The following is a 144179-nucleotide window of genomic DNA, read 5'->3' on the forward strand; positions in this document are numbered from 1 at the left end:
CCAGGGAAACATTTTGCAAGTTACAAGGTATATAACTATTTAGAAGTTGATTAAAATTGTTTGATACAAAATATAGTTGAAATATTGAATTTGAAGTGTTATCTGTAAGCCAGTATCGATGGATTTAGCCTTAATGTCCTTCATATACCGGTATTGTAATTTTGTTTCATAAGAATTTCGAATGTTTTCTTATGAGTTCATGACAATAGGTGGGAATTTTTTTCCATTTTACAGTTTTATTCTCTTTTGTTTGATAACTGTTTAATCAGGACCAATGTAAAAACAAAGACCTTATAGATGTAAATTCTTAGCAAATCACACACTACTAAACTGGTTCTAAGGAAGAGTCATTGACAGGCTTTTTAGGGAATTGAAAATGGAGCATGCCAAAACCCCGAATTTGCCTATGTATGTATATATTTAATATAATAGTGTCAACGCAAAACATTACGGTCGTATACTAGTATAGTGCTGACAGCGGCGTCATCGTCGGCAGAGTCTGTGTCGTCGTCCGTATTCACTTGGTTTTCGTGCGATTACTTTATAATTGTGGTTGATCAATTGTTATGGAATTTTGATATGATTTTACTAACCACTAAAGGAATGCGCCTATTTAATTTCTAGTTAATGGCCCCTACCATTTTAAAATAAGGACCATCCATGTAACTGACATATACCACACTGTAGGTTTCTGTTAATCTATAAAAAAAACTAAGAGTCCAGAATTTTACCAAGCTAACCTTCAAAAAGTGAAATGGTCAATCCTTAACATGACATAGCTAGTTCAACACATTCATGCAAATACACCTTCAAGGAAGAAGCATTGTAATGTGTACATGTATGTGACTTGTTTTAAGGTTATGGCAAGTCATTGTGTAATTTGTTCCCCATTCAGATGTTTAATAAATGTTTTAACGAATATTTTTCAACATGTGCATAATTCAAGTATTGATATCAATAAATGCAGGAGTTTTCTAGACAATGCAAGCACGATCAAGACAACGTATGTATGTTCAAATTTGCTATCCGGGCAATACCAATCTGCGTCCATACTTGCCTGTCGAGGAATACCAGTCTGCATCATTAATTGCCCCTCGGGCGATACCAGTCTGTGTCTACACTTGTTTTGATTACAAAAAGATCAAGTCCCATTCGGCGCCCCGTACGTGTCTCTTATCAGATTATACTCACTAGCAATGTGAAGGGTGCCAACGGCAGAGCAGGACACCCTCTAGAGCAGCCGATGTCGGTCGCAAATGGTGGAGCAGGACACCCTCGAGAGCAGCCGATGTCGGTCGCAAATGGTGGAGCATGACACCCTCGAGAGCAGCTCATGTCGGTCGCAAATGGTGGAGCAGGACACCCTCGAGAGCAGCCGATGTCGGTTCCGAATTTATGCGAGTTCATTCTGCTAGTGCTTTAGTTTTTTTTTTGTGTTACGTCTTGTTTTCCTTATCTTCATTTTTTTTTAAAGTAAGTTATTTTATTCCGTTTGCTACGTTGTGTATATACAATGTTGATTGTATTTGTTTCCTATATACATGTCCAAGTCATGCACGTAGATTTTAAAGTATTTGAATTCTTCCACTATTGACTCTTCTGATTTGTTTTACATATTTTTCGCCATTCATATTCCGGTATTTAGTTCCCCTTTCATTTTGTACATCCCGGTCCATTTCTGCATCATACTGAATCATTTCGATCATTATTACTATCCGCAACGTACAGTTGTAACCTCATACTTCTTGTCCATCCTTTTACATTAAAAGGGGTGGATCATGCCTTATAAAACGAATTCCCCTCCGCAGACATACCCCTGTCCACAGGCAGGAGATGTTGGTGTGTCTTCATGTTGTTTAACGTTTTAGTTTATTTTGAAGAAGTACCATCGTCCTTGTTACCACGGATTTTATTATGTTTCCTTAACGAAGTTGGGAAACATATTTTTTTTATATTTTGCTTTAAACTTCTTTTTTTTACTTCCGTTTGTCCGCGCATCTCCTCCCAGACGGCTAAATGGATTATAACCAAACTTGGCACAAAAATAGACCACCAAATGTAGTTGTGCACAAAGGTTTTCAAATTTTAAAATGGCTACTGTCCAATCCAAACTTTTATATAATTCGTCCAAAAATCAAAACAAATCGTAGAATGTTCATACTTGGTTTGAAGTAGGACACCACAAACGGCTTCCCATTAGCCGTGTTGAAATTTATAAATGGCCGTCATTTCAAGATGGCCGCCACTCAATTAAAAATTTTAAAAATCGTAAAAAATCATAGGGCCGTAGAAACTGATTTAAAATGCTCCTGTGACGATAGGCAAGCTTGGGAAATATTCTGTTACGCTGTGGGTAAGAATTATATCTAGTCACTTTTGTTTTCGATTCCTTTCATAACAAAATTATTTCAACGAGATAATATACAATATATTTACCATGTGTTACTTCATTATTTGTGCGAAGTGGATAAATAATACAAGAGCTAGTTTTAAATAGATGTCTCCCAATGTAAGTAAGTGCAAGCACAAGCTTACACCACCATATGACTGCAAGGAAACTTAATGCGGCGTATGAAGCTGCGTATGTAATCAAAATATATAGATGTGTGCTCACTGTTTGAAATATGTGCTCGGTATAGCGAAACAAACAATAATTATTGGTATATTTTAAGTAATTCAAAACTTAGAAAATCAAAAAGAATAATTTAACTGATAATCGGTGTTTCATGACGTTTGCAATTGCATGGCGTGTAATGTAACCCTGAATATGAATATTAATGAACTCTTAACTTACAGCTAGTACACTAAACATACCCCGTCCAAAAGACAAACAGGGGATTGCATCGATCTCGAGGACCGCGCGGCTGTTTACGTGGGGTTCAAATTGATAGTTTCATTCATCATACTTTCTTGAAAAAAAAAAACAAAATCAATGTTTTACAGCTTTTACAATGTTACGTAGCCACAGCTATTACAAGTTTCAAATGTGTTAATACATGTACACGTGTGGCGTATTTAGTGGAAGGTTCCGCAAGTTCCGGGCGCTTTTTTTTGTGCATTTAAACTTTGGTTGAAATGAGCAAATGGACCTTTTACAAAATCTTTGGATAGGATCAGCTTCTTCTGGATCCGCCACTGAGTCTCTACAATTGGAAGTCTTTGTTCTTGTGTATACCGTCTGAGTTCAGATTTCTTCGATATTTGAAATATTAACTTTACTTGTACGCGTACATGTATCAACCGCAACGTATTTGCACTCTCTGTCTGTTTAGAGAGGGAACATTGCAATTATAACTTGAAATAAAAATGTGCATTTTGATCGATGATATTATGTTACATGTACTTACAGCATCATATAGTACCGCGATGGAAAGAGTTGTCTATTCATCAGAAAATCGAGCTTTAATCTACACCTTTTAGAAAGCGGCTCATTGATGATTCTTTTTGTACTTCAGTTTTTTGTCTTTCCTTTTTTTTTTTTTTTTTTTGCTTCATTCTCTGCTTTCATTCTATTTCATTGTCTTTTTCGTGTACTTGTTCCATACTAGTAATTAATTGCAGAGACGAGTTTAAGTTTCCGGTTCTGGTTATCTAAAGGAGAACATACATATTTCCTCCATTCTTCGATCGACAGAAAACGTTCGAAACGTTCAAACAATGAAAATTGGACAATCACTAGACATTTGTTTTGGTCGAATTTTATCCGCTTAAAACTGCAAAAATCATGAAAAAGGAAATATGCGTGTTCACAAGTGCATGTACTATTACAAAGTTTCATGATTTCATAGAAGAAATTGCCAATTGATTAAAGAACTACGTTGGAATATTTGACGACCCAAATAACCGTCTGTTTGTTTACTGCGTATGAAATAATGGCTAATTTGTGGCAATATTTTCTAGTCTACAATGGAAAATGATTCAATACAGTAACTTACCCGATTAGAATGAATAAATCCCAAAATTATTCCACAAATATCAAACGCGACTGTCATGCCGATTTTTTTCAAATAAAAGACAACTAATACCTTACAATTCAGCAAAACAGCTATAAACAGATTAATATTTTTTTTTCCTACGCAGCAAAGCCGCTCGACGAGATAAGCATGAGAAACTCCCGCGAGTAGAAAAGCCACTCGACGAGATAAGCATGAGAAACTCCCGCGAGTAGCAAAGCCGCTCGACGAGATAAGCATGAGAAACTCCCGCGAGTAGAAAAGCCACTCGACGAGATAAGCATGAGAAACTCCCGCGAGTAGCAAAGCCGCTCGACGAGATAAGCATGAGAAACTCCCGCGAAAAAAATTAAATAATCTAATAATAAATGCAATTTCGATAATCATCTCAAAAAGGACATATGACGTTATTCTTCCACCCAAAGTTTGACAAATTTCCTTCGCTATGCAGTAGCACAATTCACTATTTTAGTTTTTTTTTTTTTAGACCTACAGTTTTTTAAAGCTGACAGGTGGAATTATGACGTTTTCATGGTTTTTTGGCAAGTTTAATTGATTATAAAGGACCATTTGTTACAAATATTCAGAACTAAGAATTCGTCCTGATTCATACGGTATGCAATTAGCTAAAGAGTAATCAAGGGAACCAAGATTATAGCTGTAATCAAAAGAATGCAATCCAGGGACAAAGACCAGACATGCAAAACAGATATACACAACAAAGAACACAAAGTCACTAAAACATACACACAAATCAACAAGAGCAAATGAGCAACTCGGACTCCACTAAAAACTGGGAGCATGGACCAGGTGCACCGGTAGGGTAAGCGTCCTCTGCTTTTCTAGAAACACCCGCCGAGTTGCTCATAAAAAGTCAAGTCCAGGGCAAATCGTTATTCTAACGTTGCAATTCATTTCGTTTAACCTGCTTTATGGGGGAATCCGTGAAAGAGTTGAGAGTCGGGAACAATTTCAATGTACATCTCACTTCCTCTGAGACGCGTCTTTCATATATTCACAGTTTAATTGTTTACAATAGTCATTTATAATTAAGATAGGTGTGTTTTTTTAACATAGCCGCTACAGCGTGCGTAACGTCTTGTTAGTTTTGCTTTTTTCAATGAGAAATATAGGATATTTCGCGTTATTACACGAAAATTTTCTTGCTTTAATAAACGCCGACATTGATATAAGGGATTTTTGGTATAAATACTCGCATTAGGTGCATTAGGTCTTCATTCAGAGGCGGATTCAGTCAACCGTGTGTCAGGATAATAAAACTTCACCATATATTATTCTGTACTCAACTTTACATAATTTATGTATGTTTGTATTTCAAATTTGGATTGTACACTTCACTGGCTTGAACTCGATGACCCTCCGGATATGTGTGTGGATCTTTTATATGTGTATTAACAATGTTTCAATAAGTCTGGTTAGATATTGATTCATTTCCCACTTACATGTACATTATTTACCTTGTGTGTACTTCAGCTAAGCCATGGCGACAATAGTATCTTTTGTAATAGTTCTGTTACTTTGTTCTGGATACTTTTTACCTGGTTTTACAGGTAAGTTTTTGATGGTTATATTCCTACATGTTAGGACCAAATACTGCAACTTGAAATAATCCGTCTTTTTATACAACTCATATCAGTTTTACTTACATAAACAATTAACTGAGTTGTTATTTAAACGTTACAATTCATTTTGTTTAACCTGATTTATGGAGGAATCCATATTTTCCGTAAAAGAGTCGGGAACAATTTCAATGTACATCTCACTATCTCTAAAAGAACCACTTGCACTCCCTCATCATGCATTTTCATCTCATATATCAAGTGTTATTTATACAATGGCATATTCACGTTTGTCAAGATTTTGATAGACGCTGAAATTCCACCTGTGTTATTTATTTATTTTTCATTTCCATGTCTAGAGTTCGTTTTGTTTTGTCTTCTATTGTAATTATATGGTCATTTTTAATATATAATTATAGGCAGAACGTGTACTATTTTCCCAATGGCGACAACAATGAAAAATACCCTTTTTGAAAATAACGTAGCTTAAACTAACTTTTTTTCGATTAAACCTTCATTTTCCTAGCAAAGTCGTTACAAAACCATTCTATTTTTGTTCTGCTGATGACATACAAATTTTAAAATTTCTGTTAAATGGTTATCAAAGAACATAATTCATTTAAATAGAAAGATGTTGACTTTGTCAGTATTTAAGTAAATATTTTTCAGAGAAAATACGTGTACACGAAGACCAAACTGGAACTCTTGCATGTTCATTCGGTAGATTTTTGGATATATCATTTGCATCTTACTCTGGTGATGCGGTATTCTGCAAAAAAAATGATGTCACCGCTGCCATCAAAGGTCGTTGTCAATGGAAACAAAGATGCATTGTTCGGGCATCTGATACTTATTTTGATGACACTTGCATAGGACCAGATGAAACTCTTGAGATTAATTTTGAATGCAAAGGTATGAACATATGATTGACAGCTTTTACAATCACTTACAGTACTAGATTAATCACAAAGCACCATTGAAAGTTTGGGTTTTTTTTGTTCTCATATCTGCTTTATTAGATTTAAAACATTTCTTATTCCTTTGTTTTCAATTCATTCAACTTTTGAAATCCTTTTTGAAAATAGACTAATTTTCAGCATGGGATTGCCCTGCATATTTCGATTTTTCTATTTCATAATTTCTGTTTGGGGATTTTTTTTAAAGCCAAAGATAAAAAATACAGTACCTGGGCCATTTTCCCAGGATTCTGACAAGTAGGGTCAATGTCGTAGTTGTTAAAATGTTCGAAATTTTCATTTGAACCTGAGGAAAAAACCTAAATGTTCCAAAAATGTAAAATCGGGAAAATCAGGCGGAAAATCAACATCAAAAACCGTAAAAAATGCACTTTTGACTCAAAGTTGAACCCTTATAGCACTTTTCAATGTACAAATGTACGGGAAAGATGGTCCAAATCCTTTGCATCTGTACTAAAGAGGTGAAATGTAAACAACTCGGTATATAATCAATTATCTATCATATGCTTTCAGTTTTGTATTTTTTTTTTGTTTTGTTGTTAACTTGTTAAACACATGTCAGAACTGAAAATGCCATACCGCATGCTAACATCTAATTGAAATGATTAACTCGCCAGGGACTCGTTAATTATTTTGTCGAAATAAAATATTTTTTAACTCGATGAGTAAATAATATCGGGTATATTCATGATTTCCCATTTCAGATGACTGTCTGTACAATATACTTGGTCATGCGTTTTACAATGGTACGCGAAGCGTAACTAAGTCTGGTATAGACTGCCAGAGATGGGACTCTGATACACCACACATTCCCAAATTATGGCCGTCGGGAAAAGGTCACGAAAACTTCTGCAGGAACCCGGATAATGACACTAAACCATGGTGCTATACAACTGACCCTCAAGTCCGATGGGAGTACTGCGAAATAAAAGAATGTGGTAATATGTTAAGTTTTACAAGATTAATAGGTTCTTACATTAGTGAAAATTAAAAATCGGGTTATATTTCACGCATTTGATAAATTCAAGTCTATTTGGCAAGTAGCGGAAAGAGTGAAAAGATAAAGAAATTATCTAAAGAATGAAAGATAACCTTGTTTCTTCCATGAAAAGTATACATTTTTTCGTTTTTTTAGATAGCGCCGCCATTTCTGGAAACATGAAATATCACACTACCACTACTTAGGGTAGGGGACTCAACTCTTACAAATCATTTGAACGTTTGTATTCAGCATCTTACATCAATCCCATGTAAGCATCAACGTAACTTGGACTGATTTCATTCTGTTTTAAACGAAAGCTTGATAGACTGGTGAAATTGAATGTGGTACAAACGTATCACTGGTTTCATGAATTATGCCCCTTACCATAGGTCTACGTCCTTGAGACGTTTCATTGGTTAAGCAAACGAGTTAAGACGAGCTTGCGTGACTACCTCGTCTTACACGGGTTATCTCAACTCGTAAAAGGGATAAAAAAAAAAGGGATAAAAAAAAATGATACAAGGAAGAAACGGTGTTGTAGATATATCTAAGTACATCTAAATCTTATACAACTATAAGAAAGAAATTTTGAAAGAGGGAAAGGTAATTGATTACTTTTAGTCTTCTCTAGCTTATTTCCTATGTTTTCTTTTGTAAATTCCGCTGAGTAATATAGAAGTAAATGTTCCGGAATATGGTGTGGGTTAATTGTTGATCATGTTTATGCATTGCCACATTGTTTTACATTAGGTTTACCGTAGGTTTGCGTATATTGTATATTACAGGGTTATCAGACCTCCCAACGACTACACCGGCTCCAGTGGCACGAGACAAAAACGAACAAGAGAATGACACACCAGGTATTTTATCATATAACATCAATGGACGCCTGTACAAAATAAGTTACATTGAAGGTCAATCGATACACAGTTAAAATTACATACCAACAGGTCAATATTTCAACTTTATATAATTCAAACATTTCTCTGAATAAGCTTGCCTTATGCACATGTACTTGTAGATTATTTTACATCATTAGTACGGGACGTCAGCGACGTCCTATAATGTAGATGATCTGAAACAAGAATGGCACAAAACCTCTCTGTCGGAAAGGACGTTTGATGGAAATAATTATTTCAAATAGGCTTCTGGAACAGGGTTATGTTGCTACAATATTGAACTCATCACTACAGAAGTTTTATGGTCGTCATCATGAATTCGTGGATCGTTACGGTGCATCCATCTGCGTCATGAAAACTGATTTGTTCAACGTGCCATAGTTGATCTTTCCTCTTTCGTCTACCCCGGACTTGACTTTTTGTGCGCAACTCGGCTTGTATTTCTAGAAAACAGAGGACGCTTACCCTACCAGTGCACCTTGTTCATGCTTCCAATTTTTATGTAGTCCGAGTTGCTCAATTGCTTTTTTTACTTTGTGTGTATGATTTTAGTAACTTTATGTGTATGTCGGTTTTCCATGTCTGGTCTTTGTCCCTGGATCACATTCTTTTGATTACCGCTATAACCTTGGGTCTCTTGATTATTCTTTCAAAAAAGTCTGAGTCCCTTGTTAAGACATAAAAAAAACTGATTATACGTTTTACAAATGCACAAACAAAGGACTACTATCAGTTAAGTGACATGCCAGCTCCAGACCAGTTAAAAACTACAAAAAGTTATATCCTCATCGTATATAACATCTGTGTTGAGAACCACGGTACATTATAATTCATACAATAAGGACACAGTCCATGGTATGCCAAAAACTGCTTGTAATTTCTATGTAAAGACCATATTTTTTTTTATTTTATTCGGAGAGGAGGGGTTATTATATTTGGTTAATGTTTTTTTATATCCGTTGTAGTTGCTGTTATCCTGGGGATATTGTTTAGTATACTGGTGACATCTATCGTATTAGTTGCTGTATTATTAATTCTTAAAAGGTGACTATCCATTTGTATATGTTTTAATCAGCAAAATGTCTTCTATTTTAGCGGTTTATGAAAATTATTTAATTGTAGATTTAGTAATGTATATGGGATAATTCGATATCGAAGAAATGCCACTGAATTCTGCGAGGCGCATAAATACTAATCTTTAGTCTTAGATTACTTAATAAATAACCCTAATCACGGCGTCCATTAGAATACGGACTTCCCTACTTCAAACATAATACGAAGTGTGGATGCGAGATGTCTTTTTATATTTCCTCTACTTTCACCACAGGGCTTTGCTTTGTTGTTTATCGTAAATGTGAACACGTTTTTTTTTTTTTGTTTTTTTTTTCTCAGACTTTTGATGCGTTTCTGGGACTGCAGGTACGTACTCAAGTATTTACATTTTCCACTTTGCTATTGGTCTTTATATTCCTTTTCACTTCTTTATGTTACATTTATAGGCGTGGTTATTGTAAGTCTGAGCAACCGGAAACATGCCACAAAACATATGTATATGCAGCACCAGAACATAACACATTAATGGGTCGTGTCAGAAAAATGGTTCGATGGCGAACGAAAGGTGACTCCGGATCTCATGTATTAGCTAGTAACCCTGGATATTCCGCGGTGGATGGGGAGCGCATAGATCCTGTAGATTACGCCAATACTCCTATTATCAAATCACGTGTCTATGAAATGCCTCATGCATCCGGGTTAGAGGATCCCCAGAAAACAGATTACACCAATCTTTACGATGTTCCTAATCGAAATGATCCGTGTACAGATAGACATCAAAATGACTGTGATTCTCACGATTATGAACATCCCGAAGCTCCTAAAATGTGCTCTTCTAAACCAAGTGCAGCAATAAAACCAATACTGAAGAAACCAACCTTAGCCCCAAGACCGTCTCCCAAGCCTCTGCAGCAAAGTGGAGATAAAATATCTTGTGAACTTACACCAAACTATGCTACAGCGGATAAAGTCCCGATGAATTCCGAACATTCTGTTAACAGAGCTGAAGGAAAGGAGTTGAATTATAAAAGTGTACCTACAACGCAAAAAGAAGTTGATAAAAACAGTTCACGGGAAATTATAGATTCACGCGATGAAATTAAGTCTCCTTTGGTTGTGTCCAGTACAAAACAAAACTCAGACAAATTTCAGACTAAAAACAGTCGGATTGAGGAGCCTACATATTCCGAGAAAAGTTTGATGTTGGACAAATTAAAACAATCTAATTCTGTGTCCAATCTAGTTGACAGGTTTAACAAATCGTAGTTTATGGAAATTGTCGGTGTACGTAGACTGTTCAATGAGATTTAAACGCATGTACGTTGAAATGTAGTTAACTTTTTCCTCCTAAAGTAGATAAAGAGATACAATAAAATTGTTTAGTTTGACAAAACGTCGTTCCTAAAGTCTCTAAATGAAAGATATAAATAACTAAATACACTAAGTTAAAAATTTGAATTGACAAAAGACAATAAATTAAACCCTAATTATTGCAGAAAGTTGAAATATCACCGAATGTATTTATAGTGACTTGTAATGTGTGTAAAAGGGTGTGAGAATCAACCTTAATAGCATTGGTAACACATATTGTCTGTAATTTGTATCTATTTTGTTGCATTCTTTAGTCCTACACTGTGTTTATTGATATATTTAACATAGCCTTTTCGTTTAATTAGAGATATACAACATCGAATTCCTCGTCAGCATTTTAACGAAATTAATTATAAGTCAAATAAAATCCAAAAATAAATCAAATAAGAGAAATACTTGAAACCAAACTATCGAAATACCGGAAGTACCGTTCTACCATGTACAATACAAGGAATTTAACGCTTTTGAGTTTGATAATGATACAAATTCAGTTGCAAAATATACGATATAAATCGGGTCAGACATGTCTGACTACTGGGCTGGTGAATACCATCAGGGGTCTTAACAAAAATACCATTCGTATTTATATTTCAAATTCTAGTATAATGCTGTACACGTTTTTCACGGAGTAATCTCTCACCAGTAGCATTAAAACCTAATGCATAGGATGATCTATATCCAAAAAATAAATTGTATACTAGAAGCACTAACAGCTTAGATAATGAGTTTATTTTCTAGTCTTCTGATTTGTAAAGGAGTATAACAGAACTGATTTTAGCTTGTAATAATGAAATGAAATAACAATGATAAAAACAATTTATTCTAAATTAACAAAAAGTGGGTGCCAAAAGAAAATCACTTCGAGGTCTTTTTTTTTTCTTATTTTATTTTGAGATCACGCCTCTGGTAGAGAAAGCTTTAATCACAGTAACTACAAAACTATATTTGTTTTTTTTTTCAAAAATATAAGCTTAAAAGATTGGGTGGAGATTTCATAAGATATAAGATGGTGCAGATAACGTTATTATATTTATTAATGATATCATTTTATCGATGATAAAATTTTGGTAAACTTTATATCAATGTTGTTTTTTTTTTCATTTGCATACAATTGTATAGAGATTCCTCTTGTTATTTAAACCAGGCAAGTCGTTGCACACACGAGCTGTGATATACAAATGCCATATGATGGTACTTGAGATGCACAGTCGTAAAAAAAGCCGGATAATTAACTATCATGAGAAATATGAAATCATTTCTTTTTTTCATAAAATTAAGTATTCAATTTCCGGTTAAAAGTTTATAAAAAAAAATATAATCTCTTCTTGAAGCCTTTCCAACTTGCAGATTTTCCACACTATCTTGATTTTTTTCGGTAATAAGAAAATCAAACATCAGATTTGTTAGGTACGGTCTGATTCTACGTGATTTGACGCATTCAGTTGTGCCCGAAGATGTTCTAGTGTCAAGTCCGTAGCGCATTCAGTTGTGCCCGAAGATGTTCTAGTGTCAAGTCCGTAGCGCATTTAGTTGTGCCCGAAGATGTTCTAGTGTCAAGTCCGTAGCGCATTTAGTTGCAGTTACATTGGGACAAAAGGCAACAATTAAACCAGCGTTTAATCTCAATCCAAAAATAGTAAATATCTTCACATATCACCAGACCAACAAGTGTTAACACACCTTTAAGCAAGCTATGAAAGGCCCCCACTTGTAAAACAATTCAAGGTAACAGAACGATGACAACCCTTCAAATCTAACTAAAAAGTAATAGAACGACATAGAAGCACAATAGTGACCAACACCTGAATGTAGACAGGCGCTTTAAATCTACAGTAGGGTAAACTAGTTTTATAATGCCTTAATGTAAGATCAGAAATAAACTTAAACAACAAACAAACGCAAAATACAATTCACTCAATAGTACACTCAACTATCTCCATGGAATACCTCAACATACACTATTAAGACAATAAGATAAATTTACTTAAAGAATACTCTCTCGCAGTTATACTGAACGCTAGCCCAGAACATATTAAAGAATGCTCTCTCGCAGTTATACTGAACGCTAGCCCAGAACATATTAAAGAATGCTCTCTCGCAGTTATACTGAACGCTAGCCCAGAACATATTAAAGAATGCTCTCTCGCAGTTGTACTGAACGCTAGCCCAGAACATATTAAAGGGTACTCTCTCGCAGTTATAATGAAAGCTAGCCAAGAACATATTAAAGAATGCTCTCTCGCAGTTATACTGAACGCTAGCCCAGAACATATTAAAGGATACTCTCTCGCAGTTATAATGAAAGCTAGGCAGAACAGAGTGACACAACCATCAAAAGTACATGAATTAGAAAGAATTGATGACTACATTTCCAGTGGATTTGAAGTAGCAACATCAAGCGCTACAAAGGCAAGAATTGACGTAGAAAAATATCCAAAAAAAATATTTATTTTTTACGTAGGACGTACGGATGCAATTAGGGGTTCAATATCTCTATTTTCGATGGCAATGTTGAAAGAACAGACAATGATTTGAAAATCATATACTCTTTACAGAAGTTACAAAAAAATCTATAAAAGACGGTTGATAAATCCATCATCGCATAATGTTTGAGAGGAAGTGCTTTATAGACAATATTGCCGTAGAAAATTTGGCAAAAAGGAGCCAATAATGGCCTGGCAATCCCTTTTTATGGAATTCACGTTTTCAAAACCTATGACGACTATCATGTGACTGGTTATTCATTGCAACTATTTAAATCTATATATTCTTATAAACAATCTTCAATCATTGTAACAAATATTTTATAAAAGTATATCTTGAACCAACGTTTCACAGAGGTAAACGAGACACTTTATTACTACTAACGCTAAGTATTTTTATTTTTCTAGTCTCATCATAATTTGGTTTAATATTGCTTTATTTGTAACTACTCAAAATCGAATCATTAAGAAACCAAATATGGATAAAACGATGTTAAAGCCAAGATAGAATTTATTAACATTGAATTTGAAAAATGCCACAAAACATATGTATATGCAGCACCAGAACATAACACATTAATGGGTCGTGTCAGAAAAATGGTTCGATGGCGAACGAAAGGTGACTCCGGATCTCATGTATTAGCTAGTAACCCTGGATATTCCGCGGTGGATGGGGAGCGCATAGATCCTGTAGATTACGCCAATACTCCTATTATCAAATCACGTGTCTATGAAATGCCTCATGCATCCGGGTTAGAGGATCCCCAGAAAACAGATTACACCAATCTTTACGATGTTCCTAATCGAAATGATCCGTGTACAGATAGACATCAAAATGACTGTGATTCTCACGATTATGAACATCCCGAAGCTCCTAAAATGTGCTCTTCTAAACCAAGTGCAGCAATAAAACCAATACTGAAGAAACCAACCTTAGCCCCAAGACCGTCTCCCAAGCCTCTGCAGCAAAGTGGAGATAAAATATCTTGTGAACTTACACCAAACTATGCTACAGCGGATAAAGTCCCGATGAATTCCGAACATTCTGTTAACAGAGCTGAAGGAAAGGAGTTGAATTATAAAAGTGTACCTACAACGCAAAAAGAAGTTGATAAAAACAGTTCACGGGAAATTATAGATTCACGCGATGAAATTAAGTCTCCTTTGGTTGTGTCCAGTACAAAACAAAACTCAGACAAATTTCAGACTAAAAACAGTCGGATTGAGGAGCCTACATATTCCGAGAAAAGTTTGATGTTGGACAAATTAAAACAATCTAATTCTGTGTCCAATCTAGTTGACAGGTTTAACAAATCGTAGTTTATGGAAATTGTCGGTGTACGTAGACTGTTCAATGAGATTTAAACGCATGTACGTTGAAATGTAGTTAACTTTTTCCTCCTAAAGTAGATAAAGAGATACAATAAAATTGTTTAGTTTGACAAAACGTCGTTCCTAAAGTCTCTAAATGAAAGATATAAATAACTAAATACACTAAGTTAAAAATTTGAATTGACAAAAGACAATAAATTAAACCCTAATTATTGCAGAAAGTTGAAATATCACCGAATGTATTTATAGTGACTTGTAATGTGTGTAAAAGGGTGTGAGAATCAACCTTAATAGCATTGGTAACACATATTGTCTGTAATTTGTATCTATTTTGTTGCATTCTTTAGTCCTACACTGTGTTTATTGATATATTTAACATAGCCTTTTCGTTTAATTAGAGATATACAACATCGAATTCCTCGTCAGCATTTTAACGAAATTAATTATAAGTCAAATAAAATCCAAAAATAAATCAAATAAGAGAAATACTTGAAACCAAACTATCGAAATACCGGAAGTACCGTTCTACCATGTACAATACAAGGAATTTAACGCTTTTGAGTTTGATAATGATACAAATTCAGTTGAAAAATATACGATATAAATCGGGTCAGACATGTCTGACTACTGGGCTGGTGAATACCATCAGGGGTCTTAACAAAAATACCATTCGTATTTATATTTCAAATTCTAGTATAATGCTGTACACGTTTTTCACGGAGTAATCTCTCACCAGTAGCATTAAAACCTAATGCATAGGATGATCTATATCCAAAAAATAAATTGTATACTAGAAGCACTAACAGCTTAGATAATGAGTTTATTTTCTAGTCTTCTGATTTGTAAAGGAGTATAACAGAACTGATTTTAGCTTGTAATAATGAAATGAAATAACAATGATAAAAACAATTTATTCTAAATTAACAAAAAGTGGGTGCCAAAAGAAAATCACTTCGAGGTCTTTTTTTTTTCTTATTTTATTTTGAGATCACGCCTCTGGTAGAGAAAGCTTTAATCACAGTAACTACAAAACTATATTTGTTTTTTTTTTTTTTTTTCAAAAATATAAGCTTAAAAGATTGGGTGGAGATTTCATAAGATATAAGATGGTGCAGATAACGTTATTATATTTATTAATGATATCATTTTATCGATGATAAAATTTTGGTAAACTTTATATCAATGTTGTTTTTTTTTTTCATTTGCATACAATTGTATAGAGATTCCTCTTGTTATTTAAACCAGGCAAGTCGTTGCACACACGAGCTGTGATATACAAATGCCATATGATGGTACTTGAGATGCACAGTCGTAAAAAAAGCCGGATAATTAACTATCATGAGAAATATGAAATCATTTCTTTTTTTCATAAAATTAAGTATTCAATTTCCGGTTAAAAGTTTATAAAAAAAAATATAATCTCTTCTTGAAGCCTTTCCAACTTGCAGATTTTCCACACTATCTTGATTTTTTTCGGTAATAAGAAAATCAAACATCAGATTTGTTAGGTACGGTCTGATTCTACGTGATTTGACGCATTCAGTTGTGCCCGAAGATGTTCTAGTGTCAAGTCCGTAGCGCATTCAGTTGTGCCCGAAGATGTTCTAGTGTCAAGTCCGTAGCGCATTTAGTTGTGCCCGAAGATGTTCTAGTGTCAAGTCCGTAGCGCATTTAGTTGCAGTTACATTGGGACAAAAGGCAACAATTAAACCAGCGTTTAATCTCAATCCAAAAATAGTAAATATCTTCACATATCACCAGACCAACAAGTGTTAACACACCTTTAAGCAAGCTATGAAAGGCCCCCACTTGTAAAACAATTCAAGGTAACAGAACGATGACAACCCTTCAAATCTAACTAAAAAGTAATAGAACGACATAGAAGCACAATAGTGACCAACACCTGAATGTAGACAGGCGCTTTAAATCTACAGTAGGGTAAACTAGTTTTATAATGCCTTAATGTAAGATCAGAAATAAACTTAAACAACAAACAAACGCAAAATACAATTCACTCAATAGTACACTCAACTATCTCCATGGAATACCTCAACATACACTATTAAGACAATAAGATAAATTTACTTAAAGAATACTCTCTCGCAGTTATACTGAACGCTAGCCCAGAACATATTAAAGAATGCTCTCTCGCAGTTATACTGAACGCTAGCCCAGAACATATTAAAGAATGCTCTCTCGCAGTTATACTGAACGCTAGCCCAGAACATATTAAAGAATGCTCTCTCGCAGTTGTACTGAACGCTAGCCCAGAACATATTAAAGGGTACTCTCTCGCAGTTATAATGAAAGCTAGCCAAGAACATATTAAAGAATGCTCTCTCGCAGTTATACTGAACGCTAGCCCAGAACATATTAAAGGATACTCTCTCGCAGTTATAATGAAAGCTAGGCAGAACAGAGTGACACAACCATCAAAAGTACATGAATTAGAAAGAATTGATGACTACATTTCCAGTGGATTTGAAGTAGCAACATCAAGCGCTACAAAGGCAAGAATTGACGTAGAAAAATATCCAAAAAAAATATTTATTTTTTACGTAGGACGTACGGATGCAATTAGGGGTTCAATATCTCTATTTTCGATGGCAATGTTGAAAGAACAGACAATGATTTGAAAATCATATACTCTTTACAGAAGTTACAAAAAAATCTATAAAAGACGGTTGATAAATCCATCATCGCATAATGTTTGAGAGGAAGTGCTTTATAGACAATATTGCCGTAGAAAATTTGGCAAAAAGGAGCCAATAATGGCCTGGCAATCCCTTTTTATGGAATTCACGTTTTCAAAACCTATGACGACTATCATGTGACTGGTTATTCATTGCAACTATTTAAATCTATATATTCTTATAAACAATCTTCAATCATTGTAACAAATATTTTATAAAAGTATATCTTGAACCAACGTTTCACAGAGGTAAACGAGACACTTTATTACTACTAACGCTAAGTATTTTTATTTTTCTAGTCTCATCATAATTTGGTTTAATATTGCTTTATTTGTAACTACTCAAAATCGAATCATTAAGAAACCAAATATGGATAAAACGATGTTAAAGCCAAGATAGAATTTATTAACATTGAATTTGAAAAATGCCACAAAACATATGTATATGCAGCACCAGAACATAACACATTAATGGGTCGTGTCAGAAAAATGGTTCGATGGCGAACGAAAGGTGACTCCGGATCTCATGTATTAGCTAGTAACCCTGGATATTCCGCGGTGGATGGGGAGCGCATAGATCCTGTAGATTACGCCAATACTCCTATTATCAAATCACGTGTCTATGAAATGCCTCATGCATCCGGGTTAGAGGATCCCCAGAAAACAGATTACACCAATCTTTACGATGTTCCTAATCGAAATGATCCGTGTACAGATAGACATCAAAATGACTGTGATTCTCACGATTATGAACATCCCGAAGCTCCTAAAATGTGCTCTTCTAAACCAAGTGCAGCAATAAAACCAATACTGAAGAAACCAACCTTAGCCCCAAGACCGTCTCCCAAGCCTCTGCAGCAAAGTGGAGATAAAATATCTTGTGAACTTACACCAAACTATGCTACAGCGGATAAAGTCCCGATGAATTCCGAACATTCTGTTAACAGAGCTGAAGGAAAGGAGTTGAATTATAAAAGTGTACCTACAACGCAAAAAGAAGTTGATAAAAACAGTTCACGGGAAATTATAGATTCACGCGATGAAATTAAGTCTCCTTTGGTTGTGTCCAGTACAAAACAAAACTCAGACAAATTTCAGACTAAAAACAGTCGGATTGAGGAGCCTACATATTCCGAGAAAAGTTTGATGTTGGACAAATTAAAACAATCTAATTCTGTGTCCAATCTAGTTGACAGGTTTAACAAATCGTAGTTTATGGAAATTGTCGGTGTACGTAGACTGTTCAATGAGATTTAAACGCATGTACGTTGAAATGTAGTTAACTTTTTCCTCCTAAAGTAGATAAAGAGATACAATAAAATTGTTTAGTTTGACAAAACGTCGTTCCTAAAGTCTCTAAATGAAAGATATAAATAACTAAATACACTAAGTTAAAAATTTGAATTGACAAAAGACAATAAATTAAACCCTAATTATTGCAGAAAGTTGAAATATCACCGAATGTATTTATAGTGACTTGTAATGTGTGTAAAAGGGTGTGAGAATCAACCTTAATAGCATTGGTAACACATATTGTCTGTAATTTGTATCTATTTTGTTGCATTCTTTAGTCCTACACTGTGTTTATTGATATATTTAACATAGCCTTTTCGTTTAATTAGAGATATACAACATCGAATTCCTCGTCAGCATTTTAACGAAATTAATTATAAGTCAAATAAAATCCAAAAATAAATCAAATAAGAGAAATACTTGAAACCAAACTATCGAAATACCGGAAGTACCGTTCTACCATGTACAATACAAGGAATTTAACGCTTTTGAGTTTGATAATGATACAAATTCAGTTGAAAAATATACGATATAAATCGGGTCAGACATGTCTGACTACTGGGCTGGTGAATACCATCAGGGGTCTTAACAAAAATACCATTCGTATTTATATTTCAAATTCTAGTATAATGCTGTACACGTTTTTCACGGAGTAATCTCTCACCAGTAGCATTAAAACCTAATGCATAGGATGATCTATATCCAAAAAATAAATTGTATACTAGAAGCACTAACAGCTTAGATAATGAGTTTATTTTCTAGTCTTCTGATTTGTAAAGGAGTATAACAGAACTGATTTTAGCTTGTAATAATGAAATGAAATAACAATGATAAAAACAATTTATTCTAAATTAACAAAAAGTGGGTGCCAAAAGAAAATCACTTCGAGGTCTTTTTTTTTTCTTATTTTATTTTGAGATCACGCCTCTGGTAGAGAAAGCTTTAATCACAGTAACTACAAAACTATATTTGTTTTTTTTTTTTTTTTCAAAAATATAAGCTTAAAAGATTGGGTGGAGATTTCATAAGATATAAGATGGTGCAGATAACGTTATTATATTTATTAATGATATCATTTTATCGATGATAAAATTTTGGTAAACTTTATATCAATGTTGTTTTTTTTTTCATTTGCATACAATTGTATAGAGATTCCTCTTGTTATTTAAACCAGGCAAGTCGTTGCACACACGAGCTGTGATATACAAATGCCATATGATGGTACTTGAGATGCACAGTCGTAAAAAAAGCCGGATAATTAACTATCATGAGAAATATGAAATCATTTCTTTTTTTCATAAAATTAAGTATTCAATTTCCGGTTAAAAGTTTATAAAAAAAAATATAATCTCTTCTTGAAGCCTTTCCAACTTGCAGATTTTCCACACTATCTTGATTTTTTTCGGTAATAAGAAAATCAAACATCAGATTTGTTAGGTACGGTCTGATTCTACGTGATTTGACGCATTCAGTTGTGCCCGAAGATGTTCTAGTGTCAAGTCCGTAGCGCATTCAGTTGTGCCCGAAGATGTTCTAGTGTCAAGTCCGTAGCGCATTTAGTTGTGCCCGAAGATGTTCTAGTGTCAAGTCCGTAGCGCATTTAGTTGCAGTTACATTGGGACAAAAGGCAACAATTAAACCAGCGTTTAATCTCAATCCAAAAATAGTAAATATCTTCACATATCACCAGACCAACAAGTGTTAACACACCTTTAAGCAAGCTATGAAAGGCCCCCACTTGTAAAACAATTCAAGGTAACAGAACGATGACAACCCTTCAAATCTAACTAAAAAGTAATAGAACGACATAGAAGCACAATAGTGACCAACACCTGAATGTAGACAGGCGCTTTAAATCTACAGTAGGGTAAACTAGTTTTATAATGCCTTAATGTAAGATCAGAAATAAACTTAAACAACAAACAAACGCAAAATACAATTCACTCAATAGTACACTCAACTATCTCCATGGAATACCTCAACATACACTATTAAGACAATAAGATAAATTTACTTAAAGAATACTCTCTCGCAGTTATACTGAACGCTAGCCCAGAACATATTAAAGAATGCTCTCTCGCAGTTATACTGAACGCTAGCCCAGAACATATTAAAGAATGCTCTCTCGCAGTTATACTGAACGCTAGCCCAGAACATATTAAAGAATGCTCTCTCGCAGTTGTACTGAACGCTAGCCCAGAACATATTAAAGGGTACTCTCTCGCAGTTATAATGAAAGCTAGCCAAGAACATATTAAAGAATGCTCTCTCGCAGTTATACTGAACGCTAGCCCAGAACATATTAAAGGATACTCTCTCGCAGTTATAATGAAAGCTAGGCAGAACAGAGTGACACAACCATCAAAAGTACATGAATTAGAAAGAATTGATGACTACATTTCCAGTGGATTTGAAGTAGCAACATCAAGCGCTACAAAGGCAAGAATTGACGTAGAAAAATATCCAAAAAAAATATTTATTTTTTACGTAGGACGTACGGATGCAATTAGGGGTTCAATATCTCTATTTTCGATGGCAATGTTGAAAGAACAGACAATGATTTGAAAATCATATACTCTTTACAGAAGTTACAAAAAAATCTATAAAAGACGGTTGATAAATCCATCATCGCATAATGTTTGAGAGGAAGTGCTTTATAGACAATATTGCCGTAGAAAATTTGGCAAAAAGGAGCCAATAATGGCCTGGCAATCCCTTTTTATGGAATTCACGTTTTCAAAACCTATGACGACTATCATGTGACTGGTTATTCATTGCAACTATTTAAATCTATATATTCTTATAAACAATCTTCAATCATTGTAACAAATATTTTATAAAAGTATATCTTGAACCAACGTTTCACAGAGGTAAACGAGACACTTTATTACTACTAACGCTAAGTATTTTTATTTTTCTAGTCTCATCATAATTTGGTTTAATATTGCTTTATTTGTAACTACTCAAAATCGAATCATTAAGAAACCAAATATGGATAAAACGATGTTAAAGCCAAGATAGAATTTATTAACATTGAATTTTTGTCAATGGAAAACATGATAAAAATACTGCCTATAAATACTGTTAACATACTGTGAAGTAACGAAGGACCTCAGTGCATGACATAGTAAAAGTGTTAGATCATATATTAATTATCACATGATCCCATGTACACATGTTTATATATAGGTTATATATTGTTTTGATGTGATTTTGCTAGAAAAATGATGGCGCTTCAACTGATAGTTTTCGTTGTACTAAGGTTAAATTCCTTATCTGGTAAGTTAGTTTTCTATATTCTATATTAAAAATTGTGTTTAGTGCAATCATAAATTGTACCCAATTAACAAATTCTTTGTTAACACACTCTCATACCAAATACATAATGTTTTTTTTTTAATAATTTGTAGTTGGCTAAACAGGCCAATGGAATGACTCTATACAAAAATTATAGTTTTTTTTTTCAATTCTATTAAGCAACCGAGACAGTAACAATACCGGAGGGCGAATCCAGGAATCTACAGTGTAGTCCTAATCACGTACTAGATATCAGCAGTGCTAGCTACAAAGGCAATAGTTTATTATGTTCACCAACAGATGTTACATCAAAAGTTAAAGCTATGTGTCAAGAGATGCCGTTTTGTAAAGTAAAAGCTACAGATAAAGTTTTCAAGGATTCCTGTCTATTTTTCAAGGAGTTACTCACGATACGGTTCACGTGTGAAGGTATGATATGACTTCATTAGGAAGTCAGAGAATGTGCCATAAATGGGACATAAAAGTGTGTTTATAGAGAGCACTGTTAAAGTTTTTCTTGAAAGTAGATTTCTCTCATCGTTTAAAACCATACCAAATAAGAATATAGAAACCGGATGCCTTGACATTATTTAAGATATAACTGGGGCGGATCCAGACAATTTAAAAAGGAGGGGTTCCAGCGGGGTTCTTCAGAAGAGGGAGCGCTAGGACAATAGTTGCCATTTTTTACATTATGAATTTGGTGTATTATAATCAGAAGACTTCAGTTTAAATGTTAGGTTTTTTTTATATCATTAGAGATTTATGCATCAACTGTGCCAACATCTTCGAACTTCAACACGACTTCCTCTACTGACAGGCTAACCTCAGATAAAGGAGGTTTGTAAGAGTCATGTCTGATCATGTTTTAATGTTGCATACAGCCTATGTAGATTTATCTGCTTATCTTTCATATGAATGAATGTTCTTAACGTTCTTTACATTACATCGATTGCTTGGTACTGATTTTTTTATATTGAGTTCGGTTGTTAATTCAAACTTAAAAACCTTTAAAACTTAAAGTAGATTTCTTACATTTTTTCTGTGTGCTGAATCTATTCTGTGGTTATAGTCAAATTAGTTGAATATGTATGTTGTAAACTTTCATCTCTGCGTGCCATCAATGAATTCAACTTCGGAAATTTGAATAAGCATTTTGCTATAAAATTTCTCTGAAGTTTTTTAATGCTTTATGCTGATTTTTTTCTGGTGCATGTGTTTTCATCCAGTTATTGGCAATAAGACAATCGACAACGTAATTTTACCTGTACAGAAGGATAGTCATTCGAGTAAGAATATTCCTTCAGCTGATTCAGTGATGTTTTTTAATTTCAAAACTTTGCATGCATATCTTTTATATCGCAGGACTTTTAGATAAACTTCAAAGAAAATTAAAAAGTTGGGTATAAATCGTATTATGTGTCCAAACAAAAGCAAAAAAAATGTGAATATACTTAATATTTAAAAAAAAAAAGAATTTGAAAAAGGGAAGAAAACGTTTGATAAATTAAGGCTTTTTACAGAGTTTGAAAAAGTATTTGGAATGTATGTAATATGTTATATTATTTAACACTACAACTGGCTACTTTTCCTGTTTAGTCAGTGGAAACACCTTGAAGAGCTTGCATTCTTGGTAATATTGTAACAAGCAATTGTTGAATAAATATTTATTCTGTTGTTAAAAAAAGTTGAGTATCTTTTAGTTATCAAATATCTGGAAATCTAGAAATTGGCCCATATTTTTTTTAATTTGATATTGTTACAGGTAACGATACCATCGGAATTGTGATTGGATGTTTGTTTGGAATCGTTATCTTGGTCATACTAACAGTTGCATTCATTATATTCAGGTATGTTTAGAGTAGTTACAGCTTCATGTTAGTTACAAAGTAACAAACGACTCATATCAATAATTCTAATAGAAATTTGCTGAACTATTGAATTTCACCTGCTTTCGTGGAAAATTTTATAATTTTATCAACTTTATGGTATCCATACCATGATTACACCCTTCCCTGTTCAAGTTAAGTTTGCCTGTGCATAGATCCTAGCCGACAGCTGTACTAGGAGAGAGAATGCTGCATTGATATATTCATTACAGTTATCTCCCTCCAGAGGAATATATGACATAGTTTAAAAAGTTGTACAAGCCATACAAATGATAAGACAGGTATATATGCCAACTGACTGCCTTAGTAAACCAACAAATCCTGTCACGATCTGTCAAATAATAATTGTAGTCGACACGCCTGGCAAGACCATTTACACCCTTTTTAGTTCACCTGGCCGAAGGCCATGTGAGCTACTGACTGTCATCACTTGGCGTCGTCTTTCGTCGTCGTCGTTAACAATTTTTCAAAAATCTTCTCCGCTGAAACTACTTGACCAATTGGAACTGATGTGGAGATTTTTGATCCGTCAAAAAAAAACATGGCCGCCGTTACTAAAAATAGAACATAGGGGTCAGACAGTAGTTTTTCATATATATATATCTCCAAAACTGTTAAGTTTAGCTAAATTCTGACGCGTAAAAATGTTCAGCATGGTGAGCTCTATCTGTGGTCAAATTTTCCTTTTAACCAATTAAGCCATTTTGGAATTATTGCCATTTTTCAACGTTTTTTTGTCTTTTTTGCTATTTTTAATCTTATTTCTTTCAAAAATCTTCTCCTCTGACACTACTTGGCCAATTGGAACCAAACATGGTATGTATGTTTTTTTAGGGTATTCTGCATAGCACTGATGTGGAGACTTTTGATCCGTCGAAAAACATGGCCGCCGTTACTAAAAATATAACATAGGGGTCATACAATAGTTTTTCACATATATCTCCAAAGCCATTAGGTTTAACTAAATTCTGATTTGGGTAATAGTGTTCAGCATGATGATATCTGTAGTCAAATTTTCGTTATTGCCCTTTTCAACGTCTTTTGCCATTTTTAATGTTATTTCTTTAAAAAAATCTTCTCCTCTGACATTACTTGACCAATTGAAACCAAACTTAGGGTGGATGTTTCTTGGGGTATCCTGCATAGAACTGAAGTGGGGATTATCTATCCGCCAAAAAACCAATGCTGCCGTTAATAAAAATAGAACATAGGGGTCAAACAGTAATTTTTCGCATATTTTACCTCCAAAATCGTTAGGTTTAGCCAAATTCTTTCAATTTGCTGAAATGATCCTTATTTTAAGGCCTAAAAAAGTCTCCAGGGATTATTGCCCTTGAATGGTGAAGAATTACCAGGTGAGCGATTCAGGCTCCTGGGAGCCTGTTGTTACATTTCTTTTGTGTATATACAACATATAAAAGTAGCATTTTGTAAAATTTTGTTTATAATTATAAACCTTTACTATAAAATTCCTGTAATGCAGTGAATAGTTCCTGAGAAATTTATTTGTACAACAAATAATCTTTTTGATACTCTCTCGGGAGCTATTCATGATATACTATTATTATAAAGGTTATTTTTTTTGTGTGTGTAAAAGATCAAAACACAGAAAAAAGGGAGAATCAACCGAGAGCGAACATTTCGAGATCATTCCAACCAATTCTGTTCGGGGATTAGATATATCACCTGGTTCTACTGGAAGACCTGTTCACCACCCTACTCCTATGTGTGGATACGAGAACGGCAGTTACGGTGTAAACAGTACAGCATGTCGGTTTGTTCACGATAATACAATCTCCAAAGTTGCTGTTGATAATATGTATAGTGTATCGAATATGTCTATCCCTCCTCCTTCGTATGATCTAGTTAGAGAAAACAGTTACCCAGTAAATGATTACCAGTCTGCCAACAATAAAGGAGACCCATTAACAGATTCTAATGAAACAGGTCATGTGTCTTCAAATAAAAATACACATTCTGTTCAGTGTGTTAGTTATGACATTCCAAATACTGAATTTGACAAATCGAATGCTGGTTTGAGTATTTATGAAGAAAGACTTGATTACGACACCCCATGTCGCTCTGCTGTTGGTTATTCACATGTACATGGACCGCATGCTAAAATAAACCCACATATGGATGGAATAAGTACTTATGTTGTTCCTGTAAAACAGGAACTTCGTGCGACAAACGAAAATATCTACGTAAACCAAGATTTTGGAAAAAGTGCCGTGACTGACGAAAATAATTCTTCGGACTTAAAGCCGCTTACTTCAAACATGGAAATACAAAACTATAAACAATATGTCAACATTGAATGCAGGAACAAGTCAAGAAATGTAGACAATAAGGAGGAAAACGTCCGAAACCAGAGATATATGCCGATGTTATTTGGTATGAAATCGGTCTATTCAGCCCACACAGAGGAGGATATGTACGTCCCAATTATGTCACCTTCATTAGTCGACACTCAGTCAAAGGAAACTTATCAGTATTAAACCAACGGAAGTACTTATACTTACTGTCGTACAATGTAAATTATGATATCTTATATATAATATGTTATTAAGGTTCTTTTAAACACGATTTTAATGTAACCATATCGCTTTAATCACATGCGCTAAATCATCTAGCTTTTCTTCGGTGCAATGCACTTTTATATATATATATATATATTTATGGAAAAACACTAGTAAAACACCGAAAAGATACTACTCGCACTCACTCATAACATTTTGTAATATTACTCTTTTTAAATCTCATCGTCATTTGGTAATATTTTTATAGAACAGACAAATGTTCCTGAATATAATGTTGAGAATCATGTGTAGTAGCATTCTGTTATTCCTAATTATATGAAAGTCAAGTATTCTTTTTAATGTGTAAAGAAGCATGCACTGTACCAATAGTCAAGACAAAACGTATTTCGGGGACACTTAAGTGTTAGAACATTCCGGAAAAATATTGAGTTAAAGCAATATTAGAAAATACAACAAAACATTAAAGAATGTTATTATTTGACTCGCAAAATCCATTTTGATATCTAAAAAGATAAAAAAAAAAAAGTGTTATTTTTTTTTTTAATTTGTTCAGTATTGTCCGTCAGAAAGTTTGAATCTACTCAAAGAAACTGCTCGGCGGAATTTCATTAAATTTGGAAGGTAGTAGGGTCACTATATGTTGTTATGCTTAATTCATGAAAATTCTATCCTTTTTTTTAAGTCTTGCGCTGTGTACCTTCTGAGCAGCTCTCTGAAACTTCAAACAGAATATTTCATGAAACTTTGTAGATAAGTAAAGACATGCACCATATGTATTGTATGAGCGGAATGATCAATCTCAAAATATCCTAAGATATACCACCAGGTTTTACTTACTTGCAGTGTGACGAGTGTCGGAGCAGAACAAGTTTACGCTTCCGGAGTACCTTGTGTGATCCCTTTTTATTGTCGCTGGCAGGGCAGAATAAGTTTACCCTTCCGGTGTACCTAATGTCACCCCTATTTATTGTGGAAGTTCATATTGCAGTTGTTTCTTTATGTTTTGTTTACCGTATCTTCAGTTTTATGTTATTGTATTTCATTGTTTACATTATCGATGATCATCTCTGCTTACCGTTTTGGCGTTGACGCGATGTATTGGATTATTATATCTTCTATTTCAGACGCGCTGTACATATAAGTTAGAAAATACTCGAGTCTGAGAATATTTTTAATACCATGATAACCCCAAAGTCTTTGAAATAGATGACATCACAAACAGTTAAAATTTTCTCAGACATTTTTATTTAAATTGGTTGGGGGAGGGTGTTTTGTTTTGTTTGTTTGTTTGTTTGTTTTTTTTTTTTTGCCGATAATTCATAAACTACTAAAACAGTTTATCAGTATGACTTATTTGAAACTTCGGAACAGAATCTAATGGAACTTGGTAGATATGTTAAATGACCTGTAATTTTTTTTTTTTTTTTTTTTTTTTTTGCAATATGTGTGCACTACAGCTTCACTTTTGATTTCTTCCTTAAACGTGTATTTGCGTTTAACTACTAGATGTACATCTGAGAAGAGGTAGCAGACATACGTTTTTATTAAATAAAACTTAATGTATTTTTACGTGTCTGGCAAATTCTGTTTTATATTAAGGACTTGACTACTTACATGACACATGATACACTGTCATACATGGTACTGAGTCATGTGACGTTATATCTTTCCGAATCCAATTAAGTACCGATTAGTGATCTCTTTATCCGATAGAAGTGAGTATGGACTTCAGGATACTTTGTCTTATTTGTATAATACCAAAGCTTTTACATGGTAAGTTTTCAAGTTTTATTGCCAATTGCAACTGTTCAAAGCGTTATTTATCAGTATCTATTTTCATATTCGAAAGTAACCAAAAACTCTTGAACTTTACAAAAAATGCCTTGGTAAAGATGATCATACGTAAAAACAAGTTTTCTTTTTCGAATTCATAAAGAATGTTATATATATATATATATATATTAGCATTACACTTGCTTTATACAAACAATTTCTGTTTTGTGGTAGTATGTTTAAACAACCATTACAGAAATTTGTCTTTTTTTTTCTTGGTACATTAGGTGCAAACATAATAGTAAGGGAAGAACAAACAAAAGTTTTAAGGTGTATGAATGGCCGTGTAATAAATGTTCAATATGCTAAGTACGAAGGCAGACCTATTTACTGTAGCAAGAATGAGGTTACCTCAATTGTTCAGACTCTGTGTCAAGGACAGACTAGCTGTACTCTCAAGGCCACCGATGAGGTATATACGGACTCATGTGCGATGGCCAATGAGGTACTGACAGTACGGTACAACTGCAACACACCAATCGTTACATTAGGAGTATCCTCCACTCCAATTGAGGTTACTACACTCGAACAAGACATTGGTAAATATTACACTTATTTTGTTAAAATATAAATATTATTCTTAGAGTGAGTGAATCATTATTTTTAATCCAGAGTCGGTGTTGATTTGTTCTGTTTTAAACGGTGTTGAATAAATTCCGTTGATTGAATGAAAATTACTAAATAATTCAATTTATCTTTTTTTTATCATGGACCAGTAATTAATTATAGGTCTCTGTTTTTATCAACCATTTTGAATAGACTTGTTTTTATCAACCATTTTGAATAGACTGCTTGCATTTTTCGGTAGACAATTGCTTCTACGGATTACAAGAAACAACCTTCTACAATGGCACTACTAGTACAACAGTATCAGGGAGAACATGTCAAAGATGGGATGCTCAGACACCGCATATTCCACAACACTGGCCTGTAGGTGAAGGTCATGAGAATTTTTGTAGAAGTCCAGATGGAGACGGCAGGCCATGGTGTTATACTGTTGACCCTACACGAAGATGGGAATATTGTAATATTTCACAATGTGGTATGAGACATTCTAATTAGTGTATTGTCACGTGCTTATTCTAATAAATCTAAATCATAAGTTGGTTCAAACGTTGAGTTTGTACAAAGTAAGTTCCATATGCCAAACATGGCACGGAAGTACACACAACTTTATGAATTAAGGTAGAGGTAACTTACATATATGTGTAATATGCTGAAAAAAAACGCGGCATACATGATACTTAAAAGGACTAGATAGTTATTTTTATTGAAGAAATTTTGTAATAGTATTCTACAGTGTCAGTAATAAGGCTGACACTGTCTTTCATCTGCATTTTTGGCTTTTATTGTAACTCTTCTCTTTATGTTTTAGCGTTTGGAAACGGTAATAATACAACCACGGAAACAACAATACAAACACGAGGTTCTATGCAAAACAACATTGGAAGCAAAAATGGTAAGATTCTGTGTGACTATATTGCATGGAAGATTCTGTGTGACTATATTGCATGGAAGATTCTGTGTGTTTATATTGCATTGAAAATTCTGTGTGATTATATTGCATTGAAGATTCTGTGTGACTATATTGCATTGAAGATTCTATGTGACTATATTGCAGGGAAGATTCTGTGTGTTTATATTGCATGGAAGATTCTGTGTGACTGTATTGCATAGAAGATTCTGTGTGTTTATATTGCATGGAAGATTCTGTGTGACTATATTGCATTGAAGATTCTGTGTGACTATATTGCATGGAAGTTTCTGTATGTTTATGTTTCATGGAATATTCTGTATGTTTATGTTTCATGGAATATTCTGTATGTTTATATTGTATCATAGTGTGACGAAGCTATTGGCCAACAAGACTGCACACAAATACTTATTTACACGCTTGTTTGTAAAGCCTCCTATAACATTGTAAACCATACTTATTGGTATTATATGTTTATTGCAAGCACCAGAAAAGATTTAATTGTGTAATGGTCATGATATGGCGTTTACTGTTGTCCCAAATCATTTTAGGGGGACTAGGTGCTGTCTCTATCCGTTTGTCCTTTATTTTGTCTTCTACAATGTCCACCTGGTCCATGCTCCCAGTTTTTAGTGGAGTCCGAGTTGCTCATTTGTATGTATGATTTTAGTTACTATATGTTCTTTGTTGTATATGTCTGTTTTCCATGTCTGGTTTTGTCCCTGGATTACATTCTTTTAATTACCTCTATATCCTTGGTTCTCTTGATTACTCTTCCATGTCTGGTCTTTGTCCCTGGATTACATTCTTTTAATTACCACTATAACCTTGGTTCCCTTGATTACTCTTTAAAAGTAGTATTACTTTGATATGCTGTTAATTATTCTGGCATTTTAGACACACATAAAGGAAACATTATATTTTGGTATTTTCTTTCTTTTTCAGTGATGATTGTAGCCTTAATAGGAGGTTGTATTGTTGGACTCATTGTTACAGCAGTCATAATTATAGCAGTATACCGTCGGTATGAGTTAATGAATTACTATTACGACTGTGTTGTCTAATTGTAAATAATTAGAATTTAACTTACTAACCTCACAAATTCACATCTTATTAACACAAAATAAAACTTTTTCTTGATTTAGAGATTAGTTAATAGTGTCCATTTTTATGTATTTCAAGTTTTTAGAGTAACCAATGCAATAACATTTTACATTTATTAACAGGCGGTCAAAGGGGAAGGTTGATACCCTATACACTGATCATGAAACAATAAATACTAGACCACAGAGTGATGAACAAATTGCCTTTCAAAATAGACAGCAAACTATGGGATATACAAATAACATATATCAAAAGTCAAATGAAATTTCTTCACAAGAGACAAAACTTAAGACATTATATGATACAGAATACAGCTACGTCGATGAAGCTAGTATGCCAACATCAGATAATTTACCATCACAGTATGACGTTGCAAGAGAACAGAATTCTGTAGTGTTGAAAAATGGAACAGGTCGTTATAACTTTGCTCACTATTTTGAAACAACGTATGATAAACCCAAAACAAACACCCGAACTACTACTGATAATGGATATACAACGCCGAATAAAGTTGTATGCGTGTCTTCAAAATGTCAAAGCTGTCTTGGTGGTAAGGAAGAAAAAGTTTACGAGAATGAAGATTTGGGAATCGAAACGAAAGTATCCAAGACATTAGACTACATAACCGATATTTCAGAGAAAGTCCGAAAGGAAAATCCATACGCCAATGTTACCAGTAGTAACGGTGGTAAATATTTGTATGATCATACAAGTAAAGATCAACGATATATGCCAATGACATATGGTTCTTCTACCCAGTCCAACACAGAAGACAATGTATATGTCCCTGTTATGTCTCCTTCATACCAGGGGTTAAAGTCGGATGTCTTTGATGACACATACCGGTACTAAACAATTATAGATATATCAAAAAAAGATTGCTTATAGATATCCCGTTTCATTTTATAGAGTATTTAGAAATATTTGAATGAAATAAGCGTTTCCGAACTATATTTCGTTTCGAGTAAATAAAAAAATATCCATAACGGCGCAAACCTTCCATTCTCAGTCTGAAGGTATCTACTGTTTTTAATTAAAGTAATACGCCGGGGTATTTGAAAGACCATTATGCATATCCGTTATCTTTTCCTCGGAAAGTTTAAGGAGGATCATCTGAAGCATGTAATTACACTAATACTCATCATCATTGACTTTTTATTTATCTTTTATTAGTCCAATTCTAAAGTATGCCGACTATGTTTGGGACAATTGTACTTAGCAAGACTCTGACATAGAAGCGACTTATATACCACTTGTCTAAGACAAACTACATCACATCTTAAACTTTACTTGGAACTTGGCCTTGAAAAAAACGATAGAAGAAAATAATATTTCGGTATTGTTACGACTCTTGTCAAGAGTAGTTTTGTTTATTTTTTTCGCTTTTAAGCTATGGAATTAACTCGATGATACTCTTATTTTTTTTATATTTTTCTCCCTATATGTTACTATTTCTTTTATTTTTAACTCGTTGTACTGCTTCATAAAGTTCTTTTGTGAACGGTTAAAAATTGCAACAAAGAGCCTATTAGACTTGCGCATGGTGTAAAATTTTAGGTTAAATTCAATATACAACAATTTCTACCATGAAAATTCCACATTTGCCTTCACATGCGTCATGTCCAACGTTTCCCTTTTGGTCCGACACGGTCTCACTTTTTGGGTTGTTTTGTCAAAGTCCTGATTGAAACTCGGTAACACTCGGTAGACAGATTATGTTCGCTCTTCAAAGTTTGACTTTCATCTGTAAGCCAACAAAGGTGCAAAATAGCTGTTTAATAAATTTTGAAACTTGTCCTAAGTGATGTTCATATTTTAACTACTATGTCCAAAACATGACGACCGAGCGAAACAATTTTATAGGATTAAATGTACATTGAATGCCTTTAATAGACAGCAGTTTCCGCTGACTGGAAATTTTGATATTGTTTCTACAGAACAACTTTAAAAAGTAAAGCGATTTTTGACAACGAATTTTTTTTAGTGTTTATCAATAGGTAAATCGTAATTATATGTTTGAAAAGGTCAAAAGTACTTTTGTTTTACATTAAAGATATTCGCTGCTAATAATTTTAGAATTTTCACCTCGAAGTGAATATTTATAATTAAACCTAAAATGACACACAGCTGATATAGCTTTCAAACACATTACCGTATTTACATAAAAAAAATTAAGCGTAACATTTTGCTGTTTTTAAATATAACTGTTTTAGCCAAAAAAAGCTTCCTGTGTCGAAATCTATACCAGCCGCCTAGATATATTTGTAACCACATTAAAAATGTTTTTTTACACAATAAAAACCAACACACTCGCACACAACAGCAAAATTGAAGTTCTATGCGTAGAATAAAAGCTTTGAATGAACGTCATTTTCTTGCGAAGCTGAGTATCGATATCCGACATCTTGAAACGCTCATTGGTACCACCAATAACTTGCGCAACGTCAATGCAACATATAAGTACTAAATATTGTGTAAGACATCTATAGAAACGTTTATAAAAGATATCTGAAATAAAATATAAGATAACTTACGTAATATATGAGATATTTTACATGCACTTTAAGATATCATATGATAAATATGTATAAGAGTATCAAGGGAACCAAGATTCTAGCGGAATCAAAAGAATGTAATCCAGGGCCAAAGACCAGACATGGAAAACAGACATACACAACAAAGAACATAAAGTAACTAAAATCATACATACAAAGTAATAAAAGTAAATGAGCGACTAGGACTCCACTAAAAACTGGGAGCATGGACCAGAAATATCTTAACTGTCGAATAAATATGATAACGACTTGCCGTAATCCAGGAATAACAGGACACAGAATATAGACACAAACAAGAAAAGGCATGGAGATACTAAATAACATGCACACAAAATAAAGTAAGAGAGCTATCCAGACTCCATTAAGACCTGCGCACCATGGACCAGCTGCACTGGTAATGTAAGTTTCTGCTTTTCTAGAAACACCCGCGGGGTAGCTCATAAAATGTCACGTTCATCGGTAGACGGAAGACGAAAACTATGACACGGTTAACAAATCGTTTCAAATAGATCCCTTTCGACCCACGAGTTCTTGATGGAGACCCTTAAAACTTGTGTAGTGATGCCCTGTCTCAATTCTGGTTTCGGCAAGCTCTGGTATTACATATGAGTTATGATACGAAGGTGCTCAAGGAATGACGCCTACGGATGAAAGGAACGTTGGCGACGAGAAGCCCTCGCATTTGCTGTATAGTTCAGTCAGGAGTTCCCCTTTCCATCGATCTTTTAGAGTAGGTCAAGATATGCGGCTGCTTTAACGTTGTCTGTTGTAATATCCTTTGTCTCTTTCGGGTAGATGCGATGAATAGACTCCCCGAATATAGAATTGTTTACATGCAAAACGTCCTCTGTATAGCGGTAACTGCGTAAACTTTGTTTAGGATAAGATCAGCTATTAAATCCGCCTCATAAAAATTAACAAAAAAAGTCAGCCAGTAGCGGAGTAGAAGCGGAGTGCCGAACTTTATGTGAAATCAAAAGTGCTGTAAAACTGGAGGTCTTTTAGTATCATTCACAGTCAATTTCAAAGATTACTTGATGTAAAATAATGTAAAATAAACTTGTTATCTTAATTTTACATTTCCCATCTAATTTAGAATTATCTTTTTTTCTTAAAAGTTTAAACTAAATTGTAGTTTCTGACGTATGATCTGTAAATCATTATTTCAACAGTAACACAAATATTTTTTTCCATTTCAACTTTTACAAATTTGTTTAAACCTGTTCAAAAAATAATGTTCAATAACATTCAAAAACTATTTGAACAGTGTGTATTCCTACACTGTTTTATACTCAAATAAAACCAATTTCAGCTCAATAAGATAATTTTCTAGATAGAAGAATTTTCAAATCAGACACTTTTTATAAATTATTCTGCCAATTTTACTGGTAAAAATCACTGGTCTTTACATCCTGTTTATTAATCATAAAATATTTATTAACTTATGACAAGTCTGATAGATAAGTTGTTAAATGTTATATGCTTTCCTGTTTCTTCTACCCCGGGCTTGACTTTTTATGAGCAACTCGGTGGGTGTTTCTAGAAAAACAGGGGACGCTTACCCTACCGGTGCACCTGATCTATGTTCCAAGTTGCTCATTTACCTTTGTTACTTTGAATGTACATGTATTATTTTGGTTATTTCATGTTCTTTGTTGTGTGTGTCTAAAATCTTCAATTTTATTTTTTTGAAAACTAGATCTTGATTACCTTTTTAGTAATGGTAGAATATTTTTAAGCTGAATAATTGCCTGAAACATATTTACTCATTTTGAAAGAAGAAAGGAAGTACATATGGACACTATTTTGTGTTGTGTTCAAAAACAGTTGGGAAGTTCCTCTGTTTTGTTTTTCTTTTCCTGAAGGATAAAAAAAACAAAACATATCCACCATACTGGACAAATATGTTATCAATAAAACATTTCATTATTTTGAAAACAGATTATTTGGTATATTAGTCCATGAGTTTATGAGCCTACGGTAATTTGAAAAAAGTCAATATCGGATGATATAGAAGAAAATTCTGAAATTCTGAAAATTCCCCTTTTTCCGATTTGATTGTAATTGTCACCCAAAAAGCAGAATCTAAGCGCCTTAATTGATCAGATATGTTAGGAACATCATTATCTTAATTATGAATGCCTAAAATATGAGTTTCACAGTGTCGGTATGCTGTGAATGAGAATTATGTTTGATACTGAGACCAGTTTTCTAGGGTTAGGGGTAATATTTTTAACATTTTTTGAAAATTCTTTCTTGAAAACTAGTTTTGGTGATTTATTGATGTAGAAAATTAAAATTAGTCACGCAATAACTTGTAGAGCCGAATTTATGCAAATTTTCGCGGGAGTAGAACTCCCCATGTTTTTGGAATTAACAAAAATATATATTCTGACTACGAAAATCGCCACAAGTCATCAACAGAGTCCCAAGTGTATCAATTGTGATAATATTGAACGTAAATAACAAATAAGCTATTTTTTTTTCACTATATAATAAATACTCTAGGGTAACTGGATAGACTACCCAGGTGTATTTCGTTCAGCATTTTTCCAATCGGCTATTTTGCCTTTTACGGACTGATTTGAAGTTTACACGATCAAAAAGTTCCGGGGTCACAACGTCATCATGAAATTTTTGTCCACATCACGTTAAGAAGAAATCACTGCACGTAAAGAAAAGAAAATGCACATAAGTATTTAGAGATCGACATAACGTAAAGATGAAACGATCTCACGTTATAAGAAAACCACTGCACGTTAAGATAAATCCACATAACGTAAATATATGTTGACATAACGTAATCATAAAACGATAGAACGTAAAGACGAAATGACAGAACGTAAAGACGAAATGGCAGAACGTCTTATTATAAATTATAAAATTATTAAATTATAAAACCACAGCAAGTAATTTAATATTGACAACACATAAACAAATGTGTATCTCATCAGACAGTTTAGGCGTTCCATACTTGATGCTATAGCATCGAGTGTTTTCATAAGATCTTTCGACTTTGCTAGCATCCACATTAAACTGACAGTAACACGTATGGTGGTAAGACTGAAGACCCTCTGTGACAGATGTCAGTGAAGTTAGTTAGTATATTTTTTCAGACTCAGCTATGAGGCGTCGTTGGTATGGATCCTTCAGAATATATTAACACAATATAAAAAAAACAAAAACAAAACAAAACAAAACTGAACCGATAGTTATGCAAATTCAAAGAATCGGGAGTTTTTAAGATCCTGACATTAATTTTTCTCTGCGCATGGAAAGGTACGTATACCTGCGTTTCCCGTCATTTGTAGAAAAGGAGCGTCGAGTTAAAATTGTTTTAGCAACGGCTGATGAATTGTGGTATAAAGAGCGGAAATAGCAGCGGCTGATGAATAGTGGTATAAAGAGCGGACATAGCAGCGGCCGATGAATAGTGGTATAAAGGCTAAAAACCACTAATTCCACTTTCCATAGGCTTCTATGCTAATTTCACAATATTCAATGGTTTCTCTGGACTTTACCTTAACTTTAACCTGCAGAGGACTATATATCAGCATGATTCTACATATGTCAGCTCACAATCCTCAGAATGGCATGTGGGGTTAGCAGACTTGCAGTGCAGTACTGGTCACCGGAAGTGAAGGGTCTATAAATAGCATGGGAAATCACAGTGTTTTCACAAGATAGGGGTATATTTAAAAATCATTATGGAGATTAGGCTTCACATCATAAGAAGCAAAATGCACCTATAAAATGTACAGAAATGTTTTTCCTTTCAGAAACTGTTTAAATTTTTTAAATAAGATGAGAACTTTTTTCACAGCACTATGAGGAACAGGGGTAATTTCTGCGTAGGACTATTTTTGCCTACGTTCCAAATGCTCATTGGTTGAATTGGTGGTCTGTAACCTAAAGAGCGGAGATAGCAGCGGCTGATGAATAGTGGTATAAAGAGCGGACATTTTGAAACATTTTATGCTACTTTATAAAATAATAGATTTTGGTTTAAGATTCTAAGTAAGAATTTCAAATTGATATGTGATTGATGCCTTATACAGCAAATGGAAAAATGGAAATCAATTTAATCCGGGTTCGAATGGTTAATCAAAGGGAACATAATCCAAGGACGACGACTCGACAAGGAAAATAGACACAACAGAAAAAAACATAAATAACCAAATATCACAGATAATGTGAAACGAGCACCAGCGTATGATTCAAATCAGAGATCACTATAAAGTCGTCAACAATTAGTGTATCACACCTTTAAGCAAGATCTCAGTATCACAATAATTTTGGACAATTATAATTTTTTACAGTCGTAAAGAAAGAAATAAGCAGGGAAAAAAGGTATTTGGCAGTGCACTTTGCTGATCCAGTAATGACATACTTACTTATGAACCCTGCTGAACATACTGTATCTCATACAAAGAAAAAATATTTCTCATAAGAACACCTAAGGTAGGTTAGATCGATTTGTGATTGTGTTTCTTTCGTCTTCCAAAAGCTTTGAAGCAGTGTTTCTCCTGCAGGGACGACAAACTATTTTTCATGGATGGAGTAAAGGTTACCTTACGTCAGTCATTAAAAATGTATACTTCTTGATCCTTTAAGAACCCCGATTTGGGGTAAATCCATGAAATGTGCAATAGCATTGCATCTTTTCCAAAAAAAAAGCTGTCACTTAAATTTTCTCAGTTAAAGCAGCACTCGCAAAAAATATTGTAACACAATGTAGAAAATAATAGAAGAATCAAATCAAAATTCTGCATTGCGTTTTGCAAGAAACGAAAATTATTGTTTGAATAAAAAAATGAAACTTTGAAAGAAGTTACTGGCTTATGATGCAGTAATGATGCAGGTGTCGAAAATCGTATCACAAGAGAATGTTTGTGGGGTTTTAACTAAAAATAAATTTCTATCAGTGAAAAGACACAAAAATATGCATGTTTGAGAACGATTAAACAACAAAATCGATCTATAGCTAAATTCCAATACATCTAGATTTCAGGCTAGGAAACTTATTTTTGTCAGTTCAGTCGTTTTGGAAATATTGGAAAAACTTTTAAAATGTGTACCCAAATGTCCCATTTGCCATTTTATATAGAAATACCCCCAAAAACATAGAAAATACACGACTTAAATTGTTGTTTATCCCTTTCTACAGCAAAAAAAATTATATTACGTTTTTATTGTATAAAATTCCCATGCGTATTCACTTATTTCGTGCAATGCTTTACATACTACAAAGAACTCTGTTCATATGCGTCCCCGAAGATGGTCTGCCAAAATGTCCCAGTAGCGTCTGAACAAAAATTCCGAGTTGGATTTCAACGATTTTTTTGTACGCCGTAAAAATAATCTACCGGTCACTTGTATAACAATAAATACGTAGTAACAGTGAATACCAGCATGGTGCCACACTCATTTTTTTTTGTCTCTCACAGCATATGTTTTTTCATTCTTTACAGTCATGCTGGTTTATTCGAAAATCCAACAACTGAGAGAATAATCAAGGGAACAAAGGTTATAGTGGTAATCAAAAGAATTTAATCCAGGGACAAAGACCAGACATGGAAAACCGACATACACAACAAATATTATAAAGTAAGTAAAACCATACGCACAAAGTAACAAAAGCAAATGAGCAACTCGGACTCCACTAAAAACAAGGAGCATGGACCAGGTGCACCGGTAGGGTAAGCATCCTCTGCTTTTCTAGAAACACTCGCTGAGTTGCTCATAAAAAGTCAAGTCCGGATTAGACGAAAGAGGAAAGGAAATCTATCACACGTTGAACAAATCAGTTTTCATGGATACACCGTAACGATCCACGAGTTCATGATGACGACCATAAAACTTTTGTAGTGATGACTTCAATCTTGTAGCAACATAACCCTGCTCCAGACGCCTATTTGTTAGAATTCTAGCGCGATACAAAAAGTGTGCGTAGTCCCGGCAAGCTCTGGCATAACGTATGAGTTGTGATATGAACACTCCATACGCAGTAGCTGAAGGAATGTTGCCACAGATGAAAGGAAAGTTGACTATTTTGAATGAAAAGTCATCACGTTTGTCGTAAAGTTTGGTCAATAGTTTTCCGTTACGATCGATTTCTAAGTGTAGGTCAAGATATGAGATCAGCTATAAAGTCAGTCTCATAAGAGTGAAGGAATAGGTCAGCAAGTAGAGGAGCACAATTTGTTCCCATTGGAATGTCGACCGTTTGTTGAAAAACGCGTCCACCACACTGGTGTGTCGATTAAAATTTCCAGCATTTTGTAAAGATCTTCCTGTGTATATTTGGAAGATGGTTTGGAATTACGAAGCGTCGAGAGCAAAAACGAAATGGGAAGCAAAAACAATAGAAGAATGATAAGACTTATTCAGAATCTATTGCGGCGGTTCGCAAGAGAAAAGAAAGAGAAAATTCACCTAACCTTAAAAAGATAGACGCTATACCGAGCGAAAACGAAAAAAAACGAGCAAATAAAAAAGAGTAAACAGAACTTGGGAAGATAATAAACGAAAGCATAAGGTGAAGAAAAGCGGGAAAATAACAGCGTTGATTTGGTTTATTTATAGTCAATTTTACAGTTCGCATGTATGTAATTTAAGGACAGAGCACATCATCATATCATCATTAATAACAAGTACTATCTTTTAAAAAAAAGATAGCCGACGCAGTAAAATGTTGTTCTTTTTACTTCTAAGTTTCTACATTTCTTTCAAGAAAATAACACATGGCACACAATTTGTTTTTTTTCTAACGCAATTTCATATTTTCAATTCAGTTTTTTTTTCGAACGCCAGTAAGTTAGCAGTTTGGCCAATTGCGATCAGGTGACTTGCGTCTCTTTAAGGCCAAAGGGTAAAAAGCGAAACTATACTGACTGCGTCAGTTTGAGGGATTAACGTGCACTTAAATAAATGTACGGAAGAATGAGTCATGCTTTATCATAGAATGAACATTCTGATCACTATAGGGCATCATCGTCATGCTAAATAAGGATAAGTAATTCTTGAAACCTATAAAACAACGCAGGTAAAAAGAAACACTTTAAGAAGAGTATAATTGTTTAAATCGATTCGCATTACTTTGAAGAAATGCAATTACATGACTTTATTTTGTGTGTTACATAATCGTGTATTTTGTATGAATCACCATTTTTGTATTGTCAACCATGCCTCATATATGGTCCTATAATTTGGAAATAAAATCATTATTATCCTCAGTCTGATATTGACAAAAACACTGGCTCTGTCAGAATAGATCCGGATATGATGAAACCATTGGCCTGTAACTTTTATTTCATTACAAGTCTATAGGTTTCAGTATCGTATTAATTTTCCCATAGACTTCTATAGTGAAGTGCATATTTTTAGGATTTTTTAAAAAATATGTAAATTGATTCAATAAAACTTTCACTTATGTAGCATTTCTAAGGACATGTGAAAAAATAATTTCCCGCAAAGAAAATAGGGTGAGTCCACGAAGATCGGACAGAAAAGTAGTCTCGAACTATAAATAGCCATTTTCCCTACTTTCACTTTCGTTTTGCACTCACCAAACCAACCTTTTCAGTGGAACATTTTTATGATATTATGTTAGATTTTCTTTTAAAAAAGTTCTTCATCTTACAGTGTGATGTTTGCTCTATTTTATAAGTCATTGTTCATATCTTTTGACAAAATATTAGTTTGTAGAGAGGCAAAAAGAAAATGCACTATATTTTTATAGCATCCATGTTTTGACGTACACCCACTCAGGGATATGCAATACGATACTGGTACCTATAGTGAAACGTAACAAATTAACCAGTGTATAACCTAAATACAATATAATAAATACTTTCAAGATCACCAAAAGGTCTTCAACAAGTACAAACACGCCATTACGTCCCGATAACGAAAGTAATATCATTCAGGGTAACAGAACGATGACAATTCTTCAAAATCAAACTAGTAATGCAAGTAATACAAGGATAGAAATAAACATTAACGACCAATATCTCATGACTGTGGACAGGCGCAGAGGGGTTAAACTTGTTTTATACAACCTTGACCATCCACTTTCAATGTAAGTTCAAAAAGTTCTCTACAGATAACGTAAGTCAGAGCAGTATATTACTGAGATCCACTTCATTTACATTTCAATTGCAGAAAGAGTATGGCAACTGCAATCAGTTTTTGACTGACCTGACCAAAGGCACTGAACTACAGTGTATCATTTCAACGTCCTGTAAATGAAAGGTAATTTTCTATATTTATTGAAATTAATGACAATTTTGTTTTCAACCTATTTATGTAATGGGATTGGCAGCAAAGAAAAAAGACATATGAAGGTTTGATTGTATTTTCTACACTTATTCAACAAATACATAAAATGAAAGACTTGCATGCATTTACAAATTACCTGAGTTAAATATACAATGAGATAAAAAAATATCCAAAATAAAACTGAAGCAATAAAAACATTGAATTACAAGTTCACACGTGCACATTACAAATTCAAGTGGTTTGAAATTTACTTCAGCAATGCATTCCAACTTGACTGCATAACCAGTCAAGTTTGGTGTATAATTTTGCAAATTGTAAAATGTTAAAAACATATCTTAAAAAGAGCCCAAACGGAAAATGTTATCAAGCTGTAACCAAACACAATTTAAGTAGCAATCTTTATAAAAGAAAAAAAAAGAAAAGACAGGAGGTAAATCATGCATGTCAAAAACCCACAGAATTCAGTTTTATATCTTGTTAAGAAACAGTTACTACTGATCACATAAACAGTCTTATTTTTTTTTCATTTAGTTTTGTGCTTTTCAGATATAAATCATTTAGATTGTACAAGAATTGGCACTTTGCAAGAACCAGCGTTCTTGATTTTGTATGATTTGGTTGATTTAAGTGGAAGATAAATGTATGATTTTCTCAAAAGTACAGAACTAAATTCAGAAAAGATTGTTGTTTTACAAAAAATACAGCATTTGAAGACCAAAAAAGGATGGTTTGTTAGGTAGCGTTTTCTACACTTTACTAATGTAATGTAAGTTTATAAATTGAAAGTACAAAAGTGTATTTGTTGAGACTACACAGAGCACTTGGGAAGATAAAACCACTATTTCCTAATGTTTGAACCAATACACTGAATTCAATGTACCACTAACAGTAGTAAGGGAACTACAGACATCAAAGGGAACATGAAACTATTGTTTTTCCATTTGTGTAAAGCAGAATGTAAACACAGTTCTTACCCCAATAAAACATAACCTTGCCTAAACTGAACTATAAAAATAAAGAATAACCTAGTAATACTACAGATTAATACTTCATGGTATTATTTTTTTCACTTCATCCAGAAAATCTCCCATAAAATGAAGAAAAAAACAAAAACACTTCCAGGTATATTATACCTGTACATTAAAATCTGTCTGTAGATTTGACTCAGATTCATTATTTTGTCAAAATAAAGTGAAACTGAAAAGGAGAAAGATATATGGTAAAGACAGAGATTAATTTTACTCTGGGTTCAGTTTACACAAGTTTCACTGCATGTCCCATTACATGTAATTTATATCTATCACCTCATTAAATCATTAACATCTGATAAAAGTTGAAAATAGATCTCTTCATTTGAAAAAAAATCTGTATTGATATCATTTCTTGTTATGAATGCATATGTAGCAAACCCAGACTCTTTTTTTCAAGTTAAAATCATTGAGTTGTCTTATATTCCTATGTTTTTATTAACTTAATCTGGGTATAAATCGGGTAGTAGACATGTCAGAACAACAAATGTCTGATCTACCTTCATGTATAGATATTTTATCAAAAGAAGGGGAAATAATGTACCATTTGAATAATAGTTTTTTTTAATGTTATTCAAACAAATTAGATGATATACCAAATTTAAGCTTGAGTCTGGGATGTTCAAAATACAAGCTGAAATCCAAAAATATCAAGTAATTATAGAAAACAGCAATCCATAGCAATTTCAAACAGAATTTACTTATTATTGGGTAGAAAACATATCACATATTGAACCAAACAAATCAGGATTAGAGTTAAAGACAACAAGGACTGTCAAATAACTGAGTAACACCAACCATGGAGAGGAATTTCCATTACTAAGCTATTCCATTAGGACTTGGGCTCAGTAACTTCACAAGCTCTACAATGGCCTAAGTAACCCAGTTACTCTTAATAACTAGCCAAGAAACCAAGACTATAAATAGAACATAACATTTACATAAGTGTTTTGACTGAATTTCTTTGGTTTTTCCAATGTAAAACTCAAAAAGTCATTGTTTCCTTGAATTTATAGATAAATTAAGTTAAGTAGGTCAAAGAAGAAACAACATCACATGTTTGATAATAAAGTGCCTTTCAGCATAAATACATAAAGACAATAGACTTGTATACCATTGATAAATACCATCAGTAATTCAGATGTAAAGAACAAGTAGGGACTTACAAATAACCTTTACAAATATCCACTTGTTCACTACACTACATTTTTATGTCAAGGGATCCTAAGAACTTGAAAAGAGAAGGCAATTATCTCTAAAATGGACCATTTCATTTTCATTTTCATCAAAATAATCGAAGAATACCGGTAACTGTCTTGGTCTAGAGCTAGTAAGTTTCTTATGTCTTCTTTATGATTCAGAAATGTCTCTCACTTCTGAAAAATAAGGATACAGTGTCTCAATTCTGATTCTTTTTCTTGTTTTTTTAACTTTAAATTTCTTTGTTTTTTTATGTTTCTTTGTTTTTTTTATCATAAATTATTTTTTTCCCTTTTAAGGTCATCTTAAATATGTGTTGCATGTGGAAGTATAGGTAGGATTAATACCTTTCGCTTCAAAATACCTCAGATATAAAACTTTTTATTTTGATTTATCTCTCTCTTTGGAGTAGTTGAACAGTAATTATATTCCTTCATGCACATCTACATATGATATCAACCCTCCTAAAAAATTTCATCAAAATCCCTTGAGGGGTTTAGGAGTTGCACTCTCAAAATGTAAAACCCATTATTTGGATTATCTCTCTTTGGAATCATATCCAACCTTCCTGTAAAATTCCATCAAAATCCATTGAGGGAGGAGTTGTGCTTGCGAAGTTTTAACATATAAACCCTTAATTTGGATAATCTCCCTTTGGAGTAACCAACAGTATTTACATTCCTTCATGCATGTCTACATATGATACTCACCCGTCCTATAAAATTTGATCAAAATTCTATGAGTGGTTTAGGACGAGTTGTTCTTACAAGGAATGTGGACTTGCAGATGGGGAGATTCATATATACCCCTCCCCCAAATTTGTTTGCAGGATGTATAAATGCAACCCTCTCTGACTGAAAAGTGTAGGAGGGAAAGATAACTTGTTGGCTAGATGTAATAATGTATTTTAACATGTCTCCATATCCTGGAGACTATAAATTAGAATTTCACTAAGAATAAAGTCTCCTACAAAGTATAGTCTACTAAAATTATCTTGTTCTCAGTTTGATGAGTGTCATATGGCATTAATTTCATGTATTACAGGAGTCAGGACCAATTGAACAGACCCTGAATTGAAGAAGTTCAACAAGCTGAGGCAATCTTAATGTGCTAGCTCACAGAAGCAACAGCCTGAATACATGTGATCCAGTCCTGACACATTATTCAGACTGCAAGCCAACCTCTCCTATATGTCATGTGCTTGGACATCAGCATCAATAAACAATTCTATTACATAATGACACTCCCTATATAATCAGCACTACTTACTGCTGTTAGGAACAAATTTAAGAGACTCGCTGAAAATTCAGTAGCGATGCTGACCTTGCTGAGGGCCATCTCCTAGAAACTCATGCCCAAGTCCATTGCCACATTTACCACATAAAATCTGCAGAATAACACATGAAGTATCAATACAGCTAAATTTCAAAAGATTTTGATCAATACATAACACTATTTACACTAAAACCTTATGCTGATTCATGCTACAGTGAAGTTTATACATGTTACCTTTGACAGGTATTAAGCTTATAGTTTTATAATTTCTAAAGCTTGAAACATTTTAAATTCTCACAGTAATTAAAGTAAGGGAAGTGATATCATCTATGGGACAAATAAACATTCCTTGAATCTGACAAGAAGCTGAAATTCAAATGTGAATCTAAAACATGTAAAACCTAAAACAAAACTTGCACAATCAGTGAAGATATTGAACCATGACACGTTTCTACTATGAATCAGCTATACTATAGTACTATAATACTATAGATACCTTTATAGTGGAGCGAATAACCTCAGAATTACACTAAAATATTTCAAAGTACATTGCAAACACCAAATTTTGCACAGTTATACCTTACTGTATGCTTGCTGAAATAACACTGTGAGCCACCTCGATTTTATATTTTTAAAGACGGCAACCAACTTTGGAAAATGGTGGTGAAAACCAATCTTCCATTTCTTCAAGAAGAGTCTTTTTGTCAAGTTAAGTTCAGATGATGTTATTATTCAAATGATTTCCAGTTTTTCAATGGTACAGAGATATTACAGATATCTAAACATAGTCGCTTCATGTTGTTTTTGTTTGCACATGTGGCCATTTTACCAAAAAAGTTCAAACTTTGCAATCCAATTACAGGATGGCTCCATAAAAATTTATATCTACTCGCCCTATTTTGCACACTTGAGCTCACATTGAATTTAAGCCTTCTGAATTTATGATGGACATGCATAAAATGCCTATTTAAGGTATGACAATACATATTTGTCTTCTTGAAAAGCAGAAATATTGAAAAAACAAAAATTTTCAGATTTTCAAATTTTCCCCCATACTTTTTAAATGTGTTTATTTCATCTTATAGAGAGAAATAAATTTAGTAAAAATGTAACATAATACTGTGAAATATTTAAACCTCTTTATATTAGTACAATAGATGTTTTTTGGTAGGCTTCGCTTAAATATAACAGTTTTAGCCTCTTTTTTTTTTAAATTTGACTTTACTTTGTTCTATCATTTTTCAGTTGTGTAGTATGAAATAAATTTACCTTGCATTCATTTTATAATTTGTATTATTATGTCATATACGAGTGAGTTACACACACTATCAGATCAAACTGGTGCAACATGGGATTTAGTACCAGCTTTGAAAAAAGTCTCTCATACACCTTGATTAGTCTCAATGCAGATTAAGGTGTGTGTCCGAATAGAAAGAGTGTGCCAACACGGGTAAAACTGTGCAAAGAAGGACAAGGTGCATGTTTTTTCAATGTTGGATTGCACAGAAGTTTTAATGGTGCTAAATGAATGATCATGCTTGGTGTAGGAACAACACCATTGAACCTAGTCGAATCCCATAAATAAAGTCTATCCAAGAATTAAAGGTGGTAAAGGGATGATCCCTTGCCCTTTTTAAAGTCACAGATGTTTCTATGATACAAAATGTTTAATCTGTTTTGAAAAGTTTAGGACAGGTAGTCTCAAACACTGTTATATATATTTTGACGCAGCTTGTTATAATTGTTCATGTTTTAAGATTCTAAAGCTATTAAATCAAAGCTAGCAAATCTGAAAGATAACTGTAACCAAAGTAGACAATGCAAGAAGACCATAAACAACAACCGTCATTGTCCCACAATGGATCTATCAATTCTGGTTGTAAGTCACAGTTGATGTCAATTTCAGAGAACGAGTTGTATGTTCCAGTGACTGAGCGGCCAACAGATACAATGATAATAGATAGGGCAGCCTTTGTCAACTCAAGACAACCTGGTCCTTGCAAAATTTTTGATGAATATACTGATGAAGGAATATTGCCCCATATCCAGCACTGTGGACAATGGCATGCATGAATTGCTATTGTTTTTTTTTATGTTTATCATGAGGACAGTCTCAAGGGGGAAACCAGGAGAAAATATGGCATGGGTGGATGACAGATAGTTACAGCTGAGTAAATTTCCTAAGGGATGGAACACATTTTTAAGATGTGATGAAAACAAAACAAAGCAAAGGACACACCGGTTAATTGTAGCAATATCATTATGATAGTCATTCCTGTTACTGATGTTATCAGAATATCGGTGTTTGCTGAGTTGGATATTGAGCAACTTTGGATTGTATTCAGAAAGGGGAAAGATTTCAGATGGATTCCTATTTATGATATTGCTACATCTATTGAACCAAAGGCAAGAAACCTACCTTTTTGGCAACCTTTATAGGAGCCTGCTGTGATACAGTTTCTGCCTTTGTTGGAATAGGGAAAAAATCATATTGGCAAGCCTGGAATGTCTGACATGACGGAGGTGACTCATCAATGTAAAAAATTGGTTCTGATTGTATCAGTATTATTGAAGTATTAGTTGTTACTATGTATGATTGCTCCAGTTCAACAAACGACAGTAACAAAGCTAACCTTTATCTTTATGCACGAAAAAAGCAAAAGCTATATAACCCTATTCCACCGTCCATAGCTGCAAAGACAGAACATGTAAAACTGCTGTATTGCAAGCAGGTCATACTTGGGGTCAGTCCTTGAATCGAATGATGGAATTACTGCCTCCAGATAAATGAGGTTGGAAAAGACAAGACAATGTGTGGGTGCCATATTGGAAGAAACAATGCCCCAGTAATTGTAAGTGCTACAAACCTGGATTGCAATGCACAGTTTTTTGCAGTTGTAATTGCGATGACACATGAAAAGTTTTTCACCAAACATTTTGAAAAATATTTGGTGCTCGTATCATTATTTGAAATATTTTGTCAGGTTCCTGTCCCACTATGACAGCTTTTCTGAACCATACCTTAACAGCTGTTCTAGTTTCCTGAATTCTTTGCACAGAATCTTCTCTGATCAGTTTGTTGAAGGCAGGCCATGGTGATGAATGCTCATATTTTGATACACTGCTGAACAACTCATTCCCACATTTTGCACAAGCATACAGACCTGAAATTATAAATATATTTATATATTTACATCCACATAAAAACATTAAGGTCTTCTTTTTTTTTGTACAATTTCTTATCATCACAGTGTTATTTTATATTTTTACACTATGTTCAAGATCAGCACAAAACATGTCTCTATAACACAATGTTCAAGATCTTTGTTAACTGTCGATAAAATTTTAATACGTCACAGATATCCAACTGATTAGAAAGTAAGCTGTGTTGACAGACCATTTACTTCCCAACACACTCAGTTTTTGTAAGGCACTGAAGAAGGTCATTAGTTGACCGAAAAATTTTGCTCATTATATGTGTTGTTATAGTCTATTAATATCTTTATATATACTCATTCTTAAGTGACATGTAAGACTGCTCTAGAATCTAATCCTTCACATTCAGGTTTGTGTTGTCACAAGTCAATACTGGTATGTTGAGTCCTATTCACCTTGTGTTATTTACAATTTCTCTGACTGCCTTACATATATATGTAGGAATCATTTTAGTGGGGGCAATATCACAAATTGAAAATAACCCATAGAATTGAATCAAATGAGTCAACATTATTAAAAAATGGACCATAGAAAGGGGAACAATGCAGTCTGAGTACTTCTTTAAAGCCATTTTTCTTTGCCTAACTCATAAATGAATTTGGAGGTCATTACTTCTATTTTGACCCACTGGGCCATAATTCCAAATTGATCCCAGCATAAATTTCGTAAATGTAATAAAGAACGACCACAGCACGTTGAACTTGATTCACTTGGGAGGACACAATATTACATTTTGACACACTTAAGCATATGGACTCATAGTTTATTATGGACACAACAACTGGTTTTGGACAGAATGTAGCAAATAAAGAGCTTTGCGAAATGCAGAATAATATGATCACGGTGCTTGAACCCTGCACAGTTGGGACAAGTGTAAACACACTTAATAAGCATAGGGACTTACATTCATTATGAATACAACAACTGGCTTGGACACAATACAGCCAAAAAATCAAAAATTAAATGAAAATTTTAAAAATCGGACCAAAAATAAACAAGAGGCTCCCAGAGCCTGAATCGCTCACCTGCCCAACTTTCCCCTTTCAAGGGCATTAACTCTAACAAGGAGTTGTCTAGATAATTTTGACTCAAATAAGACTTTCGTAGGACTTATAAGGATCATTTCATCAATTGAAAGTTCTTTTTATTAATTACAGTTTTAAAGATATTGCTGAAAACTGCTAAAAACATAATTTTTCACCTTTCAAGAGCAGTAATTCTAAAAAGGAGTCATCTGACAACTTTGATCTCTGCACACTTTTGTAGGCCTTATCATAAGGACCATTTCAGCTTTTGAAAATTTCTTATCATCTATCATAGTTTTCAAAAACCTCTTTCAAAACTTTTAACTGTCAAAGAGGGTCTACAGTCCTACCACAACACTTGTTACTCCCGTAGTGGTATTAATTCAATGTGGATCCTGAAAAATTTGAAAGATCTTTTGGAGACAATCAGTTCAAGACTATTATCTGAATATAATAGCATTAAAACCTATGATTTTTCAACACTGTATACTTCTATTCCCCATACTCAGTTAAAAATCGTTGTTTTTCCAAAAAAGATGGTACACCTAGATACAAATATATAGTTCTTGGTAGAGATTCCTCATACTTTGTAAGAAATAATTCCAAATCATCTTCCAAATATACACAGGAAGATGTTTACAAAATGCTGGAATTTTTAATCGACAACATATTTGTCCAGTGTGGTGGACATGTTTTTCAACAAACGGTCGGCATTCCAATGGGAACAAATTGTGCTCCTTTACTTGCTGACCTATTCCTTCACTCTTATGAGGCTGACTTTATAGCTGATCTGATCAGAAAGAAAGAATATCGTTTGGCTAGATCCTTCAATCTCAGTTTCTGCTATATAGATGATGTATTATCTTTAAACAATCCTAATTTCGGGGATTTGATACATTGCATCTACCCAAAAGAACTTGAGATAAAGGATACTAAAGACACTGTGAAGTCAGCCTCATATCTTGACCTACACTTAGAAATCGATGGTAAAGGAAAACTATTGACCAAACTTTACGACAAACGTGATAACTTTTCATTCAGAATTGTCAACTTTCCTTTCATCTGTGGCAACATCCCTTCGGCTCCTGCGTATGGAGTGTTCATATCACAATTCATACGTTATGCCAGAGCTTGCCGAAACTACACAGACTTTTTGTATCGCGTTACTCTAACAAATAGGCTTCTGGAACAGGGTTATGTTGCTACAAGATTGAAGTCATTACTACAGAAGTTTTATGGTTGTCATCATGAACTCGTGGATTGTTATGGTGTATCCATCAGCACCATGAAAACTGATGTATTCAACGGGTCATAGTTTTCCTTTCCTCGTTTGTCTACCCCAGACTTGATTTTTATGAGCAACTCAGTTCTATGCACGATACCCCAAGGAACATTCATACCAAGTTTGGTTCCAATTGGTCAAGTGGTGTCAGAGGAGAAGATTTTTGAAAGAAGTAACATTCAAAATAGCAAAAAAATGTCAAAAAAAGGCAATAACTCCAACATGGCTTAACATATCAAAATGAAAATTTGACCACAGATAGATCTCATCATGCTAAACACTTTCACAGTCAGAATTTGGCTAAACTTAACGGTTTTGGAGATATATGGGGAAAAACTACTCTCTGACCCCTATGTTCTATTTTTAGTAACAGTGTCCATGTTTTTAAATGGATCAAAAATCCCCACATCAGTTCTATGCAGAATACCCCAATAAACATTCATACCAAGTTTGGTTCAAATTGATCAAGTAGTGTCAGAGGAGAAGAGTTTTGAAAAATTGTTAATGACAATGGCAATGACAGATGACAATGATGATGGACGCCAGTGATGACAATAGCTCACATGGCCTTTGGCAAGGTGAGCTAAAAAGTCAATTTTCTGGGGTGTGGCCCCTTTGACCCTTTATAAATCGAAAATTGAGATATCTGAAATCTGATTGAAAAGCAGGCAGGAGTTTTCATACAAAATCCAATAAAATTATGAAATCGGTCTTATAAAAGGTCTCACCCAATGGAGACTTTAGTAGGCCTTACCTTGAGAATAATTTTATCAATTGAAAGTTTATTTTCTATCTATCATAGTTTTCACAATATTGGCTGAAAACTGCAAAAACATCATTGTCTGCCTTTCAAGGCCAATAACTCTAATCGCAAAAACTATTTCTATTTCCAAAAGGGGAGGGCAAAAACCTCCAAAAATGATATGGCCCTCTGCAATATCCACAGGAATAATGTGTTCAAATTTCAAAATGACTGAATGTTATAATTGATGAGAGTTAAAAGACACAAATGACATAGAGGATGAAAACAGGGATGATCCCATTATACAACTGAAAAATTTTTTGTAGCATATGAAAATAAATCCACAATCAAACTGGGTGGGTGTGAAATGCACAATTCCAAGAAGCGGCCGAATTACTGTATGGCTAAATCTCCAACTTTATTCTGACTCTTAACCAGACATAAAAAAGAGGGTTGGTAAAAAGAAATTCTGACATACATGTACATGTAGTTATTATTACCATGAAGGGTTGCTGAGATTTTTGTGATAAATTTTACAGGAGAAAAGGATTTTATATAGTTGTATTATCAACTTGGTTCTGTATACTTATGGCAAGAAAAAGCATCAATATCCGGTTTGTACCTTCATTTTCAGGAGCTGAAAAACAGCATGATGGCAGCTTCATTTGTGTATACTTGTATATATGTGATTGAGAGCCAAACCAGTCTCAGAAAATATTTGCTAGTTTTGATAATTAAATACAAATTGAATCATAGCTTTTCCAAGACAGGATTGGTCATAATAGTCTGCAATATGGTGCCCAGATGTTAACGAAAATTACTTAATAAAACCCATAAAATTCATGGGTCATAAAAATTGCGAAACAAAACAAAATGAAAATAATCGATCTAAGAAAGAATCGAAACAAAACAATTCAATAAAATGAATCAAATCGTAATAAAAACATAATTAAACAATATAAATTGAAACAGAATGAAGCGAAACTAAATTGAATAAAAGAAATCTTTTAAGAAGTTCCGCAAATTATATGAACCATAATGTTTACCAGTGCTGGACAAATGGACCCAAAGTCATATCGGACCATGACAACCAATAATTCCTTATGAATGCCAGACATTTTGGCCCATAGACATATCAGACCATGATGTTTGGTATTATGCTTCATTAAGACATATATCATTACAAAATTTACCATATTTTAAGGTTATAAACTTGTATAATATATCAATTCAAAGCTGACAAGACTGATCAAAATTGTTTTTATTAATGTTTCCTCGGGAGCGTTAAAAGGTTTTACCTTCACTATATTATCAACCAGGATATACATTTTATAGAAATTATCCCAATTTTTGACTTCCCATACAATGTTACACAACAGTGTTTACAACAAGTTGAACAACTTACACGCCTTCGTTATTTTCAAAATTGTCTCTAACTACTTTATAAAACCAGAGACCCATAATTAATACAATTAAATAACAGGTCTATGATAAAACCAATGTTACCTTTTTCAAAATGATCTCTATATTTTTCGCCTGAAAACCATCCACAAAAGGACATGGTCGTCGTCTTACTAACTCTTACTTTCACTTTTAGTTACACAACTCTCCTTTATTTTCGCTCTTACGATTTTTAATGGTAAAAAAATATGTGCCAAGAACTATGGAATAAAACTTAACTGAACTTTGTTTTTTTTTTATCATTTTAGGTGAAATGGTTTTTAATTATTTTTCTTTCAGATACGAAAACAAAAACTAGCTTCTTGTTGCTAATTGAAACAACACATCAGTAATGCGCTTAATATAAAGTGCAAAATCCAATGAAAGAAAAATTCGGATTGGCTTTGACTTCGCATAAACAATGGAACGCGAACAACATGCAAGATTAAATCGTGTAGGTTCTCCAATTGACATTTGCGATGGAAATCTCGATTCGAAACCAGAAATTTTGGCTAAGAAGAAGAAACAGATCGAGTCTATGCAAAGAGCTAAATCTCGTATCCTTTGAAAGTGGAACGTTAACAGACACCGCCACCGGAATAAACATCCCTACCAACAGTACCATTATTAATCACGGCATCATAAATAAATTCATACAAAGAAAGACACTTATAAATTTTCATATTATCCATATACCATCATACAGTGGAACATGCTACCAACATCTGCAGTTCTCTGTACTACAGTACACAGTTTTAAAGAGCAGATCAATACAAATTTTCTAAACAGCAAGATATGTACATAGTTTTGAAAAAACAAAACAAAATCTAACGAAGTCATTTGATTTAAAAATATATTTTCACAGTATATAATATTTTTCATCATTTATAGTAAAGTACTTTTTAAATTTATGCGGTAGCCATGCATGCAAACAGCACATAATGGTCAGTATAATGACGGAATATATGAAAATAGATAGATGGATAGAAATATCTGACTCTTAATTAGTGCTTTCATGCAGTTTTATTTACAGTTCCATGTTTTATTTCCAGTGTTTGGATTTTTTAAACAGCAATAATAAAGTATAAAAATACATGTACAAATATTGGAAGTATGACATGAAATTGTAAATAAAAGCACACAGAAACAGATTTATTCATTGAAAGTATAGGAGAGTTCTTTATGATGTCATCACTTACCTGTGATTTGGTTTTGGTTGGCAAAAAAACCATTAAGTGGTATGGGGCATCAACTTTAAATCATCATAACTTTTTCATTTTTAAAGATAATTAAAAATTCTTTTGGTTCCCCAAATTGAAAATAAAATTATTTTTATCCATGGAATTTTTATATAAATATTCAGTAATTAGAGTATATGTGCATAAGATTTTAATTAAATTGTCAATTGTTTATTTAGTTGTTTATTTGCCAACTAATTTGACACTTATTATGATATGCCAATTAGTGAGTATGACATCACTAATAAGATTGGCAAACTCTCCTATTTACATGTAATTAACTACATGTATCTTGGTAAATCCAAGGATTTTAATAGTAGCCATGATTGAAATCTTGTGTAATTTTACACATATTGCATGTAAATACGCTGAGTCGGAAGAAGGAGCAAAGTTACCCATAATGCAATTTGTAAATGATGCGTGTAGGTTGATTGAAATTCAGTCTTTGAAGTTGACTGACAGCCATGCTGATAAAAATGCTGGTGGGCTTGCAGAATTTGGCTAAGATGCCAATGATATGATATGAATTCTTAAAATTAATGAGCTGGGTATATAAACTGACTGTTTAAAATTTTTGAAATGTCGAAACATGGTTGCTGTTGCTTAAAATAGGACACAGGAGCCTTAATACAGTTTTTGCTAATAACTAAAAAATTGTTGAATTTAGCAAACTTCTGATAGCAGGTTTTATTGTTCACCATCTGAAAATAAACCTATGCTGAATTTTTCAAAATGATTTGTTGCCCGACGTCGGAGTAATGGCCCCTGAAACAGTTTTTTTTTTTGACACTTATTATGATATGCCAATTAGTGAGTATGACATCACAAATAAGATTGGCAAACTCTCCTATTTACATGTAATTAACTACATGTATCTTGGTAAATCCAAGGATTTTAATAGTAGCCATGATTGAAATCTTGTGTAATTTTACACATATTGCATGTAAATACGCTGAGTGGGAAGAAGGAGCAAAGTTACCCATAATGCAATTTGTAAATGATGCGTGTAGGTTGATTGAAATTCAGTCTTTGAAGTTGACTGACAGCCATGCTGATAAAAATGCTGGTGGGCTTGCAGAATTTGGCTAAGATGCCAATGATATGATATGAATTCTTAAAATTAATGAGCTGGGTATATAAACTGACTGTTTAAAATTTTTGAAATGTCGAAACATGGTTGCTGTTGCTTAAAATAGGACACAGGAGCCTTAATACAGTTTTTGCTAATAACTAAAAAATTGTTGAATTTAGCAAACTTCTGATAGCAGGTTTTATTGTTCACCATCTGAAAATAAACCTATGCTGAATTTTTCAAAATGATTTGTTGCCCGACGTCGGAGTAATGGCCCCTGAAACAGTTTTTTTTTTATTTTTCATATGTACAACTTTAAAAATCTTCTTTGAAACCATGACAAAATTTATTGAAAGTTGGCATAATTGTTCCTTAGAGTGTCCTGCACAAACTGATTGTTTAAACTTTTACATTGGTAGAAAAATATGGCCGTCAACCCATCGTAATTAAAATAGAACATACATATTGGGTCAAAATTCTTTTTTTGCTATTTTTCATCAACTATAGAAGAATAATGAAGATGAAAGCTACTCATAAGATGAACATAATATTCTAAGTTGACTGGCAGTATTGAAATTTTTTTAAGTGGCCATTATCACCAGTTGTTCGGATTCCTGTGATTTTTGGTGTCTCTAGGAAGCATGGCATGGTATTCCAATTTGAATGGTGATGGTGAAAATTTGTTCTAATAGCTGCCATTTTCCTGCTAATTTTCATACTTGCTTTGATTTCAACGATATTTGGTTTATAATGTAAACATGGTCTCCAGAGTTGAATTGCGATGATGGAAATCTTGAATAGCCCTGATGTAACTTCATTTTATGTTCTTCATCACATGTATAGTGAACTAATGCCCCTCTCCCTCAACCCCTCCCCCTGAGCCTGAGAAAAAATGGCATATTGGGACACGTACCCAAATTTTTTCCAAAGGTTCTTAAAACACTTTGAAGGCATTCCCAACATTTTATAGTGCCTTAGGTACACAGTTGAACTTACAGCATTCATCAATATATGCACTTTTTCAGCAATTTTTTGTCAAACATGGTAACCAAGCATGATACCTTTACTAGATTATATTAGTTAATAGGGCATGGTTTGCCAGGTGAGCAATTCAGGCTCTTCAAGAGCCTCTTGTTCTACTTCTCGCCTTTTTTTTTCATCGACAAAAGATTTTTCAGAAATGAGAAAAGATTCTGTTCTCATTTCGTCACCTGAAATCTTTAAAATTACAAATTTTTTTTTTTTAAATATTGACTATTATAAGCCTTCAAATAGTCCAGTTGGCAAAAGTGTTTATTTTTCTACTATCTATAGAAATGATATTTGTTTTTCTTAACATAATTACAGCTTTTTTCATTGGATCCATAGATTTAGTTAACAAGAGGATAAGTAAATTAGAAAGAAAATTTCAAAAGTACACACAACTAATAGCAGAGAGTAGAGCATCAGATGTTGAGGATATTTCAGACACAGCCTCTATAATTAGTTCTAGAGGAGTGGATAGATATCAAAAAAGAGGTTTTCAAACTTTGAAAGTCTTTTTTCACACTCATAGCTATATTTATCAGTATTTTATTTGTTTTGTATAAAATTGTCAAATTTGATACACATTATGAGAAATGTCAAGGTTTAATTTTTATATTATTGTAATCTTAATGAATTAACAATTAAATTACTGAGATGCTGAATCTGTTGTGTTTAAAAATGGACCTCATAACAGCACTATGTTTGTCAGTGGTTGACCCAGATGAAGGGTTCTGGAGTTAGGACTCCCTTTTCTTGGAGAATAACTTTGTGCAAAATTTAGGCATAAATGAGCAAATGATTGCCTTAAACCCATTTTTTAAAGACAAATTTCTCCACTTTATTATTAATAATTTCTGGATCCGTCCTTGTTTGTAATCAGCATAGCAATATTTGAGCAAAATTTGTGATGGTAGATGAATTTACATATTTTGATATTTTATTAGAAAATTCTGAAAAAAATGTAATGAAGTATAACCATTTTGTTGGAAATAATTTTGTTGATATGACTTCTCTTTGAAAATTCGTACACGATTTAAAGAAATGCTGCTGTGTCAATTTGAGCCTTATTTCTTAGTGGACCAAAACAAAAAAACAAAAACAAAAAAAAATAGAAAAAAAAACAAAGAGTACACACATAAACTAATATATGAACTAATAAATTTCTTTTGACATTAAAATTCAGTCCATGATTCAAAAATGACTTATTTTATCAAAAGTTCATGCTTCTCTTGTTTTGATACTTTCAGAAAAGGAAGCAAAAGAAGTGAACAAATTTGCTGGGTACTTTACAATGAAACAGAGTAAGTTATCAACATTTGTTTACTAATTCAGTTACTTCCCCATCTAGGATTCACAGGTGGAGCTGCAAGCGATCAGGTCAAACAAACATCTGCTTCTCTTTTTGATTTACACTGATTGCTTGTAAAGGTTAAACCATATTTCTATTATTTGGACATCTAGAGTTTGATAATATGATTTAATAATTGACCAAATTATATATAAAATAATTTATTTAGAAAATATATTATTGTCAATTTTTTTTTATACGCCCATCTAAGACGGGACGTATTATGGTATACCGTTATCCGTCTGTATTTTTATACTGAACAAAAAGGGGGATTATCAAGTTTTTGCCTAATAACTCAAAAATACTTTCACTAACTTTTATGAAACTTTGGTGAATTGTTCATCTCTATTGACATAAGCTCCCTTCCGATTTGTATAAATGTCAAATTTTACATTTCCGTGTTATGAAGTTATACTCTTTAAAAAAAGGCAGAAATTGCCTAGGAAATTTATTCTTTGAAAAATGGTTGAAAACGGACCATTTGTTATGATGATTGACTAATAAATATAAAAGGTACTTTGTAACCTTGTGAGAATAGTGTGTTTTGAACAAGATAGAAGTGTATGGGTGAAAAAATGGGTGGGGGGTGGGGGGGGGGGGGGGCAGGGAGGTTATTTGACAGAGCTCACAGTATTTCATAAGATTCAATCAAAGCATAAGGACAAGTTAAAAGGGCAACGGGCGTATCATGCACTTAAAGTGCAGCTCTTTATTGTAACCTAAGTAAGCATTGCCCTGTGCATGGAATAATATATGCCTATTTATCGCACAGGCTTGCTATTATATTAAATATTGCAGATTAATACATGTGTATGATGATTTTAAAGTAAATATGATAACTGATTAGTAATAAACTATGAAATACATAAAAACACAATTTTTAGGAGTGATTTTACTAAAAATCATGGTTGATTTCCTAGATTAGTTAGATAATACCATATTTGATAGATTATTAGCCCTTGGATACAGCAATGGAAGCTGATAGAATAATCCAATAATAATGTTGTGTTACACAATTTAATTGTTGATGCCCTGTGCAGGTGCGGGTGTTAAAAGAATAGACCTGCAGCAGCTCTAAGCTTGTTGTAAAAGATGACTAAATAGTGCTCAGAAAACTAGCCGTGGGCTAGGCGCTCTGCCCACAGAGCAACTGTGTGCTCCAGGTGGTGGAATTGGGTACCCCTGGCGTGTTACATGCTGGGGTTGTCAGGCTATAATACGGAAAACCTGACAGCAAACCATAGTGGTGCATCGTGTTGGGAAAGATGTCACGTTCCTTGCACGTTAAAGAACCCTGCTGTAGTATTCGATAGGAGTAGGAACCTTTGCGCTCCGCCACAGGAGGCTAAATTGCCCGATTCTACCCATCCCTCCCTTGTTCTAGTGGCAATCAAAATTTGTCGACCCTATTATCCATGTGTCCCATCCCTTTTTTCATTTTATCATCCATTTCATGTTCATCGTCTGAATATAGCTGAAATATTGCTGCTCGGACGTTAAACCCCAACAATCAATCAATCATTAATTGGTGATCTTTAAAAAAGTTACTCCTGTTCAATAACTATTCCAACAAAATTTCTAGTGTGTTCTAAAATTATTTTTTTTACTTTAATTACACTAAGTATAGGAAGTCAGCTGATCGTCAGCGTCATTCATATTATGCAATTAATTGGTTAACACTGCATTATGAAAGTTTTTAAGGACTTCGTAGTTTATATCCACAAAAATAGTCAAACTATATGCTAGAAGCAACATTGTCTTAGCTTTATAATGAACGAAATGAAAGAAGGAACAGGTGTACTGAAGTGCTATCTTTTTCAACTGTATTGTAATATAATATTATTTAAATAGCTTTTACAGATACATGCATAAGTTATAGTTATCAAAACATGTTGAAAGAGTTTCAATTTTCTTATGATAAAGATGTAATCAAATTTGGACTTTATTTAGAGCAAATGACTTGCTAATGTTCAATGCTTCTCCTTGTACCACAGAGACTTAAGAAGTTTACTTCTTGATCTTTGAATTTTTAATTATTTGTTTTTAATTTTCAATGCTTTTGTTTATCAAATTAAATATTATTATTGAAAAAAACAGAGTAGGGAACATCTTATCAAAAGAGATTTTGAACAAATCAAGAAAAATATACTCATCAAGTTTTATTAATATAAGAAAATCATTGTAAAAATACAAAAAAATTATACACAGAATATACACAAATAATGCACTTACAATGCTTAAACCTAGGTTCAGTGTGTTTTTGGTACTACATAGGAGTGGCCATTTGACCCAGGAGAGATTATTGAGACCTTAGGATTTAGAGTTATTGGACTTTGACCATAAAAAGGGGGGATTTCACAATATTAGGACTATTTGGTTGCACCCATTTTGTAAATAATTTATTTCCAGTGGTATTAGATACTCTTTCAATTGTTATTAATTTCTTAATTTTCTTCCATAAAAAAAGATTTCTTTTCGTAATATCACAATAACTTGAAAACACTTCAAGCAGTTTTCATGGAACTGTTGAATTGAGGTTTTCTATTAATATAAAGTCCTTTTTGATATTTAAAATTTAATCCATATCAAAGTTCTGAGCTGTGCCACATCTGTTCAGTGTTCAACCTCTGCCAGCTTATCTACCTTGGCCCTGCAAAGCATTTTATTTAAGCTTTTTCAACATTATCAATGCAATCACAGCAACACATCTGTTCTAATCAATTGTGTTTTTTTTTCCAGAAAAGTTTCAAAATTAATAAGCTTTTTTTTTCTCTTTTTTAGCATTTTTGCCTGGAAGAAGTGAAAGAGTAAAAAATATTGCTAAAGTTAGCATGTCTCAAAGTAAAACTAACACTGTAAGTAATTACACAATCAGTATCTGGTCATAAGAACAAAAAATAAAGGACAAAATAAAAAAAAATGAGTACATTTTATGACTTCTAATTAAATTAAAAATGAAGTAATGAACAGTATGTTTTATACTGGTATAATCAGTAAAAAATACAATAACAGATCAAAAGTATACATGTACTGATAATTAACAAACAATGTAGTGAACAAGCAGTTTGAGGGCTAAAATTGAAATTATACATTCTATAAAAAAGGAATGAAAGAAAAACTTCTTTGTCCACTCTTTAAATCATTATGATTTTATCAAGTTAACAATGAAAATAGAAATAACAATATATAAATAATTCCAACCATATCTAATATTGTTTTAGGTAAAAAAAGATTCAGGGAAGCCAAAGTTTGTTGAGGTAATAACTTTGTTATAAAATTGGATTCACAGCACATCTGTAGTTACATGTGTGTAAACAATAAGTGCAGATTTCTCCTACTCTGTATTTTATGGTAATATTCTTCACAAAGCAGGGAAAGCTCAATACTCACTCAATAAGTTAACTGAACTGTTGAATAGGCTAATTTGTAAGGGATATAGTTATGATATTGTTAAACCATTAAAGGTAGCATTTTTATACAACCACAAAAAAATTGCAGTCATATAATGTTACAGGACAGTCCTTGTCGTCATCTGGGGACACTTCGTTTCTGTGTGATAACTTTAGTTGTGGTAGACCAATTGTTCTGAAATTTTGATATGATTTTACTTATCACTAAAGGAAGATTCCTAATTAATTTGGACTTTATGGCCCCTTACCATTTAAGAAAAAGGGGCCAAAGAGGGTAGAAATAGGTCTTTTATTAAAACCCATGTAGAATGTTTGGTTTTTTTTCAATTTTAATTGAATTAATTCTTTTTTTTTATTGTGTTCCTGATTTAATTCTGGTAAATAAATAAATAAATGTTTCAGCAGATTTTATGTGATTTGGACTGTTTTAAAGTTTTGGGGGATCAAAGTTGGACAACACCCAAAAAATTTAACTCTTTTATTTTTTGTCTGATTTTGAAAAAAAACATTTTAGAGTCCTCATAAAAATGCCTACCTTCATTGTTCAATTACATTTCAGATTTCTCTTACAGTGTTCTAGTTATAAGGGAACAAAGGGCAACACCTGAAAAAAATTTTTTTTTTTAATTTTTTGTCTGATTATGAAAATTTTTTATTGAATTTAAAATTTTGTGCAACATAATGTTTTATCCATTTGATGTGTCCATAATAAATTGTAAGTCCTTATGCTTAAGTGTGTCGAAAACTAATATTGCATCCACACTGCCCCCAACTTTTCAGGATTTGACCACTGGGGTCGTATCATGCTGTGCTCAGTTAATCTTTTTATTGGTATGAACATGTTCATAGGGTCTTTACAAAGAAACACACTAAATTTACAAGCGGTTTTCAGCATGACACTGGTTGTGTCCTTATTGTGTGACTTATGATGTACTGTGGTTCTCAAGCCACACATACAACATGTAGGAAGAGTTGGGATTGATATTAACAGTACATGCGGTGAGAGCATGACTTTTTGTAGGTTGTAACTGGTCTGGAACTGGTATGTCAGTTAACTGCTAGTAGTCTATTGTTTGTGCATTTGTGTAACATATAATCAGTTTCTTTAAAAGGAACTACAACCTTTTTTTTTAACAGATTTTTAGGTGTCTTTTATTGTGTAATATTTTATTCACAATGGCCAGATTTAAAAGGGGGACGATTGTAATCACCATATATTGAGCTGACATTTTTCATCCCGGTGGGGTTTTTTGTCTCTTTGACACATTCACAATTTCCATTCTTGTTATATTTACATTTTTTCTTAAGATTAATTTTTATACCCCTGCACTGAAGGAGAGGGGATATAATTTTTTACCATTATCCATGGGTCCATGTGTCCATAACAATTTTTTATGTCGTAGTTTACTAAGCAACTTATCATCACAGTGACTTGAAATTTTAACACTTTCTTCCTGTATGTATGCCATATTCATTTTGGAAAAAAATTTGACAACAACTTCCTGTTTACTGAGGACTTTTTTTCCTCCTTGTTTTATTGTAATTGAAAGCGGGGGTATCACTAGTGACCCATTGCTCACAGATTTCTTGTTTTCTCAATTTTATTAACAAAGAAGTTCAGTTTGTCTTGAGTTTTATTACACATGTAAGTTTAATGTTAAATGTTTTTCAGCTGTTTCAATATCCAGGTTATGATAGAACAGAATTAACTCCCCTACCTGATGATATTCCTGCCATTGATATGATGAAGAAAGCCACTGAAGCCCAGATGGATTTGTATAAAAAGGTACTTTCTTTGTTGTTGAATTAGTTTTAAGGTTAACATTGTTTTGCACTTGTGCAATGTTTTGGCTAATCTAGTATGTAGAATTATGGCTTTTATGGTAGTTAAATATTAAAATGATTTATTTTGAATCCTTGTATGGAGTAAAAGAATAATGAGGTTCTATACTTATTTAACTTATTCACCAACAAAGTTCGATCATCAAGTCCATTTGTTCATTCCTTTTAGTCTTTGGTCAAGATCTAAGCTATTTCCATACATCAGCTTGACAAGTCAGGGACATTGCAATCCTCAAATTTCTCTCTTTTTCAAACTTCTAAATAATTAGGAGTTATACACCTTTTCCACTTCAAAAATTCAGAATTTTGGGGTATGTATTATCATCAAATCAACATTCAGTTGGAGTTCATTAATCGGTATACAAGTAATTCTTACATTTTGTTAATTTTTTAATGATACACTGTGACAGAAAACAGTTATGGAGTGCATCAAATTATCTTTTTGACTTGAAACTGTTATGTTTATGTTATAAAAGAAAACATTGCAATTGCATGTACTTGATTGTGTATGTGTTTAACAGGCCAGAAAGAGTAATAAGGTAGATATCACTGTAGACAAGGGGAGATTACTCCAAAAGACCTGATGTTGTACATTAATTCTTTAACTTAAAATAATAATCACCTATTACATTCAATATTCATGTAAAATACAGAAGGATGATATATTGTATGAACTTCTAATTTTATGCTATTTTTGGAATGTATAATTCTTTGTAAAAATAATTCTTTGAATTAATCAAGTGACCTGATTTCTGTGTTTAATCGTGTCATGCCTTCTGTGTTTTACAGATGACTAATACTCAGCTTACTGACACAAGCATTTGTACTTCACTTAAGACCCTATATTTACATTGTATGATAAGTGGACATATCCTTAAATTACATCAATATATTAACATCCCAGTTTTAAGCAATAACCTCAAATCCTGATTTTAAATTTAAATATGAGTAAGATGCATGTTAAATCAGTTTTCATTGGATTTCAAATATGTTTATATGTGTAATATTACATTTATTCGTATGTATTAAGTTTCTACATGATAATTTTTAATACCACAAGATCAATTAAATTAAAATTTATATTAAGGTTATGACTATATTTGAAATAGAGGCTATGCATGCATGCATGTGTATATCACTTTACTTATATACAATATCAGAATAAACAAAGTCATGATTTGCATGTATTGTTTTCATTTTTTGATTTAGAATTACAAACTATGTTTTTTATTCTAAGTATAACTTTAGTTATGGTTAGAGGTTGAATAGATTTATTTTTGTTTAGTAAATGGGTACAAGTTTAAAAAAAAAATTTGAATATTGTTTTAATCAAACTTTCACGCAAGACCTCTTAAAGTAAGCAAAATTATTCGTACAAATTATAAAAAAAAACATGTTTTATCAAAATTTTATTCCACAATGAATATCCATGGGTACATTAGTAGGATAAAGTTCCAGAGATAATTACAACCATTAACCTCCATAAATTTATGTATATAAAGTGTTTGACTTTCAGGCTACCTACCAACCTTACTATAAGCAATGGTTTTATTGTGAGGCTTCTCAGGCAGTGTTTCAGGTCTGTATTACCTACTTATGGTAGACATTAGTCACATGATTGACACAATTTTTTTTTTTCAAGTTACAAATGTAATTAGAAATAAAGTATATTTTGTGATGTACCGACAAAGTTCTGTTATAATGAGTTTCAAATTTTATTCTCTAGCTCAAAGTCATATCTTATTTGAATTTGATAAGGCAGAAAAAGCTCTATAGTTTCAAAGGACAAGGAATAATAATTTTCAGTGGAATATTACATTTTATAGGAAATATTGAAATTTAAATTGGTGATGGATCCAGGGTGAGAGTGCAAGGGTTTGGCACCCCTTCTTTTTATTTGGAAATTTATTTAAAAAAAAATGGTAAATAATGTCCTAGCACTCACTTTTTTGAGGAACCCTGGCTGGCTCACCTCCTTTTCAAAGTGTCTGGATCCACCCCTGAAAATGTACTTCTACAACGCAGTGAGTCTTAATTTAAGCACTCCTGGATTTTCAATTCCCTAATTATCTTTCAATAAATATATAAACTGTGGACTAACTATTAGTTATTATTATTAATTGCCAGGTACTTACTGGCATATTTAACTTTCTAATATGACGTCTTCATAACATCAAACAGTATATGTTGGTACAACCCCACCTTTAGCACCTGCGCATTGTCTCTTTTCTTTCACTGTTGCTCCGAGACAAAACTCTCATGCAATGATTGAACAGCTGAGAGGTTATCTAATACTATACTGATATTGACACTGATACTTATTCAATAGATGGTTTACTTGATTATGTGGTATATTTTTTAATTAAACCAACTTTCATACGGAGTTGGTTAAATGGAACAGCCATTATTTTGGCTACACCTAGGGAAATTTTTATCACAAAAATTACCATATTTGTCATATTAGAAAAGAAATAATTCCATCTGAGGTAGATTTGTACTCATTTTAACATGGGTTTGGCATTTACGGTATATTCTCATTTAACACCTCGCTATCACTTGGTATCAAATAATAGAATATAAATGCTGTACCCATGTTAAAATGAGTACACAATTACCCCTTCCATGAATTATTTCTTAAGTGTCAACTTAGTACCAGTATACCAGTATACCATTATGGCTGTCGTACTCTAAGTTATTAAAAGGAATGAATTAGTCATGTAACACATATTTTCTTCAGGATTTGTTCTGGTACCTATTCTTAGATAAGTACCAGGCTAGTAAGAACTCCCAGGTTAGACTATTTAATAGATGTGCCCACAATTTTGTCAAGCTGATGATGTTTGTCCAGCATCCACAGTACAGGGATGTCTTCTTTGCTGTAAGTGTTCCACATGATCTTATGGCTTAATAAAAAAATAATTTGTTTAAACAGTCTTACTTATTTTATTTGAATCTTTTTCATTGAAATAATTTGTTAAAAAAGGTACGTGTAGTAAGTGTATTTAGGATATGTTGGAGAGAAGATCATACAAATAGGTACAACTTTTATAACTTAATATAATAAGACTTGTATTAATTCATTATCTTATTTTGATTGTATCATACATTCATCAACTCTAAGTACCTGAAGTTATGAAGATTACTGTAAAAAATTGAAATTTTTAGGTGTTTTGGATGATACCTTTTTTCTACAGTCTTTCATACTTCTCCTCACAGGAATATCCTAACTTGATATCTCAGTCTATCTATGCTGCCTACTGCTATGCTTTCCCTGATTCCTACAGACAGTTTGGAGAACAGTTTAAAGAGGATATTATAGCCTTAGTTTATGATTGGATAACAGGTTTGTACAGGTCCCAAAAACAAAAAAAAATTCCACATGTTTTAAGAACCTGCTCAATTTGAGTCAGAAACATTGTCATGTGGATGCAATCCCTAGATGAGTTGTAACATCTTTTAAAATAATGCATGCCTCTACTTCAGGAATTCTTTACAACTATTTGTTCAATCCTAACTTTGCCCAAAAAGCATTGAACTCAGGCAGGTAATAAAAACTAAACTTTTTTTAGCTCACCTGGCGGAAGGCCATGTGAGCTATTGCCATCACTTGGCATCCGTCGTCGTCCGTCATCTTTGTCGACCGTCGTCATTGTCATCATTAACAATTTTTCAAATTTCGTCTCCTCTGACACTACTTGACCAATTGGAACCAAACTTGGTGTGAATGTTTTTTGGGGTATCCTGCATAGAACTGATATGGGGATTTATAATCTGTTGAAAAACATGGCCACCATTACTAAAAATAGAACATAGGGGTCAGACAGTAGTTTTTTTGCATATATCTCCAAAACCGTTAGGTTAAGTTAAATTCTGACAGGGTAAAAGTGTTTAGCATGATGAGATCTATCTGTGATCAAATTTCATTTCAATCTGTTGAGCCATGTTGGAGTTATTGCCTTTTTTCGATATTTTTTTTTGTTTTTAATGTTATTTCTTTCAAAAATCTTCTCCTGTCACTACTTGACTAATTGAAACCAAACTTGGTATGAATGTTTCTTGGAGTAAAACGTGACCGTCGTTACTAAAAATAGAACATAGGGTCAGACAGTAGTTTTTCACACATATACATGTATCTCCGAAACCGTTAGGTTTAGCAAAATTATTTTTATAGCTGAAATGACCCTTATTATAAGGCCTTCAAAAGTTTTCTGGGATCAAAGTTTTCAGGTGACTCCTTGTAAGAGTTATTGCCCTTGAAAGATGAAAAATGATGGGTTTTTTTTAGTTTTCGGCCAATTTTTTGAAAACTATAATAGATAGAAAGAAACTTTCCATCACTGAAATGATCCTTATGATAGACCTACCAAAGTCTTCTTGAGTCAAAAGTTTTGGACAACTTGTTCAATTTATTGCCCTTGAAAGACAAACTTTAACCAGGTGAGCGATTCAGACTCCTGGGAGCCTCTTGTTGTTATATGATTAGACCTAAAGCTGAAAATAGATAGATAAATCTTGTATTATGATATACGGTAGATGGCAGAGATTTATTCAATTTTATGAGTATAAAATTGAATGTTGTGGGCATAAAATTTTACCCTTATCCGTCTGTCCCGCATGTTTTTGCATGATAACTCAAAAATTCTTGCACCAATTAAATTGAAACTTTTAGAATGTGTTTATACCCACAGTGGGATGCCCTATTTTCATTTTTTTATTGTGTGCAACAAATGAAGGCAAGACTAAGGTATTACTTTGTCAGTGTCGGCATCCACATTAAGATTTGAATGTTCAGATTTCTAATTAGGTAAGTTTAAAGTGAACCACTTATGATAGGTCAGTTTTATTTGGTATGCAGTTGCTTTAGCAACATTTCATCACAACTCTGTGTTTATTTCATGCATATGACCCCCTGCCATCACAGTCTATTGAAATTTTATGTGAAGTTTTCTGATTAGGTCAGTTAAAAAGCATCACATGTACTTGGTCAGTTGTATTTTGGTACGTTATTAGCATTAGCATCACTATATCAGAGACTCATATCTCTTTTGTGCATATCCCCAATAGTTAAAATTAGTAACAATGTCACTAGAGTCGGGAGTTCTTCTTCATACACATGCATATTGATAGCTTTGCAGCTCTGTGAAAAGTTCTTTATTAACTGTGTTCTCCAAGTGTCATATTTTGGTTTTGTTTTGTTTTGTTTTGTTTTGTTTTTTGTTTTGTTTTTTTGTTTTTTTTTTGTTATGTCTCTTATTAATCCTATATCATGAGACATACCTATGTGATAAAAGTTTATTTAAAAAATTCCAATTTTTCATTTGGAAGCACTTGCAGCAACTTGTGTGATATGTCAGAATTTTCGCAATGGTATTTGATTCAAATCTAAATTGTGAAACCATCCCTATTTATTTAGTATAAATCTTCTAATAGTATTTTTATCTATTTTTGTTCTTCTTCATGCACATGCATAGTGATGGAAAATCTACCAAGTAGCTTTGCAGCTTAGTGAAAAGTTGTTAATTTATTGTGTTTTCTAAGTGTCAATTGACAAATCTTTCATGTGTGGGGCATCATCTGTGTAATATTTTGTAATTTTACTATCTCCTATTAATCCTATGTCATATTAACATATTAGGTGTAAGACCAGCTCCAAGGATGTGGATGAAATGGAACATGGACAAGTTAGAACCACCAGACATTAAAGTTAGAGAGGAAATTATCAATGCTCAGAAAAAGAAATGTGAGTTCAGTGAAACTCGTAAAATGCTATCACTTTTTTCTATTGTCTGGGTACATATGAGATGGTTTGTAAAAATATGTTATAGTATACCCTAAAAATGAAATTTATGTAGATTGATTAGATTCTCATCCATTTCTTTAAAATGATATGGGGCAGGAGAAAGAAATTTTTTATTGATTTACATGGACAGGAGGAAGGAAATTATTATCATACCTGTTTACAAGAAGATTGGGGTAAATAGAAATCCCCTCTGTTAGTCCAATGGCTAAGTTTTATCTTATAACCACATACATGTACCTCTCGAGTGCAACTCCTCCTCAACTATTACTCTTGAAGAAAACTTGGTATGTATGTGCAAAAAGGAGATAATTATTGTTACATGGTTGTGACAGAAGATAATCCTATTTACTGTGTTGATATTCAAGTTCCATGAGGAATCAGTGGTATTAGTGGTATCAGTGGAATCAGTGGTATCAGTGGAATCAGTGGTATCACTCATTGAGGTAAATCTCAAGTGGGTTCATAGAAGGGATTCTGATGTGGTAAAAAAAGGTCATGGAATCTACTCTGAAAAAAACTAAGTTTAAATCAATATCTAAATTTTTTAAAAAATGTTAGCAATAGTTTTAATACAGAGAGGTGATATGTATATGTTATGTTTTAAGTTTTAATACAGAGAGGTGATATGTATATATTATGTTTAATGTTTTAATACAATTCATCATATTGTGTCAACAATCATCACTGCAGTGCAAAATTCAATATATAAAAAGTCTACCTGTATATTATACAGATATTTTTTTTATCACCAAGAAAAGGTGTTTTATTTTGTTAACACATCTTTTTTTGACCTTGCAACAAGTGTAAAACTGTAACAATTGAGTCAACAGTTAGAGTAATTCACATCAATTTTTTTTTAAATGTAAGTGGTTTACTGATCAAAGACACTTTAATTCTACAGTCACATCACCAATATGATGAATTTAAAAAAAAAAATGATTAACAATGTTAGTTTTATAACTAAATCTAAATTTATTAGATAATAAAAAACAGTTTTGAACTCTTTTGTTTATTTCAGCATCAGCAAATATTAATACTAGTTTCCTTGACAACCTACTATCCAGCCATACACCTAGTCAGTATACATCCACCACCTCCCTCAATCAATCCACCTCTATGCAGAGTGGATTTGGGGGGCGAAGGAGGCGTGGAATCCATAGAAAAAGAAGTTCTATCACATCTACATCTTCCAAAATAAAAATGTCAGGATCAGCTAGCTCTTCTCGTGATGGATCAACTGAAATGTCATCAGACTCCATGAAATCATCACCAGCCCGTCGCCAGACCAAACAGAGACCAGTAGATCCAAGGAAATTAATGGATGCTTTGACTCCTATAAGGGAGACTACAATGGAAGATATGTATGAGAAACAGGAAACAAAAACCTCAACAATTCACTCGGCAATTAAAATGCCATCTAAATTCCTTGAGAAACCTGTTAGAGAGGTAGTTCTACAATTATCAACTATTATCATTAAATAAATTAACTATTTTTACAATTAATGAGTGTAGTAAATTTTAGAAAGTTATGTGAAAAAAAAAACAACTTTTAAATGACTGACTGCAGACCAATGGACATCACTCTACCTGGACAGGTTATACAAATTCACTTAAAGGGGAATCAAATTCAGTTATTTTCTTTTAAACCCTTTACCTTGTTGAACCCCAGCTCCAAAGGAGAAGGGCTATACTGTTTGACCCTTATTTATGATAAAATTAGAACCATTAATTACAGCTCAGTCATATAAATTTAAATGGGACACTATATTCACTTGTGACTTTATAAAACAGTCAGGGAATTACTATAACTTTGTGTGACAAATCTTTAATCAGAAATGTTTTGTTTCTATGTCTAGTCTCATCCAGCTTGTGCAGGACCAACCTTTACCCGTGGATCATTCAACATAAATGGGCAGAGTCCATTATTTGCTCATTGTATGTACATGAAGCACCTACAGTATGACAGTGGCCAGAATATCAGGGTCACAAGAACTGAGCTAGAGAACTTACCTCCATATCCTTTGTATAAAACTTAACTTAACTATACACTTCTTAAAGACACATGTGTTCTGTAAACTGGCTATAAAACTTAACTTTGTTAAAGTACTGTAATGGGAGAGCATGATTTGACTCACAAAATTATACTTCACCACCAGGGTTCAAACCCTAGAATGCTCTGTGACAAGCCAGCAACAAATGGATTTGGCTAAAGAATTAGTATTTTAGCCAAGTCATTTACTGGCTGTTTATCTCTCACTTGATACTACTATGCAGGTAGGCGATCCTGCCACACTTCCCCTGCCTCAAGAGTCTTGATACCAAAAATGACTCTAACAACTAGTTCACTAGCTACGCTAAATCCTTGTGTATTTTGGTTGGGCCCCAGATGTAATGGGAGAGCATGATTTGACTCACAAGTTTATACTCTGTCACCAAGGATCAAACAAGCTAGCAACAAACCGATTTGGTTTAAGGATTAATTCTTTAGCCGAATTGGTTTGTCCCTGGTTTGTCACCAAGCGGTTCAGGGTTCAAACCATGGTGACAGAGTACAATTTTGTGAGTCAAGTCATGCTGTCGTGTTACTGATATACATGTGAAGAGGCATTTATACAGTGTAAACACTATTAAAGTGGGACAGATTCTCCAAATTGCAACTTGTGAACCCCGATCCCTCCTCCCTGCCCAAAAAAATTGTGTCAGACCTACCAAGAGTAGCAAGTAGGATAAACAGGAATAATTCAACATTTAAAATAAATCAATCTGCAAATTAATACATGAAATAGTGTTACTTTTAAAAGTATATGTTGTACTAGAAAATGTAAAATCAAGATGGTTACAGACTTACATTTTGATAGATTAGAATTTAATTTCCTATTTTCTTAATTTCTTATTATAGATTATTATAATTGGTATGTCTTAATAAAATCAATATCAAGGTACAAAATAAAATCCTTAACAGTTGTTACATTAGATACCCCTACATATAGAGAAGTTATAAGGGAATCATTTAAAAATGTTAGAGACATACAGAAACAGTACGAGGAGTAAGTACCAACAACTTTTTTTCTTTTAAATGGTTCTTACCCATTTTTGGTATGATATAATGGCAATTTTAATTATTATTTAGCAGTGTAGTGCTGCCACAGTCTGTTGAAACTATTCTGTGATTTTTCTAAATAGTCCAACAGAGTATAGAGCATTAAAATTCTTTAATAGGTATTAATAGTATTATATATAATATAATTATATATATGATTTTGTTAGCATTAAACTTGTATACCTTGACAACGTCCCTTGTGTCTTAGTTTCTAGCAGTGAGTTTGTCTCTCACACCACTGACTCTGTTATTATTATATTTAGAAAATTTACCAAAATATCAGTAACCTTTTACATGGTGATTAAATGTTCACTTTAAACCTGCTGTCATACACAGTTTATTATAATGAAAGTAGAGTTGTTATATTTGTATGTAGCAATACATGAAACATATAATACTATTTATATGAAAGTCAGAAAGACATTAAGGTGATAAAATCCAGTATTTTATAGTAATGGAGGATACAAATAACAGACAATATATAACATAATCTTCAGAATGCATATCATAAGCAATGAATGGCTGTAAAACTTTGGGTATCTTGTAATATTATTTATAATTTCTGTTTTAAGGTTCTATGAGAAGAGTTCAAAAGAGAATTTGGAGTCCCTGAAGAAACACAGATTACTTAGGAAGGAATATGAGAAGAAGGAAAGTGCTTTATTATCTGATCCTAAGCAGGTCAAGAGGCTTGTTGAGGTTATCATGCTGGATTTAGATGTATGTATCAGTCGTCTTTTCATTTTACATAATATGTTGTTATTCAGTGACAATAAGTATTTTGACATTGATTATTTTCATTGTATTTTACCCAATTTTAAATATGTTAATTGTTAATGAAGACTACAGATAATTATTAATGTAACATATAATTACTTATTATATGATAAAGGTATGTTACATGTAAATAGCATTTGAATGTAATTTCTCCTTCAGCGGAAAATGAGTAGTATGTTAATTCCAGTAAGAAAAAAAGAGGAGGAGATTAAGCAACTTATAGTGACACTAAAGAGAAAAAGGTTGTCAAGATTTCAAGGTATTTCTGTATCCATTTGTCATCATAAATATTATGTCTCTAATGGCAAGGATTTGTAGGATTTTAATTTGATGAACAAAAATGTAATTCTTTATTCAGCATTTTATTTAAAAAAAGATATTGATTTTATTTCCAGAATGATGAAGAAAATACAACATCAGTAGCAGATGAAGCTCTAGAGACTGCAATGAAGTCAGTACAAGTGGCTTAAAGAATCTACAGATCAGTTTATTTTTTTTTAATTTTCACATCAGATGACTTAGTTAAAATATTTGTCACAATTTGACTTGTTGTGTGAAAATTATTTACTTATACAATCATTGGGACAGAGAGAGATGTTATACTTGTATTCAATGAGTGGGTGGTATATTGGGATCACCATGTCCATTCTGTCAATTCAAAAATGTAGGATTGAATTCTAATTGGATGTGTGGCTTTATATAGATGGCCGTCATAGGGCATACATTGTAGGCCAATTTTGGTGCTGCCCAATGTCAACTTCCTGCTGTATGGGACTTAGCCATTTTTCACTATATGGAATAGAGAAAATTTTTGTAACAAGAATCTTTGCTTCTAATAAATGGATTGATATCAAATTTGGTGTGTGGCTTTATATACCGGTAGATAGTGCATAAGTTGTTAGCAATTTTGGGTGCTTGCTGATGTCAGCTTCCTGTACAACTGGGGTTATCTAGCATGTGTGCAACTTGATGTTAATATTGGAAGCTATTGTGATAATAACATGTTCAGCATATCATAGTGACACTTTAACTTTTTGAAATAACATAGTTAGTAAATGATGCTAATTATTAGCATTGAGGAAGTCTGTAATGTTTAGATCTCTGTGTTATATTCCATGTAAATTATTCAATATAAGTTCCATTTGAAATGCAACTCAGTTTTTCCTATAAATTCAGTGTGATGGTATAATTAGTACTTTGGTTCCACTCAACTTATTGTAGAAATCTGCTATAGTTTGGATGATATACACTTAGTAAAGTAACAGTTGATATACATGTAATTTCTTTTTCAACTGATTTTTTAGCTCACCTTGACTCAACTTTGATTTTGTGTAAACATCATCTTTCAAGTGTTTCCTTTGAAGGTTTAATTTGTTAATTGTACTGATCATCTGCAGCATATTACTTAAAAGTAGAAAACCATGATAGATAAAAACTTTTGATATATTGATCCTCATGATTAGTCCCAATTGATGTTAAGTTTGACCTCGTAAATAAAATATGAATTAAGTAGTTGTCTTTGTAAGAATAATGCAAAATCTGAAAAATTTGATACACCCCATGAAAGACTACATATTTTAATTTTTGTAATTAAATTGTTTTATGGGTCTATATCATGAAATGTGTACCAGTAACCAGTCATTTATTCATATCTGCCTGCTCTCAAGAGATAATCAACATTTAAAATCCAATAGATTCTATTGTATTTAAGTGTCATTTACAGAGTTATCTTCCTTAATTTTGAAATCTACAGTGCATTTTATATAATTTTTATCTCCTAAGAACATGGGTTATATGAAAAACCATGTGTTACTTTCTGTTTATTATGACATTTTAAACAAAATATCAAAAATAAAAATATGTAGGCTTTCCAACCATGAATCACATTTTGCATGCTTCTTATGAAGAGTGCTACTTAATTATTGTTCTGCTTCATCAAATAATATGACCACAAGATTTCTAATGTTAGTTATTCAGGCTGTTAATAGCCTCTATTAAGTTTTATACAGTATATCATTTTTTATTTTGTTGAAATAACATGGTGGGACAAAGAAAAATCCAAGACATTTCTGATAGGAAACCAGTCAATATTGTAAGCCTTTTACTTGTTACAATGCATTAAATGATTATAGATTGTTTTATTCTTACAGTTTATATGTTATAGATTTATCTTGTGCTGTATGTTTCATATTTCTGGCATTATATCATTGTTTTGTTTTGTTTTGATTTGTTTAATCATATCATTGTTTTCTAGGTACATGTATTTCTATTATCTGTGATAATTTCTTGTGTATTTTACATGGTTTAATAATAAATATATTTCTATTTTACTGTTACGTTGTCCTTTATATGTCTTAGTGTGGCTAAAGTTAACCAGATAGGCTTATTCAGGTAACCAGATAGGGTTATTCAGGTAACCAGATAGGCTTATTCAGGTAACCAGATAGGGTTATTCAGGTAACTGTTCTCTTTACTTTTGTGTAACATAGGGCATTAACTACTGTTATACATGTAGGTTCTTCTAAGATAGAAAGTTTTCTACTGTTATACATGTAGGTTCTTCTAAGATAGAAAGTTTTCTACTGTGTACATGTAGGTTTTTCAAAGAAAGTTTTCTACTGTTATACATGTAGGTTCTTCTAAGATAGAGAGTTTTCTACTGTGTACATGTAGGTTTTTCTAAGAAAGTTTTTCTACTGTTATACATGTAGGTTCTTCTAAGATAGAAAGTTTTCTACTGTTATACATGTAGGTTCTTCTAAGAAAGTTTTTCTACTGTTATACATGTAGGTTCTTCTAAGAGAGAAAGTTTTCTACTGTTTATGTGTAGGTAATTCAACCATGCATGTTCTTTAGGCATGGAAAGTTTTCCTCTTTTATGTAGAAGTCCTCATAAATATCAGACAGCAGGTGACTGGTGCATGTCAACAACCCACTAAATTCAAAACAAAACCAGAAAATCTTTCTTCATTCTGTTGTTGCACTATAGATTAAAATTGTACAGATGTGCATGTGATTGGCACTTTGCAATAGTTATTCTTAATTTTGTTGATTTAATTGAAAGATGAATTGTTTCTTTAAAATATGTATCAGTATGCAAAAAAGACTATAGTTACATAAAATATTTGGTATGTATGTACTGAAAGATCAAAAACAGAATTGTTAGTTCAGTGGGTTTTTAGCTCACCTGGCTCAAGGCCATTTGAGCTACTGCTATCACTTAACATCTGTCGTCGTTGTCGTTAACAATTATACAAAACTCTTCTCTGAAACTACTTGACCAATTAAAACTAAACTTTGTATGAATGTTCCTTGGGGTATCCTGCATAGAACTGATGCGAAGATTTTTGATTCGTCGAAAAACATGGCCGCTGTTACTAAAAAAAAAGAACATAGCGGGCAGACAGTAGGTTTTCGCATATATATTTCCAAAATCATTTGGTTAAGCTAAATTCTGATACAATTAAAGTTTCAGTATGATGAGATCTGTCTGTGGTCAAATTTTGGTTTTAATCTGTTCAGCCATGTTGGAGTTATTGCCCTTTTCAACGATTTTTGCTATTTTTAATGTTATTTCTTTCCAAAATCTTCTCCTCTGACACTACTTGCCCAATTGGGACCAAACTTGGTATGAATGTTTCTTTGGGTATCCTGCATAGAACTGGTGTGGGGACTTTTGATCCACAGAAAAACATGGCCGCTGTTACCTAAAATAGAACAAAGGAATCAGACAGTAGTTTTTCGCATATATCTCAAATCCTTTCAATAGCTGAAATGATCCTTATTATTAGGACTACAAAAGTCTTCAGGGACTTTTTTTTTTTTAACAGTTTTCAGCCAATATCTCGGAAACTATGATAGAAAGAAACTTTCAATTGCTGAAATGATCCTTATGAAAAGTCCTACCAAAGTCTACTTGAGGCAAAATTAAACCAGGTAAGCGATTCGGGCTCTTGTGAGCCTCTTGTTTTTGTTGTTATACCTGTAGGTTCTCACTGCAAGAAAATTATTTTCTGCGGTCACATCAGGTTCTTCGTGCATAGAAGGTTTCCTATTGTTATGACATTGAGGTTCTTTATTTTCTGTTCTATCAGCAGGTCCTTACTATTATATCAGCAGGTCCTTACTGTTATATCAATAGGTCCTTTCCATAAATATAAGACAACGGTGAGTACTTTGTCACCATGGTCACAAAATAGGCAAAAAAAAACAATAAATGCATTATACACATCTATTTTTTGTAATTTTTATATGATATTTATCCCCTTTGGTTGTGTATAACATAGAATAGAACAGAAAACATCTTCCGTACACGATCAATTTGCGTTCTCGGTCTGTTCATGAACATTTCTCTCGTTTGACAATGTGACAGCGATTGTCTTATATGACTTTCCGGAAATTTGGATGCAGAGCATAATAATTAGAGTATTTAAGAAAGGAAACATGAACGATCCAGGTAACTGCAGAGGCGTTTCGTTGGTGTCACATGTTGGTAAACTTTTCACCGCAATTTTGAATGAAAGACTAACAAAGTGGAGTGATAACCATAATATTTTTACTGATGCACAATTTGGATTCAGACCGGGATATGGTACCATCTTCGCACTTCATTCTTTAACTTCAAGGTCCTTTAAAAAGGGGTAAAGACTGTTTTGCAGCTGCTTTATAGATTATTAGAGCATTTGACCGTGTTTCTCATTTCGAACTTTGGTTAAGACTAGGTTACAGACCACCAATTCAACCAATGAGCATTTGGAACGTACGCAAAAATAGTCCTACGCAGAAATTACCCCTGTTCCTCATAGTGCTGTGAAAAAAGTTCTCATCTTATTTAAAAAATTTAAACAGTTTCTGAAAGGAAAAACATTTCTGTACATTTTATAGGTGCATTTTGCTTCTTGTGATGTGAAGCCTAATCTCCATAATGATTTTTAAATATACCCCTATCTTGTGAAAACACTGGGATTTCCCATGCTATTTATAGACCCTTCACTTCCGGTGACCAGTACTGCACTGCAAGTCTGCTAACCCCACATGCCATTCTGAGGATTGTGAGCTGACATATGTAGAATCATGCTGATATATAGTCCTCTGCAGGTTAAAGTTAAGGCAAAGTCCAGAGAAGCCATTGAATATTGTGAAATTAGCATAGAAGCCTATGGAAAGTGGAATTAGTGGTTTTTAGCCTTAAGTAGAAGCCATGGCAAAATGAAAAGTTTTTTGAAATAGCTTTAAACTACTTGAAGATCTTGTTAACTTTGCCATGAGAGGAATACACTACAAAAATCCTTCAAAATATGCATTTTTTTAAGTTATAGGTCCAAATTATTGAAAATTGGTCTTTTTGGCTGATTTTTATGTCCTATCTTGTAAAAAGTGTAGAAAATTAAGTAAAAATATCAAATATTAAACTTTGAGGGCTATATTTACCTAAATATGGTGGTAATAAGCACTTGAAATCAAGTTTTGTATAGATTTGAGCAAAAATTAGGTTAGAAATGAGGAAAAACTCACTTTCATTACTGCGGTTAAGGCCATATCAGCATTCCCCTATGGCAACATGGAAAATCCATTATTGAGTACTTTTTTTGCTTTAGGTGCCCTTTACTGGTCATGTTTTAATGTGAAAACACCGTATTTACAAATTTAAAGCCAAATATATCACCTTTTGTGAAAATTTAAAGATTTAGGATTTTTGACGTGATCAAGAAAAAGGGGGAGGCATGTCAGAAATAATTTTTTAAAAATAGACCAATTTCTCAGAAAATGATTACTTTTAAAACTATTTCTTCATTAATATTGTTAAAAAACAAGTTGTGATTGATATTTTTTATTTGAAAAGTCAGAAAAAGTTCTTTGCAAATATTTAATGCATTTAAGTATGGTAGAATATTGTCACTTTTTTGCTCGCACAACTTGGTTACCCTATATTTAAAAATCAAATATTTAAAAAAGTGCTTGTCACATTTCACTGAAACTTTGCAAATGCATTCAGTATGTGTGTAGGAAGATACCTGTATAGTTATTTATTTTTTCTAAGACAAAAAGTGACTCTTTAGGTTACAGACCACCAATTCAACCAATGAGCATTTGGAACGTACGCAAAAATAGTCCTACGCAGAAATTACCCCTGTTCCTCATAGTGCTGTGAAAAAAGTTCTCATCTTATTTAAAAAATTTAAACAGTTTCTGAAAGGAAAAACATTTCTGTACATTTTATAGGTGCATTTTGCTTCTTGTGATGTGAAGCCTAATCTCCATAATGATTTTTAAATATACCCCTATCTTGTGAAAACACTGGGATTTCCCATGCTATTTATAGACCCTTCACTTCCGGTGACCAGTACTGCACTGCAAGTCTGCTAACCCCACATGCCATTCTGAGGATTGTGAGCTGACATATGTAGAATCATGCTGATATATAGTCCTCTGCAGGTTAAAGTTAAGGCAAAGTCCAGAGAAGCCATTGAATATTGTGAAATTAGCATAGAAGCCTATGGAAAGTGGAATTAGTGGTTTTTAGCCACTATCAAGGTGTGGTAAAACCGGTAAACTTTTAGATATCATAAAATCAATGTATTCTAAGTTGAAATGTTGTAATAAACTGAATGGTGAATTTTCAGATTTTTTTTGTCAAATGTTGGTTTAATGCAATGTGAATCATTATCTCTCCTTCTTTATTCTTTATGTGTCAATGACTTGGAAATTGAACTTGTCAATCAGTGTTGTAATTCATATAAATTAAAAATGTTAAACTTGTATATATTGATGCATGCAGATGGTTCAGTTCTTTTTAGCGAAAATTTTGGTGACTTACTATAGTCGGCGTCACATAAATAACATACTGTTAAAATTTGAATAAAAATATTTTCTACGACTTTATTGACACCTACCGTCGTTTAAATTGTCTTAAATGACTTGCTCATTCGTTAAGCCAAACGGCTTCTCCCTAAACATTGAATCGTTAAATTCCGGTCAGATTTTAATTCTAGGTGGCAATATTTACATTGTAAAAAGTCGGCCATGTTTACAGTGATCGGGTTGCTAGGAGATGTTGTTTACGTTTAAATGGTTTGTCCAAAAACCGAAGAACCCAGAATGCAATTCGGCGTTATTTCGGATATCTCGGATTTATTTTACGCGAACAACGTATAATACCGAGAAGTTGATCAAGCAGACGATTGTCACCGGAGTTCGACGGGAACTTACGCACTTCGTTTGTAAACAAATCGTCCCGTAAAAACCAACATGGCGGATATTAGTATGGGATTTTCCCGTAAGGATTTGTTACGCATGATTTAAGCTAATAAGCGACTTGTTTTTGAGAAGCTGTTTGGCTAAACGAATGAGCAAGTCATTTAAGACAATTTAAACGACGGTTGGTGTCAATAAAGTCGTAGAAAATATTTTTATTCAAATTTTAACAGTATGTTATTTATGTGACGCCGAGTATAAAGATGATTAATTGCGTTGATACTTATTCCAAAGTGAACGGATTATATATAAATGTTATGAAAACAAAGATTGCTGTTTTTAAAAACAGAGGTATTTTGAGAGGAAATGAAAAATGGTTTTTAAATGGTGAAGTGTGTAATGAATTTATATATCTTGGTGTACTTTTTTTTATTATAATTGTAAATTTAAAAACACGCAAAAATGTTGGCGAACCAAGGAAAGAAAGCTATGTTTAGTTTACTTAGTAAAGTATATGATGATAATTTTAATTGCGAAACGTTATTATCGTTGTTTGACACGTGTACATGTATATCACACTATGCTTGTGAAGTCTGGAGCTACCATAAAGCTGATGATATTGAAAATGTTCATACAACTTATTTGAAACGTATTTTGAACGTTAGAAAAAGTTCAGTCAACTATATGATATACATTGATAGATATTGTAGAATGTTGAAATAGTGGTTCAAGATAATGTGTACTGATAATTGCATTTTTAAAATGTTGTTATGAAGACATGTATGAAAGTGCTAATAAAAACCCTACTGATATGCAAAATTGGTTATTCAATATTAGAGAAATTTTGTATAAATATGGTTTTATTGATGTGTGGTTTAGTTTAGTTTATAACAATTTTATTTGCTAAACTAGAACAAATGGGAAAGGACACAAGTTAGTCAAACTTATGTAGTCTTCTCCCATGAATTACATTTCTTACAATATTACACAGAGCATACTACAAGGATATACAGTAATGACATGCACAAGAAAAAAAGAAGAAAACAACTAATATCAATTAGGTGAATAAAATAACAACAAAAGATTAGCAAATACATATAGTTCGTGGGTGGGCCCGACGCCTCCAAATATTTTAAACAACGAGGAAACATTTCGATTTCTTGATAAATGTTAGAACTTCTATAATTGCTACATTCATTTCGTTTGTAAGATCTTGATGCCCACTTAAGAGAATACTACTTTCTATTTCTATGGGTAGCCAATTCAGTTTATGAATAAGGTTGCTTCGGATATCATTGTAGAAAGGACAGACAAAGTAGAAATGATTTACACATCCTCATTTTTAGCACCACAATTACACGCTGGGCTAGACACTATGTTAGTTATAGCAAGATCTCCATTTAGAAACGAAGCCGAACAACGGAGTTGCGAGATGTTAAGTTTTCGTGGGCCGTAAGAATAGTATGAAGGTGTAGTTATTTTTGTGGATTTATCTTTTAGTGCTGCCTTGAATTTTGAAAGAGAGCCTAGATCGCGAACGGATGGGTCGAGTTTGTTCCATGCTTCAATAACAGAAGGAATGAAAGATTCAGACGTTAACGACAGCCTACAGAATGGCTGTATTAAATCCTTGCCGTTTCTCAAGGGATACGAAGTTAAACTTTGAACATCGGGGGTACAAGGTTATTGAGATAGTTGGGTGCTTTATTATTGACAATGTTATAAAATAAATGCAGTTTTCTTCGCTTTCTTCTTTAAGAGAGTGGCTCCCACCTGTTTCAGAGTGCAAAAATTCTGTTTTTGTAAATATCGGTAATCCTGTAACGATTCTAGCAGCCTCAAGATGTAGTTTTTCAAGTTTATATGCATTTAGTATTCCACAGTTATCCCAAACTTCACAACCATATTCTAAAAGCGGGCGGATGTATACTGTATAGAGTTTGGAGAGAGTATCCCTATTGAGCTTATATTTAACTTTCTTAAAATGTTTAAATGCCTATTAACATTTGTAATAATCGAATCTATTTGGTTATTCCATTTACCATCTTTGAAAAGGTTACTCCAAGATGTCTGTGACTGTGTGTTATCGGTATAATATTATCATTTAGGGAAAGGGATAGGTCATCTGGTGTTTTAACGTTGGAGAAAATCATTATGTCGATTTTATCTGGGTTAAAGTTCATTAAGCACTTATTTGACCAGTCTGCAAAATAGTAAGGGACCCAGGACTGATCCTTGCGGTACACCTGCTTGGATTGGTAGAAGAGACGAGCAACTGTTTTAAGCACAACTTTCTGTTTTCTATCATTAAGGTAATCCTTAAACCAGCCTATGAGGTTACCGTTAATTCCGTAAGATTTGAGCTTATGTATCAATCCTTTATGCCAAACTCTATCAAAAGCTTTTGAGAAATCACAAAATACGAAGCAGCTAATTTATTTATTTTCAGGAGAATTCAAAATACTATTATATATTTCAATTAGTTGATGCACTGTTGAATGTTTAGGTAAGAACCTCGATTGGTAAGGATCAAGTAAACTATTATCAATTAGGTGATTATATACGTGATTGTACACCATTCTTTCCATTGCCTTTCCCAAACAGCTTATAAGGGAAATAGGACGATAACTTGAAGGCAATGCAGTTTCCACTTTTTTTAAATATATGCATAACATGACCCACCTTACAAGCATTTGGATATCTCTGAATTTCAATTGACTTATTAAATATTAAATCAAGGGCCTTTGCTATTATTTCAGGGGATATTTTAAGCAGACGACGATTTATCTTGTCTGGTCCTGTAGCCTTATTTGGATTTAGTATATTAATTATATCTTATAATTTCACTTTCCGATGTTACGAAGTGGTTCAACATATTATTCGTTTTTAGATCGAATTCAGGCAAGTGGGAGTTTCCGTCAAGGGACGAGACTGATGAAAAATATTCATTCAGCAGATTACATTTTTCGTTATCATCATAACTTACATCAACTGTGTCGTTATTCAAGGTATTAATGAGATGGGGTATAGTATTCATACCTTTGTTGGATTTAATAAGCATTTTCATTATTTTCCAGTAGACTTTTGAATTCGTTAAATTTTCCGTGATATAATTGTCAATAGTTTTCTTTGGCAACTTTTTTTTATATTGTTTACTTTATTTCTTTGTTTTTTTATACTTGAGAATATCTTTATCCAGTTTTGTCCGGAGAGCTTTTTTCCTAATTCTGTCACGAATACGAATTTCTCGCCTAATATCATTATCAAACCACGGTCTGTCATGTGCACGTATGTTTATCATTTTAGTCGGTATATTTTTTCTTGCTATTGTGATAAGTGTGCTTTCAAATTCATGGCACATTTCATCTACATCGTTAAGCTCATTCAATTTATTTTCCCAGTCTACTTTAAAAAGTTCATCAGCAAAGTTAACACGATCAGTTTGATCATACATCCACACTTCACGTTCAAAAGTATTCGATACTGATTTTGAACATTCAATAAACGTAATCGCCGCGTCGTGATCACTAATCTCTCTAGGCATACTTAGAACATTCGAGTACTTCGAGGAAAGCGCATCGCTAATAATTATTGGATCTAGTAATGTTCTACTATCATTAGCTACCCGGGTAGGTTTATTAATCACATTAACTAGGTTGTAGGAGTTTCTGATATCTAGAAGCTTATTATTTGAGTTACAAAATAGGTTTGAATTGAAATTACCAGCTAGCATGATGTTCTCATTTAATTCGAGGGCCAACTCTATTGAGTATTGGAGACGCATCCAGTAATCATTGTCACTACCTGGTAGGCTATAGGTTGCACTTAACAGAAAGGATTGACCATGCGCATGAACTGGATTTTCAAGTACGATTTTTCTCGAAATACCTATATTTTGTTTAGAATATATTAGGATACCACCTCCTGCGTAAGACCTATCTTTACGAAGTGGATTATTCTTGAAAGTATCATTTAGAATATCATGGTCTTGGATGTGTTCATTTAAGTGTGTTTCAGTTAGAATCAAAATATCAAATTCATCAGCAAAGTTATCTAGGAATTCTATTTTATTTCTTATGCTGCGGATGTTTAGATTACATAATGAGAAGAAGTATTCGCATTTTGTTCTGGGATTTTGTGTCGAGGTTGAATCATTTAATGGGCCAGGATTACTTTTGATATTTCCTATTAAAAGAATTGAGTAGAGAATGAAAGTACAAACAGTGCATCCACATTCGGATTTAACGATTGAAGAAGTATAAGTGATACAACTATACACGAAAAACGTAAGTTCTTTAGAAATATATCAGAGTATGTGTTCATATAGTAATGGTAACCAGTAAGTTTCGACAATTGAAAGTACCAATCGCTGCCCTTTAATTTTCAAATGTATTACCCATTGGGTAATTTAAACAACATATCAAGATAGGGATTTAGACAGCAACAGGCTTCCAGTAGATGGATACATGTAATAAAAAGGTCATCAGGTCCACAAATTGATTGCAAGATATATAAACAAATGTACATGTAAATATACAAAGACAGTGAATTGTAACTTATGTACATAATCATGAACGTGTATGTGCTTGCAAGTATCAATATGGATACAGAGCATTGTTGTATGTTCATGACCATAGTATAGTTTTGTCATCAAATTTCTGGGAATAGGTAAATAGGCTCCCCTGGACCATGGGGATTAACTTTCCTGGGTACATTTAACCGTATACTTTTACGAATATTAAAATTATATTTTGTTTTAGATTAAGTCCAGGTAGGAATATATAGCCAACTATAGATATCTGATGTACTTATTATATAATAGTCATGATTTCGCAATGTGGTTTTGATAAATTTAACTAGGTGACAATCTATATAAAGTAGTTATAAACAATGAGAAAAAAAATAATAAAATAACGTAGAATATCAAAAGTAGATAAAGTTCAGGGTATTTCGTTTTCCCTCTCATCAGTGAACGAATCTTAGATAAGTGATAACGAAATGTATACTATATGGTACCTGGATTAACTAGTTTGTACTTACTAGTAATCATACGGGACTATGGATCTATTGTTTATGGTTCCGCCAAACAATCGTACCTTAAAATTTTAGACGCTGTTCACCACCAGGGTTTGCGACTTTGCCTTGGTGCCTTCAGAACCTCTCCTATTGAGAGCCTTTATGCCGAGGCAAATGAACCATCCCTTGGAGACAGACGTTTAAAATTAGGTCTTCAATATGTAAGTAAACTTATGGCCTACCCTGATAGCCCTGCCTATGACTGTGTCATTAATCCTATTTATGTTGACATTTATCGAAAACATGAAAGCAAAACCCCTTTTTTTGGAATTCGAATATAAACACACTTGGAAGCAATTCAGCTTGATACCAATGCATTTACGCCTGTTATTACTTCGAAATCCTCTCCATGGTAGCTTCCACACCCTTCTCTTATATTTGACCTGCGTGAATATAAAAAGTCCGATACCAATCCATTATTTTTACAACAAAAATTTTCTGAAATTAACGCTTATTATCCAGATTTTTCGACGGTGTATACAGATGGCTCAAAAGGTAGCGATAGCGTTGCTTGTGCTGCTGTCAATGGTGACAGACTTGCAACTGAACGGGTGCCATCAAACGCTTCCATATTCACAGCTGAAACTGGAGCCATCTTGTTAGCACTTAAATTGATTACTCTGTCTAATCTTTCACAGTTCATAATTTGTTTCGACTCTTTGAGCTGTTTTTTTTTTCGGCAATTAAGAGTCACAAACTGAAAAACACTCTTGTCTTACAAATTCTATATTTTATTAATCGACTAAAGGAATTTGATAAAGAAATTGTTTTTCTCTGGGTATCCAGTCATGTTGGAATTCTGGGGAATTCAGTTGTAGACAGGGTTGCCAAGAAGGCATTAAATTAAATATTAATAAAGGATGTTAGTTTACCATACACTGATTTCAAACCTTTAATAAGGAAATATATTGTGAAGATGTAACAGGACCGATGGAACGGTCTTGAACACAACAAGCTCCATTCAATAAAACCCGATCTAGGCGTTCATCAATCCAGATCGGGCAATCGCAAAGGGCAGGTGGTCATGACTAGATGCCGTATTGGGCATTCTAGATCTACACAATGGCCATTTGCTTGTTGGTGATCCTCGACCTGAGTGTATCCCATACGATTGCCCTTCCTCTATCAAACATGTTCTTCTAGATTGTGTGGATTTTGCCAACACCAGGCAAACTATTGAGGATGAATACCACTTTGCACTACAGTGTGTAAAATATAACGATATTAGGACAAAATATATTAAAGTTTATTATTGGAAAAAAACATCATGTTTTAATGTCAAGGAACTTAATAATTTAGGAAAATATTTATATCTTGCTGATAAAATTCGTAATTCTTAGAATATTATCATTCGCCGCTTATTATCATTATGCTATATATTTAATAATGTGTTATGCTTAAGACAATTGACCTCTGGTGTATGTAAATATGTATTGTTTGAAATGTATTTCTATAAGCTGTATTGCTTTTGAATAAAAAAAATTATTATTATTATAATCATAAAGAATTACTTTGTTTGTTTCGCTGATTGATTTGTCTGCTCACACTGAAAATTTAGCAGTCATTTAATTAGATATTACTTCAAAATTCTTAATCGTACTACTCTGAGTAGTACTACTCGTAACGACAAATGCTCTCTGTTTTAGGGAAACAAAATATAAATACATTTATTCAAAATATACATGTCGTATACTCATACCCAAGTCATGGACACTGAAAGGAGGGCAGAGCAATTTGTTCGACTAAGGATTTACCAGAGACAATTCAGGAAGGGTCTGGAGCAATTAGCTATAATTGACGAAAAAGTGCAGGATTTGATCAAAAGATACACTCGCGCATTCCACGCAGAAATGTACACGTTGTGTGATCAGATTGATCTCAGAATTAAAGTGGCTGAAAATGTCCTCAACATGTATGCAGAGTTTATTGTTAAAAAATCACGACAAGTTGAAGCAATATTCAAGGAACTGTTTATGGGTTTCAAGACGTAATACATCAGTTCAAGAATTAAGTCCGGCTATAATTAAGAGTTTGTCCGTCACATACGGGTGTAGATGTCCTTACTGCATTGCTAAAATTTTAGTTTTTAGTCAATCGACATTATGTGGTACTATATAAAACTATGAACATGTGAACATGTATATACATGAAGCTTTATTATTGTTTGGTCTTTCTACATGTCAACTTCTCTTTTTTAGTTCATACACTTCACAAAGATTTGTACTTATACCACTGAGAATTACATGATTTATAGAATGAACCAAACGTAGCAGTATTATATACTATTACGTGGGCTTTTTTTTTTGCAAAACTGTGTTTTTTCTTGCCTTGTACTCATATATGTATTCATTTTACGGCCTCAAATCTATGTTGTAATATACATTTTGTAGTCTCGCTGTGTTTTCTTTCAAGAAATTTGTTATGACAAAATTAACGTGTAGTCAAATTCAGTTCCGCGAGTCTCGTGGGTTTTTAATTTATGCTGGATATATTTGATGGCACAAGGAAGACTGATCATATGATAGGTGAAATGATGTTTTAGAACAAAGAACATAACTTCAAGGAATGCAAATCCAAAACCGATATATTTATACACATGCATATAAAAAACATATAACTGGCTTCCACAATACAACACACACTGTATTACACAAAGATGTCAGATTAGCGCTAGGTTGACTGGTATTTGAAAACACACAAGTATATTAGTTAAAACATATTAGATTCAAAAAACACATAACTTCAAAATATCTTTTACTTAGCCGAAAAGCTGTCGAGGCGGCACAGTTGCTTACCAAAAACTATTATCCTAACCAACTGAAATCCTTTAAAAAATGCAGGAAACAAATGCACATTGCACACATCCGTCAAAGGGTTAATTTTTGCTTTTGTGTGTTTATTATATTTCTATTATCTGAGTATAGTTACATCGCTTAAAGTCTTTTATAAACAACCCTGTAAAGTGAGACATTAAAAATCTAGGTACTCAGTAACACGTATATTACATTGATTGCCTGTCGGTGGCTGATTCAGCAATTCCTGCAGAGCTTTTTACCGACATAAATGACACATTACAAACATACACATACGATACACGCAGTAGGATGAATATAAAAGCTACTAAAGGTACATGAAGCATATGCAAGCACAAAGCAAATCAAAATAAAGTTATAATCATAAATATGCAGGAAACTGTGAAGATTTTTGAAAACTTCTATTGCCATTATCCGTTATTTTCGAATTTTAAGAGTTGATAAATAAGATTTAGATAGCAAATTTTCATATGATGCAGAGAAATCTTCATTAAAGAAACGCCAACATGAAGGCTCGCTCTTGAATTTCAGATGACCTGGCTAACAAGATAATTTTGGGTAGCCTTTGGACAGGTGAGCTAAAAATGTGGTGCTAGGACATTATTTTTTCTACGTGTAGATACTTTTATATTTTCCCCGGGGGTTAACTTGATTATCAAAATACGAGGATTGCATCTTCTAATTTCAAACCTTACCCAATTTTATCCAAGCTCCGGTAACCAAGCCATGTGAATTTATCCAAGTAGACGAAAAAAAAATCTGATCCGGAATTATCCAGTTCTTGTTAAATTTTTGATCAATCTGAAAGTATTCCAACGGTCAACCTGAAATTTGTGAGCTGTAACCCGAAATCACCACTTCTAAGATGAAATACCGCAAGTCCCGTATCCCAGTTCGCCAATCTCATTAGTGAAGTCATAATCACTAATTCTAATTTGTATAAAATTAAGTGTCAAATTGGTTGGCAAATAAACAACTCAATAAACAATTACCAATTTCATAATTAGAATCCCAATTTTCAAAACTTTTAAATATAAATCCTTGTTTACATGTATATCCAATTTTGGTTCTGTAAAATGTTTCATTTAGTTAACATAATTCATATTTTGTATGTGAATTTATAACTCTAACTTGAAAAATAAATTTGAAATGATATATATAAGTAAACTTCTATTTTCATATAAAATTATTTTTTTTTAATTTGTTGTTTATATATAGCCGCAAGTTCCTAAGTGATGACTCCACAAAGAACTCTCCTATATTAGTACCCCATTTTGGGATATTTAATTTTGTTTAAGTCAGTGTAGTATTTAGTAAGACGTACATAGTAATAAAAAAAATCCACCATTCTACTAGCAGGGATTTTATATTAATATAAAATCCCGGACTAAACTATGTATATCACCACTCTAAACGTTGACGTACTCCCGAACAGTTAGAGTCGGGAAACGCTCTCGGACCCACGCGGGGTCTGGAAGTAGGCCAGAGCGTCAACACAGCAGCCCAGCCGCTAGTAGGAGTTCTTCGGTCAGGTATCCCGAAGGCTGGGCTTTGCCACCAACACCAGTTGGTTCTACTAACCCACTAACATCGACCGTGAGAGGCTTGTAAGGTCGTTGAAAAACTCCCAATCATTCATCGTGTATAATCACATTATTTGCACACACACAGACACTAGAGCGGCCATGCGCTCCGTATTTTAGAACTATCTCGTGTATGACAAGAGTTACCCGCCCATAAGCAGTCGTGTTGGTAAGAAAAACATTTTTTTTGTTTTTTTGTAAATTTTGAAGGATCCCTAATGGCAGATAGCTAGTAACAATTTGTATCCGCTTATGTTGAAATATTTCATTCAAGACTTAACCGTGACTTATTCAAAGTCCCACACAGGAAATATCCATTGGGAAAGTCCTGAAATTATAATTTATAGGGTTGATCCCAAGGCCAAGGGTCCGGAAATTTGGACAGCCCATGTCGAACATTTTATCAAATTACAGCAAACGTTTGTGTCAGTCTTTCACCTGATTAGATCGAGAATAAACTTTAAAAACCTTTTTTGTAGTTATTAAAAGATAAATATTGGAATTTGTGTTATGTTATAAATATCTGAACGAGTGACGGTGTTCGGTTTCGACCACACATGGTCGTTCTGACAAGTAAACAAAACATCATGTCTCTCAGACTTTTTCATCACATCCGCAAACAACCAAAAACTTCAGAGTGATGATCAAAATGTTGATTGTTTTAAAAATGAAATCATGAATACAATTTGTGTATTGATTTGAATGGGTTGTTGACTGTATTAAAAAAAAATCAGTCGATGAAATAACAATATCAACCTACGACTGATTCGTGGTTTCAGTACCATGTGCTTTCGTTACCACTGTAAGATCGGCGGGAAAATGATGGATTTGTCAATCTTTTTCTTATTTAAATCAAGTAGTAAATGTATGAAAATTCTCTGAGTCATTTCAATTAATTTGTATACGCAATAGTGCTGCATGTGTAGCGTTAATTTAATTAAGCAATCAACTAATCAGTCACAGGTGGCTGCACATTGGCTAATTAATATTGATGTACACCTGTCAAATAATTATCAATAAACAATAGACCCTTTTGTGGTAAGCTGGTGAGCATGCTCAATATACATGTACACTTCCGCAAGGTAGGGCTTGGGTAGAACAAAAGAATTTTCCTCGCGGAAGTGTATATTGAGCATGCTCTACGCATGTTCATCAACTATCCCAACGTTAGCACAAAAGGGTCTATTAGGAGACAGCTAGACAGGATTCTATACAGTAATAAAACCATACTGACTGTAATTTATAAGGGTTGACAATTTTTTTTTATATCTGATATCGGGAAATGGTAGTCAGTCATTTGCAACATTTGTCGGTCAATGACTGGCATTTTTTACTGTTTTCGGATCTTTCGTTGAACCCCATTTTGTGTTCTACCTATCAAATGGTGTTTTTTTTTTACCCATTATACAATTAGAAAGAGTAATCAAGAGAACCAAGGTTATAGCAGTAATCAAAAGAATGTAATCCAGGGACAAAGACCAGACATGGAAAACGGACATTCACAACAAAGAACATAAAGTAACTAAAATGATACATACAAAGTAACAAAAGCAAATGAGCAACTCGGACTCCACTAAAAACTGGGAGCATGGACCAGGTGCACCGGTTGGGTAAGCATCCTCTGTTTTTCAAGAAACACTTGCTGAGTTGCTCATAAAAAGTCAAGTCCGGGGTAGACAAACGAGTAAAGGAAAACTATGACCCGTTGAATAAATCAGTTTTCATAGTGCAGATGGATATACCTTAACGATGCACGAGTTCATGATGACGACCATAAAACTTCTGTAGTGATGATTTCAATCTTGTAGCAACGTAACCCTGTTGCAGAAGCCTATTTGTTAGAGTCCTAGCATGATACAAAAAGTCTGTGTAGTTTTGGCAAGCTCAGGCATAACGTATGAGTTGTGATATGAACACTCCATGGAAAGTTTGGAATAAGTCAAGAAGGAATATTTCTAAAAGCTTAATACTTTATTGGCACAAACGCCTCAACAATAAATGGTTAAAGGCACAATACAAATACACATACAGATACTTTATTAGCTCAAACTCATCATAGCAGTATGGTTATAATTATGGCAGTGGCTCCTTGTCCATGCACTTGGTGTCATCGTCGTCATCGTTAACAATTTTTTCAAAACTCTACTCCTCTGACACTTCTTGACCAGTTGGAACCAAACTTGTTATGAATGTTCCTTGGGGTATTGTGCATAAAATTTTGTGGGGATTTTTGATCCATCGAAAAACATGGCTGCTGTTACTAAAAATAGAACAAAAGGGTCAGACAGTAGTTTTTCACAAGTATCTCCAAAACCGTTAGGTTTAGCAAAATTATTTCTGTAGCTCCTGTAAGAGTTATTGTCCTTGAAAGATGAAAAATCACAGTTTTTTTTTTTTTTTTTTTTTTTTTTTTTTTTTTTTTTTTTTTTTTTTGCAGTTTTCAGCCAATATCTTTAAAACTAAAAGAAAGAAACTTTCTATTGCTGTAATGATCCTAATGATAGTCCTACCAAAGTCTTCTTGAGTCAAAATTGTTGGACAACTCCTTGTCAAATTTATTGCCCTTGAAAGACAAACTTAAATCAGGTGAGCAATTCAGTGTCTTGTTTTCATTTAATTTCATCTATTTCTTGATTAAATATCAAATAAATAATGACCGTATTTGAGTCGCATTATATCACAATACATAAATTCCACAAGGATCCTTGCATTGTATTCAAACTTTTTTCTTTTATGGCTTGAGTCTGTTGGTCTTCCTTGCTGTTAAATAACCACTTTTTCTTTGCAATCAGATTTGTTATTAAAGAAGCGACCTTTACAGCACATGCACAGATTAAGGTCACCAGAAGTCACATGCATACAAACTTATCTAGGTTGATTTTTGTCTTGCAAGACAATAAATATATAAAAACCTATTTCATGTATGTAATGCATTTTATTTGCAGATATCAAATGAAATTGTACAAGAAAAGTACAATTTAGTAGAAATAATTAAAATTTCATAAGAAACAAAAATGACTGCTAATGCAGCTTCAATATATGTCCAACCTTTTTATAACATATATTAGGGAAGTCTAGATTACAAATAACGAAGATATAGAATGTTTTAATGTGTTAAAACTGGGCCATGGAGTGTACACTTTCATATATCTCAACAAAATAGGAGAAATCTGAAATGGCATAAAGGGAACCATCAAAAGTTTGTTACATTGTTGAATCATATATTTCAAAACATGTTCAAAATAAGTTATGATGCATCTTATTTGGTAGTGTACAGATGTCTGGTATTTGTAATAAGGTCACTTAGTGTACATGTAGGTTGTAATTTGCGGAAAAGTTAATAACAAGCATTAACTCATGTAGTCTTTAGCTCTTCTTTACAAAGGTTTTGTTGTACAAGTTGCCGTTCTGCTCTGATTTTGTGCACTGGGTAGTCTTTTAGTGAGTTTTCTAAATCTTCTATGAATTCAAGAAAGTTTGTTTTCTTTGGTTTGCAGGTGATTATTTCTTTCTCTTTACTGTAACCAGGTTTATCAACTATCAAATTCTATCTTAATTTCATCAGTTCTAACCTTTTCAATACTTCTAAGGTATTCCCTTATCTTTAAAGGGCTACAAAATGTGCATTTTGTGCATGATCTGTCTAGGCTTTCAAGCTTATGGTACTGATCTCCTTCAGAAAGTGTTTTTAGAAAAGCTTTTCTGTCTACCTTGTTAGCTCACCTGGCTGAAGGCCATGTGAGCTATTGCCATCACTTGGCATCAGTCGTTGTCGTCCATCATCATCGTTCACAATTTTTCAAAACTCTTCTCCTCTGAAACTACTTCACCAATTGGAACTTAACTTGGTATGAATGTTTCTTGGGGTATCCTGCATAGAACTGATGTGGGAATCTTTGATCTGCCATAAAACATGGCCGATGTTACTAAAAATAGAACATAGGGGTCAGATTTCTTTGCATATATCTCCAAAACCGTTAGGTTTAGCCAAATTCTGACAAGGGGTGAAAGTGTTCAGCATGATGAGATCTATCTGGTCAAATTTTCATTTTGGTATGTTAAGCCATGTTGGAGTTATTTCCAAAAAATCAACGTTTTTTTGCTATTTTGAATGTTATTTCTTTTAAAAATCTTCTCCTCTGACACCACCTGACCAGTTGGAACCAAACTTGGTATGAATGTTTCTTGGGGTATCGTGCATAGAGCTGATGTGAGGATTTTTTATCCGTTACTGAAAATAGACATAGGGGTCAGATAGTACTTTTTCCTGCGTAGAACTGATGTAGGGATTTTTGATCCATCGAAAAACATGGCCACTGTTACTAAAAATAGAACATACGGATTAGACAGTAGTTTTTTGCTTATATCTCCTAAACTGTTAGGTTCAGCCAATTCTGACCTGGGTTAAAAGTGTTCAGTATGATGAGATCTATCTGTGGTCAAAATTTTGTGAAAATCTGTTGACCCATGTTGGAGTTATTGCCCTTTTTGGATGTTTTTTTTGCTGTTTTTAATGTTTTTATTTTAAAAAATCTTCTCCTCAAAAACTACTTTACAGAATTTAATGAAAGTTCACATTTTTGTTTTACAGGGTATCCTTGACCAAATGACCGATTTTTGATTGTTGAAAAAACATGGCTGCCATTTCTAAAAATAGAACAATTGCGTCAGACAGCAGATTTTTGCATACATCTCCAAATCTGTTAGGTTTAGGCAATAGCTTTCAGTTGCTGAAATGATCCTTATTATAGGGCTTTCAAATATGTCCAATGAATCAAATGGAGTCAAAATTGTCTGACAACTCATTGTTAGAGTTATTGCCCTTAAAAGGCAAAAATTTAACCAGGTGAGTGATTCAGGCTCCTGGGAGCCTCTTGTTTTCTAATGCCTGGATATTGTTATGTTTCTTTATGAAATTCTTTAGGGCTTCTGATTTCAATGCTACATTTAGGTTACAGCATACTTAACAGGATTTTCTACTTGTTTCAGTTATTCTCTTAACTTGTTTTGACTTTTTGAAGGATGAGAGCCCAATCTTTTCATTTTTATTCTGTGCCTTGTATATCTCATGAGCCTCTCCTGGGGTCATTATCATAACATGTTTCGGAACATACTCCTTCTTTCCATTCAATATCTTTCTTCTTTGGAACCTCTCTGCTGACCTCTACAGACCATTAGAAATCTTGAATATTTCTTCTTGTTTTTTCACTGATACAATCCTTTCCTTTTTTAGCTTGCATGGCCAAAGGCCATGTGAGCTATTGTCATCACTTGGCATCCGTTGTCATCCGTTATCGTTGTTAACAATTGTACAGAACTCTTCTCCTCTGAAACTACTTGACTGATTAGAACCAACCTTGGTATAAATGTTTCTTGGGGTATCCTGCATAGAACTGATGTGGGGATTTTTGATTCGTTGAAAAAACGTGGCCGCCGTTACTAAAAATAGAACATAGGGGTCAGACAGTAGTTTTTCACATATATCTCAAAAACATTTAGGTTTAGCTAAATTCTGACATAGGGTAAAAGTGTTCAGCATGATGATATCTATCTCTGATCATGTTTTGGTTTTAATCCATTAAGCCATGTTGGAGTCAATACCCTTTTTCAATGATTTTTGCTATTTTTAATGTTATTTCTTTCAAAAATCTTTTCATCTGACACTATTTGATCAATTGAAACCAAAATTGGTATGAATGTATCTTGGGGTATCCTGCATAGAATTGTTATAGGGATTTTTGATTCGTCGAAAAACATGGCCACCATTACTAAATCTAGAACATAGGGGTCAGACAGTAGATTTTTGAATATATCTCCAAAACCGGTAGGTTTAGCTAAATTCTGACAGGGTAAAAGTGTTCAGCATGATGAGATCTATCTCTGGTCAAATTTTGGTTTTAATCTGTTAAGCCTTGTTGGAGTTACTGCCCTTTTTTCAACAATTTTTGCTATATTTAATGTTGCATGTATTTCTCTCAAAAATCTTCTCCTCTGACACTACTGGATCAATTGAAACTAAACTTGGTATGAATGTTCCTTGTGATATCCTGCATAGAACTGGTGTGGGGATTTTTGATCCATAAAAAACATGACCCCCATTACTAAAAATAGAACATAGGGGTCAGACAGTAGTTTTTCGCATATATCTCAAAATCGTTAGGTTTAGCCAAACCCTTTCAATTGCTGAAATGATTATTACAAGGCGTTCAAAGGTCTTCAGGGATCAAGTTGTCAGGCGACTCCTTGTAAGAGTTATTGCCCTTGAAAGATGATTTTTTTTTTTATACAGTTGCCAAAGTCTTCCTGAGTCATAACTGTTGGACAACAAATTGTTAAATTTATTGCCCTTGAAAGACAAACTTTAACAAGGTGAGCGATTTAGGCTCTTGGGAGCCTCTTGTCTTTTTCTTCTTATCAATTGTTGGTACTGCAGGATTGCCTTTATTTTATATCTTTGTATTTCTTCTGTTTTGCTCTGTACTTTGCCACATAATTCCTATGTTTTGCCTTCAATCAATTCCTTCTGAGTTTCTTGTTCCTTTTCTCATCTTTTAATATGAATCATTTTTGGGAGGTCTCACTGACAAAAACAGAAAAACTTAAGATCTGTAAAGGTGATATTTTTTGTATTCTGTAGCCCTTACTGTGTACTGATATCTCAGAGAGATTTATCCTTTACACATATTCCAATTTCATACATCATTGACAGAGTGGTACATTCTACCACAATTAGTAAAATTTATGGCAAATTCAGAGAACAAAAAGAATAAAACAAAATTGTAAAGGTGTTCCATCCTAAGTATATTTTGATTCAAAGATTAATAAGCCTATTTGAAGATAAAATAAAAGATTTTTGTGTTTTAAAGCATTGGGTGTCTTCAAAACAAATTGACTCATTTGTTATATTTGCTGTATTGATCAAATAAATGTAAATGACTTGCAAAATTGAAATATAGAAGCTATGGCCTATACAGGGCTATGGACAACAGTTTGTCATCAGTTACTTCTTTTTTTATATGTTTACTGCAGCAGCTATTTATTTTTTGTTATTTACTCTCTGGGTAACCCTGAAAATATGAAAAGATAACAATCATGGTTAGACATACATTAATTAAATACAGACTACAATGAAATAAGGGCTATGGACTACCGGTATACAGAATATTGATCATTTTCTAAATATTATTGAATCAAAAGCATTTGTCAAATAATGTTTAAATATTGTTTTTGCATAGTTAAGACCCTCAATTTTGAAAAATTAGATATCAGTATACCATGAATTTTGACAATTTTTCAGGAGAGATTTTCAAAATTGAGGAACTGATAATTCTTATTTTTATAAAAAAAAAAAAAAGTAGGTAATTACATATTTAAGCATAATTTCAACACTAGTCGTGATATTTCTTTTCGGTGAAATGTATATTTCAGCTAGGATACATGTATATCTGCTTGCTGTAGTACATGTACCATACATTCATTTTGCTGACTTTTCTTTTAAACGCTTGCAGATATTGACATGATTTTTGGTATAAGTTCACCATGATAATTTACGGGTCAAGTGTAACTTTGTTTCGCTCTGATGATTTTTACCAAAATTACGGGCCTTGAACTTAGCAAAATTCACAGAAATAACAGTTTTCCTGACTTTTTTTCTAAATGCTTGCAGATATTGACATGATTTTTGTAATATAAGTTCACCTTCGTAAGTTACAGGTCAAGTTAAATTTTCTTTCTGCTCTGATGATTTTTACCAAAATTAAAGGCCTTGAACTTACCAAAATTCACAGAAATAACAGTTTTCCAGACTATTTCTTTACACTTGCAGATATTGACATGATTTTTAGTTTATAAATTCACTGTGATAAGTTACAGGAGAAGTTTTTAGTTGGTTCTGCTCTGATGATTTTTACCGAAATTACAGGCCTTGAACCTAGCAAAATTCACAGAAATAACAGTTTTCTGGACTTTTTTTTTTAAACGCTTGCATATATTGACATGGTTATTGGTATATCAGTTCACCATGATAATTTACAGGTCAAGTGTAATTTTGATTTTTACTGAAATTACAGGCCTTGATCATAGCAAAATTCACAAAAATAACAGTTTTCCAGAAATTTTTTCCTAACGCTTGCAGATATTGACATGATTTTTAGTTTATAAATTCACCAGGACAAGTTTGTAGTTGGTTCTGCTCTGATAATTTTTACTGAAATTAAGGGCCATGAACTTAGCTAAATTCACAGAAATAACCGTTTTCAGAATTTTTTTTCAAAATGCTTGCAGATTATGACATGATTTTTCGTATATAAGTTCACCATGATAAGTTACATTTCAAGTGTACTTTTTGTTCCGCTACATTGATATTCACTTTGGATTAACTCAAAACCAAAGAAATCACAGTCTGGAGTTTTAAACTACCATTTTAAGTAACAGAATTTAGTTAGAAGATAAAGGAATAAGAGTTTTTCTTATTCCTTTTTATCGTGTTCCTTTTGCAGGTATTTCTCTTACGAACAAATTTACTTGAGTATCCAACGTTGGGACGTGTGGGGTTTGTGTGCGCTCACTAAGGTTCTTTAATTCCCTATCTATTCAATGCAAAAAAAAAAAACAACTTTTGGCTAATATGTTGCTGTAAAGAGTTAGAGTTATATAACATCATTCAAGTTCAAATGTTTACCTGATCTTGGCCAAGCTGAGGAGTCTCCTCCTGATGTGGGAGGTTGAACAGGTACATTTTGTATGGCTTTGTGTATTATCACCAATTTGAGCGTCATAATAATCACCTGAAGACAACATTCCAAATTCAGGAAAAACTCATTAATGTAACTCTGTCAGATCATCATAAGATTTGCATTTTAGAAGAAAATGATTCTCATTTTCAATTTCAGTTGAGTTACATTGGGGGTAAGTGTCTTTCATTTCTAGAAATATCTAAATGTTTTTCTCATTCAATCATCAATAACTGAGCAATAATGCCTATTTAACATATAGCAGCTTGATCTTTTCTGTTTCTTTAAAATATAAGCCAATGGAGGTCTTTGACCCATTTCTTAGACTCACAGAAATTCCTGAAATTTGAGACCCAAGTATATGTGTATTTTGATTTTGTAAACATTGGTAAAAAATTCATTGCCTAATTTGGCTCATATCAAATTTAATAAACATGATTATTCATTATATATAACAGACCATTGTCATTTTGTAGTATGGTTACTTTCTTTAACCAAAGATTAGTTTCTCTTGAACTAAAATATATATCTTTTTGTAAAGTATTATCAGACAAACTTCATGGCCAGCCCTTTAATTATTGATTCCAACATTTTGGTTTTAGCTTGGACCATGTCATTCATCTGGATATAAGGGACCAATTAAAATGACTGGGATAGACTTCCAGCATTTCAGTTAAAATGACTGGGAGAGACTTCCAGCACTCTAATTAAAATGACTGTGATAGACTTCCAGCACTTTAAATTACTGGGATAGACTTCCAGCTCTCTAGTTAAAATGACTGGGATAGAATTCCAGCACTCTAGTTAAAATGACTGGGATAGACTTCCAGCACTTAAAATGACTGAGATAGACTTCCAGCTCTTAAAATTACTGGGATAGACGTCCAGCTCTCTAGTTAAAATGACTGGGATAGACTTCCAGCACTTAAAATGACTGAGATAGACTTCCAGCACTTAAAATTACTGGGATAGACGTCCAGCTCTCTAGTTAAAATGACTGGGATAGACTTCCAGCACTCTAGTTAAAATGACTGGGATAGACTTCCAGCACGAATTAAAATGATTGGGATAGACTTCCAGCACTCTAGTCAAAATGACTGGGATAGACTTATAGCACTCTAGTTAAAATGACTGGGATAGACTTACAGCACTCTAGTTAAAATATCAAGAGTATGTGTGGTTACTTTATCATTGTACAATCTCAGATACACTTCAGTCTAGGTTTCTAGTGGTGATGATATTTGTGCACTATTTCCAATAAGCAGTTACAATATTGTGTCTGTGTAGCACTACTTTTTCGTCTGACTCAGTTCAAAATTCATTAGAGGTATTGGGCCACATGATTAAGAAAATTAATATATAGTATGATATAATAGAATTCTATTTAATTCAGCACAGCATCCATTGTTTGATGATTTACAGTGTACTCATAGTATTTTTTTAATAAATTTTATGCATATTTTTCATAAGGATTTGAGTCTACTCCCAAAACTTTGCTTCCATATTAAAGTAAAGGAGTCACTGATATTGCAGGCCTTGAAATATTGCATTTTCCTGGATCTGTAACTTTTGAAATAATAAAAGCAAAAATATACTTCCTTTGCCAAAATACACAAATGCATTTGTATTCCAACTTTTTAACAATATTTCATTGTTAGGAAAACCTTTTTTTTATAATGGGTAAAAACCTAATTTTCATGACTTGTTCCCAACGGTTTGCTGTGAAAGTACTTTAATTTGTGGATACCACATTTCGTGGATTAGAAATACAAGTTTGTGGATTCTTGATTTCATGGTTTTGTGGTTTTCAGTATACACTTCAAGGAAATCTCCTTTTCGTTGGGAACCATATTTCGTGGTTTGGCCTACCCACGAAAACCACAAAATTGGTACTCCACAAACAATAGTACTTTCACAGTATAAACAGAGCTTTATTGTAAATCTGCACACCTAAGGATTCTCAGCGTCATTTCAGGAAGAAATATTTGAGTATTTACATAAACAATAGAAAGAAAGATATTTCCTTTAACAGAAGATATAACAAATTAATCAAAAGCAACACTAACCAACAAAACAGAAGAACTTATTGTTTCTCCCCCCCTTTTTTTTATTTAGACCTGTTGGCTGTATAATGTCTGCACATGTTATGGAGCTAAGTTACATGTAAGGGCAGATGTATTTTGAATTGGGAACTTAAATCAACACGTCATCAATTTCATATGTGGGAAACATATCCATATCAATATCTTGATAACAGTAAACAATGAATCAAAAAATGCAAAAAAACAAATTTAATAGGGAAGAGAAACGATTGTCTAATGCTGAAATGACTGTAACAATCTTTTACTCCCAGAGGAACTTTGGAAAAATATTCTAATGTTGAAATGACTGTAACAATCTTTTACTCCCTGAGGAAAAATATTTTATCATTGTCAGAAGCTAGTTATAACGAAGTACAAAACTTTTGATGCACTCAGCTTTTTCTAGAAGTTAATTGATGTGCAGTGTTGTAAGGTGTGCAAACTTAACACAATGCAATATATACACATGGCATCAACATAGTTCTCCTATGAACCTCAGCTATGAACCTCAGTCAGAATAAAAACTTTAATATATAAACAAAGGAGACAACTGTATTGCCTATCAATATTATTATTAAGAACCTATTATTAAGTCCACTGATAAATCACCATTTTCATTGGCTCACTTGAAGACCAAAGGTCATCACATGTTGTCTGTCTTCAGTTGTCCATGGTCATAAACAAGATATCTTCTCCTTGGCAAATGCTAAGACTATTAACTTCAAATTTGGTTAGCACTATATCCTTAATGTGTTGCCTGTAAAAGTTGATTTTATCAAGCAGCAAACATAACAAGCAACAACATTTAATAAAACAGAGGGTTAAAACCACTTATTTAAAGATATATCTGAAAAAAAAAATAAAGGTGTCCCTCCTTGGTTTGATTTATTCTATTACAGTCTCCTTTATGTTGAAATTGTAGGACAACTCATCATACCTATGTCCTTGATAGGCAAACATTTTCTTTTTTTGGCAGGTTTTAGTTATTATCTTGAAACTGTGATAAATAGAAACTTTAAATTGGTGAGATGATCCTTAATGCAAAGACGCCTACAATCTGATTCAAATCCAATCTACATTGGGTAGAAGTTGTCAGATGACTCCTCATTTGAGTTACAGGTATTGCCCTTGTGAGGCAAAAATGTTATTTTTGGGCAATTTTTAGCTTATGTATTGAAATCATCTCTTCTTAAACCACTGAGCACAATGATTCCAAATTTGGCCAAGTTCATCCTTCAGGTGTGCTCCAATTGTACTGATTGGACATCTAACATGAGTGTCATATCTTTTTCAGGAGCACAGGGGTCAAATTTCTTATATCAACTTTATATCAAAAACTATATAAGGAAGGGAAAAAAAACAATAACAAAACCTCTACTTTAATCTCTTTTTCAGTCATAGTAGTAGAATGACTCTTAAGAGTTATTGTCCTTGGCATGTCAAATATGCATTTTTAGCTACTTGTAGTATCTGAATGTCTGTGAGCTACTTGTAGAATCTGAATGTCTGTGAGCTACTTGTAGTATCTGAATGTCTGTGAGCTACTTGTAGTATCTGAATGTCTGTGAGCTACTTATAGTATCTGAATGTCTGTGAGCTACTTGTAGTATCTGAATGTCTGTGAGCTACTTATAGTATCTGAATGTCTGTGAGCTACTTGTAGTATCTGAATGTCTGTGAGCTACTTGTAGAATCTGATTCTTCATTGACTGATTTATAAAGTTTAATTGATTAAATAGCATTTCATTTCTGTAAGTGCACTCATGTCTACATTTGTTCTGTAAGTGCTCTCATGTCTATATTTGTTCTGTAAGTGCTCTCATGTCTACATTTGTTCTGTAAGTGCTCTCATGTCTACATTTGTTCTGTAAGTGCTCTCATGTCTATATTTGTTCTGTAAGCGTTCTCATGTCTACATTTGTTCTGTAAGTGCTCTCATGTCTACATTTGTTCTGTAAGTGCTCTCATGTCTACATTTGTTCTGTAAGTGCTCTCATGTCTACATTTGTTCTGTAAGTGCTGTCTATATTTGTTCTGTAAGTGCTCTCATGTCTACATTTGTTCTGTAAGTGCTCTCATGTCTACATTTGTTCTGTAAGCGTTCTCATGTCTACATTTGTTCTGTAAGTGCTCTCATGTCTACATTTGTTCTGTAAGTGCTCTCATTTGAGTTTACTCATTTGGAAAACATAATTTCTTTGTAATTTGTTATGTAAGGGCTCTGTCAGCTACATTTCTTAATGAACTTTAGTAAAATTTGTACCACAGGAATTAGACTAATTTAATATATCCAACAGAGAATATTGTTTAAATGGCATGTGTGCCTTTTAGACTTTTTACTTAAAAAAAAAAACTTGAAAGTTACACGAGGTTATGGATATGGAACACTGTTCTTTAACGATATTTTAATCCCATAACATGTTAATATTAATTGATATACATGTAATTAATTAATACAATAGCAATTATCTTGCCTATTTTTATAGTGACAGTGTCATTATTGCTGGAGTATTTATTCTTTCTAGTCTTCTACATGAAAATATTTGTTCCAAATTTCTTCAGTCTCCCATGCAGGAGACACATTCTTTGAAACTAAGCTCAAATCTAGGAGTCTCCCACTAAATGCCGGAGTGTCAATAAGTATGCAGAAATTTCATACAACAGTTTCAGGGTAGGTTTTGATGTGCTGGCATGCTCATTATGAATATGTACCTCCTCAAAGCAGGATGTGTAATTAAGAGCTTTATCCATACTTGTTTCATATCACATAAGAGTATCCATACTTGTCCGTAATGTTCAGGGTTCAACCTCTGCAGTTTGAAGCTGCACCATGTGAAGCATTTTATTAGTACACTGATTAGGGATAACTTAAGCAGCTAACTCAATTAAATATGACTATGGAAGATACAAGAACCAAAAATCTGAACCTCATACAGCTTCAAAAGCTGTATAAAAGTCTCATTAATATTACTGATTTTTTCCTTATTAAGGTCATGCTGACACTACAATGTATATTGTTACATTGGTTTAAATTGCTGCAAATCATACATGAGAAATGGTAAACATTATATACATGTAAAAGAAAAATTACATGGCCTCAGATAATGTATGTTGTTTATACTAGATGAAAGGGTAATTAATTAAGGTAGATTGATAATACCTCACTGTAGGTGTGGGGGTGGCTAGTGAATTACTTCTTTTTCATGATCATAATGATGATGTGATATGGTCATCCTGTCAGTCAGTATCTTAAGGTGTGGGTGGTAGTAGATGCGTCCTAGTTCATAGGATTTTTTTCCTACAGATTATTTAGTAGGTTACTTTATTTAACTACATATTTTGTAACTTTAATGTATTGTTACTAATTCTTTAATTCTAGTAATTTCTTTAGCTGTATGTAATAAAACGATAATCTGTTAATTAAATACACGGTAAAATTTACATGTGTGCATGCTTGCCTCTTATATTTCTTGGTCTTAGTGAATTTAAAAAAAATTTTTTTTTATATTTTTGCTAATGGTAATACATTTATGTAGGTTATCCCCTCAGCAATAATTAACAGATTAATCATTCATACATGTTATATTAGTTATGTCTGTTATATAATATATTAATTGTCCATTGATTGACATATTTTTATCTGGCACATTATTATAGGATAGATAAAACTTTATAATAGCATCTAAAACAAAAATATGTGGGGCAAGCTATCGTGGTGGATACATTGTATATAGATTTATTTCCAGTTTGCTTTTATTTATGTTCTAAAAAATTAACTGTTATATTAAACTAATAGCATTCATCGAAATAGTAATTTGCTGCTATGAATGTAAAATTTAAAATGGAATATACATAAGATTACATCCTGTTTGTGGCAATTCAAAAGTAGATTTAATTTGATTGATAGTTTAATCTCACTTTTTTCCAGGTAGAAGTTTTCTTTGTGTTTATTTGACTATCACCTAGCCAACTTAAGCTCTCATGTTTTTAAATGACCGAGGATTATAATTCATTGTTGACAATTCATAAGTGGCTGACGTCAAATAAAAGGACGTTTATTCTTGGGAATTCTACCCTGTATATCTAAAGGTAAGATTAATGACACTGGTTAAAATACATATTATGTATATCTAACATGATTAAATTTGACAGCATGGAATGTAAACTTTTATATCTCATTTTTCCTGAAAATGTTTATCCTTCTTTTATTTAATAGGTACACTATCTTCCCTATATAAATCAGCAAAAAATTTACTTTTGCAGTCTTTCAATGTCTGTTCATTTAAGAGTCAGGACTCTACACAACTGAAGTCAGAATAGTTTTCATGTTTACAGTTCCTTAGTTAGACAATGTTCAATGTTTTATCAGTTAATATCATTGGATGAAATGTTATATCGGTTGATATATATATATATATATATATATTGTATTAGAAATGTTCTGTACATTTGTCATATATGACCACATGTATATGACTACACTATATAAATATCCTGTGGTATTTTAACAAGTGTAATATTCTACTATGTATAGTGGTTACTTAAGACTTGTACATCAGGCTGTTGGTAGATACACTGGTACTCAGTAAATATGTAGATTTGTCTTAAATAAGATTTTTTTTCTTTTGATCAGTTGTTATTTGTCCTGATATTTTCTTGAAATATCTATTTAAAACTAAAAGGATATTAAAGGGCTCTCAGAGGTGTTTTTGGCCTCTACTTGTCTGGATTTCTAAACATGGAATTACATTGATTACCATCTGCATATTTTGTGAGTATTGATGATACTAAAACTTTATCATATCCAAAAAAAAAATATGACAGTATTGTCAAAAACATACATTAATGGTAGTTAAATGATTGATTAAGTAAATTTGGATAAGTTGGTGTAAACAGTTGGTGAAAGTAAGTCACAGTGGGTCTACATAATGTATATAGATTTAAGTCAAATTCTCACATATTGCCTATGACAGGTCTTCCAGAAACAAACATTTTCTGATTTCTTGGCAAACATTTAAGTAAAAGTGAATGAGTCCTTATGAAATTTTAAAACAAGTTTCAAATAGGCAAGCTGACAAATATTTATCCTGGGGAGGTTGCTGTCTCTTTGACATAATCACCATTTCTATTCTCATTATATTTTATACTCTAAAATGATTTGTAGGATTTAAAGCTAATGGCCATAAGAAATAAACATTTTCTTCAGTTTTGTATAACTTTCTTATTTCTTTCTCTCTTACTGCATTTTTTTAGTTCTTTCACCAAGTAACATTTCATCACAATCCAAATTCAGAGCTGTATCAAGTTTGAATGTTTTATCTACACATAATTTTTCTGGGTTTTGACTTCAGTACTAGTCTCATCTAGCTGCACCATGTGAATTATTTATTTGCTTTGATTGGAATTGAAATTTTTGGTTTTATTGATGTAATGAAAACCACAAGATTTGAAAGTTCTTTTGTGTATTGGAAAGTGTAAAAAACCTAAACTATAATCATGAGGGCTGATGAGTATCAAGTGCACTTGTTCTATGCACATTTTAAAATTTCTGATGTTTTTTTTCTTAAGTGTTTATATATTACCAATTGGTTTTCCATTTCATTTCAAAGGTTTCATCAATTTATGAATATTATGTCAAGCAAAAATTGGATTTTCCATGTTATTTCGCATATGAAAGAATAAAATTATGACACAAGGAAAAGTTATAAAATCTGTTTGATAAATTACTTTGTTGAAGAACAAATACTTTATTTTTAATTTTAGTCTATACATAACATGCTTAAAATGATTTTAACGGAATAGCATTACTCAAATATCAGTTGTCATAAGAATAAGTCAAAACCCACCAAATTCATTTCTTATTCAGAAAAGCAGAGGACGTTTACCCTACTGGTGCACCTGGTCCATGCTCCCAGTTTTTAGTGGAGTCTGAGTTGCTCATTTGCTTTTGTTACTTTGTATGTATGATTTTAGTTAATTTATGTTCTTTGTTGTGTATGTCTGTTTTCCATGTCTTGTCTTTGTTCCTGGATTACATTCTTTTGATTACCGCGTTAACCTTGGTTCCCTTGATTACTTTCAGAGCACACAACCAGTCTTAGTTTGTCATTCTGTAGGTGTACTTATTGTGATAGTGTACTGCATTTTACAAGAGTTGTCATTCTTGATTCAGTTGATTTGAATGGTAGATGAATGTAGTTTTCTTTAAAATACTGATCTGTTTACAAAAATAACTATAGTTAAGTTAAAAATAAGGTAGTTGTAAATCAAAAAAGCATTTTATGTTCAGTGGGTATTTATAAACCGTGAATTATCTATACCACTGGAAGTATCTGAATTTTTTGTGGATTGTTACATGAAACTCTGTAAAATGGCAAATACAGAAGTATGTATTATATTGAGACCTGGGATAACATTTCTATATATCCTTGATAGTATCAGCTGATTGTGTGAGGTGATTGGTTATAATCAGTCTGAAAGTTACAGGATTTTCTTTGCTTCTCAGATTTCAAATCCTATAAAATTTCAAATACAATCAATAGATTATATGTCAACAGCTAAAACATGTATTTTCTGTTCATTTTTTACGAGATCAATTATTGATAGATAATAAGTTGGTATGAAATACTAGAGGAATCTGGATAAAAATAGATTTACATTTGAGAAGAAAACTCTTGTTTTACATTCCTATTGTAACTCCAGACTGGCATAATTGATGTTAATAGTGAATGTTTACATATATGAGGACGGAAAATTAGTTTTTTTTTTTTTTTTTAAATTTCCAGTCTCAGCAAGTGTCTATGACTTAAAAATCATAGGAGATGATTATTACACTGAGTTGTTTTTTGCCATTTTGTTTGTCGAAGTTTTCGTCTCAAGTGATGTCTTGTTTTAAAAAATTCTGATTTTTTATGTCTGCAAAAGCTAACATTAAAATTGAATTTATTGTTTAGTGGTTAAAGGTATTGAACTAATAATCCTGGATTTGTTTAAATTTGTTCTTTGGACCAAGTCTTGTTGTATACAATGTATTTACAGTGCTTAATTTTACATTGAATGAAAAAAAATTAATATACCAAGTGTATTGTATATGATTTAAAAAAAATTTGAAATGGAAAGCATAAGTGCATAATGTACATTTATGATTAATGAGAAATCACAAGGTAAAGATATAGGCTAGATGACCATAACATGCAACAAGATATGTCCATAACATACAGAAACAAAAAAAATATTTTTTGATGAGAATTGGTGTCAGCCACAGTCAATTTATCAGAATATCCTCTACTTATAGGAGAATCTGAAGTCTTTACAGAGACTTTAGCAGTATGTATACATTCAACTGACATTTTTCATCTCTTAGGGATTGTTGTCTCTTTACTCACAATTTCCATTCTCGTTATATTTTCACACTTTGAGAGTTCCTTTCATTTCAGTTATTGTCTGAATATAGCTGAAATATTGCTGCTCGGACGTTAAACCCAAACAATCAATCAATCAATCAATCATTTCAATTAATTGTTACAATATTTTCAGGTGCCATGTCTTGCACTACAGGCTTATAGAGTGGTTGCTTCAGATTTCATGTTTATAAGGTTTAGACCATATGTGTTTATCAAAGTTGCATAGATGTGGTTGTTTAATTATGAACATTTTTGCTACATCCTTCGAGTGGGCTTGTAAACGATTTCTTGTTGTCTATTTTAACCTGGAATAGGGCAAGATGGGCATCAAGAGTGGAGGTCAAGTTAAAAACATCAAAAAGTTTGGAATGTCTATAGCCATGAGTAAGAGAAATATCCATGATCTATGAAACTGTTTGTGTATCAATTATTGCCTAAAATTAACAATAAGTATACATGTTTAATGTATTTGTTGCTTTTAATGTATTTTGTTGGAAATATAATGGATTAAGTTGTAAGGACCAGGAGATGGATTGTCCTTTTTACAGAAAAAGATTAAAAGGGAAATAAAATGAACTAATGAAAGCCTTTATCCCCTTTTTACAAATTTTTGAATTGGACCCATCTTTTTTTTAAATATAAAACTTGGATCTGCCCTTGTCGTACATTTCATTCACAAGATGAAAACCTATTTTTAATACAGGTGGTATACATGTATCTTCCCGAATATATGAATTCCAAGTGAAAAGGCTGTTTAGAGGTGCTCGCTTCTACATGTAACATGTAAGAAAAACTGGAACTACCTGTGAAAAATTAATTCTTTTCATCATAAGGTGAGCAATCTATTAGTAAATGTGTTTGTGGAGTAAACTAATAAACTACCATGTTGTCTCTCAACCACATATTTTTGAATTGGTGTTTTTTCCTTCAAAAAGCATAAAATTAAAGAGCAAAGACTGGACTTCAGTAATACAACATAACCACATTATTTGGAAATTCAAATTAAATGTCCATACTTCAATAACCTGTTATGGTTATCTCGTCCATTAGTCTCTTGTTCAGTAAAGGTCATCTCAGATTCTTCAATACGGTCATCTTGTCAAATTTTTTTAGTAATCATGCATTTTACACATATGCTTCCTGCTTCAAATACCAAGTTAGGAAGAATAACCAATTGTTTATATCATCAATGTCTTGAATGAACTACTTTATTAAAGAAGAACATTGGTACAAGAATTTTCCTCCACCATCTTGAGATGCCCATAACAGCCATTACAGTCATCTGTACCACAATGGTCAGACTTGGCTTCATTTTGGGGTGAAGACTTGAACTTTTCAGAATTTAGGGACCAAAAAGGAAGGGCTTAGAACATACATTTTCCTATGCCCAGACAATATCTTGGCTATTTTTTATTTTTCAACCAAATTTGAAAAAAAATTATTGGACAGTTTATTAAAATTTGTATACTTATGGGAATTTTTCAGAATACCCTAAGAAACATTCATTTTAAGTTTGACTCTGATTGGCCAAGTAGTTTTAGAATAGAAGAGTTTTGAAAAATTGTTGATAAAGACAATGACGACAATGGCAAGGTTGACGATGGGTGCCAAGTGATGGCAATAGCTCACCTGGGGTGTGGCCCCTTTAACCATCTTAAAACTCAAAAACCATGAGAGATATCTGAAATCTGATAGAAAAACATAAGCACAAATTTTGATAGGTATCCAATAATTTTTTTTTTTCAAATTTAGTTCAAAAATAAAAAATAGCCAAGATGTTGTCTTTACATTGGTCTACCTGTACAGGTATTGTGCATAATATTATGCACCATGAATATATGAAACAAATATGGTAAGCAGAAGTACAACATTATGAAATTTAACAAGTAATAAGTCACCAAGAAAATGTGTTTGTAATGAGTTAAAACTTCCTTCCCATTATTTGAACAATTCATGTGTTTGACTATATTTTTTTGGTTCATCCATTTATAAGTTTACTTTTCATCTGTATTGACTAAAAAATGATCTGAATATTTAACTGTAGCTCTTTTTAAAGAAGGGAATCAAATTATTTACAACAAGTTCTATCTTTAAAAAAAAAGATAGCTGATGCATTGAAATTTGTCTTTTCATTTATAATTTTCTACATTTCATTCAAGAAATAAACACAACATGCAAATTTAAGGGTAAAAAGCAAAACTATACTGACTAAGTTGGAAAAATGACTCAATCTACTATAGTTTATATACTGCCTGCAACCAGTTCAAATTAGGGAAGACATTTTTCTAAATGGTTGAATTTTACCATACTTTATTTTACCATACTTCATTTTACAAGTGGAAAAATCGAAGGAAAAATCATATTCGATAATAAATGCATTCCCATTTTTTGTACAAAGTAGGTGGAAAATTGAGACTTAATGGTATTTATTACTATGATATTGTACCACATGGTTCAGCATCTCTATAAAGTCCAGCTTTGATGGAAAATTGGGGTTCTGATTCTTACTATTTAGGAACAAAGAGGTTAAAAAGCTTCTTTTTTGTGGTTAACTACTCATCAAGTTGAGTTAAGACCCTAATTATTTGGGGTAAGATGGTAAAATGGGCTGAAAATACTTTTCCTAACTTCAGCACAATAACTTAGTATGGATGTATGAGTCAATGAATTATACCACAAGGTTTCACACCTGGAAAAAAAAAGCAAATTGGGTTATGGGGTTATGACTATAAAGCCTTAGGTAATAGGGATCCAAAGGGTTTTGATACAATTTTTTTTTTTTTTTTTTTTTGGGGGGGGGGGGGGTTACGTACTTTAACTTAAGTAAAAGTGTATGGATATATATTAAATTGTATTACTATATTCCATTTAAGAAAATAAAAGTTGAATTTGATATTAATTTTTTGAAAGTTTAAATTTTGATCCTTTTGAGATAAGATTGAAAGTCAAACTTACAAGGTTCATGATATTTTAATAAACACCTATATACCCTTTCTATTGAAGCTTTGGGGTTTATTTGGTAAATGTTAAAGGTTCTTCAACCACTTTCATTCTAGTAAGAATCTTATGCTGTGTCACATGTAAAATCACAATCCAAATTCAAGCTTAATAGGGGGTGTCCATATTTGCCCCAACTATCTGTGGCCATTTCTTAACAGGGGGTGTCCATATTTGTCCCAACTATCTGTGGTCATTTCTTAACAGGGGGTGTCCATATTTGCCCCAACTGTATGTGGTCATATCTTAACAGGGGTGTCCATATTGCCTCAACTATCTGTGGTCATTTCTTAACAGGGGGTGTCCATATTTGCCCCAACTGTATGTGGTCATATCTTAACAGGGGGTGTCCATATTTGCCCCAACTGTCTGTGGTCATTTCTTAACAGGGGTGTCCATATTTGCCCCAAATGTCTGTCATCATTTCAAGTTGATGAAGTAAACTGATTTTCCACCTTTTCATTACCTCATGATTCTTTTACTCAGTAAGTATTAGATAAACTGAAAAAGAAAATGCAAAATTGTAAGGGCTACTATATGAAATCTCTTGATTCATTTTAAGTTAATGAAGTCAGGTGAGCAATTCAGGCACCTTGAAGTCTCCTTTTTTCTATTACATTCAATATATGTTTTAGTAAGATTATTATTGGAGGTACCAAATAAATTTTCACATGATTGAAATTGTATATACACTCCTGAAGCTTTAATGATTGTATTCTGTAGTATAGTGACTGAAATCATCAATATCCAGTCGTGTGTATTGTGATGTCATTCAGTCATTGTTCTAGGGATTTAAAAGTAAGACTCTGGATTTACCTACTTTTTGTACATTGTTAGCAAAGACATTGTGTTTTTTTGGAATTTTTAAAACCTCTGAAAATAAGTAAAATTATCTCAAGATTTGAAAATATTTCATTGTACAGAAAATGACATCACTACAGAAATACTAAGGAGTAATTCTACCTATATAGCCCGTACTGTTCCTGAGTTTTGTACAGTCTACATGTTAAACTTTATTTTCTTTGGGAGCTGTTTTATCTCATATTATTAAAAAAACACTTGTTCTTTACCCACTACATACTATAAATGTATTCATTTTTTCGCTATTTTCATTCTAGACAGAAAACTCTGATAATATGTACCCCTGAAATTGATGTTAACACTATATAAAGCTTATTTTCATGAAACCTGGGATTGGTACCAGATAGAATACAGACAAAATACGCAGAAATTAGAAAAGCTTGAACAATAAATCATTTACAGTATGTTGTTGGTACATCATAAACATATTTTAGTTTGAAATATGTATACTTGGATTAAAAAAGTCAGTTTTAAGTTAATATCTATGAATGGATTTGGACTGGGAAATTCCTATAGATCATTAGATTCATTAATCTTCTCAAAAAATAACTACTAATATATTCACTGTAAAAGCCTTTCCTTTTGTCTGACTATTCAGTCTAATTACTTTACTGCTACATTTATTAGGAGTTGGAAAGGTTGCTAGTTATTCATCTGATCCAAATCTATTAGTGATGCTAAAAATACATGGACCTACTTATAAATGGTTGTGTTTAATGTTTATTTAAAAGATATGGGCTGTATCAGCCAACAGGAGATTGGATTTTGTATTTTTACAGTAATACTTGCCTGAATCAAATTTTATCATTGACAAAAACTTGCATAGCAAAATACCGTTTTCATGAAGTTTAACAAAAAATAAATTTAAATAAAATGTATGAAAAAGTTGTGAATTCTGCACCTTTTTGTGAATGTCTTGTTTCTTATAAGGCTATTTTTACAGAACATTTATTTATTGATAATTAATTTATATTCTTTAGACTGACATCAGTAATTAAGAAATAATTCATAGAGGGGGTAGATTTGTACTCATTTTAACATGGGTATGGCATTTATATTCGATTATTTAACACCGAGCGACAGCAAGGTGTCAAATGAGAATATAAATGCCAAATCCTTGGTAAAATGAGTACAAATCTACCCCCGTTAGGAATTATTTCTTTTCTAATATGACAAATACAGTAATTTTGTGACAAATATTTCTGTAGGTGTAGCCAAAATTACGGCTATTCCGTTTAACCTCCCCGTATGGAAGTTGGATTAAATTTGTATATTTATGTCATCGTATTGTTAAATGTGTGCATTTATATAATTGGTTTCAATTAGATAACCTCTCAGCTGTTACATCATCGTGTAAACGTTTTTGAATGAGGGTTTTGTCTCGAAGCGATAGCAAAAGAAAAAAGGCAATGCGCAGGTGCTAAATGTGGGGTTGTACTGGCATATACTGTTTGACAATATGAAGACATCTTATTAGAATAAATGGTAATTACTTTTTTGTATGGTTCTGGTAGGAGCATACAACATATTGTAAAAGTATATAGCATGATCTAGGTATCATCTTGTAATCGTATTATCTATATCTGTTAGCCATCTTGTAATTGTATTATCTATATCTGTTAGCCATCTTGTAATCGTATTATCTATATCTGTTAGCTATCTTGTAATTGTATTATCTATATCTGTTAGCCATCTTGTAATCATTTTATCTATATCTGTTACCCATCTTGTAATCGTATTATCTATATCTGTTACCCATCTTGTAATCGTATTATCTATATCTGTTACCCATCTTGTAATCGTATTATCTATATCTGTTACCCATCTTGTAATCGTTTTATCTATATCTGTTAGCCATTTTGTAATCGTTTTATCTATATCTGTTAGCCGTCTTGTAATCGTATTATCTATATCTGTTACCCATCTTGTAATCGTATTATCTATATCTGTTACCCATCTTGTAATCATATTATCTATATCTGTTAGCCATCTTGTAATCGTATTATCTATATCTGTTAGCCATGTTGTAATTGTATTATCTATATATGTTACCCATTTTTTTGTATTTTGGAAGCTCCATGAAGTGACAAAGTAATGTCAAGATTCCAGGACCCTGTACCTCTACCCCGAGGGACTAAACCATTGTCCACACAGGTGGCTGGCCACAAGTATGGAGATGGGAAAATAGGTAGGTTATCGTCTTAGACTAGGTTTTATGATCTGAAATCAATTTTAATATTATCGAAATCTGTGAATTATGGACTTTTTGTCTTTTGATACATTGTAGGTGATACAAAATGAAAATGTTGTATCATATATTTATAGGTTTCATAATGCTTGAAAGTTGAATATTGCAAAATATCAACTCAAGTTATTTAATTTCAACAGCATAATAAGTGAGCCTTAAATCTGTATGAAAATTGAACACAAGGGTACTTACCATGAAGGATGGTTAGGAATGAATATGTGGGCTTTTAATCCAAGTTCAAAACTCTATCACTAGATTTCAACATCAATTTCATTCTTAAGATTTTCCATTATGGTGAATCTTATAATGTATTTAAAATGTTTAATCTTGGTCTCAAAAAGGTATGAATATCTAAGTTCTATGAACACATTCATTTTGCTTCAGAAACCTATGCTTTGTTGAAGACTACAACATACCTGATCTAAATAATAAGGATACCATTTTTATGGTCATATCAAGGTGTCCATCATGAAATGTTTCATTAAAACTAGAAACAATAATCCATTACTATAACAAAAATTGTGCCAAAGACATCAATAAACATTGTCATTGATACAGAGGGAAAAAAAACAGGTCCATAGACCCAAGAAGACCACAGAATATCCAAGAATACCATAAAACATAAAAGGATAGTCATGATAACTATGGAAAGTAAATATTTTCTATTGAGGTGTGATATATTTGAAAAACTGGGGGGAAAATTTTGTCAAATTTTAGATCATCGGTATTGTGTTATTTCACATTTAGGATGTCTCATTGGTGAGTAAATCATCAATCTTTCAAAAACTATCCCACAAATCATTTTATAGACAAATAATTCAATTTTATTATATCAAGGAATAAGTAATAAATTTCATTACAGCTTACCATAATTATCATGCATATTACCATAAATTTAGTTGTTTGTTAACAAAAAAACATCAGAAAAAAAACTGAATAAAAACATTATCATTCATCAAATAAATACATATTTTAATGAGTTTAAAGCTTTTAATGGATATTTTGAGGTATGTTTGGATATTTCTATGCTTCTTTAAAACCCTGGTAAAAATTTTCTAAATCGTTGGTTAGGTTGATGATCTATTTTTGTGTCCAGTCTCCTGTGCATGTTTTTTTTTCTATTCTGTTATCTTTTAATTGAGGAAAGTGGATATATAAGGTTTGCTTAAATATCTATTTTATCAAATTACATCTTTTTTGTTATAAAAAATGGTATGTAGTTGAAGTAAATGCACTTCAACTGATTAAGTTTTTTTTTCTACCCTATTTGCATGATATTTAATGGATTCTAAGTGACTGTCAATATTACCAAGACATTCATTACCAAGTTTTAATTAAACCTTTATTGATCAGCAGGTAAATTTAATTAAAACTTGGTTGCTTGATATTATTCTGAGAACAGTGTTATTGATGACACCATTACCCATATTTCATGTGTTTAATTGCTCCTATGGAATTCATGTAAAGTAATTCAATTATTATGGGACATTATTGGTCAGTCCTATAATACCTGCAGAAAAGATTATTAAAAAAATATCAGATTCCATTGGTCAATAGTGAACCTTTTAGAATGCGAGCAGTTTAAGTCTTATCTTTAATGTTGTACTTTGGTGTTATGGTGAATTCCTGAGAGAGGCTTTAAGTTTATGGTCTGATGTACTTAAGTGTTATGGTGAACTCATGAGAGACGCTTTAAGTTTATGGTCTGATGTGTTGGGAGAGGTGTGATGCTTTAGGTCTGATGTACCTTGTTGTTGGGAGCCATGTGATTCTTTAGGTCTGATTTACCTTGGTGTTGAGGGAGGTGTGATGCTTTAGGTCTGATTTACCTTGTTGCTGGGAGACATGTGATGCTTCAGGTCTGATGCACCTAGTTGTTGAGAGAAGTGTGATGCTTTAGGTCTGATGTACCTAGTTGTTGAGAGAAGTGTGATGCTTTAGGTCTGATGTACCTAGTTGTTGAGGGAGGTGTGATGCTTTAGGTCTGATTTACCTTGTTGCTGGGAGACATGTGATGCTTCAGGTCTGATGCACCTAGTTGTTGAGAGAAGTGTGATGCTTTAGGTCTGATTTACCTTGTTGCTGGGAGACATGTGATGCTTTAGGTCTGATGTACCTTGTTGTTGAGAGAGGTGTAAATTTTAAGGTCTGGACTACTTGGTGTTATAGTGAACTCTTTTGAGAAATTAAGGGTGTTCAGATCTGTAAGCTCTGTCATCACAGTCACTTACAACCAGAAAACTATGTTGTGTCTTTCAAAGCATAAGATATGTTAAGCTGAGATTTAAGATTCTATACTTGCCCCTTATGCAAAAGGTCATCAGTGGTTGTATCAAGTTGCTCCAATGGTTCATTTGATTGGCTATTCTAGACAGATAGTCTGTAATATCTTTCAATCATATTGATGATTTAATCCTTTATACAACAAAGTGCCAAAATACAAAAGCCTTATTAGTACACAAATTCATTTAGCTGGTATATATATATGTTGCATTATTTGGGTTAATGGGATAGAAAGCCCAATGCATTGAATAGAAATTTCTGAAGTAAAATGAAGGGTTTAACCTTTCTTTAAAAATCAAATGCTCATTAGTAAAATTCTCTAAATAATTGACTAATAAGTGAGGATAAAGAACAAATCAATTTATGTTTGTTGTACATGCTGGAGCTTTCTGAAAAAGACTTACTCACCATTAGCATATTTTTGTTGTGTGTTTGTTTCTTGTGGTGTTGTTATCCTTGTACATCTGTAGGATATTTTTGTAATGCCTTATCTTTAATATCCAATAAATATTTCATAGTCTAGACTATGCAGGGTTGGAAATTACCAGATTTTTCCATTGTCAGCTGGTAAATTTTGGGAACTGTTTCTATGCAGGGGAACATACTTGGCTTGAGAGTTATATTAGAGCTGTTATGGAAGTAAGCTTTGTAGCAAGATTTCGGTAATTGATATTCTTGGTCTATTTACAGTTGACCTGGTTGTCACATTACTTATATGTGAGCATATTATATGATCTTGTGAGATTTAAAGGAAGTCTGATCACAAAACATAGCAACAGTATGGTGTAGAACCCTCTAATGAAGATTTATTTGTTGGATATATCAACGACTTCATGTCAATATTTTTATGAAAATTTCCTTGACTTGTTTCAAGAGTTGTGACCCTACCAATGAGTTAATATGTTTAGTACTTTATGCTTGTGAGTAGTTAATAAACAATGAATTATCTGTTTGGTCAATTCTACACATTTAAATGAAACCATTTAATACGTCATCTTCTTGGTTATGTACTTTTTGTTCTGTGAAGGATCTTGGAAAGGCTGGATGGAATTCAACAAATGTTGAATATAATGGAGCACCATTTGAAATTAAGCAACATCATAAAAAAAGATGGTTGAGTTTATAAAAAAAACCTAATTATTCATTAGGACATTTAACTGCTATTTTCACCATATAATACATTCTAACAACAATATTTTTGGAAAGCTAAACTTGTTGATAGATTGACCTTGATACTCTTTTAATCACCATTTAAATTCATTGTTCCATGTTTTTAGGTTAACCAAGGATATAACACAGAATCCTGGCACTTTGATCCTTCTTCACAGTAAAATAGATTTTCTTAAAATCCTTTTGTAATAATTTTGATTGTAATCATTCTAATAATTTTGTCAGAATGTGTTTTTTATTTGTGATGTTAGTTTTATCCACTTATAGATTTGTTAATGGTTTGTTATAAAGCTTTGTATCTGTTCTACCTCAGAACTTCTCATATAACAATTATAACTTTAGTAGTTGAATATTTGAATGTGATTGAATGTATTATTTGTTAAATGAAATACTGGTGAATTGATCAAGTTGCAATATATTATATATCACTTGAGCAAACTATTAAGCATCATTGTCTGATGCTAATCACTCTTATATGTAAAATTTATGTCAATTTTATTACTAAGTAAATTTTTTGACAATCCCATCCATGGGTCCTTAATTAGAACAATAAAAGTAGTCTGTTCTGTTGAATCAGTTTCTTTCCATTAAAATTGGTGTATTGGATCAAATTACATCCATGGTGACTGGTATGTTGAATTAAAAACTATATATGAGGGCTAGTATGTCAACTTTTGACCATTTACACTGGTGGGTTAAATAAACTTCTGACCTTTATCACTAGTATGTTGAATCAACCTATGACCTTTATCACTAGTATGTTGAATCAACCTATGACCTTTATCACTAGTATGTTGAATCAGCCAATGACCTTTATCACTAGTATGTTGAATCAACTTATGACCTTTATCACTTGTAAGTTGAATCAACCTATGACCTTTATCACTAGTATGTTGAATCATTCTATGACCTTTATCATTAGTATGTTGAATCAATTCTGACCATTAAAATCAGTATATTGAATCAATTTCTATCTATCTGACCCAGTATTTTTCTATTAGCACTACTTTGTTGAATATACTTGGAATCAAGTGCAGCTTTTATTTTGCCGCTTTAACAAATTTTCTATATATTTCCTTTCTTTTTAGCTTGTGAGGACCAACGGTCCATGTGAGATACTCCTGTAACTCAGTCTCCTGAAAAATAAACTTTGACTAGGTGCATTTGTTATTCATGATTATTTTTACATTTTGTTTCCCAGGATGTTTAGAAGTAGATGATGGTACTATACTTAAGCATGTCCAGTGTCCCCCCAAAGGTCAACGAGAACGAGACTTTTACAGAGAAATATTTGCCAGTGATATAACAGATGATGTGTTGTTAGAACTCCAGCCATTGGTACCTAGATTTCATTGTGTTGTTCAAGGAGAGAAAAATGGCACTGTTGATAAACGTAAGATTTATTAATACTTACCATTTAGCTGTAAAGACCATTATAAATGTTTTCACACAGTAATGATTATCAGAACTTTTTCCTTATAACTCTGTCAATGCTTGAAAATAATTCAGATATCATATGATTATCTTTACTGATTTTCAATCACAAAAACATGATAGATCCAACTGGTTTACTAGAATTTTATACATGCTATAGTTCTTTGTTGTTTCTTTGTTTTAACAGTTTTAAAATTTTACACTGCTATTTGTTTTATCTGTTTGAAGGTCTGATGATGAATGTTTTTCTTTCTTAAGTAATTAAATATTAACATACTAAAAAAGGCTGGTCCCACCATATCTTTAGAAGGACCAGTATTTTTAATGTTTCAAAGTTTACAGAGTTGTTATGGTGATATGAATGTCCTAAGTATTGAAATTTTCTTAAAGATGGTTTTTGCATGTTGCATCATAACCTGAGAACAACTTTTTTGAATTGTTTCAAACTTGACAGAATTGTTAGTTGTCTGTATTTCTTTATTATAAAAAGCCATGTACCAGTACTTGTTCACAAGTCATTTGTTCAGTTTGCTTCAAGATTTAGATAAGTATTTCATGAAATTTGTGACCCTGCTGTTAATTGATTAATATAAAAAAGGATTTTTCATTGACTTTGTTTACTATCTAACTTTGTGGTTATAGTCTGGTGGATGGTTTTACTATCTAACTTTGTGGTTATAGTCTGGTGGATGGTTTTACTATCTAACTTTGTGGTTTTGGTGGATGGTTTTACTATCTAACTTTGTGGTTATAGTCTGGTGGATGGTTTTACTATCTAACTTTGTGGTCTGGTGGATGGGTTTACTATCTAACTTTGTGGTTATAGTCTGGTGGATGGTTTTACTATCTAACTTTGTGGTTATAGTCTGGTGGATGGTTTTACTATCTAACTTTGTGGTTTTGGTGGATGGTTTTACTATCTAACTTTGTGGTTATAGTCTGGTGGATGGTTTTACTATCTAACTTTGTGGTTATAGTCTGGTGGATGGTTTTACTATCTAACTTTGTGGTTTTGGTGGATGGTTTTACTATCTAACTTTGTGGTTATAGTCTGGTGGATGGTTTTACTATCTAACTTTGTGGTCTGGTGGATGGGTTTACTATCTAACTTTGTGGTTATAGTCTGGTGGATGGTTTTACTATCTAACTTTGTGGTTTGGTGGATGGTTTTACTATCTAACTTTGTGGTTTGGTGGATGGTTACCACCAAGATTTTGTTTCAATATTAGATGTTAAAATTTTATCAGATACATTGATTTTCATAGAGATTTTTTAGCAATGACATTTGACCCAGCTAATTTGCATTAATTATAGAATAAACATTCCTTAGTTAATAGGATTTCTAAATGATTAATTCTGGTACTTGTGTTAGTAACGGAACCAGTAAGTAAAAAGAATGTTAACTTCTATAATCATTCTTTGCTTCTTTCTTTTAATAGGTAATTTTTGGAAATTTGGAACAAGAAAAAAATTCATTACTAAAGTATTATTGCAAATCTTCTTATAGTCTTAACTTGAATGGTCTGGTGGTCTGTCTGTGTAAACTAATTAGTTTTTAGGGTCCATGAACTTGAGATTATTATATCATTGATCCCTAATTTATCGGTGATTATAATCAACACTTGAGAAGTTAATACTTACACTTTACTATAGCATGGCAACTTTAACATTTCACACCAAGAAAAGATCATCTTTATTTTTCAAAATAAAAATAAGAGTAAAGCTTCACATGATTCTACATCTACAGGATAAGAAAATTTTTGTATCATAATTTTCCAAATTACAATCATGTTTGGTTTATACAATATGTACTGACAGCCCACCTACTTAGTGTAGTACATATGTACCTACTGAAGTAATGACCTCCTTTTGATACTGACAAATTCTGGGTGATTTTTTGTAAATATTTAAATGATTTTTCTAGGAGGTGAAATTTAAGTGGAATTTTCAGACTAATCTTGGCATTTACATAATTTGGATTAATAATATACTGAAATAAAATAAAAATGCATATTATTTTTTATTTGTCCTGGCTTCCTTTTGCCATTTTGCATCAAATAATTTTCTTGACATTTTGTTAACACTTGAAGATATTGTGTTGATATTTGAACTCTACGGATTACATGTCAAGTTTAGTGTTCAGTTCTGTTAAATTTTCATTTGAATGTCTACAAATATGTATTTTTTGATGATATAGGTAGCAGTGATTTACTGAATATTCCCACTGTAAAAGTTTTGGATAATTCTCAGTGTGAAATAAATTCGGTAATTTCGCTCTTGCACTTTCTTCCACCAAAATATTATAAAAGATCATAATAAGTATATCAGTTAGAATTTTATGTTGAAAATACCAACAAATAAGGGAGAAAATCGATATAATAAATAGGAAAATCGATTGGTTATCGTGAATAACCAAAATATAATCACTCGTGCCAAGAACGATTGAGAATTTAACACTCTTTAAATCTAGGCATTCTTTGTCACTCATGATCATATTTTGGTTATTCACTGTTTTTGGTAATTAATTATCCTATTACTCTTGTTTTTTTCTCCAATCATCAAACAGTACCATCATATCTGTCAAGCTTTAGTAGATCTCTGCCAGGACATATCAAGTTTTTCATTGGGGAAATACAAATGGCCCGGGGAAATGGCCATGAAAAAAATACTTATGAAATAAATTTTAGTAGTAACCAACATTTGATCATTTGAATAAAACCCATTACAAATATGTAAAATCCATGGAAAAGTTCTAAAAATTTGAAGCAATGGGGCAATAAATAGTTCAGTTTTATATATATCATATTTATCTTCTTTGTCGCATTAGGTGGATTGGTATTTAATTTTGAGCTCACCTTGCCAAAGGCCATAAGAGCAATTGCCATCACTTGGCATCTGTCGTTGTTAACAATTGTATAAAACTCTGACACTGCCCTTTTCCATGTTTATTTGCTATTTTTTTATGTTATTTCTTTCAAAAATCTTCTCCTGTCACAACTTGACCAATTGGAACAAAACTTGGTGTGAATGTTTCTTTGGATATCATGCATAGAACTGAGGTAGGGATTTTTGATTCATTGAAAAACATAGATGCTGTTACTGAAAATAGAACATAGGGGTCAGACAGCAGTATTTTTGCATATATCTCCCAAACCATTAGGTTTAGACAAATTCTGACACGAGTAAAAGTGTTCAGTATGATGAGATCTATCTGTGGTCAAATTTTCATTTTAATCTGTTCAGCCATGTTGGAATTATTGCCCTTTTTCAACGTTTTTTGCTACTTTTAATGTTATTTCTTTCAAAAATCTTCTCCTCTGATACTACTGGACCAATTGGAGTCAAACTTGGTATGAATGTTCCTTGTGGTATCCTGCATAGAACTGACATATTTTTATCCATCAAAAAACATGGCTACTGTTACTAAAAATAGAACATAGGGGTCAGACAGTATTTATCACTTATTATATCTCCAAAACTGTTAGATTTAGCCCAATTCTTTTAATTTCTGAAATGATCATTATTAAGGCCTACAATAGTCTCCAAGGGATCAAAGTTTTCAGATGACTCTTTGTAAGAGTTATTGCCCTAGGAAGATGAAAAATGACAGGTTTTTTTTTGGTTTTTTTTCCCCAGTTTTCAGCCAATATCTAAAAATAATAGGTAGAAAGAAACTTTCAATTGCTGAAACTATCCTTATGATAATTCCTACCAAAGTCTTTTTGAGTCCAAATTATTGGACAACTCCTTGTTATATTTATGGCCATTTAAAGGCAAAATTTAATCAGGTGAGCGATTCAGGCTCCTGGAAGCCTCTTGTTGGGATTGTACCTCAATGTGTGCAGAAATTTAGGGTCAAAATAAAAGTTGAAGAAGTTACATTTTTCTAATACTTAAATGGTATTATATACCACACCTACAAAATAAGACCCAAAACGTTTTAGTTCCTATAGGGCATGACATGTATTTTCATGATTTTCTACTTTGATAAAATGTTTTCCTCTGATAAATGAAACGTTTTATCGTATTTCTAAGTTATTCAAAGTCTTGCATCATGTGCAAAAGAAAATTAAATCTGAATTTGTATACAACCATAGAAAATTGTAGCATCAATTTTAAATGCTGTCATCATTGTTGCATTGTTAAAGATAACTATGTTTTTTTATTATTATTTTTTTTCATTTCTGTGCGATTACTTATAATGTTGTCGTCATTGTTGCATTGTTAAAGACAACAATGTTTTATTTTTTTTTTTTTTCATTTCCATGCGATTACTTTTGTAACTGAAGCAAATATCTAGAAATTTTGATATATTGTTTCTTGATGCTAGAGGAAGCTTGCTTTTTAAATGGTGTCACTGGCACCTATCTTTCTATAAAAAGGAATCATAAGGGGTTTAATAGGTGTTTATTTATAATTATTGTAGAAAGTTCATTTCTATTTAACAGATGTTAAGTAGCATTTAGCATTTTAGTCTAAAGGGGGCCAGAGTGGGGCCATACCCCATGCAAACAAAGTTTGGGGGTATATAAGAATCTCCCAGTCTGTCTGTTGTTTGTCTGTCCACATTTCTTGTAAGCGAATATCCTTAAATGCTCAAGAGATTTTGATGGAATTTCTTAGGAATGTTGGGTATCATATGAAGATATGCATGAAGAAATATAATATCTTTTGTAGGGCTCCAATGGGAGATAATCCTAATCAAGAGTTTTACATGTTTAAGCCTTGTAAGCACAATTCCTCCTAAATCGTTTTTAAGGGATTTTGATGAAATTTTATAGGATGGTTGGGTGTCATATATAGATGTGCATGAAGGAAAATTATTACTGTTGGATGACTCCTAAGGGAGATAATCCATTTAAGTCCATTTGAAGCAGGGGGTATTTTCTTAGTGAGCTTCCTCACAGTATTTCTAGTCATTTCTGTTCTGATTTTGCAAAAAAATTCATTGGATTCCTCATAGAAATCCCTATCCTGATTTTTTCAGTAAGTATTGGAATATCTCTCTTCATTTTTGAGTAGCAAGGGGTCAAAGGGGCCAAAAACATAATTTTTTAAAAGACTGTATTTTTAAATGTTTCATCTGATTTACATGATTTTTTTTTTTTTTTTGTAAATTGTAGTTTTTTAAAGGACTAAGTTGTATGCTAGCAAATTCACACCATCATTTACCATTGTTTAGATAATAGGGTACAAAGTAATCTGTGAAATCACCCTAAAAGCAGAAGGTTTATTTAACTTGAACTTATGTTTAAATGTGTAAAAAAACTTATTTTGTGCCCACACTTGCCCCTAGAAAACAGAGTTCATCTGGCAGTGGTCGTGTCATGCTACGATCTGAGTAGCTTTTTAATTAAGTATATGAATAGGGTAATTATCTTGGTCAAAGATTTTGTACAATACCTGATTCAACTTAAATGATTAATTAATTTTATATTTATTAATTATGTTTCAGAGGAGTTCCTGAAGTTGGAAAACTTGATAAAGAACATTTCCCGCCCTTGTATACTAGATATAAAAATGGGAAGGAGAACATATGACCCTGAGGCATCGCCTGAGAAAGTAGCATTAGAAATAGCTAAATTTCCTCCAGTAATGCAACTAGGATATCAGTTTTCTGGCATGTTGGTTAGTACTATTCTGAAAAATTACAAATTACCTTGTCTATTTATTGAGGCTATTAACCATAGTAGATGTTTCTTTGTATATAGCATACTAGTCATATTATGATATCTCATTGTCCATCCACAGTTTGTCTGTACTGTGTGCTTGGTTGTACAGTAACAATGCTTTATTATATCTCCATTTCAAAGGAGTGAGTATACTGAGTATACTGTTTTACCCCAGTTTGTCTGTTTGCCTGTCACACTTCGTTTGTAACTCAGTGCTTTGATACAAGCTTTGTATAGGTTTTTTTTAGGGTTTCCTAATTTTTATTCACAAAAATATAAGCAATCTTTCATAGTCAGAAAAAATGTAGCTTTAGCTTGGTGGGTTGTGTTAGAAAGAAACTTTCAATTGATGAAATGATCATTAGGATAAGGGCCTACAAAATTTTGTTGGATCCAAGTTGTCAGACGACTCCTTGTTAGAGTAATTGCCTTTGGAAGGCGAAAAATGATGTTTTTAGCTGTTTTCAGCCAATATCTTGAAAATTATAATAGATAGAAGAAAACCTTTAATTGATGATATGATCCTTATGATAAGTTCTACCAAAGTGTTCTTTGAGTCAAAATTTAAGTCTTCTTTAAGTCAAATTTGTGGAACAACTCCTTGTTAGAGTTATTGATTTGGAAAGGAAACTTTTAACCAGGTGAACGATTCAGGCTCTTGGGAGCCTCTTGTTTTTATATAAACCTATTTTGGAAACCTTGAAAATGAGTTTAGAATTTAAATTTAATATTCAATGGGAAGTTTTATTTTGGTCTGAAACTTTGGTATGATTGTTTGTATTGTGTGGAGGACTTTTGGTTTAGTGCCACATCCACCTTCTGTTAATTGATACCTAAGCATGAAGTTTTCTCTATTTATATAAATTTATTGCTAGGCTTTACTCCTTGTTCATTTGATATATAGAAATAATCATTGTATTATTGTAAAACTTTGAATAGAAAGTCAGAGAACTTTTCCTTTTAGTCAATAGATTTTTTCTGTCTGTAAATGGTTTAAAAGGATGCCATACATCAATACAGTATTCGCAGAACACATTATGTAAACACTCAATGTATTATTTATTTATGATATTTACTAACTGTAAATACTATTAAAATTGTGACATCTACAAAGGATAGCCAAGCTAGTTTAAATATATGTCCTTAAAATATTCTAAATTTTTTTCAATCAAATCCCATTTTTAAAATCGATGTTATGTAGAATCATGTGGTTTTTTTTCATTACTATTTATATTTGTCACTCCTTACCTCTGGTATTTTACTGAGGTATATCCAGTCATCCATAGCTTGGTTTAACCATTGATCTTTTATGAAGATTATGTGCATATTTTACCTTATTACTACAAATTATATTGTGAATATAAGATACCTGAAATGGAAGATTGGTTTTGTTGACACTAAAGTTATATGAAACATTGCATTTCATATTGGTATCATGAATAGGGTAGGAGGCAGGCTAATAATAACTATAATAAATTTCTTCAACATTTTATAAGTACACCTTTTAGTATCACTTCAAATAAAGCCTTATATTGTAGTAGTACTGTTAATCACATACCCTATATCACACCCTAGACCTATATAGCATACCCTATATCACACCCCTAGACCTACATGGCATACCTTATATCACACCCCTTCACAGACCATACTTAAAGTCTGGTTAAATTATATGATATAATGAACATTACATGTTAAAATCTGTATCACATGCCGTATCAACCCTCGACCTATATAACCCCGCGGGCAATGGCCGTTGGGGTAATACAGAAGTCTCGTGTTGATACAGCATGCGATACAGATTTTGACATGTAATATTTAGCATATAATATATAAGCTGATCAGGGTCTCTTTACAACATCAGTTGCAGTGTGTTTCTCTTTCGGGTGTTTTCCTGATAAATCCTTCAATCCCCTCATGTAGCAAAGTATAAGATGTTATGAACTTTTTTTTTTCAGAAATATGACACAGAAAAGAAGAAGATGAAGAAATATGACAAATATTTCTGTAAAAAGCTGACAGAGGATACAATGATTATTGATGGTAAGCATGAAGTGAGACCTAATACTCCAACACTTTGCTTTTGTGATACCAGTTGATTTCTGTATAAACCTGAATCACTTTGTTCTGTGATAACAGGCATCTCTTGTATATAGTTGACTCACTTGACTTAGCAATAAATTATGAAGATATGCACTGTTGTTGAATTAAACAAGGGAGCTTTTTGGTCATTTGATCAGATAATAACTTTTAACTGCTAAATCTTATATTTACTCAAATTTTATGTTTTAATTCAGATCCCTCTTGATTTAAGTTAACTTGTGAAAAAAATTATATAATGTAATTATAGCTAAGTCTATTTACAGTTTGGTGATACACCATGACACAGCAACAGTTATTTTGATCTTGTATAATACTACATAATATACCATTACTCACTCATGCATTTAGAGATTCCTATTTTTTCAGAATCTTTATTTTATAACAGTAGATAGACTGGGTACATTCATTCTGTAATATATGTATTTTTATATTTTATTTATCATTGAACATCAGTAATACATATTATACAAGTACAGCAGTGAATGGTACACGTACAGCAGTGAATGGTTAACATTGTAGAAATCAATTCTAGCTACTCTAGGATGTATCTTATTAACTAGAAAATTGTGAAGATCTAAACAGGCATTGAAAGGATTCCAGTTATTTTCACTGGAAAAACCCCAGCCACAGGCCCTAGAAGTTAATAAACCATGTAAATGTGGAGAAAAAATATAATGTCAATATGTACCGGTAAATAAAATAAATGCATTGGAGGCTTTTTCTTTATTATACACATTAACAATATATTTTTTTCTTCATATTTACAGAGATAATTAATCAACGGAACATCTAGTGCCTCAGTCCTCTGTAGATTATTATACTAAATTGATGTTATTGACATTAATAATTCTTCATTAATGTGATTTTATGGGGAAATTGACTTTTCCTTGAATCAAAAATAACAACATCAAAGAAGTTGTTTGAATTAATTCTCCAATATTAATTATATATTGGTTTTCAGTGATGTCTGTCTCAGTAAAACTTAAAAATAAAATGATAGAATGTACACCTACTTCTTGTCCTGGTATTTCAAATATATAGCAATGGTGAACAGTCTGATATTTCAGGTTTATAGAAAGTCTAAATTTATTCAATACTATGTTTATCAGTTATTAAAGACCGTTGAACTATATGAGCTATATGCATTATGTTGGAAATTGTATTACTTTTTCTGACATCTTATGTCTGGGTTTTATTTTAAATAGTACCCTAGATTATTCATCTTTTTTTTTGTTCACTTCGAATTTAAGATGCAAATCGGGAAAATCACATTTGCATGCTTACTTTGGTGCACACCATCTTCAGATAAGAACAGTTCTGTAAGTTTATGTCACCTTGACCCAAACTTTTGCTGATCTAGAAACAAGTGGTCTTCTTTTATATTACAAATGATTTATAATACTTCATTAGCGATTGAATCATTGATGTAATTCTGATACCAATATTAGGATATTTAGAACAGTTATAACTGGTTTAAACTAGGTCTCTCTATCATATAGATATTCCCATAGACTTCTTTAGTGAAGTGCATATTTTTAGGATTTTTTTTAAATATGTAAATTGATTTAATAAAACTTTCACTTATCTAGCATTTCTAAGGACATGTGAAAAAATAATTTCCCGCAAAAAAAAAGTAGAGCGAGTTCACTTCATTTTGCTTTTATCAATCAAACCTTTTCAGTGGAACTTTTTTATGTTATAATGGTAGATTTTCTTAACAAGCAGTTTGTTATCTTATAGTGTTATGTTTGCTCTGTTTTATAAGTCATTGTTCATATCTTTTGACAAATCATTAGTTTGTAAAGAGGCAAAAAGAAAATGCACTATATTTTTATACCCTCCATGTTTTAATGTACATCTGCTGAGGGATATGCAATGTGATACTGGTACCTTAATGTAATTTACAAAGATAGGATGTTACTTATGATAATTTGGGAGGGAAATCTTATGACCACTATCATAGGGAGGACCAATTTCGTATCCTTTACTTTACCTAATTCAGTGAAACTTTCATAGAATCTTTATTACATATTTCCATTTTTTTTATGCACCTCTTATTTTAGATTTTGATACAAATCAATTTGGAGGTAACATTGACTTTGTTATTTATGGATAAGGGGACACGGAGCTACCAATATCTTACTCCTCCCACTGAATGGAATTTAGTGAAACTTTCACATGATCTTTATCATAAATTCTCATTGTGCACCTCCTGTTTTTTATTTTAATCCTAATCAATTGGAGATTTCACATAGCAAAACATGGACTTTGTAATTCATGAATATCTGGAGACAGGGTTACCAATTTCATACCCGTTACTCTTACTAAACCATTGAATGGAAAACTTTTACAGGATCTTGTGCACCTCTTATTTTAGATTTTGATCAGAATGATTCTTTTAAGCTTCCCTAACATGGGGATACCCATATCTTATCTGAAATGCCTTCTTTACTGAATGGAAATTTATGAAATTTTCATGGAATGTTTATCAAAGGGCCAAAATAATGCCACTTAGAAGTTACAGTATCTTAGGCATTATTTTGTCGTATTATAAATTGGAGTAAATTGAGTTGTTTTTATTTCAAGTATAAGGATCAACCAGGCATGAAAAGACTGGATTTGGGAAATTTTACTATTTTGATTTTGTTGCGCTATTTCTCTGTTAACATTATCACGACTACATGATGCTGATAAGGTTATGGTAATTTACTGAGGATATATCACATCTATTTGAACAGTAGATTCTGATTAAAGCTTTTTCTAGCCAAGTCAACATAAAATATAAATCTGTTTGATTTAAAATTGTGTGTGACATTCCACAAGGAAATGGTAAGGTACATCCAGGTGTATGGCCAAGCAACCACCAGGTTATAAGACTTGTAAAGACATGCTCCTACCCAATCAAATTCCTTAAAATTTATCAGTATGGAGATAACAATTTGTTATACTTTCTCTTTACAGGTTTGGGAGAGTTTTTCCGCCAAGGTAAACACTATAGGAAAGACTACATTAAATCGGTGATTGAAAAATTAAAAAGAATAGACAATTGGTTCTCAAAACAAAGAAGGTATTCTTTTTATGCCAGCTCACTTCTGATTGTGTACAATGCCTCTATGGACTCTCCTCATAGTCAGGACATTGTGTTGTGTTCTTCACATCAAGACTCTCAAAATACCAAATATCAGCACAGCCCTGGTATGGAGAGCACTTCCTGTGTAGTCTGTAACCAAGACAACCGAGACAGAAGCTTTGTTGATGTCCGAATGATAGATTTTACACATGTGTTTTCCTCAGAAAGTGAAAAGGATGAAAATTATATATTTGGGTTACAGAACTTAATCAAACATTTAGAATCATTATTAGAATTGTGATTTGCTCAGTTTTGGACTAAGTGCAAATAGTGTGAGGACTGCTCTTTCAAATCTTAACACACAAAATTATGCATAGTTTATATGTAATTATTATAGATGTTGAAGACATGCATATACTTTGGCTTTGTAATGAAAATAATAAAATCACCCTAGGTCAATACCAACTATAAATATAGAATTGTTTCATCCATGTGCTTCAAAATACCAGTATTTGACAAGTATAGAATGTTGGGCATTGATTATACTTTAAAATCTTTTGTATATATCACACTGGTGCAGGGTTTTTTTTACACGTTTTAGTTTGCCATAGAAAATTAAATTATCACGTACATTTAGTTTATTAAACCAAAATACATAAGAAACTGTTCAGTTAAATACGTGGCCTTAGTATCAAAATTGAAAGATAATGAGTTGAAGTTGTCACTGTATAGGGAAAGCTGTCTAAACCAAACCCTTTTGGGGTATTAAATTATGTTTAGTATATAAATACACAAAATAGTTGTAAGAGACTTTACTTAGTGTCTGCTTCAGCAGGTTTTCAGAGTATTCAGGGTTTGGTATAGACAGGTCTTCAGAGTTTGGTACAGACAGGTCTTTAGGGTTTGGTATAGACAGGTCTTCACTGTATTTCAAATTAAGTTAAAACTGGAGATTTGCTTGTATTGACTGTTTTTGTATGTAAAAATAATAATCCATTTGCAAAGATATGTTTTTATTTTGTTTTTGTTTTTCTGTAAAGGATATTCCTCCTGTTTATTGGTATCCATATATTTGCTTGAGCTAGAAAGTTTAATACACAGGAAAGTATACTCTTTAATATTGTATCACAATTTCATTCAATACAAGACAGAAAACTAGAACAATATGTTTGCTTCATTGCATAAAACTGTTCTTTTAAAGATTCTATTTAGTGGCTTTGCTAAAATATACTGAACTGCCAATAAAACATTCCATCATGTATACAGAAGGTTTGGACTGTTTAATGGAACATTCCATCATCAGTGTTCTCCCCAGGTTTTTTGGATAGCTCTGCATGACACAACATTAATAGATCCCATGTTGAAATGTCACAGCCACTTCATATTTACTGTATTACTTAAAATTGATCTGTGTATTCAAAATGTACGTTGCTGTGTATGAATTACTTATAGGTAAATATTTTACCTTTTGAAATTGAAATTGATAAAAGTCAAGTTTTTGAAATCTTGTGTTCATCAAGGAAATTATTTTCTTAAGCTGATATTGGTTTTATTCAAGTATAATAATCTGTTACTATATTTTTTTTAATGTTAATGCAAATTATATTTTGGACGGTTTTAAAAATTCAGAAAAAATGTGAAATGGGACAAAATTTGCATTTGTGTGTTAAGTTGGATAAAAAGTATGGATTAACATTTGATTTATGCATATTATGGAAAAACAGGTCTTGATATTCAATATGAAAAATGCAAATGTATGATCACAATTATATTTTTCATCATGTAATTTTTACAATTTTGTTCAGGCTACAACAATCACAAACCTCCAGTGATTTCAGCGCTTTGATTCTTCAATTGCGGTAATTACAACTTTATTACCATTTTTTTTATTTATTTTTTATACAAAAATTAAACAGATATTGTATCAAATTATGATAAGTAATTTTTCATAAACATTCATACATACCCAGGTTCTTCATTGATTGGTTGTCATTGTTTCAGTGCCTCAGTGGCTCATTTGAATGTGAAATTCATTTGATTAAGAGCATTCTTTATTAGCGCTTTTTCTAATCTTTGTAACTATCAGTATAATTGTAGAATTATCTAATCAAGTACATTTAATAGATAGTCAGTAGTGTGGAGCTAGAAAATAACATTAATCTTGTCATTTAAAGTCGACACACTACATTTTTGTAGTGGTTTTGTTTTTTTTTTTATATTATAGTTTTGTTAAAATGAAGTTTATTCATGACAGAAACCCCCTACTATGACCATAGACCTGTAAATAAATTTAATTACAGGTCTCTGTCATGACTAAAGTCTATATTTGTTCATCACACCTGTGGTACTATGTTTAGACTTGCGGAATTTTATTATCTATTAATAAACTCCAAAAACCATGAGTTCTTGATACAAAACAACATGGCAATGTAAAGAAAAGACAGCCATTTCTTTTTTCTTTTCGAAGTATTTAGGAAGTATCTGATGGAATATTGTTTGGGAATGTTCTTTTATAAGATAAATCAGCTTCTTAATGTTTAAAACATCTTGTGATTGTACAACTTTCAACTTTTCATTTATAAATAGCAACATGCTTTTGGCCAGGGTTGAGTTACCTTTGACCCTAGTTAGTTTTTATTGGTTCAGTATAGGATATTTGTATTCTACACCTTCCCTTAAATTAATTTGTGGCCAGGTGGGTTACTGGTAAGGATCTTGTGGACAATTTTCATAATTAAGATTGGCTTCAGACACCTGTGCGGTCATGCTGTTATTAGCAGACCATAGTGTGTTTACAGCTATAGGTTTCAAGAGCTAATTACCTTGTAGGATCCTGTAATTTACCTCAGGGCAAATACATTTTCTGTCAATTGATTTTTGATCCACAGTATTGATGTCAATAGTGCAGCACTCAAATTAAGCACAGTACCAAGCTGGAATTCAATAGCACTTTAAGGGCCTGGGAAGAACACTGATCATGTGTACAGAATGTTTGGAGTGTTTAATGTAGCATTCCATCATGTGTACAGAATGTTTGGAGTATTTATATTTTTCGATAGATTTATTTTGTAGTTCCTCGTTTCCAATTACAATTTCAGGTTCTGACAACGGGTAGTCTTCTGAGAGGCCAAAACATCTGACATTTATAGAATTTTTGATAGGCCAAAATATTTATTCTACGAGAGGTCAAAATATTGGAATTGGAATTTTAAGTTATAAAATTATTTGATTTATTTTAAACCTCCATAAATTGCCCTCAATATAACACCAGAGTTAATAGTTTTGATACTTTTTTCTTTTTTTTTTTTTAATTGGAAGCAAAGAAGCTGACTCCAAATATAACAAATGTAATATTGTTTGTGTTATGATTGATTCTGTAGTAGTAAAATTTTAGATGAAACCTGTGTACAAATTTTCTTTTTATCACACTTGTTTCTTGTATAGAATTACAGTATATACAGTGTTATAATGTGTATTTGATGAGTCAGATATTGAAATTTAGTTCATTGCCAAAGTTCAGCACCATTTCTTAAATTGTATACAGTCATTAGAATGCATTATCAATTCAAATTGAGGTTTATTGCATTCTGCATTTCTGTGTGCATTACTAAACAGACATAGCACTAAATGGACAAAAATGAAAAGTGTTTACTTTGGTTCAATGTTTGACAAGATATTGGCACCCAATATTGTTGTTAAAAGTAGTAAGAAAATTACTACCCAATTTTTTAACATGAAAAACTGTTATTATTGAAAGGGAGCTGACATTTTTTAAGATAACAGTTTACCCAAGTTTCATTACAATTGCTGGAATTATTTTTGAGTTATTGTGAAAAGTGTGAACTATGGATGGACTGACAACAGTATGCCATAATATGTCTCAACTGTAAAGACGGGGGTATTAAATGTCCACAAAACCTTTAATATTTAATGGTGCTCAACTTTTTCGCAGACTTTATTCTGTCATCAAAGTGCCTTTTTTTTTATTGGTAACAAGCATTACAAATTAATAAATTGGTGCTAAAAGATTAGAACTATATGTAGAGGTCACCACAATTTATTGTGTGTAAAGAATGGGACTGTCCAAAAATGGTAGATACATCACTTTTCTAAAATTTGAAATTTTCTTGTATTTAAAAGGATAAAATCTGCTAAGTACCTTTAGAAATGATACAATTGTAGAAGATTTTGAGAGGTATTATTCCTTTCCAAAGTAGATACTTCCAGTTGGTACACTTCAGATGTAAATACATGCATTCTTTTACTCATTTTCCTCAGTTATATTAAGATATAGTAAGATAATACATGTAAAATCTCTTCATTATATGTATTAATGGGGAAACTTATGTTTTTGATATTTTCCAGTTGACATTTTGCTTCAGGTATGATAACCTATATCAGGATACTACATGTGTATTAGATATACGAATGATTGAGTTTTTTAATGCAAGCTAGTGTTTGTGTAGAGTTCTGTGATAATGTGTAATTATTATTCTCTATTTATACTCTAAATGAAGTATTTGTTAATGCATTATATAATAAAACAATCATGAGTAATTTCTTCCTCTTAATAAGATACCAACAAAAAGGAGAAGTGGTGATAAGGGTCTTAGGTCTTATTGATCTAAAATGCATAAAGAAAACATAAAAACTTCCGATAATTCTTGCATTGAAAGGACAGAAAAATTGCTTCAAGTTAACTAATATTCATATATTCTGTCCAATTTTTGTATTTTTTTTATCCATTTCTGGCCATATTTTTGGCAAGAAATTGGTCTTCACACCTAAGAAACAACTTTATATATAGTGAATTCATTCATTATTACATAGTTTATCAGATGTGAAACTTGGGTGTGGACATAGTTTTCTGGATGTAAACACGTCCAAAAAAAACCCAAAATTTACATCTCTCGGCATTTTTTGCTAAATGATAAAAAATTATAGCACCATTATAATGTCATTACAATGCACTAATGCCATAAATTATTATTTTTTCCTTATATTTATATGTTTTAGTGTGTTATGAACAACTTTTTATATTATTACAACAAAGTTGATATTATCAGGCAATATTCATAGCTTTATGAAAATTTTACATTTTGTTCATTTGTAGTAACATGGACCTTAACAAAAACTACATTACCATATATTCAATACAGGAAAATAGAAATGAATGTTTTATTTCATGTAAGATAACTAGATAGAAAACTAGAGGCTCTATAGAGCCTAAATTGCTCACCTAGCTTGATAAGCTACATTCTATTTTTTTGTGAAACAGTTTTTTTCATGGTTCAGTAGTGTCAGAGTGTTAAAAAATTGTTAATGACGGAACTCACAAAGTGATGGCAATAATTCACATAGTCTTTTGGGTCAGGTGAGCTTAAAATTAAAGACTTCAAAAATTTGAAGAAAGTAACATGTTATCATAAACACAACATAACAACTTAACACCACTCACTATTAAGAATGTGCATTGTCATGCTAGATATATGGCATACTTTTCAATGGAGCAACAAAATTCAATTATAATGAATGAGCTACCATGAATCAATCTATCTAGCAGCAGTTGAGATTCTTGTGAAGAAAACTTTCATTCCATGTTCTGTCTCGTAAAACAGGAAGCTAATACCATACAACAATCATTTACAACATATCCCAGATTTATATAAAGACACATACCAAATTTGAAATCTAGCCATTTATTGGAATTTGAGATATTTGTGATGAAATTCTGACAGTAGATGTGATTCAAATATACCACCAACTTGTAATAGAATAAAGGGTGGATAAAGAAAGGATATTACAAATCAATGAAGAAAAACTGTGAGTAATGCTCACTAACTTGATATTCCCCAACTTCTCCATTATATAACATGACCTTTTCACCTCCATATTAATTTGGATCAGAATCTAAAATAGGAGATGCACAATGGAAATAAGTTATAAAGATTCCATGAAGGTTTCTTTAAATTCTATTCAGTGGTGTAGGAGGAGTAATGGCGTCCCCTCACATCCCCATATTCACAAAGGACTAAATCCATGTTTGCCATGTGAAACCCCAGATTCAGATCAAAATCTGAAACAGGAGATTGACATTGGGAATATAAAATAAAAATTCAGTGAGTTCCATTCAATTCCATTCAGTAGTATAGGAGGAGTAATGAATAAGAGACAACACAGTATTATATAACAATACCATTAAAGTAGACATTGTATGCCTTTCCATTATATATAGCAATGTCCCTAATGTATTCAAACCAAATGAATTTCAGAAAATACTCTTCAGGCTGTCCAGCACCTTTTGGCAAAAAACCTAATTTTAGAGCCAAAAATTTGAAAACATAAAAGTGACTAACAGAGAAAATTTTCGACCTTTCCTTCTTTTTTTCTTTTTTTTTTTTTGGTGATTTTCCAACAGAACACCCAAATACCTACTATGAAGAAAACATTTACAGACAATTAGGATGCACTCTCTTAATTACAAAATAAGCATTCATTGAAGCAAAAACTGCAAAGAAAGTATTCAAAACTCTCAAGTCAGCAGTGCAGTAACATGAATATTTAGGAATTCCTTTGAGTTTCAAGTTTTTTAAAGAATTTTAGCCAAACTGAAAAAAATAGAACTTTTGGGACAGCTGGACAGCCTAACCTTTCTTTACTGGCTTTAACTTCAAAATACATGTCCAAACAGAGAAAATAAAACTAGAAAAACATTGACAGAACATACACCTTTATAAAATTCGAAATATAAATATTGGAAACAATCTGTCAAGCACATCTTCAAAACATAGTCTGATTATGTATGCCATTGAATACAAATGATACAGTAGCAGTAAAAAGATGGTAAGGGGCAATAACTCTACAATTCTGCAAAACCCTATCATGATCTCCATTTTAAAAATCCACAACCATCATATGCATGTAAATATAAAAGTCTTCAAATTTATGAATTGGAAAACAACGTACTACAGTCAGACCAGAGAAGAGGTTTTTTGGCCTGTACTAATCCTATTCAAATAATTAATGTAGAAAGGTGAATGCCATTTAGGTTCTTCATAAATAAATAGGGATTATAAATGTTAGATTTGTCTCATGTGTTTATCCTTTTTACTTCATTATTTGGTAGGACAAAGCATTCTGTATGCTGTTATACTTCTCCAGTAAGTTGTTTACAAAGTAATCTTCAAATTCTCTACGGATCTGGACAATATCAGGCAGTTCATCACAACTTGGTATATTTAAACAATCATGAAACAATTTCTTCCAAAGTGAAACATTCCAAGATCTGAAAGACAAATGATTTATATTATAAACATATAAATTTCAGTTGTATGTTTAATACTGTCACAGTCTATTTGTTATTGAAGTGAATGTAAGGCAAGAATTTACTGATTGATATCCCCTGTTTACAACACTAAACATGAAAAACAAAGTTCAGAGTCCCATACTAACACCACAGAAAACCCATAAAAAATGCTGCATTTCTTCTTTCAAGGGAAATAGCCCTACTACAGAGTGGCCCCACAACTTCAACACAAGATTTTTAGTAGGCCATATCATAAGGATCATTTCACCAAATGAATGTTTCTATCTATTATGGTTTTAAAAATATAAGCTAAAACTAAAAAAAAAAAAAAAAAAAAAAATATTTTTTGTATTTTTCAAGGGTTATAAAGAGAAGTTTTATGACTTTTGTAAAGCTCATCAAGATGAAGACAAAAGGGAACCTTTATTTGACCATAATTATGAGGATACAAGTCCTCAAATAATCTGAAAGTAGTCCTTATGTTTCTTTCTTGACTGTCATAATCTACACAATTTTAAAGAAGCCATCTTTATGATGATTGAAACCAATATCATCAAATCTGTTCAGGGAGTTCAGAGATATTTTAAAAGAAATGTTCATTTCTACAAAGATGTACCCAGTGTGGGAAACCATTTTTTTCCCAACTTGCCATTCTGGCTAGTGAAATATTGATCTTGCCAGCAAAATAGAAATTCAACTAGCCAATTTTTTTTTCTGTATTATCATCTGTTTTCTCCTGGATTTGACTCCCTTCTACCTTTCTTTTTCTTTCTTCAACTATCTTTTCATTTGTTTTTAAATTTATCAAAAACTTTTCCATTTTTGAATATTCCCTCCCATTGAAGTTTTTCATGTACTTTACAGTAACAAAATAAGTACTCCATTTTTTAACTCATATTTTAAAAATAAAATTATATTTCAACAGATTCATCATTATGAAACAAGAAAATATTTATCATTTGCTTCTTGTTCATTTTTATTTTGACAAAAAAAAAACTAATTTGCAAGGTAACATATCTTAAATTACCAAGATAATTTTGTTTGAATACTAATACCAGATTGGAACCATTGCATAGGTTTTGGCACATCCCGTTTACTGGGAATTGAAATGGCAGATCGTAAACAATGCTTTACAAGTAAATAAAATTGTACATATTCAAGCTAAACTTCTTAAAATATAGGGAACATATTTTGAATGTATGATGTTAAGGAATGTTTTACTTTATAACCTGTTGGCTGGTTAACTTTTCTTGGAACTTGCCAATCAAATGATGGTCGCCAAATTGACGAGTGTAAGCTAATGAGAACTCGCCAAATTACACATCTACTCGTATTTGGCGAGCTGGCGAGTGGTGGTTTCCCACACTGTGTATATTCAAGGTGAACTTAAAATAGGAATTAAAAAAATACTAAATTGAAGTCTCACACATTTTACAATACTTAAACAAATTGAAGCTAAAAATAACTAGAAATACTGTGAGGAAGCTCACAAAGTGAATACACCATAATTCAAATGGACTTAACTGAAAAAAAAAAAAAACACATTGGATTATCTCCTTTTGTTGTTATCTAACACTAATCATATACCTTATGCACATCTACTTTTGATACCCAACCTTCCTATAAAATTTCATCAAAAGCTCTTAAGCTGTTAAAAAAGAGTTACATTGACAACAAATGTAGACAAACAGACGGACAAACAGAGTGATTACTTTGTTTGTGAGGGGTATAAATAAAAATACAACAAAAAATCAAGGGATCTTTCTTCCACAAAAACAAGCTTAACCAGGGTGTATTAAAATCATTCAAAGATTTATTGTATAGCATGCGGAGGGCAGGCATACAAAAAACAGTGTCATAAGAACTAGCATCTTGGAATCTGTTCCGACAATACATTACTAAAATTTAATATTTCAGATCCTTGACTACTGTACATTTATAGCATTAACATGTATCTATAAATACCAACCTTAAAAAGCTACATGTTGTTTTCCATTCCCCTTCACACTGGTAGATCTGCATATACTTTCTGAAGACTAACACATGTATCGTTCCAACCAGACCAAACAAATCAGTCTATAAAGATATATATATATATATATATATACACACTCAGTTTATTTAAGGCATATAAACGTCTAAATATGTTTAACATCACCAGAAGATGGTAGTAAAATTTATATGTTATTTTCATTCAGGCTCCTCATCAATTGCTTATGTGAGCCTTTGATAAAGGTACAATCACCCACAGCGTACGCGATTCAGCTTCTGAATCTGTTTTGATCTTGAACTTTGTGAGTTTTATGCTTGTTAAGTTTTGTGAGTTTTATGCTCATATAGTTTTATGAGTTTTATGCTGAGGAAGGATATCTGTTATCCGAAATAATCAATTTAAATTTTACCATCTTCTGGTGATGTTAAACATATTTAGACGTTTATTTTATTTATTGTCATGTTTCGCATCGTTTTTAACAATCCATCACCCCGTAAGAGTGATTGTTGACTATTATTTAGACGATTAATTTTATATATATATATATATATAGAGAGAGAGAGAGAGAGAGAGAGAGAGAGAGAGAGAGAGACACACACACACACACACACACATACATATACACACTATTATATTAATCAATAATAGAAATGAGCTCAAATCAATTCACTGACAAATATTTTTGTTATATCATTGTATGATGAAATTCTTTAAAAACCAACAGTTGTTGTTAATTTTTAAAGAATAAACCTAAAAAATAGAAAGACAATTATAAGCTACTTTATAAGCTACTAACTGAATGTTTCCTAACTACTGCTATAAGCCATCCCATAATACATACTGAATGTTTCCTATCTACTGCTATAAGCCATCCCATAATACATATTGAATGTTTCCTATCTACTGCTATAAGCCATCTCATAAAACATACTGAATGTTTCCTATCTACTGCTATAAGCCATCCCATAATACATACTGAATGTTTCCTATCTACTGCTATAAGCCATCCCATAAAACATACTGAATGTTTCCTATCTACTGCTATAAGCCATCCCATAAAACATACTGAATGTTTCCTATCTACTGCTATAAGCCATCCCATAAAACATACTGAATGTTTCCTATCTACTGCTATAAGCCATCCCATAAAACATACTGAATGTTTCCTATCTACTGCTATAAGCCATCCCATAAAACATACTGATATTTCCTAACTACTGCTATAAGCCATCCCATAATACATACTGAATGTTTCCTATCTACTGCTATAAGCCATCCCATAAAACATACTGAATGTTTCCTAACTACTGCTATAAGCCATCCCATAATACATACTGAATGTTTCCTATCTACTGCTATAAGCCATCTCATAATACATACTGAATGTTTCCTATCTACTGCTATAAGCCATCCCATAATACATACTGAATGTTTCCTATCTACTGCTATAAGCCATCCCATAAAACATACTGAATGTTTCCTATCTACTGCTATAAGCCATCCCATAAAACATACTGAATGTTTCCTATCTACTGCTATAAGCCATCCCATAAAACATACTGAATGTTTCCTATCTACTGCTATAAGCCATCCCATAAAACATACTGAATGTTTCCTATCTACTGCTATAAGCCATCCCATAAAACATACTGATATTTCCTAACTACTGCTATAAGCCATCCCATAATACATACTGAATGTTTCCTATCTACTGCTATAAGCCATCCCATAAAACATACTGAATGTTTTCACTATTTTCACTATAAGACCTGTTAAGCCAAAAACTGTCCTGAATATTTAGGAATATTTCTAATTTCTGAGCTAATACAAAATAACCTAGTTTGTGGTAGTTACACTGAAGACTTTTATAAAAAGTGTAAACTGGACCAAACCAGTTCATTTCATAAATCCATTTATAAAATCAGAAACATTTCTCACGGTTTTAAATTTCTCATAAAGTAGTCCAAATATTAATAACTCAGGGTTTGAAATAAGTTTTTTCAGACAATTGCCCCTAGGCAAGTAAGGAAAACAAACAACTTCCTGCATGGACTTTTTTAACTGAAAATTAAAAAAAAATGTACTTACTAACTACACATTTCTTGGTAGGTATCAGCACCAATGTGCTGGAACATTTCAAATTAAAGATTCCTCTTTAGGTCTTTGCTTTTCTAAATTTGTTTTTAATGAAAAATCAATGTAGCATTGTATATGACTATGAACTAGACTAAGATACAATTTTGAGTTATGAGACAACAAACTCCAGAAAATTGTCTGAAAGTACAGGCCAAAGGCATTACATTCTAGTGAGCATGCTAATCAAGGAACTTGACAAGATACAGGCATCTTAAACAAAATATTGGATTAAAAAAGGTTTACTATGAATTAAAAATGATTAAATGATCCCCAATATCACATGTATTCCCACAATTTCAGTTTGTAACCAACTTGATAGGGAAAAATATTTACAAGGAACTTCATTCCTTTACAATTAACACTTTAATCTATATTTTTGTCTTGAGCAACTTGGCAAAGTTTTGTGTTTAGGTCCATTTTTCAGGTACTAGACATAATTTATGTACGCTTCACATTGTAAAATTACTTGAATCTCTTCCACTCTTACGCTCCAAAGAATTACATTTTTTTTTGGTAACTTTCTTTTTTAAATATTTGATATGGGGCAAAAAATAATGTTTCGAAAATGTCCAGAAAATGATGGCCGATCAGCACTGTTTCAGATATTACATTAATAAAATCAACATCTGTTTTAGTTTCAATAAAAATACTCGAAGATTTAAAACTTCTAAAAATAACAATTACATATAAAAACACATTTAAATTTTATTTTGTTTGACATGAACACAAGAAAATTTTTCTACCAGCAGGATTTTCCACTTGCCTTACGGGCACCTATCCTTGAAATCTAGCTTGCCTGTGTAAATTTAAGCAAGGCACAGGCAATCAGGCGTCCCCTTATTTCAAACCCTGATAACTGATTCATAATTAAATGCTACATTGTTTGGGAGTATATGAATTGCAGTCTGAACTAATTAATGTTAATGACATCACAGCACCATTCCTGGCAATAAAAAATAACCTGGTTTGTTCTAAATTTAAAGTTGTCCAACAATTTTGACTCAAGAAGTATTTGGTAGGACTTATCATAAGGATCATTTCAACAATTGAAAGTTTCTTTTAATCTACCATAGTTTTCAAAATATTGACTGAAAACTGAAAAAAAAAAAAAAAAAAAAAAAAATTTAAAAAAAAAGCAGTCATTTTCCACTTTCAAGGGCAATAACTCTGACAAGGAGTCGTCTGACAACTTTTATCCATGAAGACTTTTGTAGTCCTAATAATTAGGATCATTTCAGTTATTGAAAGAATCTGGCTTAACCTAATAGTTTTGGAGATTTATGCGAAAAACTACTGTCTGACTCCCCTATGTTCTATTTTTAGTAACAGGAGACATGTTTTTGACAAATCAAAACTTCCCACATCAGTTCTATGCAGGATACACCAAGGAACATTCATACCAAGTTAGGTTCCAATTGATCAAATAATGTCAGAGGAGAAGAGTTTTGTATAATTGTTAACGATAATAACGACAGACGCCAAGTGATAGCAATAGCTCAGATGGCCTATTTTTGAAAGAAATAACATTAAAAATAGCAAAAAACGTCAAAAAAGGGCAAGAACTCCGACTTGGCTAAATCGAATAAAACAAATATTAGACCAGAGACAGATCTCATCATGCTGAATACTTTTACCCTATGTCAGAATTTAGCTAAACCTAACGACTTTGGAGATATATGCGAAAACTACTGTCTGACCCCTATGTTCTATTTTCAGTAACAGTGGCCATGTTTTTTGAAAGATCTAAAATCTATACTTCAGTTCTATGTCACATACCCCAAGGAATATCAAATATTAAGTTTGGTTTCAATTGGTCAAGTAAGTCAGAGGAGATTTTTGAAAGAAATAACATTAAAAATGGCAAAAAACGTCAAAAAAGGGCAAGAACTCCAAAATGGCTAAACAGATTAAAACCAAAATTTGATCAGAGATAGATCTCATCAAGCTGAACATGTGTCAGAATTTAACTAAACCTAACGGTTTTGGAGATATATGCGAAAAACTACTGTCTGACCCCTATGTTCTATTTTTAGTAACGATGGCCATGTTTTTCGATGAATCAAAAATCCCCACATCAGTTCTATGCAGGATACCCCAAGGAACATTAACACCAAGTTTGATTCTAATTTAGTCAAGTAGTTTCAGAGGAGAAGAGTTTTGTATAATTGTTAACGATGACAACGACAGACGCCAAGTGATGGCAATAGCTCACATGGCCTCTGGCCAGTTGAACTAAAAATTAATGGCTAAAAATCGTTCTTTCAGAAATGGCTTAAGAAGTTAGGAAGTGATTGCTAAAACTTTTAATGCACACACACACACTGCATCTGTTTTAAGAGGTCTTGCATGTTCCGATTAGTGGAGGCATTTGCAATATAACACAACTGTGCATTATCAACAAAGTCAAATGTAATTTTGAGTACAAATAGCTCCATACCTCAGAGGCAAAACCTGAAGTCATATTACAGGGTATATGCATGAAATTTGGGGAATGTTGTCCAGAACGGAATTTTATACAATGCCCGAGCTGTACTACAAGGAATAATATTCATTGATATAGGGCAGTTAGATAAATATTACAAATATTACATATTTGGGAATATTGCCGTAAGTACAACATAATACTGAACAAGCACAAAAATTATTTCCTAACATTCATGCAATTACCAATTTTATTGGAATTGATTTAAACTGCCTTTTTACTTATAAGGATGTCATGAAGCTATAGTTTTACTAATCAAATACAAGATTATATGGTATGCTAACCTAACAATGACTTGGTTGTGTCTTGTGGTAAAAACTATACAATAAACTTCCTTATTATGTATATCCGACAAACCTGATAGGTCCATGGCCTGTTTGTCTGCATTTCAATACATTTAAATCCTGATGTTTTGACTTTGGCCATGAATGTTGTGCCTTTTGGATATTTAGACATATCGATACTTTGACCAAAGTCTATAAGCTGCAGACATCTGCTACTGCCACCAAACACTATACTGGGGTCAGTGCTGTTCTTCAGTCTTGGTCTTAATAAATCACATAAAAATAAAGAACTGTGACATAAAATGTTGTATACAAAAAACTGTGAATTTGACATATTTAAAAGCAAACTATATACTTTTCTTTTTTTTTTCACTACCTTTCATGGTAAAATACCATAGCAATATTGTTGATAATGAAAGATTCTATATTAGTATTTGAGGTCCAAGAATAATTCATAAACAAATAATTATATTTGAAACATATTACTTATGAATGATTAAGTAACTCACATATCAATCAATAAGAAGTTGTCTGGTTTAACATCACCATGGATAATACTACACTTATGCAGATTCTCTATTAAGTACAACAGCTCAATAGTGACATACATTGCTAATGATTCACCAACTGATGAATTGCTTTGAGTCAGTTTGTTAACAAGATCCTGAAAATGGATATACATATATAATTTTTTTAAATTCAAAACAACAATAAAAATAAAAGTCAGATAGAACACTATGACAAGATATACAATACCAAAAAAAGCCTTAATCTAATTATTCAAACAAGAACTACTAAACTACAAGTAGAAGAAATGTTCATAGGATGACCTTGCCACTCCTAAAACTCA

At 32.5% G+C, this 144179-nt stretch overlaps 6 protein-coding genes across 22 annotated transcripts in view; 4 read left to right on the forward strand and 2 right to left on the reverse strand.

Annotated features, from left to right (window-relative positions):
• The first annotated feature begins 5176 nt into the window (after window positions 1–5176).
• On the forward strand, window positions 5177–32726 carry LOC148618519 (uncharacterized). Its single transcript, XM_088576853.1, has 16 exons — window positions 5177–5524; window positions 6203–6445; window positions 7215–7448; window positions 8278–8352; window positions 9357–9435; window positions 9891–10709; window positions 12837–13279; window positions 13858–14547; window positions 16722–17195; window positions 17774–18463; window positions 20636–21054; window positions 28248–28713; window positions 28983–29216; window positions 29550–29633; window positions 30594–30672; window positions 30875–32726. Exons 1-16 carry the CDS (start codon window positions 5455–5457, stop codon window positions 31602–31604), a joined length of 5829 nt encoding a protein of 1942 aa, XP_088432979.1. The 5' UTR covers window positions 5177–5454; the 3' UTR covers window positions 31605–32726.
• Window positions 21487–27910, forward strand: LOC148618520 (uncharacterized). Of its 2 annotated transcripts, XM_088577541.1 has the most exons (5): window positions 21749–21894; window positions 22093–22341; window positions 22672–22752; window positions 23678–23762; window positions 25399–27910. In XM_088577541.1, the coding sequence occupies exons 1-5, from the start codon at window positions 21840–21842 to the stop codon at window positions 26297–26299; spliced, it is 1371 nt and encodes a 456-aa protein (XP_088433667.1). In that variant the 5' UTR covers window positions 21749–21839; the 3' UTR covers window positions 26300–27910. The 2 variants fall into 2 exon arrangements, with proteins under 2 accessions (XP_088433669.1, XP_088433667.1); XM_088577543.1 differs by lacking the exon at window positions 22672–22752 and having other exon boundaries at window positions 21487–21894.
• An 8921-nt stretch (window positions 32727–41647) lies between the features above and the next one.
• On the reverse strand, window positions 41648–52962 carry LOC148618521 (methionine-R-sulfoxide reductase B1-A-like). 2 transcript variants are annotated; one of them, XM_088577546.1, is made up of 4 exons: window positions 52862–52962; window positions 48112–48254; window positions 45139–45202; window positions 41648–43991 (listed from the first exon to the last, which is right to left on the reverse strand). In XM_088577546.1, exons 1-4 carry the CDS (start codon window positions 52914–52916, stop codon window positions 43966–43968), a joined length of 288 nt encoding a protein of 95 aa, XP_088433672.1. In that variant the 5' UTR covers window positions 52917–52962; the 3' UTR covers window positions 41648–43965. The 2 variants fall into 2 exon arrangements, with proteins under 2 accessions (XP_088433672.1, XP_088433671.1); XM_088577545.1 differs by having other exon boundaries at window positions 45085–45202.
• A 173-nt stretch (window positions 52963–53135) lies between these two features.
• LOC148618522 (protein FAM227A-like) lies at window positions 53136–74738 on the forward strand. 4 transcript variants are annotated; one of them, XM_088577537.1, is made up of 17 exons: window positions 53136–53352; window positions 56453–56623; window positions 57379–57432; window positions 60261–60334; window positions 60701–60736; window positions 62562–62675; window positions 63253–63270; window positions 64248–64310; window positions 65469–65609; window positions 65948–66074; window positions 68367–68471; window positions 69550–69977; window positions 70388–70544; window positions 71500–71578; window positions 72204–72351; window positions 72568–72667; window positions 72804–74738. In XM_088577537.1, the coding sequence occupies exons 1-17, from the start codon at window positions 53217–53219 to the stop codon at window positions 72806–72808; spliced, it is 1956 nt and encodes a 651-aa protein (XP_088433663.1). In that variant the 5' UTR covers window positions 53136–53216; the 3' UTR covers window positions 72809–74738. The 4 variants fall into 4 exon arrangements, with proteins under 4 accessions (XP_088433663.1, XP_088433664.1, XP_088433665.1 ...); XM_088577538.1 differs by lacking the exon at window positions 63253–63270 and having other exon boundaries at window positions 53137–53352; XM_088577539.1 differs by lacking the exon at window positions 72568–72667 and having other exon boundaries at window positions 53138–53352.
• Window positions 74739–83698: 8960 nt separating this feature from the next.
• LOC148618523 (inositol polyphosphate multikinase-like) lies at window positions 83699–133685 on the forward strand. Of its 11 annotated transcripts, XM_088577555.1 has the most exons (10): window positions 89118–89243; window positions 97966–97981; window positions 103816–103976; window positions 107994–108123; window positions 112475–112633; window positions 113223–113336; window positions 118051–118242; window positions 123739–123911; window positions 125914–125998; window positions 129020–133685. In XM_088577555.1, the coding sequence occupies exons 6-10, from the start codon at window positions 113243–113245 to the stop codon at window positions 129427–129429; spliced, it is 954 nt and encodes a 317-aa protein (XP_088433681.1). In that variant the 5' UTR covers window positions 89118–89243; window positions 97966–97981; window positions 103816–103976; window positions 107994–108123; window positions 112475–112633; window positions 113223–113242; the 3' UTR covers window positions 129430–133685. The 11 variants fall into 11 exon arrangements, with proteins under 11 accessions (XP_088433679.1, XP_088433681.1, XP_088433682.1 ...); XM_088577556.1 differs by lacking the exons at window positions 107994–108123; window positions 112475–112633 and adding an exon at window positions 105754–105844; XM_088577554.1 differs by lacking the exon at window positions 112475–112633.
• Window positions 133686–134292: 607 nt separating this feature from the next.
• Window positions 134293–144179, reverse strand: part of LOC148618524 (mitotic checkpoint serine/threonine-protein kinase BUB1 beta-like) — a 36693-nt gene continuing 26806 nt past the window's right edge. For both annotated transcript variants that reach the window (XM_088577548.1, XM_088577547.1), the window contains exons 21-24: window positions 143839–143993; window positions 143403–143592; window positions 138404–138510; window positions 134293–136413 (exon numbers count right to left, since the gene is read on the reverse strand). In XM_088577548.1, coding sequence (XP_088433674.1) covers window positions 136236–136413; window positions 138404–138510; window positions 143403–143592; window positions 143839–143993 — 630 coding nt within the window. In that variant the 3' untranslated portion in view covers window positions 134293–136235. The remainder of the gene's footprint in view (window positions 136414–138403; window positions 138511–143402; window positions 143593–143838; window positions 143994–144179) is intronic.

Source organism: Perna viridis, chromosome 4 (genome assembly GCF_037379345.1).
Source record: "Perna viridis isolate PV_CMFRI_1.1 ecotype Kerala chromosome 4, ASM3737934v1, whole genome shotgun sequence".
Lineage (NCBI taxonomy): Eukaryota > Metazoa > Mollusca > Bivalvia > Mytilida > Mytilidae > Perna > Perna viridis.

Excerpts from the sequence above, each read along its gene's own strand:
- LOC148618521 (XM_088577546.1), bottom strand. The coding sequence starts at position 52,916 with ATGTCCTTTTGTGGATGGTTTTCAGGCGAAAAATATAGAGATCATTTT. Across the intron at positions 48,255-52,861 it reads TAGAGATCATTTTGAAAAAG|GTCTGTATGCTTGTGCAAAA; the intron begins GTAACATTGGTT and ends TTATAATTTCAG. Across the intron at positions 45,203-48,111 it reads AAACTAGAACAGCTGTTAAG|ATTTTATGTGGTAAATGTGG; the intron begins GTATGGTTCAGA and ends GTTATTCTGCAG.
- LOC148618520 (XM_088577541.1), top strand. The coding sequence starts at position 21,840 with ATGATGGCGCTTCAACTGATAGTTTTCGTTGTACTAAGGTTAAATTCC. Across the intron at positions 22,342-22,671 it reads GATACGGTTCACGTGTGAAG|AGATTTATGCATCAACTGTG; the intron begins GTATGATATGAC and ends TTATATCATTAG. Across the intron at positions 22,753-23,677 it reads GCTAACCTCAGATAAAGGAG|GTAACGATACCATCGGAATT; the intron begins GTTTGTAAGAGT and ends ATATTGTTACAG.
- LOC148618523 (XM_088577553.1), top strand. The coding sequence starts at position 113,243 with ATGTCAAGATTCCAGGACCCTGTACCTCTACCCCGAGGGACTAAACCA. Across the intron at positions 118,243-123,738 it reads AAATGGCACTGTTGATAAAC|AGGAGTTCCTGAAGTTGGAA; the intron begins GTAAGATTTATT and ends ATTATGTTTCAG. Across the intron at positions 123,912-125,913 it reads ATCAGTTTTCTGGCATGTTG|AAATATGACACAGAAAAGAA; the intron begins GTTAGTACTATT and ends TTTTTTTTTCAG.
- LOC148618522 (XM_088577537.1), top strand. The coding sequence starts at position 53,217 with ATGGAACGCGAACAACATGCAAGATTAAATCGTGTAGGTTCTCCAATT. Across the intron at positions 60,335-60,700 it reads CTCAAAGTAAAACTAACACT|GTAAAAAAAGATTCAGGGAA; the intron begins GTAAGTAATTAC and ends ATATTGTTTTAG. Across the intron at positions 69,978-70,387 it reads TTGAGAAACCTGTTAGAGAG|TCTCATCCAGCTTGTGCAGG; the intron begins GTAGTTCTACAA and ends TTCTATGTCTAG.
- LOC148618519 (XM_088576853.1), top strand. The coding sequence starts at position 5,455 with ATGGCGACAATAGTATCTTTTGTAATAGTTCTGTTACTTTGTTCTGGA. Across the intron at positions 21,055-28,247 it reads CAACATCAAGCGCTACAAAG|AAACAAGTTTTCTTTTTCGA; the intron begins GCAAGAATTGAC and ends GATCATACGTAA. Across the intron at positions 29,217-29,549 it reads TTGTAATATTTCACAATGTG|CGTTTGGAAACGGTAATAAT; the intron begins GTATGAGACATT and ends TTTATGTTTTAG.